Raw genomic sequence first — 144,179 nt, forward strand, 5'->3', positions numbered from 1 at the left:
TGCTGGGAGCGCAGGCAGAGGGGAGTCTGGGGAGAGGGCAGGGAAAGAGTAGTGTAGTGGGGACAGTGCTGGGAGAGCAGGCAGAGGGGGAGTCAGGGGAGGGCAGGGAATGAGTAGTGTAGTGAGGGCAGTGCTGGGAGACCAGGCAGAGGGGAGTCAGGGGAGAGGGTAGGGAAGGAGTAGTGTAGTGGGGACAGTGCTGGGAGACCAGGCAGAGGGGAGTCAGGGGGAGGGCAAGGAAGGAGTAGTATAGTGGGGACAGTGCTGGGAGACCAGGCAGAGGGGGAGTCAGGGGAGAGGTCAGGGAAGGAGTAGTATAGTGTGGACAGTGCTGGGAGAGCAGGTAGAGGGGAGTCTGGGGAGAGGGCAGGGAAGGAGTAGTGTAGTGGGGACAGTGCTGGGAGCGCAGGCAGAGGGGAGTCAGGAGAGAAGGCAGGGAAGGAGTAGTGTAGTGAGGGCAGTGCTGGGAGACCAGGCAGAGGGGGAGTCAGGGGAGGGCAGGGAATGAGTAGTGTAGTGAGGGCAGTGCTGGGAGACCAGGCAGAGGGGAGTCAGGGGAGAGGGCAGGGAAGGAGTAGTGTAGTGAGGGCAGTGCTGGGAGACCAGGCAGAGGGGAGTCAGGGGAGAGGGTAGGGAAGGAGTAGTGTAGTGGGGACAGTGCTGGGAGACCAGGCAGAGGGGAGTCAGGGGAGAGGGCAGGGAAGGAGTAGTGTAGTGGGGACAGTGCTGGGAGCGCAGGCAGAGGGGAGTCTGGGGAGAGGGCAGGGAAAGAGTAGTGTAGTGGGGACAGTGCTGGGAGAGCAGGCAGAGGGGGAGTCAGGGGAGGGCAGGGAATGAGTAGTGTAGTGAGGGCAGTGCTGGGAGACCAGGCAGAGGGGAGTCAGGGGAGAGGGTAGGGAAGGAGTAGTGTAGTGGGGACAGTGCTGGGAGACCAGGCAGAGGGGAGTCAGGGGAGAGGGCAGGGAAGGAGTAGTGTAGTAGGGACAGTGCTGGCAGACCGGGCAGAGGGGAGTCAGGGGGAGGACAAGGAATGAGTAGTGTAGTGGGGACATTGCTGGGAGACCAGGCAGAGGTGAATCAGGGGAGAGGGCAGGGAAGGAGTAGTGTAGTGGGGACAGTGCTGGGACACCAGGCAGAGGGGAGAGGGCAGGGAATGAGTAGTGTAGTGGGGACAGTGCTGGGACACCAGGCAGAGGGCAGGGAATGAGTAGTGTAGTGGGGACATTGCTGGGAGAGCAGGCAGAGGGGAGTCAGGGGGAGGGCAGGGAAGGAGTAGTGTAGTGGGGACAGTACTGGGAGACCAGGCAGAGGGGAATCAGGGGAGAGGGCAGGGAAGGAGTAGTGTAGTGAGGACAGTGCTGGGAGACCAGGCAGAGGGGAGTCTGGGGAGAGGGCAGGGAAGGAGTAGTGTAGTGGGGACAGTGCTGCGAGACCAGGCAGAGGGGAGTCAGGGGAGAGGGCAGGGAAGGAGTAGTGTAGTTGGGACAGTGCTGGGAGAGCAGGCAGAGGGGAGAGGGCAGGGAAGGAGTAGTGTAGTTGGGACAGTGCTGGGAGAGCAGGCAGAGGGGAGAGGGCAGGGAATGAGTAGTGTAGTGGGGACAGTGCTGGGAGAGCAGGCAGAGGGGAGAGGGCAGGGAAGGAGTAGTGTAGTTGGGACAGTGCTGGGACACCAGGCAGAGGGGAGAGGGCAGGGAATGAGTAGTGTAGTGGGGACAGTGCTGGAAGACCAGGCAGAGGGGAGAGGGCAGGGAATGAGTAGTGTAGTGGGGACAGTGCTGGGAGAGCAGGCAGAGGGGAGAGGGCGGGGAAGGAGTAGTGTAGTGGGGACAGTGCTGGGAGAGCAGGCAGAGGGGAGAGGTCAGGGAATGAGTAGTGTAGTGGGGGCAGTGCTGGGAGAGCAGGCAGAGGGGAGAGGGCAGGGAATGAGTAGTGTAGTGGGGGCAGTGCTGGGAGAGCAGGCAGAGGGGAGAGGGCAGGGAATGAGTAGTGTAGTGGGGGCAGTACTGGGAGAGCAGGCAGAGGGGAGAGGGCAGGGAATGAGTAGTGTAGTGGGGGCAGTGCTGGGAGAGCAGGCAGAGGGGAGAGGGCAGGGAATGAGTAGTGTAGTGGGGGCAGTACTGGGAGAGCAGACAGAGGGGAGAGGGCAGGGAAGGAGTAGTGTAGTTGGGACAGTGCTGGGAGAGCAGGCAGAGGGGAGAGGGCAGGGAATGAGTAGTGTAGTGGGGACAGTGCTGGGAGACCAGGCAGAGGGGAGTCAGGGGAGAGGGCAGGGAATGAGTAGTGTAGTGGGGACAGTGCTGCGAGACCAGGCAGAGGGGGAGTCAGGGGAGAGGGCAGGGATGGAGTAGTGTAGTGGGGACAGTGCTGGGTGAGCAGGCAGAGGGGAGAGGGCAGGGAAGGAGTAGTGTAGTGGGGACAGTGCTGGGGGAGCAGGCAGAGGGGAGAGGGCAGGGAATGAGTAGTGTAGTGGGGACAGTGCTGGGAGAGCAGGCAGAGGGGAGTCAGGGGAGAGGGCAGGGAATGAGTAGTGTAGTGGGGACAGTGCTGGGAGACCAGGCAGAGGGGAGAGGGCAGGGAAGGAGTAGTGTAGTGGGGACAGTGCTGGGGGAGCAGGCAGAGGGGAGAGGGCAGGGAATGAGTAGTGTAGTGGGGACAGTGCTGGGAGAGCAGGCAGAGGGGAGTCAGGGGAGAGGGCAGGGAATGAGTAGTGTAGTGGGGACAGTGCTGGGAGACCAGGCAGAGGGGAGTCAGGGGAGAGGGCAGGGAATGAGTAGTGTAGTGGGGACAGTGCTGGGAGAGCAGGCAGAGGGGAGTCAGGGGAGAGGGCAGGGAATGAGTAGTGTAGTGGGGACAGTGCTGGGAGAGCAGGCAGAGGGGAGAGGGCAGGGAATGAGTAGTGTAGTGGGGACAGTGCTGGGAGAGCAGGCAGAGGGGAGAGGGCGGGGAATGAGTAGTGTAGTGGGGACAGTGCTGGGAGAGCAGGCAGAGGGGAGTCAGGGGAGAGGGCAGGGAATGAGTAGTGTAGTGGGGACAGTGCTGGGGGAGCAGGCAGAGGGGAGAGGGCAGGGAATGAGTAGTGTAGTGGGGACAGTGCTGGGAGAGCAGGCAGAGGGGAGAGGGCAGGGAATGAGTAGTGTAGTGGGGACAGTGCTGGGAGAGCAGGCAGAGGGGAGTCAGGGGAGAGGGCAGGGAATGAGTAGTGTAGTGGGGACAGTGCTGGGAGACCAGGCAGAGGGGAGTCAGGGGAGAGGGCAGGGAATGAGTAGTGTAGTGGGGACAGTGCTGGGAGAGCAGGCAGAGGGGAGAGGGCGGGGAATGAGTAGTGTAGTGGGGACAGTGCTGGGAGAGCAGGCAGAGGGGAGTCAGGGGAGAGGGCAGGGAATGAGTAGTGTAGTGGGGACAGTGCTGGGGGAGCAGGCAGAGGGGAGAGGGCGGGGAATGAGTAGTGTAGTGGGGACAGTGCTGGGAGAGCAGGCAGAGGGGAGTCAGGGGAGAGGGCAGGGAATGAGTAGTGTAGTGGGGACAGTGCTGGGGGAGCAGGCAGAGGGGAGTCAGGGGAGAGGGCAGGGAATGAGTAGTGTAGTGGGGACAGTGCTGGGGGAGCAGGCAGAGGGGAGAGGGCAGGGAATGAGTAGTGTAGTGGGGACAGTGCTGGGAGAGCAGGCAGAGGGGAGAGGGCGGGGAATGATTAGGGTAGTGGGGACAGTGCTGGGAGAGCAGGCAGAGGGGAGTCAGGGAGAGGGCAGGGAATGAGTAGTGTAGTTGGGACAGTGCTGGGAGAGCAGGCAGAGGGGAGAGGGCGGGGAATGAGTAGTGTAGTGGGGACAGTGCTGGGAGAGCAGGCAGAGGGGAGAGGTCAGGGAATGAGTAGTGTAGTGGGGACAGTGTTGGGAGACCAGGCAGAGGGGAGTCAGGGGAGAGGGCGGGGAATGAGTAGTGTAGTGGGGACAGTGCTGGGAGAGCAGGCAGAGGGGAGAGGGCGGGGAATGAGTAGTGTAGTGGGGACAGTGCTGGGAGAGCAGGCAGAGGGGAGAGGGCGGGGAATGATTAGGGTAGTGGGGACAGTGCTGGGAGAGCAGGCAGAGGGGAGTCAGGGAGAGGGCAGGGAATGAGTAGTGTAGTGGGGACAGTGCTGGGAGAGCAGGCAGAGGGGAGTCAGGGGAGAGGGCAAGGAATGAGTAGTGTAGTGGAGACAGTGTTGGGAGACCAGGCAGAGGGGAGAGGGCAAGGAATGAGTAGTGTAGTGGAGACAGTGTTGGGAGACCAGGCAGAGGGGAGTCAGGGGAGAGGGCAGGGAAGGAGTAGTGTAGTGGGGACAGTGCTGCGAGACCAGGCAGAGGGGAGTCAGGGGAGAGGGCAGGGAAGGAGTAGTGTAGTGGGGACAGTGCTGCGAGACCAGGCAGAGGGGAGTCAGGGGAGAGGGCAGGGAAGGAGTAGTGTAGTTGGGACAGTGCTGGGAGAGCAGGCAGAGGGGAGAGGGCAGGGAATGAGTAGTGTAGTGGAGACAGTGCTGGGAGAGCAGGCAGAGGGGAGTCAGGGGAGAGGGCAGGGAAGGAGTAGTGTAGTTGGGACAGTGCTGGGAGAGCAGGCAGAGGGGAGAGGGCAGGGAATGAGTAGTGTAGTGGAGACAGTGTTGGGAGACCAGGCAGAGGGGAGAGGGCAGGGAATGAGTAGTGTAGTGGGGACAGTGCTGGGAGAGCAGGCAGAGGGGAGAGGGCAGGGAATGAGTAGTGTAGTGGGGACAGTGCTGGGAGAGCAGGCAGAGGGGAGAGGGCAGGGAAGGAGTAGTGTAGTGGGGACAGTGCTGGGAGAGCAGGCAGAGGGGAGAGGGCAGGGAAGGAGTAGTGTAGTGGGGACAGTGCTGGGAGAGCAGGCAGAGGGGAGAGGGCAGGGAAGGAGTAGTGTAGTGTAGTGGGGACAGTGCTGGGGGAGCGACTGTCATACAATGTTGGTGGCAGTGTGGTTATATATGAAGAGAGAGTGACAATCAGGGAGTGTTTGTAGGGGATACAGTCACTGGGTCACCAAGCATTAGGTAGACACCACTAGGTCGACATGCATTAAGGTTGACATGCATTAAGGTTGACATGACTGAAGGTCGACATGGGTTAGGTGGACAGGGTCATGAAGTCGACTTGGGTTTTTTCTCATTTTTTTGAGCCAACATGTGCCGACAGGCGGTATTTCATGCCCTGCCATCCACTAGGGGCCTTGATGGCTAACCTTGACACTCCAGATGTTGTTGAACTACACATCCCAGCATGCTCTGCTACAGATTTGCTATTTGGCCAATCCCATGCTAAAACTGATGCAGGGCATGCTGGGATGCGTAGTTCAACAACATCTGGAGTGTCAAGGTTAGCCATCAAGGCACTAGGGCGTGGTGGGAGAACAAAATAGAGTGCTGAGTGCAGCGAGGCACCGTGCCCGAAGCATGGCAAGCGCAGCGAGCCGTGTAAGGGGACGCGGTTCTACATTTCAGTGCCCATGTCGACTGTGTCGACATTCAGGTAAAAAATAGTGAAAAACCTCATGTCGACCATATGATCCTGTCGACCGTCCCCATTTCGACCTTATGACCCTGTCAACCTAACCCATGTCGACCGTCACTCATGTCGACCTTAATGCATGTTGACCTAGTGGTGTTGACCTAAGGCTTGTCTACCCAATGAACCCATTCCATTGGTAGGTGTTGGGGAGTGGACCCAGGGCCCATAACTGGAGCATATAGACGTGTGATATGGGCTGAGCCCCTCCACCTGCACATCTGATGTACATTTCCCAGAAACTGCTCTGTTTCTCCACAGTGATACCGTCTCAGATGGATAATAATTGGAAGTGAAAGTGAAAGTAGCATAGACATTTCTCCCCTCCCTCCATCTTCGTTATATGCGAGGATGATGTCGGCTAGAGGACTGCTGCTGCTCCTTCTCTGCCTGCAAACAGGTAACAACCCTGTACATGTGCTGGGGGGAGTGAGGTGAGAGGCACTGGGCAGGTTATGTCCCCCACTCCCGCTGCTCGGGCACAGGAGGAGAGAGAGTGAGAGAGAGGCACTGAGCAGTAGGTTGTGTGTGCCCCCTCCCCCCTCACTGCACTGTCCTGCCCTGCTGTATGTGTGTATGGTTACAATGTAAGCAGACATGCTCTATGTTACACATGATGTGTAGTGATACATCATTGTATATACCGATATGTATATGTAAGTAAATGTTATTTTTAATGTTGAGATTGTGTGTACACTGCGCTTTAAGTTTCAATTGCATTGGGAACAGCTGCAGGTCTGAAGAGAGATGACTGACTGAGGCGGAACAGAAGTCCTGAGGTCAGAGGGGAAGCTGACAGCTGTTAAAACGGGCACGTACTAAAAAAGTCTACACCTACATGTATGATTGACATCATCGCTGTCCATACACGCTTGGCATAGTCGCCCAGTGTGTATGGACCAGGGCCGGTGCAAAGCACTGGAGCGCCCCAGGCGAGGGGGGGTGGGGCGCCCCGGTGCCTACAGGGGGAGGGGGGGTACCTCCGGCGCTGTGTGATCTGGCGGCGGGGTCCCTGCAGTGATGCGCGCTATCCGGCAGCCAGGCAGCGGCGCGGGAAGCGCTGATGGGTTTGAAAACCCGTCGCACGCTGATTGGCTGAATCTCAGCCAATCAGCATGCGGAATGTTTTCAAACCCAGCAGCGCTTCCCGCACCGCCGCCTGGCTGCCGGATAGCGCGCATCACTGCAGGGACCCCGCCGCCAGATCACACAGCGCCGCAGGTACCCGGCACGGACACCCCTGCAGCCTCCATGCGAGAGGCGAGGGGCGAAGTGCCGCCCTCCAGTGGCTGGCGCCCTAGGCAAATGCCTAGATTTGCCTAGTGGTGGCGCCGGCCCTGGTATGGACCTATAGATATATCTTTCACCAAATTATTGCGTACACACTGAGCTATCTCTGCTAGATATATCTGTCACCAGTGTAGTGCATACACACTGAGCTATTTTCCTCAAAAAGAAAGAGATTTTCAGGAGGGGAAAGACTTTGCTGAAAATCTTTCATTATAAGGCTATTTACATAATGGGAGGGGTTTGAATTCCAAGGGTGGGAGCAGTGGCCATTTTTATTCAGTGCCTGATTCAGAACTGATTGCTGGGCTGCGTATATTCGGAGCCCAGCAATCAGGTAAACTCCACCTTGCGCCTCCCTGACTGGGCAAAATCCCACCCATGTGCATGGCAAACATATCATTTGTAGCCGTGCACCTAAGGAGAAATTCATTCACTTTTGCCAGCAATGTATACGTTACGCCATAACAAAATATACATGAGGGGGGGGGGGGGGGGTAGTGGCAGCGGTAACATATACATTGCCGGCCTGCGAAAAATTTAAGCTTTGTGGGACAGGGGACTAAGCACACCGTAACGCCCATTACACAATATGCCACATACCGTAACGCCCATTACACAATTAGTGGATGATGGTGACGGATAGTGGGTGACAGCAGCTTTAGGGTGACAGCAGTGTGAAGGTGACAAGCAGTGGGTGATAGTAACGGATAGTTGGTGACAGCAGGATAAGGGTGGTGGATGAGGGTGACAGCAGTGTTAGGGTGATGGGTAGTGGGTGATAGTGACGGATAGTGGGTGACAGCAGCTCTAGGGTGACAGCAGTGTGAAGGTGATGAGCAGTGGGCGATAGTGACAGATAGTGGGTGACAGCAGGATAAGGGTGGTGGATGAGGGTGACAGCAGCGTGAGGGTGATGGGCAGTGGGTGATAGTGACAGATAGTGGGTGACAGCAGCTTTAGGGTGACAGCAGTGTGAAGGTGACGAGCAGTGGGTGATATTAACGGATAGTGGGTGACAGCAGCTTTAGGGTGACAGCAGTGTGAAGGTGACAAGCAGTGGGTGATAGTGATGGATAGTGGGTGACAGCAGGATAAGGGTGGTGGATGAGGGTGACAGCAGTGTGAGGGTGATGTGTAGTGGGTGATAGTGACGGATTGAGGGTGACGGCAGCGTAAGGGTGGTCAGTGATGGTGACGGATAGTGGGTGACAGCAGCATGAGGGTGATGAGAAGTGAGTGAGGGTGATGGGTAGTAGGTGAAAGGAGCACGAGGGTGATGGGCAGTTGATGATACAACAGATATATACAGAAAAGAGTGCCAACTCATATGCACTGCAGTCCCATCTCCCCGTCGCCTCCCCTCCCCCACCAGCTGCGATTACCTTGTTGAATGTAAGTAACAGCAGGCTTGGATGAGGACGGCACAAGGCTCAGGTTGGGGGTGAAGGAGATGCCGCGCAGGATGGGGTAGTCAGCCAGCATTCTTTTCCACCTGCGTGTGTGGCTCCCGCACAGAGCTTGTGTTCAAGTTTGGCGGCAGGGATGGGTGACTCATTCCCTGCATTTGCACCCTTCCCTGGCTGGTGCTCCACACGGCACCCTCTGCAATTTTCGGCGTCTGGATAGTGCGTGCGCTCCACTGGAGCCACCCTCCACACACCTCTCTGCAGCCGCACACTGAAGCTGCTGGCGGCCGTCGGCATCTAGTGAGTCATTATTGCTTATTAAGACGGCCCCTAATATATACATTGCTAGCCTGTGCCAGCAATGTATATATTACTAGCTAATACAAAATCATTGGTGTCCAGTGGTACCAATAATATATACAGTACATTGCTGGTCTGTGTCAGCAATGTATATATTACTGGCTTAAAAATAAAACATTGGTGGCCAGGGGACGCTCCTGTCTGTGTTGAGCGGGTGGCGGGGCGAGCAGGCTGGGAGGGGTGGAGCCACAGCTTGTGTCTGTGGCTGGGCGGGGAAGCAGCACTGAAGATCCGGCCGAAGGATGAGTGACAGCGGCAGCAGCAACGGTGAGTATGATGCTGCAGGGGGGAGCGGGGGAGGTGGCCAGCCGGGCTGAAAGCCGCGCATCTTTCAGCCCGGCTGCTGTACACATTCAGCGATGATGGCTCAACTATGAGCCATCATCGCTACATCTGCTGGTAAAACCAAGCAGATGGACCGCCTCACCGTACTGCCCCGTATATATAACACATGGTGGGGATAGAACCCATGACCTCAGTGCTGTGAGGCAGTAATGCTAACCATTACACCATCCATACTGCCCCTTATATATAACACATGGTGGGGATAGGATGACCTCAGTGCTGTGAGGCAGTAATGCTAGCCATTACACCGTCCGTACTGCCCCGTATATATAACACATAGTGGGGATAGGATGACCTCAGTGCTGTGAGGCAGTAATGCTAACCACTACATCGTCTGTATTGCCCCGTATATATAACACATGGTGGGGATCAAACCCATGACCTCAGCGCTGTGAGGCAGTAATGCTAACCATTACACCATCCGTACTGCCCCGTATATATAACACATGGTGGGGATAGAACCCATGACCTCAGTGCTGTGAGGCAGTAATGCTAACCATTACACCGTCCGTACTGCCCCGTATATATAACACATGGTGGGGATTGAGCCCATGACCTCAGTGCTGTGAGGCAGCAATGCTAACCACTACACCGTCTGTACTGCCCCGTATATATAACACATGGTGGGGATCAAACCCATGACCTCAGTGCTGTGAGGCAGTAATGCTAACCATTACACCGTCTGTACTGCCCTGTATATATAACACATGGTGGGGATAGAACCCAGGACCTCAGCGCTGTGAGGCAGTAATGCTAACCATTACACCATCCGTACTGCCCCGTATATATAACACATGGTGGGGATAGAACCCATGACCTCAGTGCTGTGAGGCAGTAATGCTAACCATTACACCGTCTGTACTGCCCTGTATATATATAACACATGGTGGGGATAGAACCCATGACCTCAGTGAGGCAGTAATGTAACCATTACACCATCCGTACTGCCCCGTATATATAACACATGGTGGGGATAGAACCCATGACCTCAGTTGTGAGGCAGTAATGCTAACCATTACACCGTCTGTACTGCCCTGTATATATAACACATGGTGGGGATAGAACCCAGGACCTCAGCGCTGTGAGGCAGTAATGTAACCATTACACCGTCCGTACTGCCCCGTATATATAACACATGGTGGGGATAGAAACCATGACCTCAGTGCTGTGAGGCAGTAATGTAACCATTACACCATCCGTACTGCCCTGTATATATAACACATGGTGGGGATAGAACCCATGACCTCAGTGCTGTGAGGCAGCAATGTAATCATTACACCATCCGTACTGCCCCCCGTATATATAACACATGGTGGGGATAGAACCCATGACCTCAGCGCTGTGAGGCAGTAATGTAACCATTACACCATCCGTACTGCCCCATATATATAACACATGGTGGGGATAGAAACCATGACCTCAGTGCTGTGAGGCAGTAATGTAACCATTACACCATCCGTACTGCCCTGTATATATAACACATGGTGGGGATAGAACCCATGACCTCAGTGCTGTGAGGCAGCAATGTAATCATTACACCATCCGTACTGCCCTGTATATATAACACATGGTGGGGATAGAACCCATGACCTCAGTGCTGTGAGGCAGCAATGTAATCATTACACCATCCGTACTGCCCCCCGTATATATAACACATGGTGGGGATAGAACCCATGACCTCAGCGCTGTGAGGCAGTAATGTAACCATTACACCATCCGTACTGCCCCGTATATATAACACATGGTGGGGATAGAACCCATGACCTCAGTGCTGTGAGGCAGTAATGTAACCATTACACCATCCGTACTGCCCCGTATATATAACACATGGTGGGGATAGAGCCCATGACCTCAGCGCTGTGAGGCAGTTATGTAACCATTACACCATCCGTACTGCCCCATATATATAACACATGGTGGGGATAGAAACCATGACCTCAGTGCTGTGAGGCAGTAATGCTAACCATTACACCGTCCGTACTGCCCCGTATATATAACACATGGTGGGGATAGAACCCATGACCTCAGTGCTGTGAGGCAGTAATGCTAACCATTACACCATCCATACTGCCCCTTATATATAACACATGGTGGGGATAGGATGACCTCAGTGCTGTGAGGCAGTAATGCTAACCATTACACCGTCCGTACTGCCCCGTATATATAACACATAGTGGGGATAGGATGACCTCAGTGCTGTGAGGCAGTAATGCTAACCACTACATCGTCTGTACTGCCCCGTATATATAACACATGGTGGGGATCAAACCCATGACCTCAGCGCTGTGAGGCAGTAATGCTAACCATTACACCATCCGTACTGCCCCGTATATATAACACATGGTGGGGATAGAACCCATGACCTCAGTGCTGTGAGGCAGGGTACTTGTGTATTTTTGCGGCGCCCCCGATGTCCGTCGTATGACGAACAGATCGCATCGCATCGCATGCCATGCACCCGATGGCATGCGATGCGATGCGACGCGATTTTGACCCCCTATACGACCAAAAATCGTATAAGCACCCTAAAGGGTGCTTTTGAGCACCCAAATGGGTGCTTACAATGTTAAATGCACCCCCACGCCACCCCCCACTATAAACGTGAACCCGAAGCGTGGCGAGCGCAGCGAGCCCGCGAGGGGCGGCGGTACGCGTCCTACGTCCTTTTCATACCCCCACTATCCACGTCGGCGTGGAGTTGAGAATAGAATAGTGTGGCGAGCGCAGCGAGCCACCGAGCCCGAAGCGTGGCGAGCGCAGCGAGCCCCGCGAGGGGACGCGGATACCTTCACAGTTATACGCGTCCCCTCGCGGGCTTCACAGGTGTCCGTGGCGACGCGGACACCTGTGAAGCCCGCGAGGGGACGCGTTTACCTGTGAAGGTATCCGCGTCCCCTCGCGGGGCTCGCTGCGCTTGCCACGCTTCGGGCTCGGTGGCTCGCTGCGCTCGCCACACTATTCTATTCAGTGCTGTGAGGCAGTAATGTAACCATTACACCGTCCGTACTGCCCCGTATATATAACACATGGTGGGGATAGAAACCATGACCTCAGTGCTGTGAGGCAGTAATGTAACCATTACACCATCCGTACTGCCCTGTATATATAACACATGGTGGGGATAGAACCCATGACCTCAGTGCTGTGAGGCAGCAATGTAATCATTACACCATCCGTACTGCCCCCCGTATATATAACACATGGTGGGGATAGAACCCATGACCTCAGCGCTGTGAGGCAGTAATGTAACCATTACACCATCCGTACTGCCCCATATATATAACACATGGTGGGGATAGAAACCATGACCTCAGTGCTGTGAGGCAGTAATGTAACCATTACACCATCCGTACTGCCCTGTATATATAACACATGGTGGGGATAGAACCCATGACCTCAGTGCTGTGAGGCAGCAATGTAATCATTACACCATCCGTACTGCCCTGTATATATAACACATGGTGGGGATAGAACCCATGACCTCAGTGCTGTGAGGCAGCAATGTAATCATTACACCATCCGTACTGCCCCCCGTATATATAACACATGGTGGGGATAGAACCCATGACCTCAGCGCTGTGAGGCAGTAATGTAACCATTACACCATCCGTACTGCCCCGTATATATAACACATGGTGGGGATAGAACCCATGACCTCAGTGCTGTGAGGCAGTAATGTAACCATTACACCATCCGTACTGCCCCGTATATATAACACATGGTGGGGATAGAGCCCATGACCTCAGCGCTGTGAGGCAGTTATGTAACCATTACACCATCCGTACTGCCCCATATATATAACACATGGTGGGGATAGAAACCATGACCTCAGTGCTGTGAGGCAGTAATGCTAACCATTACACCGTCCGTACTGCCCCGTATATATAACACATGGTGGGGATAGAACCCATGACCTCAGTGCTGTGAGGCAGTAATGCTAACCATTACACCATCCATACTGCCCCTTATATATAACACATGGTGGGGATAGGATGACCTCAGTGCTGTGAGGCAGTAATGCTAACCATTACACCGTCCGTACTGCCCCGTATATATAACACATAGTGGGGATAGGATGACCTCAGTGCTGTGAGGCAGTAATGCTAACCACTACATCGTCTGTACTGCCCCGTATATATAACACATGGTGGGGATCAAACCCATGACCTCAGCGCTGTGAGGCAGTAATGCTAACCATTACACCATCCGTACTGCCCCGTATATATAACACATGGTGGGGATAGAACCCATGACCTCAGTGCTGTGAGGCAGGGTACTTGTGTATTTTTGCGGCGCCCCCGATGTCCGTCGTATGACGAACAGATCGCATCGCATCGCATGCCATGCACCCGATGGCATGCGATGCGATGCGACGCGATTTTGACCCCCTATACGACCAAAAATCGTATAAGCACCCTAAAGGGTGCTTTTGAGCACCCAAATGGGTGCTTACAATGTTAAATGCACCCCCACGCCACCCCCCACTATAAACGTGAACCCGAAGCGTGGCGAGCGCAGCGAGCCCGCGAGGGGCGGCGGTACGCGTCCTACGTCCTTTTCATACCCCCACTATCCACGTCGGCGTGGAGTTGAGAATAGAATAGTGTGGCGAGCGCAGCGAGCCACCGAGCCCGAAGCGTGGCGAGCGCAGCGAGCCCCGCGAGGGGACGCGGATACCTTCACAGTTATACGCGTCCCCTCGCGGGCTTCACAGGTGTCCGTGGCGACGCGGACACCTGTGAAGCCCGCGAGGGGACGCGTTTACCTGTGAAGGTATCCGCGTCCCCTCGCGGGGCTCGCTGCGCTTGCCACGCTTCGGGCTCGGTGGCTCGCTGCGCTCGCCACACTATTCTATTCTCAACTCCACGCCGACGTGGATAGTGGGGGTATGAAAAGGTCGTAGGACGCGTACCGCCGACCCTCGCGGGCTCGCTGCGCTCGCCACGCTTCGGGTTCACGTTTATAGTGGGGGGTGGCGTGGGGGTGCATTTAACATTGTAAGCACCCATTTGGGTGCTTAACATTGTATAAGCACCCATTAGGGTGCTTATACAATGTTTAATCGCATCGCATCGCATCGTATGGCATCGTATGCCATGTACAATGGCATACAATTTCAAAATTGTATGCCATCGTGCACTATCGTACGATATCGCGTCGCATCGCATACCATCGTATGTGTTATGGTATGCGATGCGATGGGCGCCGCCAAAATACACAAGTACCTGAGGCAGTAATGCTAACCATTACACCGTCCGTACTGCCCCGTATATATAACACATGGTGGGGATTGAGCCCATGACCTCAGTGCTGTGAGGCAGCAATGCTAACCACTACACCGTCTGTACTGCCCCGTATATATAACACATGGTGGGGATCAAACCCATGACCTCAGTGCTGTGAGGCAGTAATGCTAACCATTACACCGTCTGTACTGCCCTGTATATATAACACATGGTGGGGATAGAACCCAGGACCTCAGCGCTGTGAGGCAGTAATGCTAACCATTACACCATCCGTACTGCCCCGTATATATAACACATGGTGGGGATAGAACCCATGACCTCAGTGCTGTGAGGCAGTAATGCTAACCATTACACCGTCTGTACTGCCCTGTATATATATAACACATGGTGGGGATAGAACCCATGACCTCAGTGCTGTGAGGCAGTAATGTAACCATTACACCATCCGTACTGCCCAGTATATATAACACATGGTGGGGATAGAACCCATGACCTCAGTGCTGTGAGGCAGTAATGCTAACCATTACACCGTCTGTACTGCCCTGTATATATAACACATGGTGGGGATAGAACCCAGGACCTCAGCGCTGTGAGGCAGTAATGTAACCATTACACCGTCCGTACTGCCCCGTATATATAACACATGGTGGGGATAGAAACCATGACCTCAGTGCTGTGAGGCAGTAATGTAACCATTACACCATCCGTACTGCCCTGTATATATAACACATGGTGGGGATAGAACCCATGACCTCAGTGCTGTGAGGCAGCAATGTAATCATTACACCATCCATACTGCCCTGTGTATATAACACATGGTGGGGATAGAACCCATGACCTCAGCGCTGTGAGGCAGCAATGTAATCATTACACCATCCGTACTGCCCCCCGTATATATAACACATGGTGGGGATAGAACCCATGACCTCAGCGCTGTGAGGCAGTAATGTAACTATTACACCATCCGTACTGCCCCGTATATATAACACATGGTGGGGATAGAACCCATGACCTCAGTGCTGTGAGGCAGTAATGTAATTATTACACCATCCGTACTGCCCCGTATATGTAACACATGGTGGGGATAGAACCCAGGACCTCAGTGCTGTGACGCAGTAATGCTAACCATTACATCATCCGTACTGCCCTGTATATATAACACATGGTGGGGATAGAACCCATGACCTCAGCGCTGTGAGGCAGTAATGCTAACCATTACACCGTCAGTACTGCCCCGTATATATAACACATGGTGGGGATAGAACCCATGACCTCAGCGCTGTGAGGCAGTAATATAACCATTACACCGTCAGTACTGCCTGTATATATAACACATGGTGGGGATAGAACCCATTACCTCAGTGCTGTGAGGCAGTAATGTAACCATTACACCATCCGTACTGCCCCGTATATATAACACATGGTGGGGATAGAACCCAGGACCTCAGCGCTGTGAGGCAGTAATGTAACCATTACACCATCCGTACTGCCCCGTATATATATAACACATGGTGTGGATAGAACCCATGACCTCAGTGCTGTGAGGCAGTAATGTAACCATTACACCATCCTTACTGCCCCGTATATATAACACATGGTGGGGATAGAACCCATGACCTCAGCGCTGTGAGGCAGTAATGTAACCATTACACCATCCGTACTGCCCCGTATATATAACACATGGTGGGGATAGAACCCAGGACCTCAGCGCTGTGAGGCAGTAATGTAACCATTACACCATCCATACTGCCCCAAATGTTATTCGTTATACCCAGGGGTATTATTCTGCACGCTCCAGCAGGAACTGCGGCCCTTATTCTAGTTCACTCTTTCTGACAAAATATTTCTTAGATCAGGGGTCCTCAAACTTTGTAAACAGGGGGCCAGTTCACTGTCCCTCAGACTGTTGGAGGGCCGGACTATAGTAAAAACAGAAACTATGAACAAATCCCTATGCACGCTGCATATATCTTATTTTAAAGTGAAGTAACAAAATGGGATTAATACAATATTTAAAATGAAGTAAAGTTAAATCCCCCCCCCCCCCCCCGTTTAATGACGGGACCCCACAGGCTGCTCCCCCCCTGTATAATAACAGGACCCCCACAGGCTGCTCCCCCCTGTATAATAACAGGACCCCCACAGGCTGCTCCCCCCTGTATAATAACAGGACCCCCACAGGCTGCTCCCCCCTGTATAATAACAGGACCCCCACAGGCTGCTCCCCTGTATAATAACAGGACCCCCACAGGCTGCTCCCCTGTATAATAACAGGACCCCCACAGGCTGCTCCCCCTGTATAATAAGGAGCAGCCTCTGGTGTCATGGCATTACTTATATTATACAGGGGGAGCAGCCTGTGGTGTCATGGCATTATTATTATACAGGGGGAGCAGCCTGTGGTGTCATAGCATTATTTTATGGCATTATTATTAATAATGCCATGACATCACAGGCTGCTCCCCCTGTATAATAACAGGAGGACACAACAGGCTGCTCCCCCTTAACACATTTAGAGAAGGACATCTCAGGAAACAGCAGAATTCTTTATTTTATTTGTGAGTTTGATCCTCACCTGCTGCTGCTGCGGCTCCCAGCTTGCTTGATGCTTCCTGCGGCAGCGGTCCCCGACTCCCCGCCCACCCCTCCAACAGCCTGCTGCTCCTACTTGCTTCACAGACGCATGGGCGGGCGGCGCCATCGTCATGACGTCCACACCCAGCGTCTGAGGCATCAGTGGGAACCTCCTCCACATAGACCTGAAGGCCGGCGGCCATGTTCCTGTAGCCGCGGCTGTTTTAAAAGCCTACAGGAACATGGCCGCCGACAGTGGAGGAGAAGGTGAGGGGCCGCGGGCCGCAGTACTCCTTTTAGAGCTGTTTCAGGTCTGATTTTTCCATAACCCGGCGGGCCGCATAAACGTCCTCAGAGGGCCGCATCTGGCCCGCGGGCCGTAGTTTGAGGACCCCTGTCTTAGATGGACAAAACCATTTGCACTGCAGGTGAGGCAGGTGTAAAACCCCACCCAAATTAATTATCTCTGCACAAGTAACATCTGCCCCCCTGCAGTGCACATGGTTTTGTCCATCTAAGAAATATTTTGTCAGGAAGAGTGAAATAGAATAAGGGCCACAGTTCCTGCTGGAGCCTGCAGAAAAATAGCCAAAGGCGTAACTACCATAGGTGCAAGGGGTGCAGCTGCTAGGGGGCCCATCTTTACTGTCTAAATAATATGTTTTACACACATTTATCACCATCAGTTGCTAAATAGGGGGCCCTTAAAAATCTTTGCTATGGGGCCTATGCATATCTAGTTACGCCCCTGAAAATAGCCCTGGTTATACCTACCCCTTTGAGTGCCAAGGGAAATTGTCAAAATTGGTGTGGAAATCGCCAAGTAGACATTTTTCTTCATCATAATGACCTGTAATGTTGACCTTATTTATGAAATATAGGGTGAAATTGAATAGGAGGAGAGATTTAGAAAGTAAGAGATTTGGTAAGAAACCAGTGTGATTTTGCGGTGTAAGTGATTGCCGCTTTAAAAAAACCTGGGGCCAAATGTAATAGGGTAAGAGTTTCAGAAAGTGAGAGATTTTGGGAGAGTTTTACCCTTTTTTTTAAAGCAGCAATCAATTACACTGCAAAACCAGGTTGATTTTGCCATGTAATTGATTGCTGCTTTAAAAAACATGGGAAAACTCTCCCAAAATCTCTCACTTTCTGAAACTCTCACCCTATTACATTTGGCCCCTGGAGATTTCTTACCAAACCGCTCACTTTCTGAATCTCTCATCCTATTACATTTCACCCATAATCTTTTTCTTTGAATTTATATAACAAATGTGAGCGACGCCGGCATTTTTAGCGCATATTTTACGAATCTCTCACAGAGATGTTGGCACTCAATGGGTTAAAGCTTAAATACAATAAACAGAAGCACTTAAAATATTTAAAGAAAACAAGACAGTGTATCAGAATTTGATGGCTTACCCGTGCAGGCCCATGACACATATACCCCTTTTACACCAGCCTAAATAATCCAGGTAGTGCAGGCGGTGTAAACGCTCCCATTTGAAATGACCCTGGTGGTGAGATCCGGCATTTCCACCCGGCAAGTGGTCAGAGTTGAACGGGTTCAACCCGACTCCTGGTGCAGTTTGAACAGGTAGACCCAGGACCCGTTCACTGCAATGATCTCATCTCCCAGTGTCCAGCTGACGCCTGGTATTATGCCGAGTTGGGACACCGGTGTGAAAGGGGTCACAAGCCGAGCCGCACCTGGGCGAGAGTTGGATAAAAGGGGCAATACTAATAAGTAGCCTGGGTGGGGAAACTAATAACTGTTGCAGTTAGGTTCCCAGCAGTCCCAATTCCGGTGATCAGTATACCGTTGCCGGGATCCCAACTGCCGTCAGAAGTCCGGTGCTGGAACATCGAATGGATCGGGATGGCGACATTGGAACACTGGAGCTGGTTGGCTGTTGCGTTATCACCAGCGAGAGGATAAAGACTCTGACTCAGCGAGAGATAAAGTACCACCCAACCAGCTCCTGTTATTTTTCAAACACATACATCCTGTAACATGATAGGTGGCTGGGATTTTATCTCTCTTCTATCAGTGCTAACTTTGGCCCATGCACCAGTGAACAGTGTGTGGCTTTATAACTCTAGTAACAGAACAGCCGCTAAACGCAACAATAATAAAATATTTCCAACTGAGCAACTAACAGAGTCCGTTGTCCAAGGACAGATCCTGGAATGTACAGGGAGCAAATTCTGTCTGCAGTAACTTGTACTATTATATATCATTAGAGCAGGGGAACTGAAATTAGGGTTTTCATAATATGACCTTGTAATGACCCCCCCCCCCCCCCCCCCTTCAATAAACTCCCCTCTATGTCTGTCCTTAAAGCTGTATCATTATCTTACACAACTATGCAGGGGGTGGTGGGGTGTGACTGCAGAGGAGTTTGTGGGATGTAACGTGACAGTGGTGCAGGGGGGTGCTCTGGGGTATGTTAGCAGGGGGTGATATTAGGAAGGATACAAGTACTATATGAGTGGTAAATTCCAATTATTATCCAGAGAGAGATAAAGTGGAGAGGTAAAGTAAAAAGCCAACCAGCTCCTGACACAGTGGCTCTCATTCAGTTCCCGGTGGCTCTGTCCTTGTCTCAAGTACCGATATTCAGGGGCAGATTTATTAAGCTCGTTGAAGTGATAAATTGTCTTTTTTTTATCACCGGCCAATCAGCTCCTAACTGTGAAGTTACAGGCTAGGATTGAAAAATGAGAGGTAGGAGCTGATTGGCCGGTGATTAAAACCAGACAATTTAACGCTTCACCGAGCTTAATAATTCTACCCTTCAGTACTTTCTGCATGTGCCGGATCCATACTGCACATGTGCGGTACAGGTCTGTGACAGCGGACGCAGGGCTGCATCAGACTGCCAGTGATTTACAGTCTGATGCCATTTGGGGGCGATAACGTCCATTTCTTAAAACAGTGGCATGTCGCCAGCGCTGTTGGGGATAGAAGAGGCTGGGTTCTCTGTCTCGTCCTAGTGGATGGTAGGGCATGAAATACCGCCTGTCGGCTCAAAAAACAGTGAAAATCCTTGACCCATGTCCACCTTGACCCATGTCGACCTTAATCCATGTCGACCTTGCTGCCTGTCGATCTAGTGGTGTCGACCCAATGCTAGTCGACCTAGTTGGTGTAGACCTATTGACCGTATGCCTCCTGCCACACCCCGCCGGGTCCCATCGCGTACGAGGACACCGGGTACACACATTGTTACTCCTTTGGGATCCCGTGTCCTGGACTAGAACCTACAGAGACCCACCGGAGGAGGTCACCTGGTCGTGGCTGCTGGGCCCATAGTTTTGGAAAAAATGACCGGCACCTGAAATGTTATATAGCAGAGATTATTATAATGATTCCGATTAGCAGGGTTTAGTATTTGCCGCATGCACTTCTAACAGAAAAGCCTGCACCACCCCCCATTCTAATAGATGATGCTGCAGCGCTAGTGTCACTGACTAACTGCTGCAGCCACCTCCTGCTCCTGGTTCTCCTCCACGTCTTCTAGTAGTCACATAGGCTGTGTATATCATACTAGGTGATTCATCACACTCTACGGGCGCTCTTCACACCGGCGTAAGCGGCTGCGCCCCCTTAATTTGTGAACGTTTGTATATGAGAAATATGGTTAGAATTGTATGTAAGATGCCTGTATTGCAACTTGAGTTATAGGTGAAATGTGTTAAATAGAGAGCATATGATGTGGAAGGGGGGTGTATTGTTTTGTTTAATTAAAAAGCGGTTACAGAGTAAGATATATATAGTGTGGAGGGTACAGTGACATTTGTGGGTGGTGGTGGGGGGGGTGTATTGTTTTGTTTAATTAAAATTCAGTTGTTTAGGTGTGTGTGTGCAATAGTATAGTAGGGTGTTTTTGAGGTCACGACACAGGAAAACAGGAAGCTGGGTAGTGATAGGGGTGTGTGGGCATAAGGGGGACTAAAAAGGAGGGTGGGGGGCACTGTGCAGCTTCTGCCAGTGGGTGAGGGTCCAGCGTGGCAGCACAGGAGTACAGGACGGTGGCCCTGAGTCAGTGTCTTCTCCTACTGGGTGGGAGTTAGGGTGCATAAGAGCAGGAGGCTGGGTGGTAAAGCATGATAGGGGTATGTGGGCAACACAGGGTGAGCGGGTCCCCACTGGCGAAAGTTACGGAGCAGGAGAACAGGAGGCAGGGCAGTGATAGCGGTGTGTGGGCATGAGGGGTAGTAAAGGTTTTTGCCTGTTGCAGAGTAGGGATGGGCATTGGTGCAGACGCCATCGATGGTTGGCATTGATGGCAATTTTGCACCCTGCCATCGATAGTAGTAACATATTACTTGGATAACCATTGATTGTTGTAGCTATCGATGGTCATCCATTATATCTGACTGAATAGGCTTCGGTGGCGGGACTTCCGGGGGTGGGGGGGGGGGGGGGTGTGGAGCTATGCTCTGTGTCCCGGCACCTTAAAAAATATGCCACTGATGTAGGGAAACCGTCTGGTCCTCCCACATAGATGGCAAAAGTCTTCAACATCGGCCATAAACCATCGATGATTTGAAATCATTGATGGTCGATGGGCATCCCTAGAACTGGAAGAGGGTGGGGGACAGTATGCAGCTCCCGGCAGTGGGTGAGCGTCTCCTCCCACTGGGAGGGAGTGAGCGTGCATGAGAGCAGGAGGCTGTATAATAGTGGTATGTGGGCAAGACATTGATAAAAGTTGTGGCACTGGTGCAGAGGACCGTGGGGACACTTCTGGCAGTGGGGGAACCTGCAGCGCAGCAGCCAGGGCCGGTTTCCCACCTGCTTGTGGCGGTACAGGATCCCCCATTCTCACGGGGGTATGTGAAATGCGGGAGTGGGGTCGCGGGGGTCTGCTGGGGGGTGGCGGAAAGGGGTCAGGGGGGTCTGCAAATTGCGGGAGGGGGGGGTGCGGGGATCTGCGATTAGCGGGAGGGGGCGGGGGTCCGCAAATCGCTGGAGGGGGCACGGGGGGGCCTTGAATCGCGGGAAGGGGGGGTCAGCAAATTGCGGGAGTGGGGTTGTGGGGGTCAGTGAATTGCAGGAGGGGGTGTTGTGGGGGTCTGTGAATCGCGGGAGGGGCGCGGGGTGGCGTGAATGAAGGGAGGGGGCGCAGGGGTCTGCGAATCGCGGGAGGGGGCGCGGGGGGGTCGTCGGGGTCCCGCGGGAGGGGGGGCACGGGGGACCCGCGAATCACGGGAGGGGGTCGCGGGTGTCGGGGGGGGCTTGCTGGCAGAGGGGGGGGGGGGTCCCGGAGTAATGGTGGATGGTGGCTGTGGAGTAATGGTGGATGGTGGTCGTGTACTGTAGCCCTGGCTGGGCGGGGGAGGTGATGTCAAGGGGGTGGGGTGTGTAGAACGTTATACACATAGAACATTTTTCCCTGGGGGGGCGGGTTTGTGTATCCCGCTGGGCGGGAGCGTTATATACACAGGGGATGAGTGACAGATCTGGCTAAATATATAAGAGATGACAGGTTCCAGAGCCTTTCTTTTCCATCACAGCAAATGTGATGAAGGGCTTCAGTGAAGAAGAGCCACTAAGAGAAGCAGGCTCTGTTTATACTGATGAGGAGAGAGGGAGCAGGAGGGGCGCATTTATCAACCTAGAGCGATGCCGGCGCAGTGACATCGCCAGACATCGCATTGCGGTATTGTGAAATACCGCCTGGATGTATTATTTGAAGGGCGCAGGGACAGGGCAGCTTCGCATCCCCCATAGAAACCTATGGGGGATGCGGCCGGCGGCAGTGCAGGGGGGATCGCAGCAGGGATCGGAGATTCCCTTTGATACATTTAGGTGATACTTAATATTTGCGGCTAAACCCCGAAAACGGGTGTTTTTGGGGATTTAGCCGCAAATATGGTTTGATAAATGGGCCCCTTAGAGAGGCTGGGAAGCTGCTGGAGGGACACAGGGGCAGAGAGCTGATGGAATGATGGAGGAAGAGATGTTTATAAGGGGCTCTACTTTGGTCATTATGGGGTAGATTTATTCAGCTCGGTCAAGTGATAAAGTGTCTGTTTTTTATCACCGGCCAATCAGCTCCTACCTGTCATTTTTCAAACCAAGCCTGTAACTTCACAGTTAGGGGCTGATTGGCCGGTGATAAAAACCAGACAGTTTATCACTTCACCGAGCTTAATAAATCTGCCCCAGTAAGGGACACTAGTACTGTGGACAATATGTGTAAGGGGCACTAGTACTGAGGGAATTGTGTATAAGGGACACTACTGTGTGTCGAAACATGCATAATGAGTACTACTGTGTAGTGTAACATGAATAAGGTACACTTCTGAGTGACGTAACATGAATAAGAGACACTAATGTTTGTCATAATGTGAATAAGGGTGTCATGTGGTATAATAGGAATCCAGGAGCACTGCATCCTGTGTAATATGTAACAAGATTGCACTACAGTGTGGTGTATTTGAATTCGGTGTTCTGTTGTGTGGACATGCCCCTTCCATGTGAGACCACTGTCCCTTTATAAATGATGGGAGATATATACAATACACATTTATAGTTTGCAGTGGGGGTGCCGAAAACCATAGTACTGCCCTGGCTTCACTTAACAGGGGCTTGGGATGGAGGTGGCAGGGAAAATTAGTTCTACCACCTCTCCAGGAATACTTTAAGTCCTGCATATGAGGACGGTGCTGCCCATTGTAGCCGCAAGAAATACCAGGAGAGGGTTCCACAGGATCCCTCCCAGCTCTCCCCAGTGAACCTGATAATTTATTAAATGGTCTGCATTTCAGCTACTGTGCACTAATACAGATCACCTTTTACTTCTACAGGAGCAGCTCTGGAGCTGACCGTTCCACCGACCCACAAAGCCACGATGGGGGCTGACGTGCAGATCCCATGCTTATTCAAAGTAGCTAGACCACCCATCATCCGTACGAATCTTCAAATAGTCTGGAGGTTTCAAGGAAAGGAAATCTTAAGTGTTCGAGGTACAGCGGTGACACCATTGGATCCCCGGCTGTCTTACATAGACAGGGCGATGGAAGGGAACGCTGATCTGACTATTACAAACGTAAAGCTGTCTGACGGCGGGATGTACAAATGTTCCGTAGTGTATGGAAGTGAAAGTGGCGAGAAAGAAATCAGACTAGATATTCAAGGTAAGGAATATATAAATAGCTTGTATAGAGATTGAGTATATATGTGTGGTATTATTGTATTACAAGATCATTTGTGACCACTAAGATATTTCGATTTGGGAGGGGGCGTGTCCTAGCTCATATCTGAACTGCAGTGTAAGCAAAATCAGCCAGTATTTACTCTGCATGCAATCCCAATGAATATTTGCACCCTTTGCATTGTTCCAGGTACAAAGTTATTCCCTTTTTTTTTTTTTGCTTTGCGTCCGACTCAGACTCGGCCTTTCTGCCGTAACGTTGTCTGATAACGGATAAAAAGCTGAAATCGCAAAGCTTGCTCAACTCGGCAATATAAGTGGCATGAAAACTGTATAACAGGGGAAGTCAACATGCGGCTCTCCTACTGTGGAACTACACATCCTAGCATGCCCTGCCACTCTATAACTATTAGGACATGCTAAAACATGCTGGGATCTGTAGTTCCATGACAGCCATGAAAAAGGTTCTAATGATTTTTTCACCATTTTTTTATTTTTTTTGTTCGGTCCCTACAGCAACTAGGTCGACAAGCATTGGGTCGACACCACTAGGTCGACAGGCAGCAAGGTCGACATGGGTCCAGGTCGACATGGGACAAGGTCAACAGGACATTAGGTCAACACAAGCAGTAGGTGGACATGGGCAAGGTCGACAGTCAAAAGGTCAAAATGGGGGTTTTCACTGTTTTTTTACCCGAATGTCAACACTGTCGACATGGACACAGTTTGAAGTGCATCGCGTCCCCTCGCATCGCTCGCTGCGTTCGGCACACTATTTTATTCTCCCACCACGCCCTAGTGGATGGTAGGACATGAAATACCGCCTGTCGGCCCATGTCGGCTCAAAAAAAAAACAGTGAAAAACCCATGTTGACTTTTTGACTGTCGACCATAATGCTTGTGTCGACCTTGCTGCCTGTCGATCTAGTGGTGTCGACCCAATGCTTGTCGATCTAGTTGCTGTAGACCCAATGACCATATCCCTAGTGGTTAGCCTAATGACCGTTGACCTTTTTCCTGTCCCAAACCGCGGACAGACGATTTCTATTCGTCCTCCTAGCCAGCAGCCAGTCACCGACTGGTAATGTCCTGTACATTTCTCATACCGTGTGTCTCAGTCACAACCACAACTTTCTGGGTACACACAGTGCAATGCCTGCTGTATGGGCCTGATTCAGCTTTTCTTAGCAAAGCAAAAAAAGCACACAAATGGGCAAAACCATTCTGCACTGCAGGTGGGGCTGATGTAACAGGTGCAGAGAGAGCTAGATTTGGGTGAGATATACTGTTTCTGTGCAGGGTAAATATTGGCTGCTTTATTCTTACACTGCAGTTTAGATTTCAGTTTGAACCCACCCCACCCAAATCGAACTCTCTCTGCACCTGTTACATCTGCCCCGCCTGCAGTGCACATGGTTTTGCCCATTTGTGTGCTTTTTCACTTTGCTCACAAAAGCTGAATCAGGCCCTGTGTGTGTTCCTAGGGATTTTTGCAAAGATGCAGAAGCAGAACCTCTCTAAGCTCCATGAGGATCTGCATTGCTGCCTGTTGTGTTCCTGTTCTGACTCTTTGATAACAGTAGGCAGCAATGTGTGTGTTAAGGCCCCAATACACTGTACGGTTTGGCCTGTTTTCACCCGATTCTGACGGATCGGGATGAGAAATTGAGTGACATCCAAATCAACCCGATGTGCGCTCCTGTGCAATGTTCCCTCTAATTTTACGAAGGCTGTGTGCGGCAAAAGATTTTGGCTGTGCAACTTTGGAAGGAAATTTACATTTTTGTGCGTCACTTATATATAACTGGAAAATGACGTCCAGCATTTGTGTTATCTTTACTTCAAAATGATAATAAACATTTAAAACACAGCACACAATGTAGTTAATGGGTGAAACACACATTAATTGAGTCCACAACTGCATAAAGGGACCACTGCTGCTTTGTGCGCTCTGTTGTAATGTCTGTGCGCACGCTCGGCGAGTTGTGTGCGCTCGCGCACAGCTTAGAGGGAACACTGGTCCTGTGTGCACCGGTTCAGAGTCTGAGGTCAGACGTGCTGCACAGAAGATAAATCCTATGTAAAAAATGGTACATCAAGTGCCACGTTGGATGTGGGGACCCCCGGGAAGCTGCCGGTGGAGCTCATGGGGAATCGGGTCTAAGCCACCAGTCGCACAGGTGTGTGGGGGCCCTAGTCTTGCAGCAGGTAATGTTACGTGACATGTAATCTCTACTGTTCCTCTGTTCCAGCTGCTCCACGCATCAGAATCACAGATAAAGCCGTTCTTACCAATAAGCAGAGCGTCCTGCGGAGCTCCATCTCTGGGTTCTACCCCGAGGACATTGACATAAAGTGGCTGAGAGGTGGGGAGATACTGAATGCGGTCACCGTGGGCAACCACCTGAGGCAACCGGATGGGACGTTCGTGGTGAACAGCTCCGTGATGATAACACCCACTAAGGAGGACAGAGAGCGGACCTTCTCCTGCAGAATCCAGCACCAGTCCCTAAACGGACCTCTCCAGGAGGACTTCCGGCTGGTGTATGGAGGTACCACGCTCCCATAGGGGCCTTAGCTGTCTAGTTTGGATTTTCCTTCACTCTGTGGTTTTTCATAAGTCCTATATTACTTCTATAAAAGGCTCCTTTGTAAACTGAGTGGCAATTCTTATGCTGATTCCCGGGTGCTGCAAGACTTCAGATACATAGGGCACACGTCTCCCGGGGGAACCAGCCGGAACCTGCACCCCCGTGCGGAGCGTGAATCCCCGCACTTGCATACGAGGGGGTGTGTACGCTTACACATCCCCGCGCTTATACATTCACCGCACAGGTGAAAAATCATTGGATATTTGCCGACCATCAAATTATAAAAAAAATTCCCGTTCGCAACTAAGAGTCAGTCTAGACTTACTTTTATTTCCAACGGTCAAAAAGAAGGCGGGGCTAACGTCATGTGATGTCAGCACCTGCCGCGAGCAGGGGTTGGCGTTCCCCTGCACCAGCCCCCTGCCCGCCCCCTTTCCGTTGGAATCCCTCGGTGAGGGTGATGTCACACAAGGGTTCGGCACATGCGCATGTGCAGACCCGCGCAATCGGAAACGGGTTTGAATTTGGGCCCCGACCGATTAAACCTGAATCAGGCCCTTAGTTAGCAAATAAACAAATCCATGCTGCACTGCAGGTGGGGCAGATGCAACATGTGCAGAGAGAGGTAGATTTGGGTGGGATGAAATCTAAATAGCAGTGTAAAAACAAAGCAGCCAATATTTACCCTGCACAGAAACAAAATAACTCCCCTATGCACATGTTACATCTGCCCCACCTGCAGTGCACATGGTTTTGTCTAATTGCTTACATAATGCGCTGTGCGATCAGGTCTGAATTAGGCCTTTCGTTGTCCCCCCTGCGCTATATGCAGCCCAGTCACCGCTGTTTGCAGCCCACACTGAATACTGTGCAAGGGGAGATTCATTTCATTATTCGTCCACCCACATTTGCCTTTTGCGCACAGTTGTGAATAAGAACCATAGCGCGGTGATGGTGACAGCTGGGCCATACCGCCTAGTAAGAGCAGGCTGGGGATCATTCCAACTCTTGTGGCTGGGTAATGTATAGAACACCCGTTTGCTGTGTGGGAATACAAGTACCAGCAGCCCTTGAAGCCAATCAGCTACACTTGGGCATACTTGGTGCATGTAGTCCTACCAGAGCACGCTGGAGCTCAGAGGAGCAGCGTTGTTGGCAGCCAGAGTCCGCTGGAACCTGTAATTCCAGACCTAACTGTATCTACAGACACTGACACTTCATCAGACACGCTGCACACTCCCCACGTCTCTTGTTTCCATATTTAACCTAACTGTATCTACAGACACTGACACTTCATCAGACACGCTGCACACTCCCCACGTCTCTTGTTTCCATATTTAACCTAACTGTATCTACAGACACTGACACTTCATCAGAAACGCTGCACACTCCCCACGTCTCCTGTTTCCATATTTAACCTAACTGTATCTACAGACACTGACACTTCATCAGACACGCTGCACACTCCCCACGTCTCTTGTTTCCATATTTAACCTAACTCCATTGGCAACTTCTTTACTGGGCTATAAATAAATCTGTATCAGTGCAGGCAGTGGTGGGGGGAAATTAGCTAAGATGTGAGTGCCCCACACACTGGGCGATATTCAGCTATTTTCTGAGCGATTTTACTAAATCACTCAGAAAATGCTGTGTGTGTGTGTGTGTGTTTGTGTGTGTCTGTGTGTGTGTGTGTGTGTGTGTGTCAGAAGCTCCTAGCTCATCTCATGCATGTGTGTGACACTGGCAAATGAGCAGGGCCTTCTGAGCGGGCGATGCGGAACCCCCGACCCCACCCCCAGCACTTCCGTCGCCCCCTCACCCACCCAGGCCTGGGGTGCCCTGGAAAGGGGGGACCCCTTTATTTGGGGGTCCCCACCTCCCCAAAAACTCCCGGCCTGGGCTGACTAGTTAGGGTGGCTAATGCTTTGGCCACAGGACCCGCCAAGTGTGTCCCCTGGCTATGGCATTACACCCCCTGCAAGAGGAGCCTGGTGCCAGTCCCAAAAATACGGGGAACCCCTACTCATTTGGCCACCATATTTTGGGAACCAGGGCCGGCTCGAGAGCCTGGTGCTGGTCCCCAAAATACTTTGTCCCCCGTATTTTGGGAACCAGAACCACTCCAAGAGCCTGGGGCTGGTCATGCTCGTGGGGTGGACCCAACGCCATTTTATTTTAACATTAGTTATTTATTTTTCTATTCTAGGCAAAGAAGATGACATCCCCCCCACCCCCCCCCCCCCCCCCCCGGCTTTATTCCAACCCATTATTTAAATTTGAAGACTTTTTTATTCCCCTGATGTTGCCTGAACACTTTTATGAGACATTTGAACTCTCTCATGCTGAATCTCCTGTTATTATCTCTGGCACAAATCTCTCCGTGTGTAGGGCCCTTAAGAAGTACATTCTCGTTGGTTTCCCATAGCAACAACCCATGTGAATTAGAACTCTCATTTGAGTAAATTTCCCCTTAGGAGTCTATGCGGTGGGTATTCCGGTAGTTTATTTCCCCTTTTCACACCTATTCTCAATTTTTTTCACTTTATTTATATGTCGTGATATCAGTTCGTTATTCAATTCTCGCGATGTATGGTTAAATTATTATTTTCTTAAAGTAATATTTTATTTACTATTTGTTCATTCATTTGGTGGGGTTTTTTGTTTTGGGGCGTAATTTTAAGGTCTGTGTTGGGGCAAAGGAGACAGTCATGTGACCAAAGCTGTAGGTTGACTAGTGCAGCGTCTGAAACCGCGACCGGCTGGTTGTGTTGTGCAGGGGCACACTCCGGGATACCATACTGCCATCACATACCCGCTGTGCCCGGCTCTTGCTGACTGGTGCTGCCGCCGTCTCACTTTTGAGAAGAAAGGAAATTGTGAGTGTTCGCTCCGATATACACCCTGTATACAAAGGTGTAATGACTCAGTAACTGATAAGTTGTAGACGGAGTAAGAATTACCACTGATAGTAAGGTGATGTGTGCACTGAAGTTCTAGTTACCCCAAGAATTAGGTGGGCATATACTTGCCCATCCGTGCTGGTAATAGTGGGTACAATCAGGGCCGCCAAGAGAAATCCTGGGCCCCGGTACAACAACTTCCTGGGGGCCCCACGGACGGATTAACCTGTCTGCCCTGATTTACATGCTCTGCCAGGGGTTAACATGCTCTGTCAGGGGTTACATGCTCTGTGCAAAGGATTTACACATACCCTCCAACATGGTCCATTCCATTAGTTACAAAATGCTCTGTTCCTGGACTTCCCTGCCAGTGGCAGTTACAGATGTGAGCCTGCAGCACAGTCCAATATTCAAAAAGGGGGAGTCATACAGTATATACTGCCACCCCAAGCATCACTGTCCTGGACTCACTGGCAGTTGATGTGACTGCCCCTCTTTGAATTTTGGACTGTGCTGGAGTCCAACCTCTGTAACTACCACTGGCAGGGAAGTCCAGGAACAGAGTATTTTGTACCTAATGGAATGGGTCATGTTGGGGGTACTTGCCACCAAATAAAAAAAAACCTGTGTGTCCAGACCAGGGCCCCCCTGACAGGCCCGGGCCCGGGTAAATTGTACCTGCTCCCCCCCTCTCTCGGCACCCCTGGGTACAATTGGTGGAAGTGCCTTGTCCGGGAATCTGGAAGCTGAGGATGCCAGCGGTACTCAGTGTAACAGGAAGTGTGGAATCCACAATGGGGAGAGTCCGGGGTTGGTTCAGGCAATCAATAAGAGATCCAGGTGATGGCAGGTGCAATGGTTGGCAGGCCCTGGCGCGTTTCACTAGTCAAGGCAGCTGCGAGCACTGGGGAGATGAGAAAAGATTGTTCGATGGTAAGTAACAATCAAATAATTTTTCCTCTGTGCAGGTGTTTGCAAACGGATGTGTACCCATACACTGATGTGGCAACCTTTTGTGTGCCAAAGGTGACCTGTTTGGGCACCTGAATGACACTTTAAATGTTGCACCCAGCACTATGATTAGGATTAGCCGTTTTTATTAAACCAGGGCTGTCCGGGTGCGATCAGCGCTATAAAAAAACAAAAACTATTAAATTGCGCCCTGCTATCTCCTATCACTGTAGATGGGAGCTTGGCGGCCACAAAACAATTTAATCACCCCTATATATTTAAGAATGTGTATTTGTTTCTGGGGTTAAATGCGTGGGGTGTGGGGGGCTGTGTGGTGATTAGCTGTGGAGCTTTTTAAATGTAAGGGAAGGGTGGATGGAAAATCCCCTAAACGTCCATCACAGAAGGGGAACAGAGACATGCAATAGAATGCTAGAGGTCTGCGAAAGAAGGGTTTTCTGTACCCAGAACGTAAGATAAAATGGAAAAGGAGGAACGCTTTGGGCATGAAGGGATTCTTCAACTACCAGCATACAATCATGTGTATATATATATATAGATTCACCAACCAATGTGCTAGACCATATCACATTGACTTGTGCATGTATCGCTTACAGCCCCCCCGACCATCTTCATCACTTCCAAGGTGTTTGAGATGAACGTGGAGCAGACGTTAGTCTGTCATGTGTCCGGGTATTACCCAGAATCCATTGCTGTGAATTGGCTCCTGAACGGGACCCTGGTGGAGAACACCAAGACCCGGAATATAAGCAGCTCATCGGTGGAGTCGGACTACCAATTCCTTCCCACAGAGCAGACCTGGGGCATGGAGCTCTCCTGTGTGGTGGAGCATGGCACGTTGGTCAATCCTCTGACTGAGAGACTGTTAGTAGAGTGGAGAGGTGAGTACACCCCTGCTATAAATGTCCGTACGCAATTATCCTTCTTACTGTATCTCATCAAATATGCTGGTCGCACATTCTGAGGTGACTTCTAATAACCATAGTAACTAACAGTAGGGGCATCCTTAGAGTACCCACATTCCTGGTGACCTCTGACCTGGTGACTCGAACGAGGCAACAACAGGTGTGGTCAATGTAACGAGGCAACAGAAGAACATTCTATTTCTCAAAGGTTGTTTGTTCTTCTTTCAGACCTGAGGGTTAAACACAGACCGTACGCTATTGTTGCCGCTGTCGTGCTGACTGGTGCGTTGGCATCTATTGTCATTGCCATGCTCATCTTTCGATACCGGAAGAAACGTAAGTAGCTGAAAGCTTTATTACCTAATATCAGAGGAGAAACGGGTCTATGTATCAAGGCAAATATGGAGGAAAGAGCAGCCTGTTACCTTACCTTTGCATTCAGATGGTCCGCCGTGTGGCTGGACCCGGAGATGGGGGGAAGTGAGGGTGCGCACTCTAGCGACCAATCAGATCCTGTCTTTCTCCTTCATCCACCAGGGGACACTGCAGTCTTCATACATTGGGGATAGAGTGGTGATAGGAGTCAGAACTTTTACAGTGTGGCAGGCTCCTCCCCCCACTATCCCCCTCCCAGGCCTCAGTCTTAGAAAAGTGCACGGAGGAGTCGGATCCCAGGGGTTGGTCTCCTTAGAGGACTACGTTCTTAATACTTTTCTTTATATGTCTGCCTGCGATTTGCCACTCTGACCCAGCCACTGGTGCCTCCGCATCGGGGACCAGACGCAGCTGCTCGCAGCTGGCATTACTGGTCCGCAGCCCATACCACACCGCCATGTGGTATCCCGACCAGTTCAGCGCAAAGGCCAGGCCGAGGAGCCTGGAAAGTCGCTGTACACATCCCTGCAGAGCTGGTGTCCACATACGGACAAGCGACGTTTTGTATATATCCGCGCTGTATTGTATCGAGCAGCTGCCTATATTAATTGGCAATTAATAGGAATAAAAGTGTTTAGGAGAGCTCTTTTGAAATGAATTTAAAATATATGTATGAGATATGTAATATAATAAAAAATAATAAAATATGCCAAACTTTATTTCCTGCCAAAACGGAAAGAAAAGGGTTAATTATTTTTAAAATGTTTACACTCTGTTGAGTGATTTTTTGGTTTGAGTGTGGATCCTTTTCAGGTAGCATGTTGTTCACTTACCCTAACTCTCCCTACCTGGGCCCAGGAGAGTGGTCGGGGATTCCCTGTGCCTGCTGTCCGTGCGGGGGACATGCAGCATCTCTGCTACGCAGCAAGGATTTTTGTGCTGCCGCTGCTTGGTCTGTAGCGCTGATCGGAAGGTATTGCGGCGGTGTAACGTTCTCGCGGCTTCAGCTGTTAGCCACGCTGCCGCCCGGCCGATTATGTCACTTCAGTTGCTGGCAGAGTGGGGAGAAGGTTACCGCTTGTAGTCCCATATAGAAGGACTTCCTATCAGCAGCTCAAGTCCCATACCTCCCAACATTGTCCTGGCCTGAGGTGGGACCCCTAGGGGTGGCCCTGCCGGATGCACTTCTGAAAAGGGGCATGGTATCGTCAAAAGGGGCACTGTTTCGTGAGAATGACTGCTGCCATGAAGCCACGCCCCCATTTTGCCGCTGAGGGGCACTCTGTGAGCTGCTGGCCATGCCCCCTGCTTCCATGCTTTTCCCTTCTGCTCTGCTAAGCTCTGCTAAGCAGGGGATTCCCAACTGCCCCCACACCAACCGTGGTGCAGTGTGAAACCCGGGTCGAGTGACACAACCCATCGCGCAGCACATAAGTATGTGCTGCCCGTAATTTTTGAACTAGGTTGCGTCGCATCTAGTTCAAAATGCACACTGCTTTAGCACATCGCACCGTGTATGGGCACCTTAAGATGGGAGTTCTATTTCAGATGGGATGCTATGGGAAACCAATCAGATACTATCTATTATCTTCTAGAAGGTGCTAAATAAATATAAAGTAGACTGTGATTGGTTGCCCAAAGCAACATCCCATTCGAATAGAAGTCCCATCTTAAGCTGGGTACACACCTATACAATTGTCTGGCCATTCTTTACAACCTCAGCCGTTGAATTGTATAGGTACATACGCTGTCCCGGCTCATGTGGTACGATCCATAACTCTTCCTCGGTTGGTCAAATCTTATGTGCAGTATTCATCCTACCGAGCGCGGCCATATCGGATGGAGAGTGCAGTGTGTGCGCACGTTCAGCCCATATGCCGGACGTTCTTCCAATACTACTCCACAAGCAATCATTTTCTAGCGATATTTGGGACGGGAGGAGATCGAACTTCGCAACCAAAATTGGACAGGTGTGTGCGTGCTGTAGTTTAGGGACCTTCCATCGGGCATAGGGTGGATCAAACGCTCAAATTACAACTAGATTGTATAGGTGTGTACCCAGCTTTAGTAAATTTCCCCCAATGTTACACCTATACTCCCAGTCTCCTACTAGGCAGCATTGGGTATTGAACATTACTGTTTATGGCCACAAATATGTTACCCTGTTTTACCTTTGTCCGTACATTGGGAATGATGGTGGAACTTCTTGTTTGTTGTTACAGGACTTCCGAAGGTGAGGAATATCATGTGCTCCATAGACGGAATATTCAGTGTGAACGTGGATCATTTTCACCCCAAAGAGATCTCTATACGTTGGACAGTAATCCTACAGCCGCAAGGGGAAATGGATGTGGAATCCACTGCTCCTATCTGCCAACAAAACAAGGATGGGACCTTCAACGCCACCAGCAGCTGTGAAACCCTGAGAGACAAGGTCAATGCAGACAAGCCCTATACAGTGCGAGTCGAGGTGACTCACCCAAAGCTGAAACGTCCAAAACTGAAAGAATGGAAAAGTAATGAAAGTAATATAAAAGGTAAGTGCCTGTTAGTGGAGAATATTATTATATAGGTTATTATATACGCTCACCACTTCCATATACTGCTCCTAGACACCTGGCTGCAGATCTCGCCTTCTCCAGTGGTCCAACGCTGGATAACCACTATCAGTGCTATATACACAGTATACTATGGAAAATCCAAAATCGCAATGCAGAATTATTATTATTTTATTTTTAAGACGTTACCAGTGGTTGGTTGCTCCGTACAGAAGGCACACATAAAACAATACAGGGTGCACACAACTTAACATAACAGTAACTCAGGGACGCCCTGGAGGCCAAGTGGATGGAGTACCAACATAATAATGGGGGGCACAACTCAGATCCACTGTTGAAATGGCAAGCGGCAAAGGCAGTTCTCAGAGGAGAAATCATTTCATACGTAAATAAATATCGCAAGGACAGGACGGTGGATTTGTTTAGGGCTCAAGAGCTATTGACCTCTGCTTATGCTAATTATAGTGCATCCCCTACCATGACACACAAAAATGACTACATGCAGGCAAAAACTCAGTTTGATGCGTTGCTGGAATCCCAAACTCTGTCAAGTATAGATAATACTAATTTTCAATTCTACCGGCACGGCAACAAAAATGGACGTTTGCTGTCCAATTTAATAAGAGGCACAAGAACATCTGCACACATTAAAACCCTACATACATCAGGGGGTAATAGGGTACACAAAGGGCCGGATATACTTGAAGTATTAAGGGGATTCTACTCTAAACTTTACTCCCAGGGAGAATTAAATCAGGAGGAAAAGAATAAATTTTGGAACTCGGTTTCCATGCCACAGATTTCTACAGCTGCGGCGGAACGAATCATGGCTCCCATAACAGTAGAAGAAGTGACACAGGCAATAACCAAATTAAAACCCCTTAAAGCCCCTGGGCCTGATGGTTATTCAGGGGAATTTTATAAGATTCTAAAACCTAGGATAAGTGAAAATTTGACAGCAGTCTTTAATGCTATACTTGCGGGACAGCAACTACCGCTGTATTTCAACTCGGCAGTAATTAAGGTGCTCCCGAAGCCGGGAAGGGACCTGGAGGAACCGGGGTCTTATAGGCCCATATCGTTATTAAACACTGACTATAAGTTGTTAACCAAAATTATTTCTGAAAGGATTAAGTACATTTTGCCTACAGTTATCTCCGAGGATCAGACCGGGTTTATACACGGCCGCCATTCGGTGGTAAATGTACGCAAGTTACTGTCGGTGGTCCAGAGGCTAGGGGAAGAGGGGGGCTCGGGTGACCGGGTCATAATATCTATGGACGCCGAAAAGGCATTTGATCTGGTCACCTGGGACCATCTGTACGAAACGTTGGCTAGATTTGGATTCCCTCAGACCTTTATTCAACTGATAAATTCCCTATACACCTTACCCTACACACAAGTTGCATGTAATGGATATATCTCACTCCCTTTCCTTATTCAAAAGGGGACGAGGCAGGGGTGCCCGCTGTCCCCACTCCTATTCGCAATGGCTCTGGAGCCACTTGCAGTGGCACTGAGGGCCAATCAGGGTTTCAGGGGAATCATGGTAGGAAACACAGAATTAAAAGTCAGTCTCTTCGCAGATGATATGCTGCTGTTCGTATCCCGGTTATCGGAATCCCTACCGGCCATTAAGACATGTATTAATGGATTTGGATCTTTTGCGGGTTATAAGATAAATTACCACAAATCAGAAATATTGCAGGTATTAGGACCTCAGGTAGCAGAAATACCGAGACAAGTCATAGCCCCCTTCAAGTTAAATTCCAAAGCCATTAAATACTTAGGCATAAATGTCCCAGGCAATATTGGTGATTTATACAAACTAAATTATTCACCTATTATTGGAGAGTTGGAGAGAATGCTGGGGATTTGGAAATCATTACCGATATCAATGCTGGGAAGGGCGGTAGTCATACAGGTTATTGCATTTCCAAAGCTCTCATATAGTATCCAGATGCTTCCAATTAGGTTATCCAGAACTGATATACAGAAAATTAACAAAATATTTTTCTCCTTTTTATGGCAGGGGAAAAAACCACGTATCTCCAGACATAAAACATATCTTAAAAAAGCTGATGGGGGGTTAGGAATACCAAATGTTCTGGCCTTCAGCCAAGCAGTCCACATGAGGTATATATTAGACTGGCTTCAGGGGTCTGATGCATACACACACAGGACACTAGAGGGAGACATAGTCTCACCATATTCACTAGCAGGCCTGCTTCATGTCCCTAGAACTAAAATCCCACAGCAAATATTAGCAAATATATTGTTTAAAGACACATACTCCGCATGGCTATTCATTAACAAAAAATTGGGCCGCAGCCACCAGAATACAAAATATGATACATTATGGGGAAACCCAGGATTTACTCCAGGAATGTCAGAATTAGGATATGATAGATGGAAAAAGCAAGGGATACTGGCGGTCAAAGACGTATTTGACCCTGGAGGAAAGCTCCTATCATTTCAAGACATAGCAACTAAATATTCACTGCCCAACAGAGATTTCTTCATGTTTCTGCAGGTCAGGCACTTTATTCAATCTAAAAAGGGTCCTATGCTGGAGGCTGGTACTCCAGATGTGATCCAACAAGTGTTCGCTTTGAGCTCCACGGGTCCTTATAGGATAAAATATGTATATGGGGAAATACTGCCGACTTCACCTGAAAAGGTTTGGAACGCCATGGTACCAAAGTGGCGGACAGACATTCCAGGGGTTACTTCAAGTGAAATACTCCATGAACATATGGGAAAAACACTTAAAGTTTTACATTCCACTATGTTGCAGGAAGTCCACATAAAAACTTTGCATAGAGCGTACATTTCACAAGCCCAGAGAAAATACTTTATACCTGGGGAACTAGGAATGTGTCTTAAATGCAAGGGCTCTAATGCTACATTCTTCCATCATATGTGGGACTGCGGGAAAATTAGGAAATTTTGGGACAAAGTAATGATGTATATTAATACCACATGTGGAATAAAACTTACAAAAGACCCTTTGGCAATGCTTTGCGCGAACTTCTCCAACTGGAGTATACCTGGCCGAAAAACTGAACTGTTCCCTCTTTTGACCATAATTGTGACTGTTGCGAAGAAAGTAATTCTGCGCAGCTGGACTAGCTCATCTCCTCCATTTCTGCAGGAAGTGAAAGTAGCACTAACACAATTGCTATATTTTGATAGGAGAGCTACATTGCCGATGGTGGAGGAAGGCGTTAAGAAATTTTATGCAAAATGGGGAACATTTATAAGATCACTGGGTGAGGACACACAGAAACATGTCATGAAAATATTTGAGGGCACATCTTGGTACTTACTCAGATCACTGTCAAATAACTGAGATGCACGGAGTCCTAGAGGGGGGAGGGACTGGGAGGGAGGTTGGGAGTTTAGGGGGTTAAGGTTAGTTAGGATAGAGGTAAGACATTTGTTTTGTTCAAATACTTATAGCTATTGTATAAGGAAAAGGTATATTTAGGGCGGCAATTGAAAGAGTTGGGGTCAATATAGAGACCCAGGTAATCTAAAATATTATGTTCTGCGCAGTTTTGAATAGGGGATAGAAAATCCAGGTAATATGTTATAGTAAGCAAAATAATTGTGACTCAAGATCCCTTTTTATATACAATTGTTATGCTTTATTTTGTAATTTTTTGAATTGTTCTGCGAAACAAATATTACAATGTACAGAAAATGTTTTACTATTGAAATGTTTTACATTGAAAAATTTAATAAAAACGTTTTAAAAAAAAAAAAAAACATAACAGTAACTGACAAACTAAAATAGTATTATCGTCATGCGGCAGTTCCGCCGTACGCCAGGAACGGGGTGCTTGCGAACATCCAGCGGCACCATTACCAGCGCAGCAGAGCTCTGCTATACACCTGCACCAGTGTCCTGCACTGACCCCCGAAGCATGCACCGAGGTACACCCCACCACATAGCAATGGGAAGCGCGAGCGAGTGTGACGGTCGCACGCCATTTGCCAGAAACTGCGATATGGCGGGCAGGCTGAGAGCGGCTCCATTTATCAGTACACTACTTTGGGTATTTTGTATAAGGGGCACTTACTATGGACATTTTCTGTAAGGGGTACTACTGCTGTGGGCATATGTGTATAATCGTCATAACTACTGTGGGTATTAGGTGTAAAGGTCACTATTTCTGTAGCCATTGTGTAAGTGATATTACATGTATAAAGAGTACAACTATGTAGTGCAACTTGCATAAAGGGGCACTGTTGCCTGTCATAATGTGAATAAGGGGCACTGTTGTCTATCATAATGTGAATAAGGGGCACTGTTGCCTATCATAATGTGAATAAGGGGCACTGTTGCCTATCATAATGTGAATAAGGGGCACTGTTGCCTATCATAGTGTGAATAAGGGGCAATGTTGCCTATCATAATGTGAATAAGGGGCACTGTTGCCTATCATAATGTGAATAAGGGGCCCTGTTGCCTATCATAATGTGAATAAGGGGCACTGTTGTCTATCACAATGTGAATAAGAGGCACTACTACGTGGTGTAATATGAATCAGGGGCACTACATGCGGTGTGATGTGAATATGATTGTGCTACTGTCTGGTGTCATTTGAATTGTGGGTACTATTGTGTGACCACACCCCTACATTGTGAGGCCACTGTCCCCTTATAAAGTATGGAAGGTAGGGTACACATGTATAGTTTGCAGGGTGGTTAAAATATGACAAGAAAATTAATAATGCAATTAAGTCTGAAATGAACAGCCCATTGGCATGGGGGAATGGCACAATAAATCTGGCGCAGTGGTTCCTCAATTAATGGCAAATGTTGTAACCGTACGTCTCTTGTGACTGAAAAAGTGTATATCTCACCGCTGGAGGAGTGGGTATAAGGCAATTTGATGTGAGCCCTCTCGATTTTACGGAAGATGGTATTAGCCGCTGGAGTCTTCTCACAAGTAACAATCCTGGTATCGTCTCCAAAGCTTTTGCAGCAAGGTGTAGGTGGATTAGCCGCTGGAGTGATGCATTGTACCGGGATGTTAAAGTCGTCCTCACTAGAATGCGGTGTTTTCCCAAATTGTAGTTTAACGATTGGAGGAGATTTTTGCCAAGTTCATGTGGAGTTGATAAATAGGTGGCACTTGTGTGCTAGAGCCCCCTCACCGACGCGTTTCGCTGGTCAAATGCAGCTTTTTCACGGTGACTAGCAGTGGTAAATAGGCAGGTATATATACCTTAGATAATTGGCAATCAGACTTAGGTGTGTTAGTAGGCAGATTTAATTACACACATTCAAATAACTACATATTTTAAAATACAATCAGTCTAGAAGGCAAACCTATTATTACTTTTATTGATGTACTATTCAAACGAGCATTAGAATTTAGAATACAAGGATTTTTGTGTATGTATTATTTCAAATTCCAGTGTCCGTATCCAGAAGTCCGGTATTTGGGATACATTAAACATCCTAATAATAACACGCAAGTTTCTATATTATCTAAATACTAAAGCTGAATCCTAATGTAGCGCTACATACAGCTATTGTTTAGCGCATGCGCATTGGTATTTTACTGTTCTTGGCGCCATATTTAATAAGGGAGCTGATATTCACATTAAGGGCCAGATTCTCTAAGCTTCAAGAGTGATACAATGGAGAGTGATAAACAGCCAGCCAATTAGCTCCTACTTATCATGTGACAGGCTGGGTTTGAAAAATGTCAGCCAGGAGCTGATTGGCTGGCTGTTTATCACTCTGCATTTTATCACTTTTGAAGCTTAGAGAACCTGGCACCATATCCTAATGTGTTGCTGCTGGAAACCCTAACATTGGCCCTGGCTCCGCCTAATGGCCAGATGGGGGGTACATTGTGAGTTCCCACTTAATGAAGAAGTTGATACAGTTTATTTTACATCGCGTCTAATAGATTTACATGATGTGAATGTACAGTGTCCGCTGACAGTCTTTCTATTTTCATGTAATTTGCAGATTTTCTTTCCCGGCCAGTAATGGGGGAAATAGACCCACCGGTTCTGGTGCTGGGGGAACCGGCAGAGCTGCGGTGCACAATCTCAGGCTATTACCCGGACAATCTGACTGTCAGCTGGTATAAGAAACTCAGAGGAAATGCTGAATTAATGCACATACCTGACAGTGATACACGCAAGTCTCACAGATCACAGCATAGAGATAAGACATTTACCTACACAGCCTGTCTGCAGCTCTCCCCATCACTGCAGGACCGAGGAGCGCAACTTATCTGCAGAGCGGAGCACCGCAGCCTGGATCAGCCACTGGAGACAAGTACAGCGCCGCTGCAAGTACAGGGTGAGTGCGGGCAACGAGTATTGTTCTCTTTTACCTGTATGGGCTGAATGGTAAATGGGTTGTGCCTCGGTGTATCTACTCCCCACTAATATTTACCATATATATCTGTTATGTTTCTGTATTCCAGCAAAGCCCAGGCTCCAGCAGCCAATACAACTGTCCATCAGTGGCTCAGGAGAGCTGGTGGGATCTTTAAGTCTCTTGAACTTTTACCCTAAAGACATAAGAGTCACTTGGAGCTGTGGTCGGGGAAGGGAGATACAATCAGTGGAAGTGGTCAGTGAGAACCCAGATGGGACATTTACCATTACCAGCAAGTGTAACATTCCGGTAACCGGATCCTCAGCGAGAGTGACCTGGAACCATGACACCATGGAGGCACCAGATCACAGGGAGATCTCTGTGCTGGATCCAGGTGAGATCATGTCATGTTCTACACAATGCAGCAATAGCCCAATGTGCCGAGCAAGTCCAACACAGAATCACACAGTCCGACATATATAATGCTGGAGCCTTGCGCAATGTCTGACAAACGTCATCTCAGTATAGAAATGACTCACTGCGTCAGTGGGCACCTAAACCAAAACTTAACTGAAGCCCAGCAGCTAGATGACCGGCGGCAGGCTGTGTGCAACTCCATTGGGTGCGATATATGAGGGCACCAAAAGGCTGACGTGCACAATGTAAACACTGGAAAAAGGTCAACACAAGCAGAGGTCAACTCGGAAGAGGTTGACATACTAAAACGTTTTTTTGGTGTCAATATGAAGCATCTGGGCCCCCAATAAATTATTGACCCAGACATTGAGGGTAATTCAGACCTGATGGAGTGAAAATGTCCAAAACCTTTGTTAGATGCTCACCATAGGGAGTGGCTCGGCGGCTGCGATCGATTCTGGCATATCCGGCCTGGAGCTGATGTCACACACCCTCCCCTAACGCGCTTGGCCATGCCTTCTTTTTCCTGTCACTCTAAGAGTTTTCCTAGGCACTCCCACTAAACAGCTGGTTACCACCCCCAGGCACCGGCTTCCTGCCAATCACCTTGTGAACGGCTGGCGAAGGAAATAAGTAGCAGGTGCAGTGTATCTATAAGCGGCCACTGTGCGAATTGGCAAAGCAGCAATCCGGGCTGAATCGGCCCATTGTCTGCCAACCATCTGGATACCAATTCAGTTACACAGACCAGGGGTATTGTATAGGAGGGAGAAAAAAGTTCAACTCTTTTTGGGAGCACACTTCCCGAGAAATCTTTTTTATGAGTTATTTGCTAAGAACAATTTTTATTTAGTTATTCATTAAAAAACAGTAATATTCCTAATGTGTCCTTATTGCCTGTGATATGACAAAAAGCGAAATATTTGTGGATGTGTAAATAAACCACAATGGTATGTGATGTTTGAATCAGTCCGGTTATTCACCAAAAAGTACTGTTATCAGGAGAACCTTCATTCGTGTCACCAAAGTTCGTCACATAACGTAAGTGATAACGTGATGGCAATTAAAATCATTGGTCACCTGTCCGATATTTAGATGATGCTGTTTCCACTTTGGACACTTATGCAATACAGTGAGACCCCTCCTTAGGCAATGTGTTTCCGTATACATACAGACATACGGTACCTGGGTATTCTTTGGGGGTCTCCCCACCAGGTACTGGTGGGGAGAGTGTTACAGAGGTAATTGAACCCCTACACTCGGTGACAAACTCTGGTGTAATAGGCTTTTCCTATAACAGAACATCAGTTTAAACCGAGAAATACTAACCGAGCTTGATATCAGACAGCCAGTGCGGCTATCCCAACCCCTTACTACTGTATGAACAGAACAGGGGTAGGCAGCATGCAACCCTCCATCTACTGTGGAACTACAAATCCCAGCTTGCCCTACCACAGTTTTATCGTGCTCTAACAGCAAAACTATGCATGGGCATGCTGGGATGTGTAGTTCCATAGCGGCTGGAGTTGCCTATATAAAGAATAAGTAAGAAAGGTGCGCTCCATTCTCATTATACAGCCAGCGCCGGTACACCCCCTGGAGTTGGCTGTATACCTGAGATACTGTATACTAGAAGGAAAGTCAGTACATACTGTATGCCGGGGTAATGCTGGTAATTCTCCCCAACTCGCACTGAGCTCTATATAAAGGGACAGCCCCAGATTAGCCTGATACCACCAGGATGACGGCCAGGAGACTGTGACATGTTACATGTTCATCACATACAGTATTATGTAACCTGATTATTACATAAACGTTACATAATAATCTGCCGGCAAACTCCCTGATACTTGTTGCATCATGTGTATTATTTTCGGCTAATGTATTGTAGATTTTCCCTGGCGACCAAGGATTGAGGATATGACGCCTCTTATCATACAAAAGGACAAACCCTGCACCGTGTCCTGTACAATCTCCCCCTATTTCCCCAATAACCTGACCGTCACCTGGTTAGAGAAGAAGGGACAACGTGAATCGAATTGTGCATTAAATCGTCGGACGTACACAATCCGTCCTATAGAACCAGCACGACAGGCCGATAACTCCTGGACCTGCTCCCCGGCCTTATCCTTCACACCGCAATCAGACAGTGAAGACCTGGAGTATATCTGCAGAGTGGGACATCCCAGCCTGGAGAAGCCAATAGAACTGAGTACTGGACCCGCCATGGTGAACGGTGAGAAAACCTCTTATAGTGAATTATAATTATGCAATATGTATAATATAGATTCACATCCAATATATATATATGTTAACGGGAGATAGGTGCCACCTGCGATTCTTGTTTCTTAACTACTGTACCTTAGAAAAAAACACCATGGCTGAGATTTAATAGAATGAGAGACTCAGAAAGTGAGATATTTGCTAAGAAATCTCCAGTTTTTTTAAAGCGGCAATCATTTACACTGCAGAAATCACACTGGTTTTGCAGTGTAAATTATTGCTGCTTTAAAAAAACTGGAGATTTCTTAGCAAATATCTCATCCTATTAAATCTCACCCCATGTTCTCATTGACGCCCCTGCAAAATCCCAGGTTTTTCATCCCGGATATTTGCTGGGGCATAGATCATCTCACACTGCACCTTGTCTGCCCTGCCAACAAGTGTGAGGAATCTAAGAGCAGCTTTGATTGGCTGTTTAAAGAGCAGCTTTGATTGTCCATACGGGCACCACCACCCTTCCTTGAGACCATGCACCTTGGAGCACTTCTTAATGATGTAAGCTTGTTCACAACCTGTTGCTGGGTTATGGATGCTGCGGGCAGACAGTATATTTGATATGTTGTAGTACAATGTGGAATCCCTGACAGTGCCAGTCACTTGCTTCTTTATTTCCTCCTCCCCTCTCACAGCCAGCAACTCCAGCACCTCCTCATCCCTCCACAGGTCACCTGATCTCATTCCCCAATCAGCTTACTTTGTCACGTCCTGTGTGAAATACCCGGGTCCCGCCTGTTCACACTGAGGGGCATTACACCAGGGAATTTCAGTCCCACCCATTCACACTGAGACATGACATGGGAAATTACTGCTTGCCCTGGAAAAATCCCAGCTTTTTCGGCAATGAGAACGGGGTATTAATTGTACACCCGTTCGTTTGGGTCCGAATTCGGCCCCATGTCCGATGGTGGGGGGTTTGCGCATTTGCATGCGCGAACGCCTCCGGCGAGTTTCACAGCCTTTGAACCTTTAGCTCCAGGAGGGAGGGCAGTATGGGGGCGGCAGCAGGTGAATGCAGGCGTGTCGATACCTGCGTGGGGCAGGTGGCTGGTGTCACATGACATCAATAAGTATTGACTTATTTTTCAGTCCATCCAATCATTTCTCCTGTGCTCGGGCACATGTGAACGCATGTGTTAGGGAACACAGGGAACACTTGCATGCTAGCCACGGGTTTCGGGCGTGTGCGGGGGTGGACGGACAGGTCTGAATCAGGCCGAATATCAGGATAAATACTTATATGTAAAAAAGTTAAAGTGTATATTATATGTAAAAACACGTTCATATTTTGAGGGTATCCGCTATGCCCTAAGTAAAAAGTAGGGGTAAGTTATATTCAAAAAAATGGGAATAAAAGATAGGGGTTCAGTGACCTCGGGTGGGTGTAGGCATAAATGTAGAAGAGAGTACGTATAAACCAAAATTAGGAGGTCATTCTAATAAGCGAACTCACCTGGATGTTCACACGGGGGTTGGATGGTGAAGCTCTGCGCATGTACAGGGCTTCTGTGCGAGCGCCTTCGGAGGCGTGCTGGGGGGCGTTAGAAAACGCTGGGCATCCCCATGCGAATGTGGGCGGGTACCTGCCTTCCGGCAGCGGGCGGCTGACGTAACTGGACACCAGCCGCCTGCCCATTTCTCAGAGAAGGACGCTGCAGATCTGTCAGCAGAGACAGACTTAGATTTGCGAGCACTGAAAAAATAATTCAATGGTCGCTGACCATAGAATGAGTTCGGGCCCACACACTAGCCTTCGGGCCCACATCCACTCGCAGTGTGGCGGGTACATTCTCTGTACAGTGGGGGAGGGCATTCGCACGCCCAGCTGGCATCGTTACAAGGCTCGCTGAGCAGTGGACTACCGCCAGAATAACCTCCATAATACGGACAATTGGGTATATAAAAATAAACTCATAAAGAAATAATATATAAAAACATTCTATAAAACCAGATATATAAAGGAAATAAGAGAATCTTAACTTCTGGGAGGAGGAAGGAAGCAATTCTCCCAATGCGTTTTGTTTATAGACCTCTTGAAGAAACCTATAGATGAAACGCGTTGGGTGATTGCTTCCTACCACCTACCAAAAGCTAAGATAGAGCAGGGACTGATTTCCCTGGTGCTGGCCTGTTGGGGGGCTCCAAGCCAGCTGCTAAGGCCACTTCATAGTGTGCTGCAGCGCTATTCCCAGAGCGTTGCTCCAATCGGGCGCACACAGCCGCTGATATAACAGTTACAGTATGTTGGTCAGTCATTTAGGCCGACTGGTCACTGGTCTGTCTATAAGAATCTTCATCTCACTGTCTTTTGTATGTGGAGTGAATGAAGGGGCTTCTGTCATGTATACAGTGTAATAGAGGTTTATTACTAGCCCAATAAGTACTGTACTGATGTAGGCTGATCTGTTCTTAATGTTCCTCTCCCCCTTCTGTTCCTAGTGCCGCCGCAGGTGGGAGAGGGTGTGAAATTTACCCTCCGTGCACCAGATCGCCTGCAGTGTTCCTGGAGTTTAATTAAATTTTATCCACAACAAATTAACATATCATGGTCGTATAGAGGCCAGGAGTTACCTTCAACCAAAAAAAAACTCATTCAGACCAACGAGGAAAAGACGTTTGACGCTATCAGCGAGTGTACGGTGCCCTGGGATTATTTCAGTTCTGCGGTGCGGGTGACCTGGAGTCACAAGTCCCTGACGGGTCAGGAAGGGAGAGATATCAGCATAACAGGTACTACAGAATATAACATATTACTATTACCATGAAAGGATCAATATACAGGAATCATACTGTTCCCTAAGCTGATGGGGTTTCCACCAGGGGAGGCTGCAGGGTTCAAAAATAAGGAAGTCACACCCACTACCACCAACTGCCATTCCACACTGACTCTGGCAGTTGGTGTTTCTCCCCATTTGAATTTTGAACTGTGCTGCAGCTCACCCCTGGAGTCGCCTGTAATTGTGACGGAATACTTCGTATTTTTTAATTGTCTCCCTTCTGTGCATTGTATTCATGTCTTTATAGTGGGGGGGGAGAGGGGGTGGATTTATAAAAGCATTAACAAAAATAACTATGGAAAATAGAACAGCAGTAAAATAAGGGGGAAATGACCTACAGGTACCAATTACATAGGTGGTTTTACAAAGCCCCTGAATAGCACATTTCACTTGATCTATGCCAGGCCTGACTGGTGGTGGGCACGTGCCAGTCTTTTTGTCACCTTAGGTCAGGCTTTCCCAACCACGGTCCTCAAGGCACACCAACAGTGCAGGATTTAGTGATATCCAGGCTTCAGCACAGATGGTTTAATCAGAATCCCTCAGATACTAATTAAGGGCCTTATTCTGCTTGGAGCGTCCGGGCCGTACGCGTACGTCCCGGTGTTTTTTACGATCTGCGCATGTGCAGATACGCTAATGCGCCGGCGCGAACACTCTACAACGCTTACGGCCGGTGTCTCAACGTGCGAAAAAACCTGTACGGGTAATGGGGCGGCATAGGGGCGTGTTGATGGGAGCGGCCGAAATAATGAGGGAAAATGGGCGTAAATATGGGCGTACACGGGGGTGTGCACCAAAAATGAGCGGTGCTACTACCGCACGATCGACTAAGGCACCGTTCGTTTCGGACACAAAACAGGCGGCCGCCAACCGCCAGCTAAAACCACCCCTACAGATACCGCTTGCCAGCGTGCGCCTGAGTTGGCTAATTAACGCTGATTACTACTCAAACACATACACCTGAATGTAATAAGCAATGCTGCAGTCTATTAACTCCAAACCATGATTTCACTGCCTGCAAGCCACACATGCAGCACGCAAACACATTGGAAGCTTATGTTTCTATACTTCTCCACATTTAAAGGTTTGTTTAATTTAAGGTAAGAATCTTTTTATACGCTAAGGTAGGTATTTGCTAAACAGACACATTCACTACCTGCTTTCATAGACTTTACGCAGTAGCACACTCAATCTACACAAGTCGACATGTGTCAACGTGTTCACTCTAATACTAACATAGGTTTTGTATTTAGGATACAATAACATAAACCACATCTAACACCTACAAAGGATGTTTCAGCAATGTTTGAAGCCCATGACCACTATTTTCCACACAATCTTTGTATAGTACCCAAAATAATGACCTGTACCACTATCTCATCTGCTATGATTTGGATTTCACTACACTCTGGATGTAAGATGCCACCAATCACATTATTGCACTCTCATCTCTCTAACAAAGGATTCCTACATCTGATTATGACACTGTCAAATCATATATATTTTAAAAGTTATGCATGTTTGTTCACAAGCTAATTTATCATGTTTGGCCCATTCACACATCTTTTTTTAGGGAGGACACATATGCATTCCTACAGAAATTTACCTTTTCACCCTTGTTTGTCTGCCCCACCCACTCCATGAGGAAAGCATTGTTCTGGACCTGCTTTTACCTACTACTGTAGGAGCTACCTCACCTGCACACAAACTGCTTTCTCACCTATTAAGTTGCTCTGCACATGTGCTGACACAAACTAATTAGCAGGGAAAAGTTGGATAGGAACATGGGAATGGCCATGGAGAGGGTTACACATGGGAAACTTCCACCACAGTTCAACAAATGTTCAAAAATACCCTGGTCAGTAAGTACACATAAATCTAGTATTTGTTTCACACAAGAAATGACACATACCACAATTTTGTTTGGTACTCTTTACCTAGAACGGCGCCCATCGCGGTGATCGCGACATCGCGGGCAGTACATAAACGGCCGCGACGCGATGCCCGCGATCACCGCGATTTTCCCATAGGGAACAATGTTAAAAAGCCAGATTGACCGCGATTTTGCATTCAATGCCTCAATGCCCGCGATTTTCACATAGGAATCAATGTTAAATGGGCTACAGAGCCCAAATAGGCAGAATTAACCCTTAAATGTCCCCCCAATTTTTGTACGCCACCCCACGATCCACGCGAACCCGAAGCGTGGCGAGCGCAGCGAGCCCGCGAGGGGCGGCGGTACGCGTCCTCCGACCTTTTCATGCCCTACTATCCACGTCGGCGTGGAGTTGAGAATAGAATAGTGTGGCGAGCGGACGCGGATACCTTCACAGGTAAACGCGTCCCCTCGCGGGCTTCACAGGTGTCCGCTTTTCGCCACGGATACCTGTGAAGCCCACGAGGGGACGCGTATAACTGTGAAGGTATCCGCGTCCCCTCGCGGGGCTCGCTGCGCTCGCCACGCTTCGGGCTCGGTGGCTCGCTGCGCTCGCCACACTATTCTATTCTCAACTCCACGCCGACGTGGATAGTAGGGCATGAAAAGGTCGGAGGACGCGTACCGCCGCCCCTCGCGGGCTCGCTGCGCTCGCCACGCTTCGGGTTGGCGTGGATCGTGGGGTGGCGTACAAAAATTGGGGTGACATTTAAGGGTTAATTGTGACTATTTGGGCTCTGTAGCCCATTTAACATTGATTCCTATGTGAAAATCGCGGGCATTGAGGCATTTTAAAGTAAAATCGCGGTCAATCAGGCTTTTTAACATTGTTCCCTATGGGAAAATCGCGGGTACACGATTTTTATGTACCCGCGATTTACCCGCGATGACCGCGATTTTTTACCCCCGACGCCCGCGATTCTAATCGCGGGCGCCGTTCTAGGTAAAGAGTACCTTTTGTTTTAATTTGTAAAATAAATTTATTTGCTGTTCAGCATCACAGCTTGACACTTTAATGTGAGAAATCAAATAAACAAATAAAATAGACACACAAATAATAAAACAGCCAGAACAAGAGGTTGCATATCTCCAAACATGTGTTACCCTGCAAATGCAATGGTGAAAGAAATGGGGACACCAGAATACGTACTGCAACAACCAGGGTGAATACTAAGCAAGATACACACCACCAAAAAAAAATATCCTGCATTTGTAGAGGTCAAAATACGAACTTTCATGCCCATGGCACGCAAATGGATCGATGGGCAACTCAGGAAGCGGATGTCCAGTGCAATTTAAACCTTTGGCCTCCAACCACAGAGGAAGTGAACCAGGTCTCATTTGGGCCCTTTTTTGCCCCTTTTAGATGGGGCCTTGGGGACAGGGGCCTTTGGGTCAGCTGGCTTTCGGCGTCTTCCCCTAGTCGACACAGGAGGGTCAGCCGAGGTGGAAGGTTGGGGAGCAGCTTGGGGTGGGGCAGCAGGTGGGGGATTGTCCCTTAGGGACCTGGCGGTGGACAGCTGCTCCGCAATAAGTTCATTCTGGCGGCTGAGGTGTTGGCCAATGCTTAGCATGCCAGCCGCCAGAGTTTCATTAATGCGGTTCAACGCCTCAACCTGCAGCTGGTTTGTGGCCTTCCACTCCGCCAGAAAATCCGCCACCTGCTGCTGACGGATCGCAGCATCCACCCCTTGCTGCTCGATCCTGTCCAGCGTCACCAACAGGCTCTCACTCAATGTCTCCTGTGGCTGGGGCTGGGGGCGACGTCTTGCTGGAGGCTGGACCACCTGCTCCACCTGTGGCTCTGCAGAGGAAGATGCTGCCGGTACATCCTGACTTTCTGCTTCTGCTAGGATAAGAATTGAAAACAATGTCACCATCACATACGCAATAAAAAATATCTTTCTAAATACAATGCATTACTGTGACTTACCATCAAAAGCAGCAGCAAAGACCTCCACCGGGAGCTCACTGTCCATATTGGAGATCCCCCTGATCTCCCCCACATCGATGACGTCACAGGAGTCCAGCTCCAGGGGGGTATACTCCAAATGGTCAGGCATAGGACCGCTCCCGGTGGACATGCTGTGGTTGTACCGGTCAGTCATCTTCCTCTTCAGGGCACTTTTGAAGTCAGTCCACCTACAAGTTTAAAAATACAAATATCACCATGAGATATGTGCACCACTGTGCTACGTGTAGGGTTACCACCTAGTCCCTTTAATTCCGGACACATGTTACTTACACAGGTTCTGTGGCAGTTTAAAATTAGGTGAAGTGGAGTCTTGAAGTCAGCCAGCCACAGAACCTGTGTAATTAATATGTGTCCGGAATTAAAGGGACTAGGTGGTACCCCTAGCTACGTGACATTTCCTAGTGTGGGTGATCTTATGTTTTTTTGCCATGTGTGGCCAAATATTTCTTTGATGGACAAAACCATGTGCACTGCAGGTGAGGCAGGTGTAAAACCCCACCCAAATCTGATTATCTCTGCACAAGTAACACCTGCCTCACCTGCAGTGCACATGGTTTTGTCCATCTAAGAAATATTTGGCCAGAAAGAGTGAACTAGAATAAGGGCCTCAGTTCCTGCTGGAGACTGCTGAAAAATTGACCTGACAAACACACTAACCTTTTCTTCACCGCGTCCCAAGTTCTGACCACTGGTGACACCTGGTTCACTTCCTCTGTTATCTTGTCCCAAAGGTTTCTCCTTGCACTGGCACCCGGCTTCCTGGTTGCCAATTCAATCCATTCGCGTGCCCTGGGCACTAGAATTCGCATTTCGGCCTCTACAAATGCAGGGTTTCTCCTTCTGGTGGTGGTATCCTGCTCAGTCATCACCCTAGATGTTGCAGCACGTTTTCTGGTGGCCCCAGTTCTCTCACCATGCACCTGCTGGGTCACACCTGTTTGGAGAGATGCAACCTCTTGTTCTGGCTGGTTGCTTGGCCCTTGTGGAGCTGGTGGAGGTTCACCAGGGCCTGTTACTGAGGGGCCCGCTTGATCTTGCAGGCGACTCCTCTCTTGGGCCCTCCTTCTCCGCTCCTGTTCCCTCTTCTGTAATGCTTCAAGCAGGGATTCTGCTTGTGCTCTCTGCAGAGCGTCCTCTGCTGCTGAATCGTCAGAGTCAGACATGTTTGCAGCAATTGTGGGCTGCATCTGACTGAATATTTATATGTTAATCTCCCGCCACGAACAAGGGGGCGTATATATTTCCCCGCAAGGTAGATGCAAATTTACGCCGATATTTCCCGCCGATAATTGCAGCTTAAATTACGCAGGTCTCAATGCACCTGATCAATCACCCGTATATGTATATACACAGGTTGTGGAGCATTGTGGGCTACATCGTGAAATGTGTGCACCTGTCATTCCAATGATGAGTGTTGTCAGCTGGTATCTGTTGGAGTTCGTGTATGCTTTGTGAGTCACATTTCAAAACATCACGTTATCATGCTTGCCTTGCATATGTAATGTGTATGAAATTGTCATACAGCAACATGTTGCATTGTGGCCCTTTAGGCAGCGTAGTTATAAGTAGAGGGTTGCGTGTATTATTTTCCGCCTACTGTATATACAGTACTCCTCTCCATGCATATCGGTGTATCGTGCCCCCTTTAAGCAGCGTAGTTATAAGTAGAGGGTTGCGTGTATTATTTTCCGCACACTGTAAATACAGTACTTCTCTCTTCATTGAATGCATGCTGTTGGTTGTGGTGTGTGTATATCGGAACGGTCCGCGTAAGTTTCTATTCGCATCCAGTTTGTTAATGTAAGAAGGATTAATAAAGTTAATACCAAACAAACAATTTTTTACACCAATCAGCAAGCACCAAAAGTGATATATGTACCTGCAATTAATAACTGCGCCATTGCCACCATGACTTCAACCAGGGCTAGGGCGTTTTCTACCCAGGAGCTATTGGCCTTGGTTGAGGTCATGGACCGCCGCCTGGGGCCCAGGGGCCCTTATGTATCTAATCGTGAAAAGCGGCGGGCATACAATGCTGCCCGCCGGCTAATTTTCGCCAGGACCGGCGTGGATAGGAGCCTGGCTCAACTGGAGCGGCGCTGGTCGGACCTGCGCCGGCGGCAGCCAGTGTTGCTCAGCACACTTCGCCGCCATATTGCCCGATGTAAGTTTTTATTTACTAGTATGCCTGCGTTATTTTGCAAATGTTTTCTGTACTTTTTATAAATGTGTCCCTGAGTATGTGGGTGTATATGGGTGTATAGGGGGTGTATATGGGTGTATAGGGGGTGTATATGGGTGTATAGGGGGTGTATATGGGTGTATATGGGGGGTATGGGGGTGTATATGGGGTGTATATGGGTGTATAGGGGGTGTATATGGGTGTATATGGGGTGTATATGGGGTGTATATGGGTGTATAGGGGGTGTATATGGGTGTATATGGGGGGTATGTGGGTGTATATGGGGTGTATATGGGTGTATATGGGTGTATATGGGTGTATATGGGTGTATATGGGGTGTATATGGGTGTATATGGGTGTATATGGGGGGTATATGGGTGTATATGGGTGTATATGGGGTGTATATGGGTGTATAGGGGGTGTATATGGGTGTATATGGGGTGTATATGGGTGTATATGGGTGTATATGGGGTGTATATGGGTGTATATGGGTGTATATGGGGGGTATATGGGTGTATATGGGTGTATATGGGGGGTATATGGGTGTATATGGGGGTATATGGGTGTATAGGGGGTGTATAGGGGGGGGTTTAAGTAGTTGATCAGTTTTTGGGTGTAGGATATCAAATAGTTTGCATGATAAATGTCTGAAATTTCACAGCAATGATAATTTTGAAGGTTATGAGCATGACTAATGTGAATTTTTCTTTCCCCCTTTTTTATGAAACCCAATCTTCGATTTCTATGCCATCAACATGAACATTTCAGCACGGGCAAGGGCACGCATTGAAGCCCGGGAGCAGGCAGCCCGGGACCAGGCAGCCGAGGAGGAGGAGGAAGAGGAGGAGGAAGAAGAGGAAGAGGAAGAGGAGGAGGAGGAAGAGGAGGAGGAGGAGAAGAAAGAGGAGGAGGAAGAGGAGGAGGAGGAAGAAGAGGAGGAGGAAGAAGAGGAGGAGGAAGAAGAGGAGACCCAGGGTGCAGTTTGGACCCACACAATTTCCCCATCCCCTTCCCCCACCCCCTCCACAACCCCCACCCCCTCCACAACCCCCACCCCCACCCCCCCCTCCCCACCCCATTTCCAACCCCCCTACACCTCTCCACCACCCACCCCCAAACCTCTCCACTCCCCACTCACACCCACTACCTCGGGCCAAACTACAGGACCATCCACCTTGCTCCTGACCCCCACAACCACTGCACAGCCAACCAACGGCAACCAGGATGGCTCAAGTAGCCGTAAGTAAATAATGTGTCTAATGTTGACCTACACATTTCTACACATAAACAATCACAACAACCACATATGTGTATCCAACATCAACATTAGTTGCAACATATCACTGCAGGCCGACCATGAGGTGTGTCCTGTCCTTCTCCAGGAACAAGGCTCCCCTTGGTGGTTTTTTTAGTGTGGCCATGCCTCACCCCTTGAATAATTGACATAACAGTACATCCAATGAGATATCCGACATTAGTGGTGTGGTAGTTATGTGGCTCCAGGTGTTGGGTAACTCCAGTTCCCAGCATGATGTGCAACACAGGGCCAGATTATAATGGAGGCGCAAGGGGTCAGTGCCCCTGGGCCCCCCTCTAGCTAGGGGCCCCCTGTGGTTGTCATGTATTTTTTACAAATAACATGTTTAAGTTATGTTTTTTTTTTTTTAGCTAAATGTTTTGTGCATGGGTGGGGTAGTGCTGCAGCTTGACCTATCTGCCAATGTGACAATGATTTATGGTGCTGAGCATCGGGAGCCAAGGCACACTGATTGCACAAGTGTGCAGTGCATTTCTGGGAGTTGACTAAGTCCCATGACACTTTGCACCAGAGGACAGAGGCTGAGAAGTTTGTGCTGAGCTCTGATTGGTGGAGCTCATTACATGCTTCTCAGGTCCATGGAGAACAGCAGCAGCAGCTTAGTCATAGGAGGGTTTTTAATCAGAGGCAGCACTAGGACTGTGAGGTCTCCTCCAGAGTAAGGGGCAGAGGGACAAACACAGGCTTTTCATGTGGTGTGTGTATATATATATATATATATATATATATATGGGGTCTATTATTATTCCGAGTGCCGCCAACCCCCTGTCTATATATATATATATATATATATATATATATATATATATATATATATATATATATATATATATATATCCCCTGCAGGTAACCATTGACCAAGTTTATTCTGCCTTTACTCTATGTTTTGACAGTATAATATTCGCCCATGCAGTGTGCGGCCAGTAATGACAAGTGCAAGGGGGCCCCCCGCTCTAAAGTACCCCGGGCCCCCCAAAGGCTTAATCTGCCACTGGTGCAACTTAAATGTAGAGATTGTTTTGGTAATAGTGTGTGAGGCCATGCGGATGCATGCTTTACAAACATAGCTGTAGGCCTATAATTTGTACAGCAATGTCCTAAATTTAAAATAGTAAGGAGTGCTTAAGCCACAACAATGTCATAACCCTTAAATAGCACAGGCTAATTGTGAGGTTAGAGGAGAGTCCCCCAAAACCAAAGTACCAATTGGGATACAGCATACATTCATTGATGAAGGAGTAATTGAATTAATGTTATTTACTATGTACAGTATGTGTGTGTTAACATATTTTTTTTTAGTACTGTGTTTACAGCAGACCCATCTTCAATGTAGTTTCTAAATGTATGTGGCCTTCACACATAACTCTGAACTTTTTATTATGTACAAATACAACAAACATTTGTGTATATTATTTTTTTGTTTTATCCCTTCATTACAGACACTGAACAGCAGCAGGAGGAGGTGGCCGCAATAATGCGGGAAATAATGCTCACCCTGGTGTACCTGCAGCTACTTTTTGGGCTTCTGGAGGCCCGCCTTTAATTTTTTATTTATCCCCCCCCCCTTTTTATTTTTGTATCCAATAAAAGTTTGATTACAGTTCGAAATTGCCTGTGTTTTTAATAATAAATATGTTAGAGGGCGTGTAAGGGTAGGTACATACAGATGTGTACTGTAAGTTATACTTGTAATTTGAGGTGAGGGGTAATGATTGATGTGTGAATGTGTGTGTTTTTGAGTAAAATAACACATAGTGAAAATGCATGAATGTTTAATGTTGTTCGATTAAAACATCACACATAACATCAGGGTAGGTATACATGTTACACATTTTGGACAAAGTAATTACGTACATAATTTAGTACATATACAGAAACACCAACATAACTTGATTTAAAAGTAACAGCAATATGGGGACACATAGATAGTGATTAAAATGCCACATTAGAACATAACAAATATACATGTAATGTGGGTTAAAATGTAGTTTTATTAGGTCTTTATTAAGGTAGACAATTGAGTTAATAGAAAACAATAATTGAATAACAAATAGATTAATTAATCAATTGTCAGATTAGTAGTTGAGAGGCAAGATTTGCAGGTCCATATATGTGAAGGGTATGCCAGCGTGCACGGACGTACGCTCACTCTCACGAGCGGTGACATAAGCTGAGTTTTCCATTGAAAACAATAGGGACCCGTCCGTGCAAACTGGCGTACGCTCAGATCTCCGCAAGAAGGCGGTGGGGAGACGGAGGAAAGACGGCCGTAGACGGCGCCGTACGCTCAGTTGTACGCCTGTTGTCGGAGTGCAAGGGCTGGCCCGTCCGCGTACGTTGCCGTACGCTCATTTGTACGGCACTCCCCTTCTACGGTATTTCTGGCCGTACGTAAGCGGCTGATTTGTGGGTGGACTTAACCCTAACGGCCGCGTACGGCTAGCGTGCGGTAATGGCGAACGTACGCACGTTTGGCCGCTCCGATCAGAATAATACCCAAAGTCACCTGTGCTCAAGCCTGGATATCACTAAAACCTGCACTGTTGGTGTGCCTTGAGGACCGAGGTTGGGAATGCCTGCCTTAGGCAATAATCTCTGCTCAGTTTTCTACTAAGCTCAGTACACTGTCCGTGCTGGGTCGTAGGGCCACACGTCCTGTGCACTCTGCTGTATTACTATGCATTTATATATACCCCTGCCAGTCCGCATGCAGTAAATGTGATCTCATTGGCAGATTTCCCCTGGAAGCCGGTGATAGAAGAGGTGGAGAAGCCGGCATTGCTTGTGAATACAGACGTCGCTCTGCAGTATAGAATCTCTGGGTATTTCCCGAAGGATGTGACTGTGACCTGGTATAAGAAGGAGAACAGAGGCCGTAATCTGGTACCTGTTACTGTACATGATGCCTCAGTCACCAATACACAGCAGCAGCCAGATAACACCTACAGCTGTACAGCCCGCCTGCTCTTCACCCCGCTACTGATAGGGGATCACGGATCAGAATTCATCTGCAGAGTGGAACATCCCAGCCTGGCGCAGCCGCTAGAGAGACACACAGGCGTGTTACACGTGCAGGGTGAGTGCGGTGTATGGATATAATGTAATGTAAGTTCGGTTGTGTATAAGCCCCACATTTATACACTATGGGCCTGATTCAGACCTGTCGTCCGTCCCCCCCCCCCCCCCCCCCCCGCACTAGAGAGACACACAGGAGTGTTACACGTGCAGGGTGAGTGCGGTGTATGAATATAATGTAATGTAAGTTCTGTTGTGCATTAGCTCCACATTTATACACTATGGGTCTGATTCAGGGACTGTGGTTAAGTGACTGTACATGGCTTGTACGGACTGTGGTTAAGTGACTGTACATGGCTTGCACGGACTGTGCTTAAGTGTCTGTACCTGGATTGCAGGGACTGTGGTTAAGTGACTGTACCTGGCTTGCACGAACTGTGGTTAAGTAACTGTACATGGCTTGCAGGGACTGCGGTTAAGTGACTGTAATTTGATTGCTTGGACTGTGGTTAAGTGATTGTACGTGGCTTGCATGGACTGCGGTTAAGTGACTGATTTAGCTTTCATGGACTGTGGCTAAGTGACTGTACCTCGCTTTAATGGACTCTGGTGGAGTGACTGGCAGTGGCTTGTATGGACTGTGATGGAGTGACTGTACCTGGCTTGCACGGACTGTGGTGGAGTGACTGTACCTGGCTTGCACGGACTGTGGTTGAGTGACTGTACTTGACTTGCACGGATGGAGGTCGAGTGATTGTACCTGGCTTGCACGGACGTGGTGGAGTGACTGTACCTGGCTTGCACGGGATGTGGTGGAGTGACTGTACCTGGCTTGCACGGACTGTGGTTGAGTGACTGTACATGGCTTGCACGGACTGTGGTGGAGTGACTGTACATGGCTTGCACGGACTGTGGTGGAGTGACTGTACCTGGCTTGCACGGACGGTGGTTGAGTGACTGTACCTGGCTTGCACCAGATGTGGTTGAGTGACTGTACATGGCTTGCACGGACGGTGGTTGAGTGACTGTACCTGGCTTGCATGGACAGTGGTTGAGTGACTGTACCTGGCTTGCACGGGACGTGGTGGAGTGACTGTACCTGGCTTGCATGGACTGTGGTGAAGTGACTGTACCTGGCTTGCACGGACTGTGGTGAAGTGACTGTACCTGGCTTGCACGGACTGTGGTGAAGTGACTGTACCTGGCTTGCACGGACTGTGGTGAAGTGACTGTACCTGGCTTGCACGGACTGTGGTGAAGTGACTGTACCTGGCTTGCACGGACTGTGGTGAAGTGACTGTACATGGTTTGTATGAGATGTGGTGAAGTGACTGTACCTGGCTTGCACGGACTGTGGTGAAGTGACTGTACCTGGCTTGCATGGGATGGGGTTACGTGAAGAGAGACCATTACTGTGTGAGTGAACTGATCTACTTGGATCCCAAAGTCACCCTGTGTGGAGACCTGTGAGTGTTGCACTTCCATCAAATGTACCAGACATGATCAGGGAAAAGGCAGCATGCGACAAGCTGTAATACTGTGTGTGCCGTTCCCTGAGAGCTGAACTCAGTAACTATGATAACAATATTATAATGTACTTATTGTTTGATAATGATAACATTGTATGCTACTTATTATGTTCTCCTCTCCATATATAGTGGCCCCGGAGGTGATAGAGCCTGTGAGATTCTCTCTCTGTGGCCCCGGCCAGGTGCTGGGCTCTCTGACACTGAGGAGGTTCTACCCCGGCAGCATTACAGTTACATGGACCAGTGGAGACAAAGTAATACCAGTCAGCAAACCAACGGTATCCAGCGATGGGGAAACATTTGATGCTACAAGTGAGTGCAGACTTCCCCGGGGGTTCCAGCCTCCTGTGTGTGTGACGTGGAAGCACGAATCTCTGCCGCAGCCTCAACGCATGACGCTGACCTCTACAGGTAACAATGTGTAACTGCACTCTATACGACTTTACTATGATTCCAATCTAGGGGGATTCACTTACATAGGAGCAGAGGATCCTTTCATTGGTCCCTACATCAGTCTCCTCGCCAGTGCCGCTGTACACATGGGATGAATAGCATTGGACACCGGCTATGGTCAAGTGGAGGACTGTAGCTATGGCCTAACATTGTCACTCACATTGAGGGAGTGATGTAGTGAGTACAGCCAGTAGTGCCAAAAGAGGGGATACTAATTACCCGCACCCAGGTCTGAATGAGGGGCCCAGCGGGGCCCTTGTTACCTGGCAGTAGCAGCTGCAACAGCAACTCTTTTCAACCTAGCGCATGCAGCTGTGTGCTGGGCTGCATTGTGGCCAGGGAGGGGCTTAAAGTGCTATTTCTTCTGTAGTTTCTTCTAACAATGCATGACCACGCCTCCTGTGGTTAGGTCACTCCCCCTGAAAAGTTTCACAATATCCTGTTAAAAGGTTGTCCCCTCATAAGTGACAACCCCTTCTCTGCCTATCCCAACCCCTATACATTTACTTTTATAATATCGACATCACAGTTTTGTCCGTTATGATGTCAACATTGTTGAAATGCTGACATTCTGCACGGACCAGCAGGGGAGGGCTAGGGTTAGACTGCCGGAGGGGAGGTCTTGAGTTAGGCATCGGGGAGGTGGTTTGGGCTTAGGGTTAGCAATGCTCACCCCTGGCTCCGCCACAGTCTTTATCTGACCACCGGATCAGGTAAATTATCTCTAGATGACCAGGGATGTCTTGTCAACATTCCTATCATACCGACATTTCATCAGAGTTGACATGACAAATGTTGATATGGTATTACAAGCATGTTGACATTCTCATGTAGACACTATGGGCGGGAAGTATTGGGAGACATTTTTAGTAGCCAGGAAAAAGTTGCACAAAGTTGGAGATGATAATGTCCAACTATTTCTCAGATCTCGTCCAGTGTAATGTGCTGCATCATTAACGCTCTGTATGCAAATCCGATCCGACGTCTCACAGAATTTATAGACCAGAATGTGACGTATAGTATAACAGTAGCAGGCCGGGATGTGACGTATAGTATAACAGTGGCAGGCCGGGATGTGACATATAGTATAACAGTAGCAGGCCGGGATGTGACGTATAGTATAACAGTAGCATGCCGGGATGTGATGTATAGTATAACAGTAGCAGGATGGGATGTGACGTATAGTATAACAGTATTAGGCCGGGATGTGGCGTATAGTATAACAGTAGCAGGCCGGGATGTGACGTATAGTATAACAGTAGCATGCCGGGATGTGATGTATAGTATAACAGTAGCAGGATGGGATGTGACGTATAGTATAACAGTAGCAGGATGGGATGTGACGTATAGTATAACAGTAGCAGGCCGGGATGTGGCGTATAGTATAACAGTAGCAGGCCGGGATGTGACGTATAGTATAACAGTAGCAGGCCGGGATGTGACGTATAGTATAACAGTGGCAGGCCGGGATGTGACATATAGTATAACAGTAGCAGGCCGGGATGTGACGTATAGTATAACAGTAGCAGGCAGGGATGTGACGTATAGTATAACAGTAGCAGGCGGGGATGTGGCGTATAGTATAACAGTAGCAGGCCGGGATGTGACGTATAGTATAACAGTGGCAGGCCGGGATGTGACGTATAGTATAACAGTAGCAGGCCGGGATGTGACGTATAGTATAACAGTAGCAGGCCGGGATGTGACGTATAGTATAACAGTATTAGGCCGGGATGTGGCGTATAGTATAACAGTAGCAGGCGGGGATGTGGCGTATAGTATAACAGTAGCAGGCCGGGATGTGACGTATAGTATAACAGTGGCAGGCGGGGATGTGACGTATAGTATAACAGTAGCAGGCCGGGATGTGACGTATAGTATAGCAGTAGCAGGCTGGGATGTGGCATATAGTATAACAGTAGCAGGCGGGGATGTGACGTATAGTATAACAGTAACAGGCGTGGATGTGACGTATAGTATAACAGTAGCAGGCCGGGATGTGGCGTATAGTATAACAGTAGCAGGCCGGGATGTGACGTATAGTGTAACAGTAGCAGGCCGGGATGTGATGTATAGTATAACAGTAGCAGGCCGGGATGTGACGTATAGTATAACAGTATTAGACCAGAATGTGACGTATAGTATAACAGTAGCAGGCGGGGATGTGACATATAGTATAACAGTAGCAGGCGGGGATGTGGCGTATAGTATAACAGTAGCAGGCCGGGATGTGACATATAGTATAACAGTAGCAGGCGGGGATGTGGCGTATAGTATAACAGTAGCAGGCCGGGATGTGACGTATAGTATAACAGTAGCAGGCCGGGATGTGACGTATAGTGTAACAGTATTAGGCCGGGATGTGGCGTATAGTATAACAGTAGCAGGCCGGGATGTGAAGTATAGTATAACAGTAGCAGGCCGGGATGTGCCGTATAGTATAACAGTATTAGGCCGGGATGTGGCGTATAGTATAACAGTAGCAGGCCGGGATGTGACGTATAGTATAACAGTATTAGGCCGGGATGTGACGTATAGTATAACAGTAGCAGGCCGGGATGTGACGTATAGTGTAACAGTAGCAGCCCGGGATGTGACGTATAGTATAACAGTAGCAGGCCGGGATGTGACGTATAGTATAACAGTAGCAGGCCGGGATGTGACGTATAGTGTAACAGTAGCAGGCGGGGATGTGACGTATAGTATAACAGTAGCAGGCCGGGATGTGACGTATAGTATAACAGTAGCAGGCCGGGATGTGACGTATAGTATAACAGTAGCAGGCGGGGATGTGGCGTATAGTATAATAGTAGCAGGCCGGGATGTGACGTATAGTATAACAGTAGCAGGCCGGGATGTGACGTATAGTATAACAGTAGCAGGCCGGGATGTGACGTATAGTATAACAGTAGCTGGCCGGGATGTGACGTATAGTATAACAGTAGCAGGCCGGGATGTGACGTATAGTATAACAGTAGCAGGCCGGGATGTGACGTATAGTATAACAGTTGCTGGCCGGGATGTGGCGTATAGTATAACAGTAGCAGGCCGGGATGTGACGTATAGTATAACAGTTGCTGGCCGGGATGTGACGTATAGTATAACAGTAGCAGGCCGGGATGTGGCGTATAGTATAACAGTAGCAGGCCGGGATGTGACGTATAGTATAATAGTAGCAGGCCGGGATGTGACGTATAGTATAACAGTAGCAGGCCGGGATGTGGCGTATAGTATAACAGTAGCAGGCGGGGATGTGGTGTATAGTATAACAGTAGCAGGCGGGGATGTGGCGTATAGTATAATAGAAGCAGGCCGGGATGTGACGTATAGTATAACAGTAGCAGGCCGGGATGTGACGTATAGTATAACAGTAGCAGGCCGGGATGTGACGTATAGTATAACAGTAGCTGGCCGGGATGTGACGTATAGTATAACAGTTGCTGGCCGGGATGTGGCGTATAGTATAACAGTAGCAGGCCGGGATGTGACGTATAGTATAACAGTAGCAGGCCGGGATGTGGCGTATAGTATAACAGTAGCAGGCCGGGATGTGACGTATAGTATAACAGTATTAGGCCGGGATGTGACGTATAGTATAACAGTAGCAGGCCGGGATGTGGCGTATAGTATAACAGTAGCAGGCGGGGATGTGGTGTATAGTATAACAGTAGCAGGCCGGGATGTGGCGTATAGTATAATAGAAGCAGGCCGGGATGTGACGTATAGTATAACAGTAGCAGGCCGGGATGTGACGTATAGTGTAACAGTAGCAGGCCGGGATGTGACGTATAGTGTAACAGTAGCAGGCCGGGATGTGACGTATAGTGTAACAGTAGCAGGCGGGGATGTGACGTATAGTATAACAGTAGCAGGCCGGGATGTGACGTATAGTATAACAGTAGTAGGCCGGGATGTGACTTATAGTAAAACAGTAGCAGACCGGGATGTGATGTATAGTGTAACAGTAGCAGGCGGGGATGTGACGTATAGTATAACAGTAGCAGGCCGGGATGTGATGTATAGTGTAACAGTAGCAGGCCGGGATGTGATGTATAGTGTAACAGTAGCAGGCCGGGATGTACCAGAGATCAGGTAAAGGCCGCCCCGCATAAGCGTATTCCCTCTATGTGCAAATCTGCGAATTCGTCCGCAGCCCTACATACAGATGTAGCAGGCTACATCTTTGCAGAGGCTGGCGATTCTATCCCCAGCCACCGCCAGTGGCCGGCTCACGTGCCCAGTGGCAACGGAGCCTGCCGCCAGTGCCTATCGCCAGCGTTCGCCAGTGAAGGGGATCTAGCGAGCGCAGGGAACAGATGGAGCCGGCTCCATCTGAATGAGTAGAAAACCGTTCAGTCACTCACCATCAAACGTTTTTTCTTCTGTTTACAGCAGCGAGTAAGCCAGGACTCGTCGCTGCAATGGCCGTGGAAAAAGGAGGCCACTGCTGACATCAGCGGCCCTCCCTCCTAGCGCCCAGGGAACGCCTGTGTTTTCTGGAGCACTCCCAGAAACCGCTGGGTTACTTCCTCCAAACAGCCACAGGGTGCCAATCACTAAGCCAGCATGGAATCAGGGTGTAGTTTTACCCAACACTTCCATGGGAGACTGCCAACCCCCAGTATCAGAGGGAGATTTACTGAAAGCCCAAGTGTAACCTGCACAGAGACTGGATTATAACCAGACACATGGGAGACACATACCCAACATTTACTGTGACAGTCCATTGATGCAACAGCAACATTATAAAAATATTCCTGTTACTGCAGTAAGAATGGTCGGTATTAGTTACTGTAGCTCTGTCCTATGTAATATCTGAGCCTGTCAGGATAATCGATACATCATTATTTTACAGACTTCCCCTGGCGCCCGCACCTCAGTGATATTGATGCATCTGCCCTAATCCTGGGCACTTTATCTGAGCTACGGTGTAACATCTCCGGATATTTCCCAGATGCCCTGACTGTGACCTGGCATAAGAAGGAGAAATGGGCTGGGACATATAATCCTTTATCTGCTGGTGGTCAGTGTAAGATGTCAGTCACCCCATCCCAGATACAGCCGGATTACACCTACTCCTGTACAGCCAGCCTGGTGCTCACCCCAACAGAGGGAGACCGAGGGTCAGAATTCCTCTGCAGAGTGGAACATCCCTGGCTGGAGCGGCCAATAGGGAAAAGCTCAGGAGCGCTGCAGGTGAAGGAACTGCCAACACCCGCAGGTAAGTAGGGCTGTGTCAGTGCTGGGAGATGGGCCTGCACATGATATAATAATGGTGCTGTGACCACAACTTACAGTCAGGGGTAATGTAGTAATGGGGGATTCTGTCCAGCAGCTTCTAATCTATAATATAAAGTTGGGAGTTTCCCCTACTAGATATTACTGACAGCTCCTGGGCACTAGACCTGGCAGTGTACTATGCATTATCCACCATAGATCTGGGGTCTGCTGTATTCTACACACCAGGTGCTGGAGGTTTTACATATTCTAGGTCACTGAGACTGTAGGTCTGCTGTATACTATTTAATGACAGAATGCAGGTTGTATACTAGCCACCAATAACAGGATGCAAGATGTGCACCAGCCACCAATAACAGGATGCAAGATGTGCACTAGCCACCAATGACAGGATGAAGTGTGCACTAGCCACTAATGACATGATATAGGTTGTGCACTAGCCACCAATGACAGGATGCAAGATGTGCACTAGCCACTAATGACAGGATATAGGTTGTGCACTAACGACCAATGACGGGATGCAAGATGTGCAGTAGCCACCAATGACAGGATATAGGTTGTGCAGTAGCCACCAATGACAGGATATAACATGTGCACTAGCCACCAATGACAGGATATAGGTTGTGCACTAGACACCAATGACAGGGTATAAGATGTGCACTAGCCACCAATGACAGGGTATAAGATGTGCACTAGCCACCAATGGCAGGGTATAAGATGTGCACTAGCCACCAATGGCAGGATATAGTTTGTGCACTAGCCACCAATGACAGGATATAAGATGTGCACTGCCACCAATGACAGGGTATAAGATGTGCACTAGCCACCAATAACCGGATGCAAGATGTGCACTAGCCACCAATAACAGGATGCAAGATGTGCACTAGCCACCAATGACAGGATGCTAGGTGTGCACTAGCCACTAATGACATGATATAGGTTGTGCACTAGCCACCAATGACAGGATGCAAGATGTGCACTAGCCACTAATGACAGGATATAGGTTGTGCACTAACGACCAATGACAGGATGCAAGATGTGCACTAGCCACCAATGACAGGATATAGGTTGTGCACTAGCCACCAATGACAGGATACACCAATGACAGGGTATAAGCTGTGCACTAGCCACCAATGACAGGGTATAAGATGTGCACTAGCCACCAATGACAGGGTATAAGATGTGCACTAGCCACCAATGACAGGGTATAAGATGTGCACTAGCCACCAATGACAGGGTATAAGATGTGCACTAGCCACCAATGACAGGGTATAAGATGTGCACTAGCCACCAATGACAGGGTATAAGATGTGCACTAGCCACCAATGACAGGGTATAAGATGTGCACTAGCCACCAATGACAGGGTATAAGATGTGCACTAGCCACCAATGACAGGGTATAAGATGTGCACTAGCCACCAATGACAGGGTATAAGATGTGCACTAGCCACCAATGACAGGGTATAAGATGTGCACTAGCCACCAATGGCAGGATATAGTTTGTGCACTAGCCACCAATGACAGGATATAAGATGTGCACTAGCCACCAATGACAGGATAAAGGTTGTGCACTAGCCACCAATGACAGGATGCTAGATGTGCACTAGCCACCAATGACAGGATATAGGTTGTGCACTAGCCACCAATGACAGGATATAAGATGTGCACTAGCCACCAATGACAGGATAAAGGTTGTGCACTAGCCACCAATGACAGGATGCTAGATGTGCACTAGCCACCAATGACAGGATATAGGTTGTGCACTAGCCACCAATGACAGGATGCTAGATGTGCACTAGCCACCAATGACAGGATATAGGTTGTGCACTAGCCATCCTATTCAAAGGCCAACAAAATGTGGTGTAATGGAGAAATCCTCCCATTTGGACAAAGATATGCAGGAAAGCATATACATATTATACACATATAATTGTGTGTGCGGTAGGGGGTCAGAGACCACCCATGGGGAGTCACAGGGAGATACATTATGTACACACAGAAAACTGCAACACCCTCTGCTCTGCTTCCACATGGGGCCTGGCTGGCAGCATCTTAATGTACAAAGGGGGATATTCTGGTTGATTCATCCACGAAACCCCGCCTTGTGAATGCCCGGCCGCCCGTTCCCCCTCACAGCGTGGGTAAGCCCACACAGGCTGCGAATGGATGTTTAACATAAACCCCCATTCGCTTGCTGCAGGGAACACCCACATCTATTCATGGTTGCCGACTGCCCGCGGCTGGGTATCTGTCGGGCGCCGGATGGCGGTCCAACAGTGGGGATCCCGACCGTCAGTATCATCCTGACGTTGGGATCCTGACTGCCGGTGCTCCGACAGGGGCTATTCTCCCTTGTGGGGGTCCATGACCCCCATAGAGGGAGAATAGAAGCTGCGCTTGCCGCACTATATAAAATCAACTCCACGCCAACGTGGATAGTGGGGGTATGAAAAGGTCGGAGGACGCGTACCGCCGCCCCTCGCGGGCTCGCTGTACTCGCCACGCTTCGGGTTGGCGTTGATAGTGGGGTGGCGTTAACTATGGGGGGGGGGGGGGGCATTTGACATAGTAATTACCCATCAGGGTGGGTATACAATCTAAAATCGGGTCTGGGGGGCCATTTACCATTGGGTACTCTGTAAAATCGGGTCCATCGCATCGGTCACATCCCATGCCATTATAATGGCATGCGATGCGACCGATTTTAAAAGGTATGGGGGGGGGCATTTTACATTGAATACAAAAAAAAATCGGGTCGGTCGCATCGCATGCCATTATAATGGCATGCGATCGATTTTAAAATTGTAAGGAAGGGTCTTTAAAGCCCAAAATCGGTTCGGTCTGGTCCCATCGCATTAGGGTATGCAATAGAACCCGACGGCCGCCGTGCTAGGAAACAAGTACCCTTGTTCCTGTTAGCTCAAGCTATTGGTTTCCCTTATAGAACAAGACCAACCAGACAGCGGCTCCTTTACTCCCTCTATGGCAGAGATTTCATTATGTACACAGTGGGACCGAACCTGGCAAGATAGTGAAAGGGAAGATGGCCGTATAAGGATGACAGAAGCTGGTGGTATAGGGATGGCAGAAGATGGCAGTAGAGTGATGGCAGAAGCTGGCAGTATAGGGATGGCGGAAGCTGGTAGTATAGGGATGGCGGAAGCTGGTAGTATAGGGATGGCGGAAGCTGGTAGTATAGGGATGGCGGAAGCTGGTAGTATAGGGATGGCGGAAGCTGGTAGTATAGGGATGGCGGAAGTTTGTAGTATAGGGATGGCGGAAGCTGGTGGTATAGGGATGGCGGAAGTTGGTGGTATAGGGATGGCGGAAGCTGGTGGTATAGGGATGGTGGAAGCTGGTGGTATAGGGATGGCGGAAGCTGGTGGTATAGGGATGGCGGAAGCTGGTGGTATAGGGATGGCGGAAGCTGGTGGTATAGGGATGGCGGAAGCTGGTGGTATAGGGATGGCGTAAGCTGGTGGTATAGGGATGGCGTAAGCTGGTGGTAGAGCGATGGTGGAATAGTGGAAGTAATGAAATGCTTCTATGGATCATAATATTCTTCCACCCGGGCTGTCCCAAACGAGTCAACGATAGACAAAGCCATCAATCCCCTAACCCCTCTATCCCTTCTTCTTGTTACTGGGACACCATGGGTGACATTTAATAGGATGCAATTTTATCGCATTTTCTGAAATTGCACCAAATCGCACTTTTTAAAATCAATTTTTTTTGCAGTGAATTTGCATATTTTATGAGATGCTAATTCGAGGTAAAATGTGCGATATGGTGTGATTTTTAGTCATGAAAATGACATTTTGAGGACACGTGCGATTTTGTGTTTTAAAATGTTGTGGGGTCCCCCTCCTGAGCATAACCAGCCCCGGGCTCATTGAGCCGGACCTGGTTCCAAAAATATGGGGACAAAAAGCGTAGGGGTCCCCTGTACTTCTGAAAGCAGCACTGGACTCTTGGACCGGTCCTGGTTCCAAAAATATGGGGGACAAAAATCTGGTGGTCCCCTGTATTTTGGAACCCGCACCGGGCTCCAAAAGGCCGTGGTGTCATGCCACAGCTGGGGCACACGTATCATGCTCACCATGGCTGGTCAGCCCTGGACGGGGTACCTCGGGGAGTGGGAACCCCCCCCAATAAAGGGGTCACCCCCAGGCTTCACCCTTCCAGGGCTGAAGCCCGGGGCTGTCCCTGGACTTAGCCCTGATTGGCTGAAAGCATCTCCATGGAGATGCATAGCACAGCCCTAATTAGGTGAAAGCGTCTCCATGGAGACGCATAGAGCCAACCACGCTAACTGCTTGTATTGCGTTGTGACAGCGGCGGCGCATACAAGCTGTCAGTAGCGACGGAGGCAGCCGGCTCACCGCACAGTCAGTGCAGGTTGAGCTGCTGCATGGGGACACAGACAACACTGGAGCCTGGAGTTGTAATATACTGTAAGTTTCACTGTGTCTGTGTTTTTTTTCAACATTCTTTTTAAAGGTGGACTAAAAGTCCAAGGGGGCCCATTAATGCCCCACATGCTGGGACTTGTGGTTCACCCAGTCCCAGCATGTGGGAGAGGCCTGCTGGGACTTGTAGTTTGCCTGTAAAAAGCAATGTATTTTTTTTTTTTTACTTTTACACCACGTATCAGCCCGGCGTCCACCACCCACGGATGCCGGAGACAACCTTTCAGGGCTGACCAGCCACGGTGAGCATGATACGGCTGGGAGACCTTATGTAAAAATTGTCCCCCGGCTGTGGCATGACACCACAGGCTGTTGGAGCACGGTGCTGGTTCCAAAATATGGGGGACCCCCATTTTTTTATTCCCTGTATTTTTGGAACCAGGACCGGTCCAAAAGTCCAGGGCTGGTTTCAGAAACAAGGGGGACCTCTACGCTTATTTTCCCCCTCCATATTTTTGGATCAATGAGCCTGGGGCTGGTTCTGCTCAGGAGGGGACCCCACAACATTTTTTTTTTACATTTTAAATTTGATTTACATAATTAAATTTTTTAAGATAAAACCATGCACATATCTCACTGGTCTGTGCGTGGTTCTGTCAAATTATCAGTCAGAACCTGGTGTATTTTTTTTTGCAATTTTTAGTAACATTTTCCCAAAATCGCATCTCATTAAATTTGCGAGTTGTATACTTTATAATGGGAAAACATCTGGATGCTAATTAAAGTGTTACTAAAGATCGCCAGATCAGAATATGGGAATTTGCGGCAAAAAGTGTGATTTTATTTTTCCCGCAAATCGCATCCTACAAAAAAAACGTACAAAAACGTCTGTTTTTGCAAAGAAATTGCAATAAAAAAATCGATTCCTAATAAATGTCACCCCATAGATCTACCTCAAATCCCATAATCTCTACAACAAAATGTGATAGCCCCAATTCTAGATACAGAGGTTGCTTGAGCTGTTGGTAAATTGAAACTTGCTAAGGCCCCGGGCCCTGATGGCTACTCTAATGAATTTTACAAGGTTATGGGCAATCAGATTTATCAGACATTGGCAGCCTGTTTTAATTTTATTATAGAAACAGGTATATTACCTCTACACTTTTCGGATGCTATTATAATAGTTTTACCTAAACCAGGCCGAGATCTTAATCTCCCAGGATCTTTCAGGCCAATTTCTCTGCTTATTATCGATTATAACATTTTTACAAAAATTTTGGCAGAGAGATTGGAACCGATTTTACCTGTAATCATCCATAAGAACCAGACTGGTTTTGTCACTGGGAGACATTCTTTTATCAATGTTCGCAGGGTATTGGCCCCTATACAGCATTCTAGCCATTTCTCTGGGCCCAACAGTGCACCAAATATGGTGCTTGCGTTGGACGCAGAGAAAGCTCTTGATTCAGTCTTATGGTCACACTTGTTTCAAACATTACAAAAATTTGGTTTCCCCCCGGGTTTTATAAAAATAATTTGCATGTTTTATACATCCCCCTAAATCGGACCTAGCCTGCTATGGGTTATATTCATCGTCAAGGTTGTCCACTGTCCCCCCCTTTTATTTGAAGTAGCCATTGAACCTTCAGCTGTGGCGATTCGCACCTCTCCCTTAATACATGGGGTTAAAATCGGTACAGAAGAGTTAAAAATTGCTCGATTTGCTGATGACACATTCATTTTTATTTAGAACCCATCACATACTTTTCCAGCCCTATTAAAATTCGTTGACTCGTTCGGGAAGGTATTTGGCTACAAAATAATCAGAATTATTAATACTTGGGAAATATCCTAATACTTTGAGCTTAACAGATGTCCCTGTCGCCCTTTCTACTTCTCATGTCAAATATCTAGATACAGTATACAGATAAGTGCAGACCTATCCAGTTATACACTCTGAACTGCTCTTCCCTGTTTGAGTAAACGTATGTTTTTGATGTGTATTTGCTCAAATTATTGTATACAAAATAACTGAAAGGCCTTTGTTAATGTTGATATATACTAATGATATGATTATGTTGTATCTGCATTTCATAGTCAAATGCCTTTGTGCTCAATTTTATAAAAATCATAAAAAAAATGTTTTGTTTTTTTTAAACCAGCACCAGACTTATCGGCCGATCCTGTTTCCCAAAATACAGGGGTCAAAAGGAATAGGGGTCCCTGTATTTTGGGAACCAGGGCTGTCCCTTGAGGCTGGTACCGGTTTTAAAAATGACAGGGAAACCCTACTCGGATTGGGTATGGCTCATTGGGTCACCAGCAAGTAGGTTGACACCACTAGGTCGACATGCAGGAAGGTCTACATGGGTTAGGACAACAGGGTGATTAGGTCAACAGGGCCAATAGGTCGACATGGGTAAGGATGACAGTGAAAAGGTCGACACAGTCAACATAAACACTAAAATGTAGCACCGATGCGCTCGCCATGTTTCGGGCACTATTTTATTATCCCACCACGACCTAGTGGATGGTAGGGCATCTAATACCGCCTGTTGGCACGTCAGCTCAAAAAAACAGTAAAAGATCCCATGTCAACATAAACCCATGTCGACCTTCCTGCATGTCGACCTAGTGGTGTCGACCTAAGGCTTGTCGACCTACTTGCTGGTTACCCAAAGACTGTATGCCCTCGGATTGTTTCATGAATTTTTAAAACCAGGACCGGCTCTTTGAGTCCGGGGCTGGTTACGGCCATGGGAACCGCACACCGTGTTTTTTTATTAATTATTTATTTATGACTGACTGATCTGTGCAAGCTGCCGATTCGTATTTGTATTTAGCAGCCGTATATATGGCCACCAAATACGAATAGGAAGGCTACGCCATTGGGCAAATACAAATCCGTAAATAGGGCAGATTAATAAATCTGCCCTTATTACGGATTGTATTTAAATGTAAATATGGCTGAAGCCGGTAATACGAATTTGTACCCCAGTGCACAGTATGATAACAGTATTGTAATATACTTATTGTATGATAATGATGACATTATTATGTTCCCCTATTCATATATAGTGGCCCCGGAGGTGATAGAGCCTGTGAGATTCTCTCTCTGTGGCCCCGGCCAGGTGCTGGGCTCTCTGACACTGAGGAGGTTCTACCCCGGCAGCATTACAGTTACATGGACCAGTGGAGACAAAGAAATAACAGTCAGCAAACCAACAGTATCTAGCAATGGGGAAACATTTGATGCTACAAGTGTGTGCAGACTTCCCCGGGGTTTCCAGCCTCCTGTGTGTGTGACGTGGGAGCAGGAATCTCTGCCGCAGCCTCAAAGCATGATGCTGACCTCTACAGGTAACAATGTGTAACTGCACTGCGAATTCCATTTACTAAGCTGGAAGCAGAGCATATACCCTGTAAGACACAGCCCTCCATAGAGAGTGCCCCATGTGAAGCAGCTAGGTGGGGGATCCTTGTTTGGGACCACCTAGGTCACCAGTGTTCTGTACAGATATGAGGTGATGATTGTATTGGGGGTGGGATGTAGTGAGTACGGCGCCTGATAAGATACAATGGCCCCTACTAGGATCAGCATTCTCCGCAGCCCCTCCCCTGGTGCAGGACACGCAGATGTGATTGTTAGTGTGCTACCGATGTTAGGTTCTCTGCCGTTCCTGCAACATCACATCAGTGACTGTCAGTCCGCTGATGTTTGGGGGCGGGGAGGGGGCGGAGATGGGCTTTGTTTGGAAAGACAGAGGTGTGATGCCACCATTTACAGGGAGGGAACACGGCAGGGATCAGAGATTTCATTGCCTCTGTGTTGGGTAGCCAGCCCTAAATGTAAAGCAAGAAAGAATAAGCTATCAGAGCCTGCTATAGAGGCAGCAGAGGGTGAGCCACCCTGGGTACATGCTGAGGGCATTGCCCCTACCCTTCCTTGGAGGACATAGGGCCTAAATCAGACCTGAACGCAGGACACATTTGTTCTCAAAATGAGCAAAACCATGTGCACAAGATTCATGTTATTGTACATGTAATGCTCTGTGTTATATATCACTAATTAATTGATTCTTCTGCAGACTTCCCCTGGCGCCCGCACGTCGGTGATATTGATGCATCTGGTCTAATCCGGGACACTGTATCTGAGCTACGGTGTAACATCTCCGAGTATTTCCCAAGTGCTCTGACTGTGACCTGGCATAAGAAGGAGAAAGGAGCTGGGATATATATTCCTTTATCTGCTGGTGGTCAGTATAAGATGTCAGTCACCCCGTCCCGGATACAGGCGGATAACACCTACTCCTGTACATCCAGCCTGGTGCTCACTCCAACACTGGGAGACCGAGGGTCAGAATTCCTCTGCAAAGTGGAACATCCCAGCCTGGAGCGGCCAATAGAGAGAAGCTCAGGAGCGCTAGAGGTGAAGGAACAGCCAGCACCCGCAGGTGAGTATTAGGAGAACACAGAGAACTGTAATTCTATGGGACAGATTAAGTCTATGTAATTCTATGGAATATCCATTAGTGTAACATTTACTGGAAACCTTTCTCCCCTCAGACAATCTTTATATAAATACACTACAGACCTGTGACGTACATGTAATATGTGATATCACTAATCAGCGTGTGCGATCTTCAGTCACCAGTGGGGCGGCTGCTCCGGTACAAGCTGTTTCTGTATCCCACAACTGTGGGTCACCTCATCCTGTCCCCACTCTGCCCCATCCCTCCCTGCTATGCTTACCCATACAGGAGCAGCTGAATGATACTGGCTGGCTCGCAGCATTAAGAAGAGTCATAACATCTTATAATCAATAGGTGGCACTGTTACACTGGAGTAGATCCCCTGAAATGTATGCTGGCACCTTCCGATTACAGCGGGACTGGAGAATATGCCTCCCAGGGGTCACAGTGTCCCGCAGGTGGGGGATGTAGTTGGGGGGAGCCACTGCTCTGCTCTACAGGGAAGCGGCTTCAGGGGCTTGTGTATGAACCTGGGTGAAGTAGTTCCAGGTGCTGTGTATGAGCCTGGGGGAAGCGGCTTCAGGGGCTGGTGTATGAACCTGGGGGAAGTGGTTACAGGGTGTGCTATAGGAGCCTAGGGAAAATGTTTTGAGGTGCCATGGGGTAGAGTTTACAGGTGCCAGTGTAATAACCTGAGGGAATGGTTCCAGGTGCCAGTGTAGGAGCCTGGGGGAAGTGCTTACAGTTACCAGGAGGAATGGTTCCATTGATGGTGTAGGAGCCTGGAAGAAGTGGTTACAGTTACCGGGAGGAATGGTTCGATTGATGGTGTAGGAGCCTAAATGAAGTTGTTATACCGGGGGAATGGTTCCATTGATTGTGTAGGAGCCTGGGGGAAGTGGTTATACTGGGAGAATGGTTCCATTGACGGTATAGGAGAAAGGGAGAAATATTTCCAGGTGCAGGTATAGGAGCCTGGGGGAAGTGGTTACAGATACTTTAGGGGAATGGTTCCACAGGTGTAGGAGAATGGGAGAAGTATTTCTAGGTGCAGGTATAGGAGCCTGGGGTGAAGTGGTTCCAGGTGGTGGTGTATGAGCCTGGGGGAAATGGTCCCATCGATGGTGTAGGAGCCTGAGGGAAGTGGTTACAGGTGCTGGTGTATGAGCCTGGAGGAAGTAGTCCCAGTTACTGGTGTAGGAGCCTGGGGGAAGTGGTTACAGGTGCTGGTGTATGAGCCTGGAGCAAGTAGTCCCAGGTACTGGTGTAGGAGCCTGGGGGAAGTGGTTACAGGTGCTGGTGTATAAGCCTGGAGGAAGTAGTCCCAGGTACTGGTGTAGGAGCCTGGGGGAAGTGGTTACAGGTGCTGGTGTATGAACCTGGAGGAAGTAGTCCCAGGTACTGGTGTAGGAGCCTGTGGGAAGTAGTCCCATGTGCAGGTATAGGAGCATGGGTGACGTTGTTGTGGTGTATGAGCCTGGGGGAAGTGGTACCAGGTGGTGGTGTATGAGCCTGGGGGAAGTGGTACCAGGTGGTGGTGTAGGAGCCTGGGGGAAGTGGTTCCAGGTGGTGGTGTATGAGCCTGGAGGAAGTAGTCCCAGTTACTGGTGTAGGAGCCTGGGGGAAGTGGTTACAGGTGCTGGTGTATGAGCCTGGAGCAAGTAGTCCCAGGTACTGGTGTAGGAGCCTGGGGGAAGTGGTTACAGGTGCTGGTGTATGAGCCTGGAGGAAGTAGTCCCAGGTCCTGGTGTAGGAGCCTGGGGGAAGTGGTTCCAGGTGGTGGTGTATGAGCCTGGAGGAAGTAGTCCCAGGTACTGGTGTATGAGCCTGGGGGAAGTGGCTCCAGGTGGTGGTGTATGAGCCTGGGGGAAGTGGCTCCAGGTGGTGGTGTATGAGCCTGGGGGAAGTGGTACCAGGTGGTGGTGTATGAGCCTGGGGGAAGTGGCTCCAGGTGGTGGTATAGGAGCCTGGGGGAAGTGGCTCCAGGTGGTGGTGTAGGAGCCTGGGGGAAGTGGCTCCAGGTGGTGGTGTAGGAGCCTGGGGGAAGTGGTACCAGGTGGTGGTGTAGGAGCCTTGGTGAAGTTGTTACAGGTAGTGGTGTAGGAGCCTGAGGAAGTGGTTCCAGGTGGTGGTGTAGGAGACTGGGGGAAGTGGTTCCAGGTGGTGGTGTATGAGCCTGGGGGAAGTGGTTCCAGGTGGTGGTGTATGAGCCTGGGGGAAGTGGTTCCAGGTGGTGGTGTATGAGCCTGGGGGAAGTGGTTCCAGGTGTTGGTGTAGGAGCCTGGGGGAAGTGGTTCCAGGTGGTGGTGTAGGAGCCTGGGGGAAGTGGTTCCAGGTGTTGGTGTATGAGCCTGGAGGAAGTTGTTACAGGTAGTGGTGTAGGAGCCTGGGGGAAGTGGTACCAGGTGGTGGTGTAGGAGCCTGGGGGAAGTGGTACCAGGTGTTGGTGTAGGAGCCTGGGGGAAGTGGTTCCAGGTGGTGGTGTATGAGCCTGGGGGAAGTGGTTCCAGGTGGTGGTGTATGAGCCTGGGGGAAGTGGTACCAGGTGTTGGTGTAGGAGCCTGGGGGAAGTGGTTCCAGGTGGTGGTGTATGAGCCTGGGGGAAGTGGTTCCAGGTGGTGGTGTAGGAGCCTGAGGAAGTGGTTCCAGGTGGTGGTGTAGGAGCCTGGGGGAAGTGGCTCCAGGTGGTGGTGTAGGAGCCTGGGGGAAGTGGTTCCAGGTGGTGGTGTATGAGCCTGGGGGAAGTGGTACCAGGTGGTGGTGTAGGAGCCTGGGGGAAGTGGTTCCAGGTGGTGGTGTATGAGCCTGGGGAAAGTGGTTCCAGGTGGTGGTATAGGAGCCTGAGGAAGTGGCTCCAGGTGGTGGTGTAGGAGCCTTGGTGAAGTTGTTACAGGTAGTGGTGTAGGAGCCTGAGGAAGTGGTTCCAGGTGGTGGTATAGGAGCCTGAGGAAGTGGTTCCAGGTGGTGGTGTAGGAGCCTGGGGAAAGTGGTTTCAGGTGGTGGTGTAGGAGCCTGGGGGAAGTGGTTCCAGGTGGTGGTATAGGAGCCTGAGGAAGTGGTTCCAGGTGGTGGTATAGGAGCCTGAGGAAGTGGTTCCAGGTGGTGGTATAGGAGCCTGAGGAAAGTGGTTCCAGGTGGTGGTGTAGGAGCCTGGGGAAAGTGGTTCCAGGTGGTGGTATAGGAGCCTGGGGGAAGTTGTTATATTTGCCAGTGATTGGCTGGTACTTTATCTTCATCCACTTTATCTCTCTCCTAGGCGTAGTACATAGATCCCTTAGTGTTGTTACCTGTTCAGCTGTTACTGATGCTACTTTTCTTAATGTTTCAGTTCAAGAGTCCCAGAAAGATGTAGGGGGCTCTCAGCAGAAAGCCGACGGGTCTAGTGTGAATGATCCTGTATCGCACAGCGAGGATGAGCAACAATCCACAAATGGTAAGTTATTATAGTGCATTGATGAGTCTGGCTGGGCCCAGGTACTTTTCATGGGTGTGACCATACATAGGAAGCGTGGACATGCACTATTATAACAAAATACAGGAAAATAGCACTTTAAGCCCCTCCCAGACTCCCTGCAGCCCGCACACAGCAGCATGTTGAGAAGAGCTACTGCAGCTGTTGTTGCCAGGTAACAGAGAGCCCCACTGGTCCCCTCCATCAGATCTGGGCCTGGTTAATTATTAACCCCCCCCCCCCTTGGTTAAACAGTCCGTATGACCTGCTATTGAGCTCAGTGCCTCCAAGATCATGCCCTGTACCTGTTACCAGGCACAGTTATGGTCCATAATAAGTGGTCCATGTAAAATTAGCCAAAATCAGCCAGGAGGTGTTGCAGCAGCTTGGCCACTAATACTATGAAGAAGAGCTTCCCGAGGTCGGTGTAGGACCCTGGGGGAAGTGGTTCCAGGCACAGGAGTAGGACCCTGGGGGAAGTGGTTCCAGGCACAGGAGTAGGACCCTGGGGGAAGTGGTTCCAGGCACAGGAGTAGGACCCTGGGGGAAGTGGTTCCAGGCACAGGAGTAGGACCCTGGGGGAAGTGGTTCCAGGCACAGGAGTAGGACCCTGGGGGAAGTGGTTCCAGGCACAGGAGTAGGACCCTGGGGGAAGTGGTTCCAGGCACAGGAGTAGGAGCCTGGGGGAAGTGGTTCCAGGCACAGGTGTAGGACCCTGGGGGAAGTGGTTCCAGGCACAGGAGTAGGACCCTGGGGGAAGTGGTTCCAGGCACAGGAGTAGGACCCTGGGGGAAGTGGTTCCAGGCACAGGAGTAGGAGCCTGGGGGAAGTGGTTCCAGGCACAGGAGTAGGAGCCTGGGGGAAGTGATTCCAGGCACAGGTGTAGGACCCTGGGGGAAGTGGTTCCAGGCACAGGAGTAGGACCTTGGGGGAAGTGGTTCCAGGCACAGGAGTAGGACCCTGGGGGAAGTGGTTCCAGGCACAGGAGTAGGACCCTGGGGGAAGTGGTTCCAGGCACAGGAGTAGGAGCCTGGGGGAAGTGGTTCCAGGCACAGGAGTAGGAGCCTGGGGGAAGTGGTTCCAGGCACAGGAGTAGGAGTCTGGGGGAAATGGTTCCAGGCACAGGAGTAGGACCCTGGGGAAGTGGTTCCAGACACAGGAGTAGGAGCCTGGGGGAAGTGGTTCCAGGCACAGGAGTAGGAGCCTGGGAGAAGTGGTTCCAGGTACAAGAGTAGGAGCCTGGGGGAAGTGGTTCCAGGCACAGGAGTAGGAGCCTGGGGGAAGTGGTTCCAGGTACAAGAGTAGGAGCCTGGGGGAAGTGGTTCCAGGCACAGGAGTAGGAGCCTGGGGGAAGTGGTTCCAGGCACAGGAGTAGGACCCTGGGGGAAGTGGTTCCAGGCACAGGTGTAGGAGCCTGGGGGAAGTGGTTCCAGGCACAGGAGTAGGAGCCTGGGGGAAGTGGTTCCAGGCACAGGAGTAGGAGCCTGGGGGAAGTGGTTCCAGGCACAGGAGTAGGACCCTGGGGGAAGTGGTTCCAGGCACAAGAGTAGGACCCTGGGGGAAGTGGTTCCAGGCACAGGAGTAGGAGCCTGGGGGAAGTGGTTCCAGGCACAGGAGTAGGACCCTGGGGGAAGTGGTTCCAGGCACAGGAGTAGGACCCTGGGGGAAGTGGTTCCAGGCACAGGAGTAGGACCCTGGGGGAAGTGGTTCCAGGCACAGGAGTAGGAGCCTGGGGGAAGTGGTTCCAGGCACAGGAGTAGGACCCTGGGGGAAGTGGTTCCAGACACAGGAGTAGGAGCCTGGGGGAAGTGGTTCCAGGCACAGGAGTAGGAGACTGGGGAAAGTGGTTCCAGGCACAGGTGTAGGAGCCTGGGGGAAGTGGTTCCAGGCACAGGAGTAGGAGCCTGGGGGAAGTGGTTCCAGGCACAGGAGTAGGAGCCTGGGGGAAGTGGTTCCAGACACAGGAGTAGGACCCTGGGGGAAGTGGTTCCAGACACAGGAGTAGGACCCTGGGGGAAGTGGTTCCAGGCACAGGAGTAGGACCCTGGGGGAAGTGGTTCCAGGCACAGGAGTAGGAGCCTGGGGGAAGTGGTTCCAGGCACAGGAGTAGGAGCCTGGGGGAAGTGGTTCCAGGCACAGGAGTAGGAGCCTGGGGGAAGTGGTTCCAGGCACAGGAGTAGGAGCCTGGGGGAAGTGGTTCCAGGTACAAGAGTAGGAGCCTCGGGGAAATGGTTACAGTTTTTGGTATGGGAGCCTAGTAGAAGTGGTTACAGGTTCCAATGTAGGAGCCTAGGGGTAGAGGTTCCAGGTATAAGAGCCTGGGGGAAGTGGTTCCAGGTGCCAGTGTAGGAGCCTGAGGGGAAGTGGTTACATTGGCTGGTGTAGGAGCCTATGGGAAGTGGTTACAGAGTTTGGTGTAGGAGCCTAGGGAAAGTGTTTTGAGGTGCCATGGTTGGAGCCTAGGGGTAGAGGTTACAAATGTCAGTTAATAGCCTGGGAGAAAAGGTTCCAGGTGTAGGGTCTGGGGGAAAGTGTTCCAGGTGCCAGTGTAACAAACTTCTGGGGTAAGTGTTTCCAGGTTATGGTGTAGAAGCCCATTAATGGTGTAGGAGAGTTGAAGAAGTAGTTCCACGTTCTGGTGTATGAGCCTAGGGGAAGTGGTTCCTGGTGGTGGTGTAGGAGCCTGAGGTAAGCGGTTCCAGGTAATGGTGTAGAATCCTGGGGGAATGGTTCCATTAATGGTGTAGGAGAGTGGAAAAAGTAGTTCCAGGTGCTGGTGTATGAGCCTGAGGGAAGCGGTTCCAGGTAATGGTGTAGAATCTTGGGGAAATGGGGAAAGTAGTTCCAGGTGCTGGTGTATGAGCCTGGGGTAAGCGGTAGTTCCAGCGGAAGGTGTAGGAGCCTGCGCATGCGTACCATACTTATCACACATGTGCAAGGAAAAACAGCAACAGAAATTGGGAATGGATCATCAAGGCAAAGTGGTCGGAGGTTGATTGACAGGAAGCCGGCATTTGTGGGTGGTAATCGTCCGTTTTCTGGGAGTGTCAGAAAAACCGCAGGCGTGCCCAGGCATTTATAGGGAGGGTCTGAGACATCAGCGATGGCCACTCCCACCCTGTTTCAGTCGCAGATTAGTGACAGTCTCAGACCTACTCACATTTGCACAGACGGCAAAAACTGGTCGATGATTTGGGAATTGCGAATGGATTGTGAGTAGGGAATTTATTCTCAAAATAGACAAAACCATACTGTGCTGCAGGTGGGGCAGATGTAACATGTGCAGAAAGAGTAAGATTTGGGGGGAGTTATATTGTTTTTGTGCAGAATAAATACTGGCTGCTTTATTCTTACACTGCAATTCAGATTTCAGTTTGAAGTACAAACCCCACCGAAATCTAACTCTCTGCACGTTACATCTGCCCCACCTGCAGTGCACAGGAATTTGCCCATTTTGCAAACAAATTTGCCCAGCGATCAGGTCAGAATAAGGCCTAAAGAACACTACACAACGCAGAGTTCTGGTGAAATAAAACTGTTTATTGTTTTAACTGTAAAATGTATTGTGAAAGTATCTATTAGTCTCAGCAGTGGATAAATTCTTAACACAATCCCCCGCGTCAACTCATCCTCAAGGTGCCCACACACGGTGCGATTATCCCGTGTGATGTGAACTAAATGCAACTTAATTTAAAATCGCAATGCGATGCGCACTCCTGCATAATCCATATCGCAAGGCAAAAGAGTATGTGCAGGCAGGGGGGTATTTTTTAACTAGATCCCATGTACCCTGTAAATTACTATTATCGTATAGTCAACAATCGGGTGCAGTTCAAATCTGGTACAGTACAAATTGTATGGCTCAAATAGCACCTCGCACACATCTCACCATGGGGGTGATTCTGGTTGGTTTGCGCTGCAGGTGGGTCAGATGTGACATGTGCAGAGAGAGTTACATTTGGGTGGGGTGTGTTCAAACTGATATCTATATTGCAGTGTAAAGGTGCGTACACACCTACAGATTTTCTGTCTGATCTATCTGGTGGGAACAAAAACCTGGAAATGTATGGGAGCATATGACAATCATAAATTTCTACCCAAACGCAGGAAAACAGAAAAAAAAAATTTGCTTTGATAAATTAGTTATATCAGAACGATTTAAACAAAATGTCTGACTGATCTCTGTCTGTTTTCAAGTGTTTGGGAACAATTTTTTGATTGTCAGTTTATCCCATACATTTCCAGGTTTTTGTTCCCACCAGATAGATCAGACAGAAAATCTGTACGTGTGTACGCACCTTAAGAATAAAGTAGCCAGTATTTACCCTGCACAGAAACAATATATCACCCAAATGTAACTCTCTGCACATGTTACATCTGCCCCACCTGGAATGCAGCATGGTTCAAACCAATCAGAATCACCCCCCATGTGTGGAGATTCCGTGGCCGGTTTGTTATCCAGATAATACCAACACCAGGTAAAAGAAGTTCTCACCTGGGTATTACATATTACTCATAGGCCCAGTATTCAATGCCTCTGATTCTCCATATTTTCTGGGGAATCAGTCAATTCGCCGGGTTTACAGGGAATTTTCTCACTGGAAAAACAATTTGCCCTATTCAATGGACACAATTCTCTGCAAATGAAGAGCGAATGTCTGGCGATTCTCTGTTTGTGATTCTCCGCGATTCGCCAGTGGTTTTCAATGGGGTTTTTAGTGGAATTCGCCGAGTGTGTATTCAATGCTGAAGTGGAGAACTGCTTTATCCAGTGATTTTCCCCGGATTCTCCATTTTACATTCGTCATCTTTTTCTGGAGAACTGGAATGTGATCTTTGAAAATAAAGCGTTTTTTTATTTCGGTGGCAAAAAATCAGATTTTTGTTTTCTGTGAATGGCATGCTATTTTTATTCATGTGCTTGCAGCAAATGAATATATTTTAATTTTTTTTATTTTTTTAACACAATATTATTATAATTTTTTTTACACATTCACCAGCAGGGGGCCGAGCCGGGAGCCGCTCATTAATATTCATATATTCACTGCACACTCGTCCCGATCATTACACATGCACAATCGGGACCAGTGTGTAGCGGCTCCCTAACACAGCCCCCTGCCAGCTGTGGGGGGCTCTCCCTGTGTCCCCCACAGCCCACCAACACCCCCACAGTGTCCGGCGCAGGCAGGGAGGCTTCCATCTCCCTGCCTGCAGCCATCCCCCAGCTCCCCGGCGGCATTCGCCAGGGGGGGGGTTAAAATTCGCCGCCAGGGGCAGAGAGCCCCTGAGGCGTTGAATAGGGAGAACGGGCGGCTGCCCGGCGAATCTCCCTAAAGTGCAGCGAATCCTACACAGGATTCGCTGCAGCTCCCCATAGAAAGCATTGAATACCTGCCAAACAAACTATGCACGCCTCATTGTGAGTATAAGCAGGGATGGACATCTGGGTACAGGGGAAACCACCTAGGGCCCCACTGCCTGGGTGGGGCCCCCTCCACTAGGGATCAGGTTACAGACTGATACATTGTACATGTGTTATATTATACTGCACAGGACTATGGTGTATTATGTACAGGGCATTGCTGTTATTTGCCTGATACAGTATCATGTATGCACTAGCAGTATATGATATGTATATTCCTTAGAGGTACAGACAGTGTCCGGCTCTGCTACAGCTACTTACACCGCTCTCCCTCTTCTCCCCACAGCGGATCAGGCAGTGAATAACTCTACAACCTGCTCTGCAGCGTCTCACAGCAGCTATAACTCACAGGAGAACCGGCGATATCAGATATAACAAAGGAGACGCTTACTGACACAATGTGTGAAGACTCCCAGTACCCAGACTCCTCTGTGATTGTGCGCCGCGCAGGGACAGATAACTGCTGATGTGTTATTCTAATTACATCCAGAGAAAATGAGTCCTGATACTTATATCCGTCTCCTGAGCACTATGTCATAGATACACTCACCTGCACAGCATTGCACCAGGACCGTATAGCTTGTGGTGTTACTTACCCATATATGGCAGTCTCTGTGCTCTCTGCTTTATACGGTTATGCCGTAGTGGTGATTATATTATACGGTAATGTCGGAGTGATAATGATATTATACGGTAATGTCGGAGTGATAATGATATTATACGGTAATGTCGGAGTGATAATGATAATGTTTGTAACCAAGTTAATAAGAACATAATCAAATACGTTTTAAATACTAAGATTTGGACAAATTTGGCGGCACAGGAAAATCCTCTTAAACGCTCTCTGCACCTGCCGCCCACCCACCATGATAGGAATGACAGGGGGAGGAGCATTCAGTGCCGCACACAGTGTTATATGGTCAGGGGTCTGCCTACAGCTAAAGTGGGGGAGGGGCTGCTTATGCTTTTGGAGTTGGTTAGGATTAATAAATGAAAACATAAGTAACTCCATTAAAAACATAAGTAACTCCATTAAAACCAAATTGTTACCAAGCATCTGTCCCCTTCCCCATTTATCTGAATTATTTTATACCTGGGACTCCGCATTTAAGGTCAATGCATCTATATATAAGCTACAATGTTCCACGACTCAGTATTGATAACCGGGAGCAGGTGAGCGGTGCTGGACACTGGCATCATTGTGGCATGGTGTATCAAGGAACCGTTCTGGTGCGGGCAGCCATAGCTGTTAGGGGTCACAGTGACGACCTTGATGTCACCTGTTACTGCATCTAATTCCCATTTCTGTGCATATACGATATTACTGAACGCCGCATGTGATAAATATCAACCTATCACAGGCTCACTTACCTCAGGATGACGGCAGTAGAAATGTTAAACTTGAGATAAACTCTGGGGTTAAAATTGCGTATTGACTTTTAATTTGTGTCAACATGTTCCACGTCGACGCTAGGCATTATGAACATGCCAATGTGCACTGTGTCGGCATGGAGCATCTGTTGACATGATGCAGTCAAGATCATAATTGACATATCATACAAGCGGTCCCCAAACTTTATTGTACAATTCTTCAATAAAAATATATTACAAACCTGTCCTGTTCCAGGTCTCGTCCTGCACTCCCCATACAGACCTACTCCCTGCCACAGACTCACTCACATGGTGTACCAGTGCCTACTCCCTCCCACAGACTCACTCACACGGTGCACCGGTGCCTACTCCCTGCCACAGACTCACTCACACGGTGTACAAGTGCATACTCCCTGCCACAGACTCACTCACATGGTGTACCAGTGCCTACTCCCTGCCACAGACTCACTCACATGGTGTACAAGTGCCTACACCCTGCCACAGACTCACTCACATGGTGAACCAGCGCCTACACCCTGCCACAGACTCACTCACATGGTGTACCAGTGCCTACTCCCTGCCACAGACTCACTCACATGGTGTACAAGTGCCTACTCCCTGCCACAGACTCACTCACATGGTGAACCAGCACCTACACCCTGCCACAGACTCACTCACATGGTGTACCAGTGCCTACTCCCTGCCACAGACTCACTCACATGGTGAACCAGCACCTACACCCTGCCACAGACTCACTCACATGGTGTACCAGTGCCTACTCTCTCCCACAGGCTCACTCACATGGTGTACCAGTGCCTGCTCCCTGCCACAGACTCACTCACATGGTGTACCAGCGCCTACACCCTGCCACAGACTCACTCACATGGTGTACAAGTGCCTACTCCCTGCCACAGACTCACTCACATGGTGTACAAGTGCCTACTCCCTGCCACAGACTCACTCACATGGTGTACCAGTGCCTACTCCCTGCCACAGACTCACTCACATGGTGTACCAGTGGCTACTCCCTCCCACAGACTCACTCACATGGTGTACCAGTGCCTACACCCTGCCACAGACTCACTCACATGGTGTACCAGTGCCGAATCCATGCCACAGACTCACTCACATGGTGTACCAGTGCCTACACCCTGCCACAGACTCACTCACATGGTTTACCAGTGCCTACACCCTGCCACAGACTCACTCACATGGTGTACAAGTGCCTACACCCTACCACAGACTCACATGGTGTACCAGTGCCTACTCCCTCCCACAGGCTCACTCACATGGTGTACCAGCGCCTACACCCTGCCACAGACTCACTCACATGGTGTACCAGCGCCTACACCCTGCCACAGACTCACTCACATGGTGTACCAGTGCCTACTCCCTGCCACAGACTCACTCACATGGTGTACAAGTGCCTACTCCCTGCCACAGACTCACTCACATGGTGAACCAGCGCCTACACCCTGCCACAGACTCACTCACATGGTGTACCAGCGCCTACACCCTGCCACAGACTCACTCACATGGTGTACCAGTGCCTACTCCCTCCCACAGACTCACTCACATGGTGAACCAGCGCCTACTCCCTCCCACAGACTCACTCACATGGTGTACCAGCGCCTACACCCTGCCACAGACTCATTCACATGGTGTACCAGTGCCTACACCCTGCCACAGACTCACTCACATGGTGTGCCAGTGCCTACTCCCTGCCACAGACTCACTCACATGGTGTACCAGCGCCTACACCCTGCCACAGACTCACTCACATGGTGAACCAGCGCCTACACCCTGCCACAGACTCACTCACATGGTGTACCAGTGCCTACTCCCTGCCACAGACTCACTCACATGGTGTACAAGTGCCTACTCCCTGCCACAGACTCACTCACATGGTGAACCAGTGCCTACACCCTGCCACAGACTCACTCACATGGTGTACCAGTGGCTACTCCCTCCCACAGACTCACTCACATGGTGTACCAGTGGCTACTCCCTCCCACAGACTCACTCACATGGTGTGCCAGTGCCTACTCCCTCCCACAGACTCACTCACATGGTGTACCAGCGCCTACACCCTGCCACCGACTCACTCACATGGTGTACCAATGGCTACTCCCTCCCACAGACTCACTCACATGGTGTACCAGTGGCTACTCCCTCCCACAGACTCCCTCACATGGTGTGCCAGTGCCTACTCCCTCCCACAGACTCACTCACATGGTGTACCAGCGCCTACACCCTGCCACAGACTCACTCACATGGTGAACCAGCGCCTACACCCTGCCACAGACTCACTCTCATGGTGTACCAGCGCCTACACCCTGCCACAGACTCACTCACATGGTGTACCAGTGCCTACTCTCTCCCACAGACTCAATCACATGGTTAACCAGCGCCTACTCCCTCCCACAGACTCACTCACATGGTGTACCAGCGCCTACACCCTGCCACAGACTCACTCACATGGTGTGCCAGTGCCTACTCCCTCCCACAGACTCACTCACATGGTGTACCAGCGCCTACACCCTGCCACAGACTCACTCACATGGTGAACCAGCGCCTACACCCTGCCACAGACTCACTCACATGGTGTACCAGTGCCTACTCCCTGCCACAGACTCACTCACATGGTGTACAAGTGCCTACTCCCTGCCACAGACTCACTCACATGGTGAACCAGTGCCTACACCCTGCCACAGACTCACTCACATGGTGTACCAGTGGCTACACCCTGCCACAGACTCACTCACATGGTGTACTGGCGCCTACACCCTGCCACAGACTCACTCACATGGTGTACCAGCGCCTACACCCTGCCACAGACTCACTCACACGGTGCACCGGTGCCTACACCCTGCTACAGACTCACTCACATGGTGTATGCCAGTATCCCAAATGTAGGTATGCAGGAATCATTCATGTTAGATCATGGGGGAAGGGTTAGCCACTAAGGGGGACTTAGGTTTCAGCTGCGCTGGTGGGGGTAGGCTGCAAGGAGGGATAGGGTTAGGCACTTAGAAGGGGGTGTTAGGTTTATGCAGCGGGGTACTGGGGTTAGGCACTAGTGTGGGAAAGTTAGGGATAGGCTGTGGGGAGTATATAGGGTATAATGTCCGCTGTCTTCCACACCGCAGGTCATCCATATGTATTCTTATATAACTACTACCTCTTATGTTACCGTTACCTCGTGTCCTGGCTCTTTCCTTTCTATATAAACAATAAGCTACATCCTGGTCATGATTTTGAGAGCTCCATAATAACCACAGTACTTATCACCCTATATAGACCCATAGGGGGGTATTCAATCCCAGCCGGCACTCACCTGCTACAGACTCGCCTCCCTTCAGCTGGAGGATTCTGTGTTGTCGGAAATGTCCGTGGATTGTTGAATTGTTTGTTGAATCCGTGGCCATTTCTAACGATCTGCTGCCATTTTTGGCCGAACCACAGACTTTCTGACACTCGGCTGTCGGTACATTGAATACCGACTATTTTGGTAGGAAGCCGGCAAAAATGGCCATGATTCCGACAGTGAGAACATTCCGACAAAGCCAGGATTGATTCTCCCCCCCCCCCTCCCTTAATTGTATTTCCTCAGCTACTGTTTTGAAGTTGGTCAACAGTCATTAGGTCGACATGGGGAAAGGTCGACATGGGTCAAGTCGTCATGGTTTAGGTCGACGCAAACATTAGGTCGACAGTCAAAATGTCGACATGGGGTTTTTCACTGTTTTTTGAGCTGACGTGTGCCGACAGGCGGTATTTCATGCCCTTCCAATCAATAGGGCACGGTGGGAGAATAAAATAGTGCCCGAAGCATTGTGAGCAACGCGAGGGGATGCGGTGCACTGTCAACTGTGTCCATGTCGACTGTGTTGACATTCGGGTAAAAAAACTGTGAAAAACTCCATGTTGACCTTTTGACTGTCGACTTAGACCCTGTCGACCTAATGCTTGTGTCGTCTGATTGACCTGTCGACCTAAACCCATGTCAACCTTGTCCCATGCCAACCTAGAACCATGTTGACCTTTTCCCATGTCGACCTAATGACTGTCGACCAACTTCTTGTAGACCAAACGATCCCAACCCTACCGACAGCCAATCAGAACGGTTTTGTAGACCGCACAGCCAATCAGCTCTCTGTGATCTATTGCAATAAATATTTATCACAGTAAAAGCAGCAACAACAAAAAAAGACCACAGACAACTAATAACATGAGATCCATTTGTCATGTGATTACAGCAACTCTCCCTTATCACACAGGGGGCGGTATCAAGCCTTGGTTATAGACACTCTCTGGGGTCTGTATCAAACCCTGGAGATAAAGGGCCCATACCAACCAATCAGATTCTACTTATTTATTTAGCACCTTCTAGAAGATAATAGATAGCATCTGATTGGTTGCGCATAGCAACATCCCATCTTTAACAGAACTCCCATTTTAATAAATTTACCTTAGACTGTAAACTACAATGAGGCAAGGACTGATGTGTTCTCTGTAGTGCGCTGCATAAAATGGTGGCGGTATATACATAAGCAATAATAATATCTACTGCAGAGGTTCTCAAACTCGGTCCTCAGGACCCCACACAGTTCACATTTTCCAGGTCAACCAACAGGCGCATTTATTACTGACTGACACATTTTAAAAGATCCACAGGTGGAGATAATTATTTCACTTGTGATTCTGTGAGGAGATCTGGAAAACATGCGCTGTGTGGGGTTCTGAGGACCGAGTTTGAGAACCTGTGGTTTACTGTGTAACATATGTGACTTATGGGCCCCACACACAGCACAATTTTCAGGCATTTTCTGAGCGATTTTACTAAATCACTCAGAAAATGCCTGAAAATGCATGTAAATCGCTGTGTGTATAGCCCACACAGCGATTTGCATGCGCGCCCCCGCCGTTCTGAATCTGCACAAGATTCAGAACGGACCTGCCCGTCAATCAAGAGCAGTCGCTCAGAAGCTCCTGCTCATATGTGGCCTCGGATGTGAGCAGGGCCTTCTGAGCGACGCCCTGATGTCCCACAACGCCGCCCCCCTTGCCACGCCGGACGCCGCCCCCCCTGCTCGCCGCACGAAAGCACAGTAAAGACCCGCCGCCCCACCGCCTCCCACTGCTCCCTCCCCCCTCCCCCTGCTCGCCGCACGGAGACGGAGCAGGGGGAAAAAGACACTCACCCGCTCCACAAATCTGCTGCCTACCCGCAGCAACTCCCGGTCCCCCTGTCACCTGTCCTCCTCGGGCGGCGATGTACAGTACTTCAAGCCGCCTGCCCGCTCAGACGTCCCCCTGCTGCTGCAGCTCCACTGCCACCAATGATAAGGCACCCCTATTTATTTATATATAATAAAACCACTGCCGCCAATGAGAAGCCTTCCCTATATATTATATATATATATATATATATATATATATATATATATATATATATATATATATAAAAAACCACTGCCACCAATAACAAGCCTTCCCTATATATATATATATCTATATATATATCTATATATATATATATATATCTATATATATATATCTCTATATATATATATCTCTATATATATATATATATATATATATATATATATATATATATCCACTGCCACCAATATAGATAGATATATAATGGAGATGATCCGGCTCTCCCTGTGTGGTGCCCGCTCCAAGTGAATGTGCGCTGGGCCACCAGCGCACATTGATTTGCGCCTATACTGCATTTTATAGGGGAAGCGGTCATCTATTAGAATGAACTTAGGTCTACAGTCATTAGGTCGACCCCACTAGGTCGACTGGCAGGAAGGTCGACCTAACTTAAGGTCGACATGGGCCAAGGTCGACCTGACTTAAGGTCGACATGGGCCAAGGTCGACCTGACTTAAGGTCGACATGGGCCAAGGTCGACATGACTTAAGGTCGAATTTGCATAAAGGTCGACATGAGGAAGGTCGACTGGTCATAAGGTCGACATGGGTTTTTCACTGTTTTTTGAGCCGACATGTGCCGACGCGATGCGAGGGTCCGATTCTCATTGTCAACTGTGTCCATGTTGACTGTGTCGACATTCGGATAAAAAAAACAGTGAAAAACCCATGTCGACCTTATGACCAGTCAACCTTCCTCATGTCGACCTTTATGCAAATTCGACCTTAAGTCCTGTCGACCTTGGCCCATGTCGACATTAAATCAGGTCGACCTTCCTGCCAGTCGACCTAATGGGGTCGACCTAATGACTGTAGACCTAAGTTCATTCTGACAGATGTACCGATTCCGTGTGTGTGTGTATATATATATATATATATATATATATATATATATATATATATATATATATATATATATATATATATAATGACAAAGAAGGTGACACTCCCCCAGGCTTTAGTTCAACCCCTTTATTTAAATTTTGAATACTTTTTTTATTTCCCTGAAGTTTCTGTGAGAGATTTGAAATCTCTCATGCTGAATCTGCCATTATGAATCTCTGGCACAAATCTGTGTGTGTGTGGCTCATTATCTGAAAATTCCGTTTTTAGGGAAATCTCTCGTGCTGAATCTCCCGTTATGAATCTCTGGCACAAATCTCTGCGTATGTAGGCCCCATAATATAGAATGAACAGCTGCATTACCAGTGGGCACCAGCTGGTGGCACCCTGTCCCTACATGTCATTTCTTATAGTTAGATAAACCAGCATATTTAAGATTTGAATGTCGACATGGCTAAGGTCGATACAAGCATGTCGACATTGGGAAGGTCAATAGTCAAAGGGTCCACATGTGTTTTACGCATTTTTTGTCCCGAATGTCGACATAGTCGACATGGACACCGTCTAAGTGTACCGCTATGCTCGCCATGCTTCGAGAACACTTATATTCTCCCACCACGCCGTAGTGGATGGTAGGGTATGAAATACCGCCTGTCGGCACATGTCGGCAGGAACCTGAACTGACCAGTGAGATCCGTTTGATGCTTCTATGTGCAACATTTTTAATTTAAAACTAATAATAAAAACGTTGTGGGGTCCCCCCTACCGAGTATAACCAGCCCCGGGCACTTTGAGCTCGTCCTGGAAATACAGGGGGGGAATTGGACTGGGTCTCCCTGGTATTTCCAAAACCAGCACCAAGCTCCTGGGCTGGACCTGGTTCCAAAAATACCAGGATAAAAGGATTAGGGCTCCCCCATATTTTTTAAACCAGCACCGGGATCCAACAGACACTTTTTATGTAAGGCATCCGGTAAAATGTTAGACAGCATCTGATTGGTTAGTAAGAGTACCATCATATCTTTTCATTTTTAGAAGCTTTAGTAAATGTACCCCTGACAGATCACATTTCCGATTACAATGATGGGAAATGTGATCTAAATATTAAAGGCTGGGAGGATAAATCTGTCCATCCAATTTCTCCTTGATAAATACGCCGGTAAATCTCCGAATAAGTGCACAATATATAACAGACCGGTCGCGGATGCTGCGCGTTTCCGGGCTATAATTTATGGCAGGCGGCGACAGCAGCTGATCCTGTGAGTACACCGCAAGGTGCGCCGCGGCTAATAGCTGCCATTTACCAGCCTGTAGATGTGTCATCCCCAGCCGCCTGCGATAGTGCCACGGTAATGTGTGATCACACGCCACCTGGGGATTCCGGGGACCTTGGGCAATAAATAACAGCGCGCTCAGCCTGTGCGAGTACACAGCCCTGGATAATGCAGATATCTCTAGGAGTAACCACAGACCCTCCATCCACATCCCATGGCCCCCTCCCACTGTGGCTGCAGTACCCCCGTCTATGAGGTAGGGGCTTGCAATGCTGCATCAGTGATGGGTGGTCTGCCAGCCCCGGTAGGAGGAGACACGGCTCTGTGACAGTAGGTTTGGGAGGCCCTGGTCACCTCTGATCCTGTGTTACCATGTCCTCTCTGTTCCTCGTCCTGCTGCAGATGGTGACAGTCGCCTGTGAGTATGTCTGCATGGAGGAGAGGGGGGGGATGCAGCCAGCTGCAGCGTTATCCTTGTGGTATGGATGTGACTGAGCATCTCTCCCATCTGTCCTCTGTCTGTGTGCCGGTCACTGTGCATCATATGGGAGGAGGGTGTCTGTCAGTGTGCGGGACCTGTAGCTGTGCAGCTGCCAGCACTGGGCTATTGTACTGGCACCGCTGCCTGGCATTGTGTTCTCTGTCGCTGGCTGCTGACTGCCTTGTATTTGTCCGGGGTAATCCCTGACCTGCGTCCCATTGTTCCCCTCTGCTACAATGTGCCTGGGAAACTACTTCTGGGGGGATGCCCTCCTGGCACTGAGCGTGCCCTGCACAGCTGGGATAGGGGGGCACCAGGCCTGGTCCATATACACCACACAGGGGCCAGCCTATGGTGTCACGGTGCAGCGCAGGCAGGTATACGGGAGGACGGAGCAGTACAGAAGCTACGCTCAGTGTGGGAGTGTCGGCATTGCTGAAGCGTAAATGTGCGCCAGTCTGCAGATGGAGCTATGGGCCAGGTATAGAGGGGATGGAAGTACGCACTGGTAATGATGGCGGTTATGAGACCGGGGGTGGGGTGCGGTAACATCCGCAGCCCCTCTCCGCCACACATCGCCGGCTACCGCATAATTATCACATATGCACTAACATATGGCGGATCGCCGGGGGTTCCGCGGGGCGGCGAGGGACGCGAAAGGAAGCCCATAGGCTGTGGGGATTTGCTGCATATTAGAACCCTGAAAACTGTTTAGTACATCCCACCCCGAGCATGCGGAGGTGATAGCACCGTACCTGTCGTACAGGACTAATTACACCCGACCTATGGAACATAGAGATAGATACGGGGTCTATGTACTAATCCCCGGACTGTCATGTTACAGCATGTGTTTGCAAAATGAAAAGGACAGGAGCTGGTTTCTACTTTATCTCTCTCCATGCTTAGTACGTGGGACACATATCTCTCTCACACCTTGCAATATAGTAAGGAGCTGATTGGTTGGTACTGTATCTCTCCACTTTATCTCTCTACTTTATCTCTTCAAACTTTTAATTACTAGATATGATACAAAGCTCATTTCTTGTATGGTGTGTTACCATGGCAGCTATAGATTCCATCCCAGTGTCACTGATGACATCACAGCTTACCATATATATGTTATATTGTACAGGACTGACCTGAACATGCACCAGGATACATTTACACACTGTACATAGGTCCTGGCGGAGATAAGGCAGTCACCAGCAGCACAGAGTATATCAGGAGATGAGTGATGTGTCAGTGAGGACAGGGCTGCATGTGACAGGGGCAGTGACATGATGTGAGGAGAGGAATGGAGGCAGCAGGAAGCCACAGACTGAGAGTTATATAGTGGGAGGAGCAGAGTCCCCAGCAGCACAGAGTATATCAGGAGATGAGTGATGTGTCAGTGAGGATAGGGCTGCATGTGACAGGGGCAGTGACATGATGTGAGGAGAGGAATGGAGGCAGCAGGAAGCCACAGACTGAGAGTTATATAGTGGGAGGAGCAGAGTCCCCAGCAGCACAGAGTATATCAGGAGATGAGTGATGTGTCAGTGAGGATAGGGCTGCATGTGACAGGGGCAGTGACATGATGTGAGGAGGGGAATGGAGGCAGCAGGAAGCCACAGACTGAGAGTTATATAATGGGAGGAGCAGGGTCCCCAGCAGCACAGAGTATATCAGGAGATGAGTGATGTGTTAGTAAGGACAGGGCTGCATGTGACAGGGGCAGTAACATGATGTGAGGAGGGGAATGGGGGCAGCAGGAAGCCACAGACTGAGAGTTATATAGTGGGAGGAGCAGTGTACTCAGCAGCACAGAGTATATCAGGAGATGAGTGATGTGTCAGTGAGGACAGGGCTGCATGTGACAGGGGCAGTGACATGATGTGAGGAGGGGAATGGAGGCAGCAGGAAGCCACAGACTGAGAGTTATATAGTGGGAGGAGCAGGGTCCCCAGCAGCACAGAGTATATCAGGAGAGGAGGGATGTGTCAGTGAGGACAGGGCTGCATATGACAGAGGCAGTGACATGATGTGAGGAGGGGAATGGAGGCAGCAGGAAGCCACAGACTGAGAGTTATATAGTGGGAGGAGCAGGGTCCCCAGCAGCACAGAGTATATCAGGAGATGAGGGATGTGTCAGTGAGGGCAGGGCTGCATGTGACAGGGGCAGTGACATGATGTGAGGAGAGGAATAGTGGCAGCAGGAAGCCACAGACTGAGAGTTATATAGTGGGAGGAGCAGGGTCCCCAGCAGCACAGAGTATATCAGGAGATAAGTGATGTGTCAGTGAGGACAGGGCTGCATGTGACAGGGGCAGTGACATGATGTCAGGAGGGGAATGGAGACAGCAAGAAGTCACAGATTGAGAGCTATATTGTGGGAGGTGCAGGGTCCCCCAGCAGCACAGAGTATATCAGGAGATGAGGTATGTGTCAGTGAGGACAGGGCTGCATGTGACAGGGGCAGTGCCATGATGTGAGGAGGGGAATGGAGGCAGCAGGAAGCCACAGACTGAGAGTTATATAGTGGGAGCAGCAGTGTCACCAGCAGCACAGAGTATATCAGGAGATGGGGATGTGTCAGTGAGGACAGGGCTGCATGTGACAAGGGCAGTGACATGATGTGAGGAGGGGAATGGGGGCAGCAGGAAGCCACAGACTGAGAGTTATATAGTGGGAGGAGCAGGGTCCCCAGCAGCACAGAGTATATCAGGAGATGAGGGATGTGTCAGTGAGGACAGGGCTGCATGTGATGGGGACAGTAACATGATGTGAGGAGGGGAATGGAGGCAGCAGGAAGTCACAGACTGAGAGTTATATAGTGGGAGGAGCAGGGTCCCCAGCAGCACAGAGTATATCAGGAGATGAGTGATGTGTCAGTGAGGACAGGGCTGCATGTGACAGGGGCAGTAACATGATGTGAGGAGGGGAATGGAGGCAGCAGGAAGCCACAGACTCAGAGTTATATAGTGGGAGGAGCAGGGTCCCCCAGCAGCACAGAGTATATCAGGAGATGAGTGATGTGTCAGTGAGGACAGGGCTGCATGTGACAGGGACAGTGACATGATGTGAGGAGGGGAATGGGGGCAGCAGGAAGCCACAGACTGAGAGTTATATAGTGGGAGGAGCAGGGTCCCCAGCAGCACAGAGTATATCAGGAGATGAGTGATGTGTCAGTGAGGACAGGGCTGCATGTGACAGGGACAGTGACATGATGTGAGGAGAGGAATGGGGGCAGCAGGAAGCCACAGACTGAGAGTTATATAGTGGGAGGAGCAGGGTCCCCAGCAGCACAGAGTATATCAGGAGATGAGGGATGTGTCAGTGAGGGCAGGGCTGCATGTGACAGGGGCAGTGACATGATGTGAGGAGAGGAATAGTGGCAGCAGGAAGCCACAGACTGAGAGTTATATAGTGGGAGGAGCAGGGTCCCCAGCAGCACAGAGTATATCAGGAGATGAGTGATGTGTCAGTGAGGACAGGGCTGCATGTGACAGGGGCAGTGACATGATGTCAGGAGGGGAATGGAGACAGCAAGAAGTCACAGATTGAGAGCTATATAGTGGGAGGTGCAGGGTCCCCCAGCAGCACAGAGTATATCAGGAGATGAGGTATGTGTCAGTGAGGACAGGGCTGCATGTGACAGGGGCAGTGCCATGATGTGAGGAGGGGAATGGAGGCAGCAGGAAGCCACAGACTGATAGTTATATAGTGGGAGGAGCAGGGTCCCCAGCAGCACCGAGTATATCAGGAGATGAGTGATGTGTCAGTGAGGACAGGGGTGTATGTGACAGGGGCAGTGACATGATGTGAGGAGGGGAATGGAGGCAGCAGGAAGCCACAGGCTGAGAGTTATATAGTGGGAGGAGCAGGGTCCCCAGCAGCACAGAGTATATCAGGAGATGAGGGATGTGTCAGTGAGGACAGGGCTGCATGCGACAGGGGCAGTGCCATGATGTGAGGAGGGGAATGGAGGCAGCAGGAAGCCACAGACTGATAGTTATATAGTGGGAGGAGCAGGGTCCCCAGCAGCACCGAGTATATCAGGAGATGAGTGATGTGTCAGTGAGGACAGGACTGCATGTGACAGGGGCAGTGACATGATGTGAGGGGAATGGAGGCAGCAGGAAGCCACAGACTGAGAGTTATATAGTGAGAGGAGCAGGGTCCCCCAGCAGCACAGAGTATATCAGGATATGAGGTATGTGTCAGTGTGGACAGGGGCGTATGTGACATGATGTGATGAGAAGAATGGAGTGAGCAGGAAGCCACAGACTGAGAGTTATATAGTGGGAGGAGCAGGGTCCCCAGCAGCACAGAGTATATCAGGAGATGAGTGATGTGTCAGTAAGGACAGGGGTGTATGTGACAGGGGCAGTGACATGATGTCAGGAGGGAAATGGAGGCAGCAGGAAGCCACAGACTGAGAGTTATATAGTGGGAGGAGCAGGGTCCCCAGCAGCACAGAGTATATCAGGAGATGAGTGATGTGTCAGTGAGGACAGAGCTGTATGTGACAGGGGCAGTGACATGATGTGATGAGAAGAATGGAGGCAGCAGGAAGCCACAGACTGAGAGTTATATAGTGGGAGGAGCAGGGTCCCCAGCAGCACAGAGTATATCAGGAGATGAGTGATGTGTCATTGAGGACAGGGGTGTATGTGACAGGGGCAGTGACATGATGTGAGGAGGGGAATGGAGGCAGCAGGAAGCCACAGACTGAGAGTTATATAGTGGGAGGAGCAGGGTCCCCAGCAGCACAGAGTATATCAGGAGATGAGTGATGTGTCAGTGAGGACAGGGCTGCATGTGACAGGGGCAGTGACATGATGTGAGAAGAATGGAGGCAGCAGGAAGCCACAGACTGAGAGTTATATAGTGGGAGGAGCAGGGTCCCCAGCAGCACAGAGTATATCAGGAGATGAGTGATGTGTCAGTAAGGACAGGGGTGTATGTGACAGGGGCAGTGACATGATGTCAGGAGGGGAATGGAGGCAGCAGGAAGCCACAGACTGAGAGTTATATAGTGGGAGGAGCAGGGTCCCCAGCAGCACAGAGTATATCAGGAGATGAGTGATGTGTCAGTGAGGACAGGGCTGCATGTGACAGGGGCAGTGACATGATGTGAGAAGAATGGAGGCAGCAGGAAGCCACAGACTGAGAGTTATATAGTGGGAGGAGCAGGGTCCCCAGCAGCACAGAGTATATCAGGAGATGAGTGATGTGTTAGTGAGGACAGGGGTGTATGTGACAGGGGCAGTGACATGATGTCAGGAGGGGAATGGAGGCAGCAGGAGATAGATACCGATTAAGTTCAGTTCGCAATTATCTGTAGCCTGCCTTTGTTGCGGTGTTGTTATACGTGTTATGTATGTTTTTCATATATAAATCGTTTTATTGGGCTGCAGCTCATATATCTCCTCTTGCAGATCACACAGTGCTATAGTGTAATATGAGATATATATCCTTTTGTAGCGTTATTGGTGATTGGTTACAATTGTGTTATCCATTCGTAGAGCAGAGAAGGTCGGGGAGCACAGATTGGCTGTTGGAGGTGACCGCAGGAGCAGTAGCCAATGGCACAGCCTGTGTCCTGTACACAGATGTAGCCAGTGATAAAATTGATGCTAAAACTAAATGGTCTCCAGGGTCCTAGTTGCGAAACCCCTTATTCCATCCGAAAAACTTTTGAACACTACGGGGTAAATTGACGAAGATGTTTCTATTGCAGATGCCCCAGCATCCAATCAGATTCTATTATCTTCTAGAAGGTGCTAAATAAATAAGTAGAATCTGATGGTTGCTATGGGCAACATCCCATCACCAATAGCGCTCACATCGTAGTAAATGTACCCCTATGATTAAGGTACCAGCCCTGATTCAGAAGAGCATAAGGCATGCGTGATCAGAGATACCTGGTCCATCGCTGTGTACTGAGCAGTCTGTGCTGAGCGCTGTGTGCGATCTGTGCTTAATGGAATCGCTTAGCACAGATGCTCAGTCCATGCACTCTCTGTCTGGACATGTTACATCTGCCCCACCTGCAGTGCAGCATTTGTCCACCTGTAAAAATTGCAGCCTTGCTAACAGGTCTGTCAGCTTTGTGAGTGTGGAAGAATTATTGCAGGAGAGGGATTTTCTGATCCCTCCCAGGCAGCCTTCCTCCTACCATACAGTGCACTATCCTACCTGCAGAATACCTCCCAACAGTCCCGATTACAGCAGGACAGTCCCGATTATCAGGGCCTGTCCCGCTGTCCCACCCGCGGGCGGCAGTGTCCCGCGTGAGGGGGGGCTGTTGGGAGTCCCCCCTGTCGGCTGCTAAGCAGCGGGGAATAAACGCTGTGCGCATGCACACAGCGTCTATTCCCACAGCCAGGGGGCTGGGGGCATGGCTAGAGGCTCACAGAGCCTCTGGGTCATGCCCGGCCCATAGCGGCTAAATTGGGGCGTGGCCTCGCGGGAGAGCCGCGAGTATATGTCACGCCCCCGAAATTAGGCCACGCCCCCGAAATTAGGCCACGCCCCCAGAAATTTCCGGCGCGCAGCAACAACAGTGTCCCGGCTCAAGCACTTCAAAAGTTGGGAGGTATGCCTGCAGTGACATAGTACTGGTAGCAGGACAGCCCCCTAACATAGACAATGGGCGGGATGTACCAGCAAGAGCTACGTGATACCGATCATTTGTTATTGTGGTGCTATGCAGTGATTTCTGCCACATGATAAATGACCTCCAAATCAGGGTTTCCATATTGCATGTAGTACCGGTACTTACCACATGGGGGACCCTTACCACACATGTGACATTCATTCTAAAAACAATTCATTGTAAGCAATAGCTTTAAGAGGAGGAGGCGGACTGTCCCCTTCCCCCTCCCCGGTCTAATAACCAGTGCTATAATACCCTGAGCTGGTCCTGCTGCGATAGCACTGTTGTGGTTATTCCTTATGTGGTACACCGGAAGGGTCAGCCAGTAATTCTCTGTATTACCTTGGTGTCGGAACTGGATAGACGTCTTCTTTTCTTCTCGATGCGGCTGAGGCAGTAACCAGGCTGAGGGCAGGGTTGCCGACCCTCCCGGAATTTGCGGGAGTCTCCCGAAAATCGGGTCCTTCCTCCCGGCTCCCGGAAGGGTGGGCAACCCTCCCGGAATCAGGGGGACCCCCACTAAGCCCCCCGATCGCGGCATTTATATGCCACAATCCGCGGGTCTCAGGGGAGGGGGCGGAGCTAAAACGGCACAATCGTGACGTTTTAGCACCGCCCCCTCCATGGATAACTGTCATTTCGGCTATTTCTTGTAATGGGGGCGGGGCTTAATTACGTCACAGGTAAGCCCCGCCCCCAAAACGAGTAATGCTAGATTCCTCTCCGGGCTTCTCCCGGAGAGGATTTCTTCAAAGTCGGCAACCCTGGCTGAGGGTACACTTCAAGGGTGTTTATTAACAACATGTGCCAACACTCCGAGGTAGACAATCAACAGCTTTATCACATATAGCGACACGGTTAGATAACTATACTTCTCTTAAACACCGCTTAACTTTACCATAGTAAGTTTACTTTAGAATACAACACGGCAGTTCTATGTCCTGGAGAGTGGGTGCACAGATCCCGCCACTGTCAATTAAGTGCGGGGGGACGTGGTGCTCTCCCTCTACAGCACTAGCAAGCCTATGTGGACCCGGGCCCTTAGAACATACCCGTAAAACATACACGAAACACAATTACGGCAAGGTACAAACAGGCATAGACACTTTCTAGGGCTTTAAAACAATGCGCAACAACACAGTCCAAAATACACCCTTGTTGAGGATAGGTTCCTGAATGATATTCCGAGGTAGAGGATTAATACTGTCACTCTGAACAAAAGAGAAATTAACTCCGGTAATATAACTTGGGCCACTAGATGGCAGTGTCCTCCTTAAATAAGGTGCTGATTCAGTGATGTCCTTAATATGTACAAGCAGTTTCACTGATACGGGGAAAGGGGAACAATTCCTCCCTGCCTAGGGGGACTGAGCTGGGGCCCCCGTGTACTGTGGGGGAATGGAGCACTGTAGGAGAGTCCTACACATTAACAGGCAAGGTGGGGCATCAGGTAGGACACTCTACGGTAGTGACTGGTAGTGCATGGGGTTCTGTCCTAATGGCGGTCACAGGTGATACCTGGCAGCTGGAACAAGATGCAGGCTCCTGCCCGTAACGATGGGATTTCCCCGATGTCTGCCCTGCTGGCTGCTGGATCCCTCCTCTGTGGGGGAAGGGGCACGCTAGTGTGGGCGCTGCAGCTGCAGCGTTGCCACACTCCGTCGTGCCACACTCACCCTGCTGCGCCTCGCCGCCGGCTGCTCCCGCTGTCGTCCTGTTGGCCCGGCGTCTTCCACTCCCGCACCGCTCACTGGTGTCTCTCTGTTGGGCACTGGATTGCTGGCTGCTGTGGTGGTCAGGGCCGTTACTGCTGGGCTCACTAGGCGGCAGCTGTCAATCACCACTCTCCACGCTGCTGGATCCGGGCGCTGCTGAGCTCTGCTGGGCACTTGGTGGAACTGGCGGGGGGGACTGCGGCGCTGCTGCGGCCGCGTCACCCTCTCCGGCAGCCTGGTCACTTCAGCCAGGTCTCTTCGCTGGCGGCAATCAGGCAGTACAGCTGCTGCTGCGGGCGGCTCTGTGGCAGTGCGCGGCTTGCGTCACTCGCCTCCGGTCATCTCTCTGCGGTGCGCCGGGTGCTGCCCAGCGTCTCCTGTGCTCAGCGCCGGGTCCTGTGAGGTCACGCTGGGGTGCGCCGGCTCTCTCTCTTCCCCCGGCGGCTGTGTGCGGGGTGAAGCGCCAGCAGCTCCTGTCTCCTCATACGCTGACGGAGTTCAGCGTCGGACACCCTCCGGGCGACGTCACGGAGCCGCCGGGACTCTTCTCCTTCCTCTCGCCGGGTGTTCGCCTCCGGTCAGTCTCTCCGCCCTACTTCTCCTCTTCACGGGCGCGATCTCTCCTGTCCTGGCGCCGCGCGTTGCAGGAAGCTTTCCAGCTGACACGCTGGCTCCAACCCGGTCTCTCCTTCACCTCCGCGCACTGCTGACGTCACACGCCCGTGCTTACTCCTCACTCTTCAGCCCCACCGGCCCTCGTTTCGCGCCCTCACTGGACTCCTCCTACTCCTCTTCGCGCCCTGGGGGTAAGCTACCGAATTAACCCTTTAGGGGCCCGCTGTGTGCTGTCTGTGCAAAGCTGGGTTGCCTAGCAACCCTTCCAACAATGCCCCCCCCTGCATGGTACTGCGCAGTTAGAATCCTGGGGAAAGTGGGGGCATCCCCAGGTGGGGCAGGTAGAAGGGACACCCGCGTTTCCAGGGTGTCACATGTCCCCTTGCTCAAATGATGCCAGTCCCCGGGCATCAAGTTAAGGTGTGGCAACAGTCCTGGAATAAGTCCCGAGCATAAATACAAGGCTCGTAATGTCCTTTCTCAATTGGGCCACGTAGAGCATCACATATCACATCAATCTTAATACGGTACACAAATTTACATACATACAATCTACAAAGGATTTGCGGTAAAATATTTACATTCTAAATCGGCTGGTAACACCCTTTTCGTGTACCGCTCAGACCTCCTAACTTTCGAAGCGGTTCTTCAACTGCACCTTAGATCACAGCATGCGGTCTGCAATGAGCACGTGGTGCCCCTTTTCCACTCTTTCTGGACCTGTTGATGGCCTGTTGTATCATGCACACGAATTCTTCTCCTGTAATTGTCGTGTACTCCTGGTCTGTACCAGTTTTCTCTTCCATGGGTCGGGTTTCGGCCTTTTCAGCTGTGTTGGTGATTTCCGTTGTGACCTTTGCTTTGGGCGGTGGCACAGTTGCTTTTGGGCTTTCTGGTTCCAATGGCTCCATTTTCTTTGCCATGGTCATGTGGGCCACAACTTCGAGGCATCTCTTCTGTTCGGCAGTACTGGTACCTGTCTGCTGTAGAGTTGCTGTCTGGTCACCCGTATCTACCATTCTTGAGGTGTACTTGTGTTCAGTTCCTGACCTCACTTCTTTCGGCTGGGCTTTGGCCTTCTCCGCTTCTTTTGGGGTTTCCACAGGGAAATTAGGTTGAGGCGGTGGCCTACTGGGTTCTGGGGATCGTGGCATCTGGTCAGGCCGGGGATGATTACTGATGGGCCGGTCAATCTCGCCACAAACATCCTGCGACCTTCTCCTCTTCACGTGGTACTGACCATATGGCTGGTGCATGAAGCGTCGATGTTGACTGTGGATAGTTGCATATCTGTTGCCTCTTACTGCAGCACCACCGGGGCCTGTTACGTTGGTTGCCTTGACACCTCTCTTTCCATTGGTCACTTCGAATTCGACCCATTCTCCTTTTTCCAGGCTTCGGAAGTATTTGTTCCTAGGGGTCTTCTGGATACCGGTGTAGTGCACGTATACGGTCTTCCTGTTATCTGCCCTTATGAAGCCATAGCCACGTGCTACACTGAACCACGATACCTGGCCGGTCACTCTTCTTGCTTTGACTCGTCGATCCTCAGTGTTACGTGGTCTTTTCGCCGTGGTCTGACTTTGCATGAGCTCTGGCGGACTGATTGATGGATCTTGTATGAAGCGGGGCCACCAGTTTTGTTTCCGCGGACCTAGTAATGGGTCTCTTCCCGAGGGTCGGTCCTCCTCCTCGGGGCCTCCTCGTTTAAAGTATTCTGATGACAATTTCCTTCAAAATGTCCGCTCTGTTGGCATCTTTGGCATATCGGCATACCCTCTTCATCAAACTGATCGATTGAGCCTCCTCCCGATTCTCTGACCGTGCTCCAACGTGGTCGGCTTCCTCTCTCCCTTCGCGGGCGCCACTCATTACGTCTGGCTTCGCTCTGCTCCAGCCTTTGTCCCATTCTGGCGATGTTTAGGGCCAGTTCTGTGAGCTTGCCGTTAATTACGGACAGTGGGTCTGGGCCTGCTGGCGATTGCGCCTCTTGAAGTACTGTTCTCTTCTTTACACTACCAGGTCCCTGGCATCTGGCTTCCCAGTGATCCTCAGTCTCTTCTTCCGCCGTAGCGCCTTCTTCCGGCTCCTCATTCTGGACTTTTTCCAGCACTTGCAGTGCCGATTCCTTGAGTTCCTCAAATGTGCAGCCTTGTTCTTGCCGCTTTATCATTCGGAGTTGGGCGCGGGTGGTCTCTTCTCTTGCCCCTTCTACGAAGAGGTCTATCAGCATTTCATCCGCTAGTCGTACTTCTCTCGGATCTGCGGCTTGTACTGCCTTCATGGCCTCGTGTAATGCCAGTGCGAAATCACGCAGTGATTCTCCCTGTTTCTGCTTCCTGGCATATAACCTGCTCTTCAGCACTGACACAGTTTTGGCATCGAAGATCTTTGCCAGTTTTTTCAATATCTTGTCCGCTGTCTCCTTGTCGCCTTCTGACCATGATTTGACTTCTCTCAGGGCGGACCCTCTCAGTTGCGCCAGCAATATTTCTTTGCTTTGCTCTTCGTTCAGTTGGTATAGGGTGAACGTCGAATTCATGCGGTCCTTGAATGCCTTAAAAGTGCTTGTGCCTTTCGTCCGCGTATCTCCTGAGAATGTGAGGAGCCACGTGGCCCCGAAGTAGTAGGGCATCGTGATCTGTGCCGCCGCTGCCTTTGGCGGTTCTTTGTCTTCCGGTGGTGGTGGGAGACGTCTGCGGGGTGATGGTGTTGGAGTACCGGCTTCCGACATTTTCCGGTCCTGTTCGTGGACGCCAAAGTTAGATGTGGTACACCGGAAGGGTCAGCCAGTAATTCTCTGTATTACCTTGGTGTCGGAACTGGATAGACGTCTTCTTTTCTTCTCGATGCGGCTGAGGCAGTAACCAGGCTGAGGGTACACTTCAAGGGTGTTTATTAACAACATGTGCCAACACTCCGAGGTAGACAATCAACAGCTTTATCACATATAGCGACACGGTTAGATAACTATACTTCTCTTAAACACCGCTTAACTTTACCATAGTAAGTTTACTTTAGAATACAACACGGCAGTTCTATGTCCTGGAGAGTGGGTGCACAGATCCCGCCACTGTCAATTAAGTGCGGGGGGACGTGGTGCTCTCCCTCTACAGCACTAGCAAGCCTATGTGGACCCGGGCCCTTAGAACATACCCGTAAAACATACACGAAACACAATTACGGCAAGGTACAAACAGGCATAGACACTTTCTAGGGCTTTAAAACAATGCGCAACAACACAGTCCAAAATACACCCTTGTTGAGGATAGGTTCCTGAATGATATTCCGAGGTAGAGGATTAATACTGTCACTCTGAACAAAAGAGAAATTAACTCCGGTAATATAACTTGGGCCACTAGATGGCAGTGTCCTCCTTAAATAAGGTGCTGATTCAGTGATGTCCTTAATATGTACAAGCAGTTTCACTGATACGGGGAAAGGGGAACAATTCCTCCCTGCCTAGGGGGACTGAGCTGGGGCCCCCGTGTACTGTGGGGGAATGGAGCACTGTAGGAGAGTCCTACACATTAACAGGCAAGGTGGGGCATCAGGTAGGACACTCTACGGTAGTGACTGGTAGTGCATGGGGTTCTGTCCTAATGGCGGTCACAGGTGATACCTGGCAGCTGGAACAAGATGCAGGCTCCTGCCCGTAACGATGGGATTTCCCCGATGTCTGCCCTGCTGGCTGCTGGATCCCTCCTCTGTGGGGGAAGGGGCACGCTAGTGTGGGCGCTGCAGCTGCAGCGTTGCCACACTCCGTCGTGCCACACTCACCCTGCTGCGCCTCGCCGCCGGCTGCTCCCGCTGTCGTCCTGTTGGCCCGGCGTCTTCCACTCCCGCACCGCTCACTGGTGTCTCTCTGTTGGGCACTGGATTGCTGGCTGCTGTGGTGGTCAGGGCCGTTACTGCTGGGCTCACTAGGCGGCAGCTGTCAATCACCACTCTCCACGCTGCTGGATCCGGGCGCTGCTGAGCTCTGCTGGGCACTTGGTGGAACTGGCGGGGGGGACTGCGGCGCTGCTGCGGCCGCGTCACCCTCTCCGGCAGCCTGGTCACTTCAGCCAGGTCTCTTCGCTGGCGGCAATCAGGCAGTACAGCTGCTGCTGCGGGCGGCTCTGTGGCAGTGCGCGGCTTGCGTCACTCGCCTCCGGTCATCTCTCTGCGGTGCGCCGGGTGCTGCCCAGCGTCTCCTGTGCTCAGCGCCGGGTCCTGTGAGGTCACGCTGGGGTGCGCCGGCTCTCTCTCTTCCCCCGGCGGCTGTGTGCGGGGTGAAGCGCCAGCAGCTCCTGTCTCCTCATACGCTGACGGAGTTCAGCGTCGGACACCCTCCGGGCGACGTCACGGAGCCGCCGGGACTCTTCTCCTTCCTCTCGCCGGGTGTTCGCCTCCGGTCAGTCTCTCCGCCCTACTTCTCCTCTTCACGGGCGCGATCTCTCCTGTCCTGGCGCCGCGCGTTGCAGGAAGCTTTCCAGCTGACACGCTGGCTCCAACCCGGTCTCTCCTTCACCTCCGCGCACTGCTGACGTCACACGCCCGTGCTTACTCCTCACTCTTCAGCCCCACCGGCCCTCGTTTCGCGCCCTCACTGGACTCCTCCTACTCCTCTTCGCGCCCTGGGGGTAAGCTACCGAATTAACCCTTTAGGGGCCCGCTGTGTGCTGTCTGTGCAAAGCTGGGTTGCCTAGCAACCCTTCCAACAATGCCCCCCCCTGCATGGTACTGCGCAGTTAGAATCCTGGGGAAAGTGGGGGCATCCCCAGGTGGGGCAGGTAGAAGGGACACCCGCGTTTCCAGGGTGTCACACTTACACACTGCATGTGTTATAGATTTACTGCAGAACCAATGGGAGAAGCATCAGCTCTGTATCTGTTACATAACAGTGTGTAAGGGGAGGACATTGGGGCCACCTCTGTCATACACCTCTGCAACGTGATGCATACTTTCCTACCTGACCCTCTCCAGGAGGACACAATGCTCTGTTCCTGGGCTTCCCTGGTAATGTAGGATTGCCATCACCTGTGGTGGCACCTTTCTTATCAATTACCCAGCTCCCCACAGGTGCTGGCAGTCATACATTATCCATACCTCCCAGCATGCCCCTCTCCAGGAGGACACAATGCTCTGTTCCTGGCCTTCCCTGGTAATGTATGATTGCCATCACCTGTGGTGACACCTTTCTTATCAATTACCCAGCTCCCCACAGGTGCTGGCAATCATACATTATCCATACCTCCCAGCATGCCCCTCTACAGGAGGAAACAATGCTCTGTTCCTGGACTTCCATGGTAATGTAGGATTGCCATCACCTATGGTGGCACCTTTCTTATCAGTTACCTAGCTCCCCACAGGTGATGGCAATCATACATTATCCATACCTCCCAGCATGCCCCTCTCCAGGAGGACACAATGCTCTGTTCCTGGCCTTCCCTGGTAATGTATGATTGCCAGCACCTGTGGTGACACCTTTCTTATCAGTTACCTAGCTCCCCACAGGTGCTGGCAATCATACATTATCCATACCTCCCAGCATGCCCCTCTCCAGGAGGGACACAATGCTCTGTTCCTGGGCTTCCCTGGTAATGTAGGATTGCCAGCACCTGTGGTGACACCTTTCTTATCAGTTACCTAGCTCCCCACAGGTGCTGGCAATCATACATTATCCATACCTCCCAGCATGCCCCTCTCCAGGAGGACACAATGCTCTGTTCCTGGCCTTCCCTGGTAATGTATGATTGCCAGCACCTGTGGTGACACCTTTCCTATCAGTTACCCAGCTCCCCACAGGTGCTGGCAATCATACATTATCCATACCTCCCAGCATGCCCCTCTCCAGGAGGACACAATGCTCTGTTCCTGGGCTTCCCTGGTAATGTAGGATTGCCATCACCTGTGGTGGCACCTTTCTTATCAATTACCCAGCTCCCCACAGGTGCTGGCAATCATACATTATCCATACCTCCCAGCATGCCCCTCTCCAGGAGGACACAATGCTCTGTTCCTGGACTTCCATGGTAATGTAGGATTGCCAGCACCTGTGGTGACACCTTTCTTATCAGTTACCTAGCTCCCCACAGGTGCTGGCAATCATACATGATCCATACCTCCCAGCATGCCCCTCTCCAGGAGGACACAATGCTCTGTTCCTGGCCTTCCCTGGTAATGTATGATTGCCAGCACCTGTGGTGACACCTTTCTTATCAGTTACCTAGCTCCCCACAGGTGCTGGCAATCCTACATTATCCATACCTCCCAGCATGCCCCTCTCCAGGAGGGACACAATGCTCTGTTCCTGGGTATCCCTGGTAATGTAGGATTGCCAGCACCTGTGGTGACACCTTTCTTATCAGTTACCTAGCTCCCCACAGGTGCTGGCAATCATACATTATCCATACCTCCCAGCATGCCCCTCTCCAGGAGGACACAATGCTCTGCTCCTGGGCTTCCCTGGTAATGTAGGATTGCCATCACCTGTGGTGACACCTTTCTTATCAGTTACCTAGCTCCCCACAGGTGCTGGCAATCCTACATTACCAGGGAAGCCCAGGAACAAAGCATTGTGTCCCTCATGGAGAGGGTCAGGTAGGCACGTATGTATCACGTTGCAGGGAACTGGCACAAGGTGTCTAAAGCAAAAAGGTAGACAACCATTAGGTCGACAAACAAAAAAGTTGACATGTAAAAAGATCGACATGCAAAAAGGTTGACACAAGCATTAGGTAGACAATGTCTAGGTCGACAGTCAAAAGGTCGACATGGTGTTTTCACAGTTATTTTACCCGAATGTCGACATGGACAGTAATGGCCTGACAGATAGGGCTTATCATGTCTCGGTGTGTAAGTATCAGGACGTGTGGAACATCTGACTACAGTCCGGGAATCAGACACCGGAATGTTCCATAGGGGACCATTGTTATAGATAAATGAGAAGCCGTGATGCTAGAGCGCAGTGACGCCTCATTGGTTACGCTTACGCAATACTACTGCACACATGGACTGTGGGCCTAATTCAGTATTATGCGTAGAGCCCTGAACCTGCGCTCACATTGGGAATGACGGGGGTGGAGACGGGGTTTCACTGAGCGTTGCCGGGGCATCCATTCACCGTTGTCAAGACGTAGACTGGACAACGCAGGTGTGTTCGCGCGGTTGGCTGTGCGGGTCGTGGCTGCGTGACGTCACACACAGCCCCTGTGACCAGAAGTATGGCCGCCCGGCGACTTTGCAGCTAGACTGTGCAATCAGTGGGCTACCCTCACCATGCAAGCACTTTGCTATATAGCGAACCACTTACATGCTAGCGATCACAGGACAGGACCCGGCATGTGGGGCGGCTTTGCCGTGTGCTGAGTCCCCCCCTGCCCCCCGTCCCCCCCCCCACACACACACGCTGGCTATAGGAGTTGTCACAAAGGCTGACTGGAATGGGATCATTTGGTCTACAGAAAGTTGGTCGACATCATTAGGTCGACATGGGGGAAGGGTCAACATGGCTTTAGGTCGACAGGTCATTAGGTCGACACAAGCATTATGTCGACATGGTCTAGGTCGACAGTCAAAAGGTCGGCATGGGGTTTTTCACTGTTTTTAGACCCGACTGTCAACACAGTCAGCATGGACACTGGTTAAAGTGCACCATGTCTACTCGCATCGCTCGCTGCGCTCAGCACACTATTTGATTCTCCTACCACGCCCTAGTGGATGGTAGAGCATGAAATACCGCCTGTCGGCACATGTCGGCTCGAAAAATAGTGAAAAACCCCATGACGACCTTTTGACTGTCGACCTAGACCATGTCTACCTAATGCTTGTGTCGACCTAATGACCTGCTCACCTAAAACCATGTCAACCTATCCCCATGTCGACCTAACGGTGTGGACCTAAAAATTGTCGACCAACTTGCTGTAGACCAAATGACCGTATCCCGGCTGACTTAGGCCCTATAACCGTTATCTGTAACTATGGTAACATGGCCTGGAGGGGAGTGGGCCTGGTGAAGCCCGTTCATCTGTCGTGCCATTACAGCCTATGCTCACCAGCTCATGTCATTGTGTGCTTCATGTACAGAGAAAGTCGGCAGCGGTTCTTGGTAATGCCAGTCTGCAGCCCGTTCCGTAAAGTGAAATCACAAATCACTGTGCAGTTACTGGGTCACCTGATGAAATTCAGCTGCTGTAAATACTGCGCTGGCAGCGTCTCGTTCTATCCGCGTGCACGCTGTTACGGTCATTTCTAACAAGTATACACCTGGAAATACCATCGGAGGCGCGTCAGCAGAATGGTGAGTAGCGCGTACACACTTCCAGGTCTGGCCAGACATTGCGTAAGTGTGAACATAAAGTCAGATCAGTGGGTGAAACATAAAGCAGGGCATAATGGGCCACATGCACTAAGCTTCAAAAGTGATAAAATGGAGAGTGATAAACCACCAGCCAATCGGCTCCTACCTGACATTGTCAAACAGGAGCTGATTGGTTGGATGTTTATCACTCTCCATTTTATCACTTTTGAAGCTTAGTGCATCTGGCCCACTGTCACACTACCTCGCCAAGTGGTCGCGAATCTCATGATCTGCCAGACGGTTGTATAGGTGCATACCCAAATGTACTGCATGGAAACTTACAGTGTCACCTCTGTCCCCCTCAGGTGCCCAGCTGCAAGTCACCACCTCCCCTGTCCCTATTGTCACCGAGGCGGAAGCCACAGTCATCTTGCAGTGCAAGTTTACCTCAGGCGTCAGCCCCGTGGACCCTGCCCAGGTGCACGTGGTTTGGAAGAATGATGGAAAGAAGGTTTTGTCCTATGTGGAGAAGATCACGGCTTTCAGACCCGGGGCTGAGATCACGGAAGAGCTCTTGGCACAGGGAGATGCCTCACTGTCCCTGCCTAATGTCACCCAGGACGATGCCGGCCTGTACTCCTGCAGTATACGTCTGGCCTCCGAGCAGGGGATGCAGAGTGTCAGCCTGATTGTGAAAGGTGAGAGTCATTCGGTGACATGTCCCCTGCACAGAAGTCCCTGCCATGTATTGTACTCCCTGTACAACAAGCTGCCATCTTACTGAAGGAACACGCTGTTCAGTGCAACCCTGACATTCCACTACAGCCCAGTAACAATGGGAAGCTTTACCTGCCCACTGCACTATGATAACTAGTGCACCTCTGACATCCTTAGCACACTGTGCTGATGAAATGTTACGCTGTGTGACTCAGCCAATCCTTGCTGTGATCTGTAACGCAAGTAGGCAAGTGAGTCACTCACACTGCGCCTGCTCAGTGATGTAGTTACTGCTGGTTAAACCCATGTCAAGTACTGTAGGGCAGGGGTGGCTAAATCCAGTCCTCTATAGCTGCCCAGGTCACCCGTCAGGTACACAGGTGCACTCATTACTCACTGACACATTTTCCTGGTCACCTGCCGGGTGCACAGGTGCACTCATTACTTACTGGCACATTTAAAAAGATCCACAGGTGGAGCTAATTATATCACTTGTGATTCTGTGAGGAGACCTGGAAAGCATGCACTGTTGGAAGCTCTGGAGGACTGGAGTTGGTATGGAATAATAGGAATTCCTCCTCTGTGTCTGCAGAAAGGCATGTACAAGGTCCGTATACTCAGGACGTCACTAACCTCCTAGCAGTTATATACCCCCTGGCAGTACTCCTCAGACAGCTATAGAGGTCTATACGTGGACATGTTATGTCATTTGCTACACGCTGTGCTCCCAACCGCTGACCCGTGTCTCATCTTCAGACCACCGATATATCAACGTTGACGGGACCACCGTCATCTTGAACCAGTCCAACGAGTTACGCTGCTCAGCAAGTAACCTGTCGTCATCTGAGGTGACGTTCCAGTGGGTGAGAGACGGCGTGGTCCTCAGCACCTCCGCCCCGCATTTGGTGGAAGGTTCCGGCAGTGAGGGGTTTACGGTGCAAAGTTCCTTCTGCTTCACTCCCGTCCTCGGGGATGACAAGGCCCATTACACCTGCCAAGTCGTGCAAAAGAAACACCCCCACATGCTCAAGAAATCATTCCAGCTGACGTTTGGAGGTAAGTCCCCATGTTCTCCATCCATCAGGGGCACCAACAAGCCTCAGTCACAACTATGCCAAAGGACGGGGTATTGTACTATTGCTGTAATGTGGTAGAATAAGCTGTATGAGGTGTGGACAGAAAACTGCATCATGAATATCTTCAGGGGGTAGCGACTAGAACTGAGCTATGGACCATACCATTTGACCCGCTATGGAAGGGGAAGAGCAAAGGTTAGCTTTACTATGTTTGTTACAATCTATTCCCTGTAATAACCTGGTGGCGAGCATACACATGAGACACATGTTCTAAACCTTGCTCCTCCTCCTGCCATCATGGTTCATATGGTATGTCCCATGGATCACGTGGTCTGAAGCCCTCTGAGGATACATTTACTGAAGGGGATATAGACCCAACCATATCTCCGGGTAAAGGTGGATATTTATCGCAGTCATTATTCTGATGGCTGATAGACAAGGTCTAGGTCAACAACATTATATGGTCGACATAAATAAGGTTGACATGGATAAAAGGTGGACACAAGCATCCAAGTGGACTCGGTAAAGTGTGCCAAGCGCAGCGAGGCGCCTGGCCTGAAGAGGGGACACGGCACAATAACTGGAGCTCCACGTGCTCAGGTGCTGACATTCACACCAGAAAACCCGCTTTGACCTTTTATGTGTCAAATATTTGCTTGGTTCAACCTTTTCCCAGTGTCGACATTGTGCGTGTTGGCTTTTTATGTTCCGTACACTGTATCTTGATGGGCTTGGAAATAAATGAGTGTAGAAACCAGAGATCTTCTCTATTGTCTTCCAGTTCGGCCAGAGGTCTCCTTCTACCTGTCCAACAAAGGCCAAAAGAACTCGTCCTTAATCTGCCTGGTGTCAGGGTTCTACCCCGATGACCTGAGCCTGGCGATAAAGAGAGAAGGGCAGCTAATGGGCTACAAAACCAACAAGTGGAGGAACGCCAACGGCACCTACACGCTAGAAGCCACTTACCGCACCAACGTGACGTATACGGACAGCGACGTGGACTACTCCTGCACTGTCTACCACCCCACGGTTCCCGGGGGTTCCACCGAGAGGCTGAGGTTCCTGGGTGAGTCCATTCTGATTGGCTACTGGCGCATTGACCCCTGCTGCTAATAGTACCTGCAGTTACTGGCGCTGCGGCGATATTGTGCCCAGTTGCAGCTGTCTTATCAGATTTATCATTTGCATTCGTCTGTTGAAGGGAATAAGATTCCTACTCTGTGACTCGGTAGAACTGAGCGTTGGTGCATGCAACTTATTCCATTACAGTGAATCTTATTTGTAAAACGGTGCAAATAGGACGCACAAGCAGCTCAAGCTGAGTGAAATGATATACAGCCTGCCTATATTTTGTGTATTCGGCTGCATCTGCATATGTATTGCTACGTTATATTGTTACGTAACAGTTTCATTATTATAATATACATTGCATAATTTAGGCATTTTTGTAGATACAAAGGGTGCGTTACACTCCTGCTTTACATGTGCTAGGCCAATATAATGGCAGAGTCCAGAAATGGATGGTTTATTTTACAGTGGATTATGGTGTTTGCATGTGAAATATCTAACTCACTTCTGTATGTCCTTGCAGTTGACACGTATGTACCAAAAGCCCTATGGATTTCAGCGGCATGCGGCTTCTTACTGGTATTCGGAATTCAGATTTTCTGTAAACACGGTAAGGCGGAGATTAAATGGTGGTACTGTAATAGGTTCATGTAATTTACCATAGAGGAACTACATTATCATGTGCTTGTAAGTGCCCCAAATTGGTGAGCGTAGGCCACTTCTGTCCACCACTTTCCTTTTTGTGAGGTGGGCGGGGATATCGATGACTCACCTCAGACTCACCTCCAAGGACCCAGTTGGCTTCTTCGCACAGCAGTGGGCTAGGCCTGTTGATGCATCAAGTGTGTGTTATAATCAGCTGGATCAAAGTCGGCTCACTAAGGGGAGAGTTATCAAGGCTACAGCAACCAATCAGATTCTATACAGCATTTCTCCAGTACATTCTGTATGATAGATGGAATATGATTGGTTGCAATAGGCACATGACTAGTTTGGCTGCCTCCATTGTTTGCAGATGACAAGTAAGCATTCATGAATGTATTGGGGGTTGGGGCACGTTCCTAGGAAGAGATCAGAGACAGCCCCACAGAATGGTGTGATAAATTGGGGGAGGCTTGTAAAGGGAAGACAGTGAAAAGTCATTCTGGGACCACAAATTTCTAAGGATTTGGGGGCCAAGAATTTTTAAAAATCTGAGACGTCTCCTCCTTCTCTCTGTCCTTGTAGTGACTGACGTCTCCACCTGCAAGGACTGGACAGAGGGTAGCATCGCCGTCCTGAAGTGCAGCATTGCCGGCCGGTACCCTAAGACCATCACCGCAGTGTGGCTGATCCGGCAAGGCGATCGGGAGATTGAGGTGAAGGTGCGGGGCGCCCTCCAGTCGGCCGGGGACTACCGAGAGCTGCAGGAGCAAGATTCCTACACCTGCTGGAACATCCTGAAGAGCACGTTTGTGGGTGGGATTCGCCACACGCTCTCCTCCATCCTCTGCTTCCAGGTGCGCAAGGACCAGCATGAAGGAGCTGAGTTCATCTGCCGCTTTATGAGAGCTGGAAAGGTTCTGCAGGAGAAGAAATTTTTTGGAACCGTGCTTGGTAAGAACACAGCAGGGACTCAGGTCTCATGGACCATAAATGGTCCTTGATGGCCTCTTACTTCTAGGCGGCTTGAAGTTTGCTGCACATGTAGTTACCCCAACAAAATTGTGTCATCCCCAGTGGGGTAAAACGTTGCAACTTCTTATAGAACAAACTGGGCATGATGTGGCCAGGTACGGTTGTACACGCATTTATGTACCCTAGTGATGACCATCTCTAATGTACCCACATGCTCTCTATACAAGGTTATTTAAATGAGATGGGAAAGATTTAGCTGGTGGTCCCTGTATAGTAAGGGACTGTAGAGGGATGTCCACACCACAAATGGACTTAATTGTCCCATGACAACCAAGATGGTGGAGATTGGTTTCCCTCTTATACCTTCATTATATGAATTGAAAGAGGTGGACCTACAGTAGGTGGTAGAAGGTTGGTCTTCGAACTGATGTTCTTAGACTTTTCTTGGCCAGCATTAATGAGGAATATGGAGTACGACCTTCAGCTATGACCTTCATATACAAGAGGTCTTCAACCTTTGTCAGGGGACAGGTGGACTTTAAACTTGATAGTTAGTTCCATAACCTCTGAGTGTCAGTGTGGAGCCACATACATCCTGATGACACATCAATTAAGACCCAACTTCTCAACGTTGCCCATTTTTCTCCCCACAGATAATTACGGGTTCTACTCGGTATCTGAAATTTGTGTCCCCGACATGTGTAATGAGGGGGAGCAGTTGACCCTTAGCTGTGCTATGAGGGGGAACGTCCCCCATGAGATCAGGGTCATGTGGGAGAAGTACCTGAACGATGAGCGGACGATGATCATGAAGGAACAAGATGCAAACTACCAGGTCACTGAGAATAAGTCTCCAGGCCAGATTTGCTCCTTTATCACCTTCTGCCCAACGTGTGAAGAATCCGGAGCCGTGTATACGTGTTCCTTCACCGAGAATGAGGGTCGGATCCTCGCGGAGCGCAGCTCAAAACCTCTGAAAGTGGCCGGTAAGTACTCTCGATGTCTCACCAGCACTTATGTCAGGGGCTTAGATGTATATGCAGCGCTGCAGTGGCAAACGCAGGATTTGTACACATGTTTCAAAATGGCACCCACAATCTCCAACTCTGCAGAAAATTGGAGCAAATGCGGGAGTCTGGGGAAAGAACCTAGTAATAAATGTAAATGCATGAGATGTAAAGGGTCTGCCTGAACAATATGTAGTCAGCCACTATTAATATGTTGACAGCAGAGCAAAGTATTTAAGCTCATTCACATTGTTTTGTGTCAGTGGGGTTGAGATGAGAGATAAAGTGGACAAAGATAAAGGACCAGCCAATCAGCCCCTAACTGTCATGTTACAGCCTGTGTTTCACTAGTTGCTTTGCCAAATTGTTTATCAGTATTTTTCTCCAATTTCCTCACAGCTGTTTAACTCTTTGAGGACCAGATGTACTTAGTTTGAAAAATGATAAAATGGAGAGTGATAAACCACCAGCCAATCGGCTTCTACCTGTCATTTTTCAAACACAGCCTGTGACATGGCAGGTACGAGCTGATTGGCTGGTGGTTTATCACTCTCCATTTTATCACTTTTCAAGCTTAGTACACAAGTGCCAAGTAAATTTGTCAAAATAGGTGGTAAAATAGTCAAGAAAACATGTTTATTCATCATAATGACCTGTAATAATGACCTTTTATAGGAAATATCTCTTATATATTTTGCTACATCTGTCACTCAAAGTGTGTCTGAAGCTGTAACGCTGGGTGGAGCCTCTGACTCACATGACAGAGAACCAGCCCAGTGAGCCCACAGTCATAGGAGGGACACATTGCTCTGCTCCTGCACTTTCCTTTTAATGTATAATTGCCATCACCTGTGTTGAAGCACCTTTCCTATCAATTAACCTGTTCAACACAGATGGAGGTAATCATAAATTAGGAAGAAAGTCTAACGGCAGAGCATTGTGTCCCTCCTGGCATAAGTCATGTTGGGAGGTATGCACGGTGCCAGACACCCTCTGCCTCTCCATGTTACCCAGCAAAGACACAGCTACACACCAGACACACCAGGTGAGCGCCCCACATACCTCCCAACATGACCCTCTCCAGGAGGAACAGAATGCTCTGTTTGTGGACTTCCATCTTAATTTAGGATTGTCATCACCTGTTTTAAACAGGGTAATTGATAAGAAAGGTGTTTAAGCACAGGTGATGGTAATCCATAAATTAAGAAGAAAGTCCAGAAACAGAGCAATGTGTCCCTCCTGGAGAGGGTCATGTTGGGTATGCACCTCCCCCCCCCCCCCCCATTCACGGCATCCCCACGATTAAATGGCACATGCAAAACACTGACATGGCTATGGTCGACAATGAAAAAGGTTGACAAGATTTATTTTTCACTTTTTCAATGTTTTCATATTCATTCTCATGTGTCGACATGGACACCAATGAAGTGCCACACTTATGTCAACATTTACATGTGTTGAACTTTCTGTGTTGATTTTTTCGTGTAGCAATTTTTTTCCAGTGACAACTATGAACTATGTGCACGTCAACCTACACATCATCAACCAATTCTTTGTATAATATATAACACCTGTTCTGTTTTACTGTAGGTGTTTTAAGTCAGATCTTTTACTGCTACTATTACTGTTTATGTAAATGCATTCTGAATGACAGCAACATCCTACCATCCTTCTACAAGAATATATAACCAACTAGGTGATTCAACGCTCCCCGTGCCCCCCCCCCCTCCCGCAATTCACGGACCCCCCTCCCGCGATTCGCAACCCCCCCTCGCGCAATTCACACCCCCTCCCACGCTTTGCGGACCCCAGCCCTCTCCCACGATTCGCCGACACCTGCGCCCCCTCCCTCCCTTGATTCACGGCACCCCCCGCGCCCCTCCCGCAATTCACGGCACCCCTAAACCCCTCTTTAGTCCCCCGTATACTCACACACCCCTATCCACTACCCAGCTTCCTGCTCTCCTGAACCGTAACTTCCACCACTGGGGAGTCGCTGACGCTGTTTTGCCCACATGCCCCTATCATGCCTCATAGCCCAGCCTCCTGCTCTCATGCACCCGAACTCCCACCCAGTAGGAGGAGACACTGACTAAGGGCCACCATCCTGTACTCCTGTACTGCCACGCTGGACCCTCACCCACTGGCAGAAGCTGCACAGTATCTCCCACACTCCTCTTTAGTCCCCCTTATGCCCACACACCCCTATCACTACCCAGCCTCCTGTTTTCCTGTTTCGTGACCTCCGTCAGTGGGGAGCCGCTGACTCAGAAACACCCTACTATACTATTGCACACACACACCGAAACAACATGCACACACAGCCCCCCCCCCCACACCCACAAATGTCACTGTACCATCCACACTATCAATGTACATCTTACTCTGTAACCGATTTTTAATTAAACAAAACAAAACACACCCCCTTCCACATCATATGCTCTCTATTTAACACATTTCACCTATAACTCAAGTTGCAATACAGGCATCTTTCATACAATTCTAACCATATTTCTCATATACAAATGTTCACAAATTAAGGGGGCGCATATAACAAATGTGAGCGGCGCTGGTATTTTTAGCGGATATTTTGTACATCTCTCACAGAGCTGTTGGCACCCAAAGGGTTAAACAGGGGATGCCCAGCCCCTAATTAGAGTATACAAGAATAAAAAAAATAGGTTTTATAAACTACGTAAGGAAACAGAATTGGTACTTATGTAGTATCTGGGCTGCCGATTTCTAAATCGGGTACATCGCATCGCATGCGACCATCGGATGCGATGCGATGCGATGACCTGATTTTTCCATAGGAATCAATGTTAAAATGGACTGAGTCCATTTTAACATGGAATTCAATGGGAAAAAGGGGTCCTTTTCATACCCCTACTATCCAAGTGGGCATGGAGTTGGATATAAACCTGTGGCGAGCGTAGCGAGCCACCGAGCCCGAAGCGTGGCGAGCGTAGCGAGCCCCTCGAGGGGACACAGAATACCGTCCCCTCGCGGGGCTCGCTTCGCTCGCCACGCTTCGGGCTCGGTGGCTCGCTACGCTCGCCACAGGTTTATATCCAACTCCATGCCCACTTGGATAGTAGGGGTATGAAAAGGACCCCTTTTTCCCATTGAATTCCATGTTAAAATGGACTCAGTCCATTTTAACATTGATTCCTATGGAAAAATCGGGTCATCGCATCCGATAGTCGCATGCGATGCGATGCGATGCGATATCGCATCGCATCTGATTGTATGCCTTAACTTAAGGCATACAATCAAAAAATCGCCAGCCCAGATACTACATAAGTACCACAGAATTTATACTTAAATAAAAAAATATATATATATATTGGGCGCAAATGACAAGAATAATAATAGGTATATTCAGTATGACGATTACAGTTTAGTTAGTCAGCGCACTTGTAGTATCAATGCGGCTCCCATATGAATAATCTGGATATTTGTACACAGAACAAATAACTAGTAATTAATTCAATTCATCAACTAGCGAAGACAGCGCAATAGTATACATAGATTTATAGTTCACACATTTAGAAAAAAAAAATATATACATATATATTTAATGTGTGAATATTTAATCTATGTATTCTATTGCGCTCTCTTCGCTAGTTGATGTATTGAATTAATGCGCGGTCCCGTGCGCATTGAATCACAGTGGGAGGTCGGACCTGTCTGCACTCCTGACTTCCGACATGCAATGTAACAATGATGGCCTTTATAAACGGTTCCAGAGGCGGGATATAACAAGATATACACTATGTGAAGACATATAGAAGAATCCCATCACCAATCGTGCATCTCCTCACCATGGCGATCTGCGGTGATTGACAATGATGCGCACACCTCATCCATGTAACATATTGGAATAGTCCAACTGCCTGTATTCATATCACAACATATAAAATGCCAGTACTCCGTGGCTGTGTCATTTCATTTTACAGTATAGCGAGCATTTGTTAGTTAACCACTTCCCCATGCCATATAGATAGAGAGTGCGCTACACCAAGCAGAAATCATATCATATAATGTGTAGCTTTGTGTAATGAGGAGGACAAGGGCTAAGGATTCCCTGGGTAGGCGTGTGAGGGGGATTACAAAATACATTAATATAACTAGTGGTGAACAAAAAAGGGTCGATGGTAACCCACTATCTACTTTCTCAAGTCTCTCGGTGGGTATCAAGACCAGATTGGAGTTTGTTGTCATTGGTGTGCATGAGTCCTAACAAACCTTCCTTGGTATTGGTTCATTAGAACAATACAAACGAAGGTACTCCAGTTATTAAACAAAATCAGGCAGCAGCTGCTGGGGTTGAGAAACGCGTAGGGTTTTAAAATAGTTTTTGGATCAGCCCAGCAATAACTAAAATCTAGCTAATGTTCACTAGGAGGTAGGGCATAGGGATGGCCATCGGTGCCATTGCCATCAATGGCAATTCTGCAACTGGCCATCGATAGTGCTAAACTATGCAATGGATGACCTGTGGGTCAATCAAAACACGGGGGCGGGGCTTCGTGGGTGTTGGGGGCAGAGCTATGCTCCGTGTCCCGGCACTTTGAAAAAAAAAAAAGCATAAAACATAATTTTGCTGTTCCATCGATGGAGGTAAACCATCGATGGCAAAAGTATTCGACATCGGCCACGAACCATCGATGATTTTGAATCATCGATGGTCGATGGCCATCCCTAGTAGGGCATAGGAACTCCGACAGATAGAGACTAACATTTCAGATAGAGACTAACATTTTGCTGTTTGTCATCTCTCGTTTCGCAGAGCTTAAGAAGAACAGCTGGTGCCGGACATACCAGGACTGGGGCTTCCGGGCGTTCGACGAGACCGTGATCACGGAGATGTGATCCAGCCCTTTGGTCTGTACCGATCCCGCCTCATCCACCCTCCCATCTGTTTCCTGTCCTGCTTTCTGATCTCGGCCCACAGCCTCAGGCATGCAACACAATGCACATTATCTGTTCGGCAGCTGGGCCGAACGTGAAACCATGAAAGTCCCATACGCTTATGGTGGATGGTGTACTGTATAGTCTGTTACAATGATACATATCGTCTTTAGGTGTTACAAATCTGGATGTTTGCGTTGGAAACCGGTTATTTCGCAGTGACAGAGTCTTCTGTTTCGACCAGGATATATCAACACTTCATCTTGTACCGACGGGTACAGAGGAATTGGACGCACGTTGTAAGAAATGCAATCACCGGGCACAAGATACTGTATGTGCACCACCAATCCATGTGACGAATACCGTACCTTGTCTTGTAGCAATACTGTATGTGACATCACTCATGCTGTCACTTCTATTTAATGTATTTATTGAACTTTGTTGAAACAACGCGTGGCATTAAAAATATATATATATATCTCTATACATATATAAAATAAATTATAAAAAAAGGAGGCAGGTGGTGCACAAATTGTATAAAATAAAAAAAGATCATATTTTTCAAGTTTCTAAAACATGATAAATAAATATATTTAAATTGTCCATGGAAACCAGTAATGATCACGTGAAGATTCTTATTAGAGAAATGTTATTCTTTTTCTTGTATTGTAATTGGCTATGTTATCATAGTTGTTTAAAAGTTGAATAAAAAAAAATAGTTAAACTATTTACGAATTAGAAATGTATTGATCCAGCAGAAGGCAAAAATATCCAACCAAACAGGTCTTCCAAGCTGGTTGAGACCCCTCCCCAACTTGCCTAGATTCAAGATCCCAAAATAAGGGACCCCAATAAAGAGGGGGAGTGGTCACGAACAGAGGTGGCTCCTACCTTATAGTAGGAGGAGACGGCTGCTGGCCGCAATGCCCTTTGCAATACTAATTGCATATGTTAGCACATATGCGATCCGTGCTGGCGCGATGGGTGGCGGGATGTACCGAAAGTTGTGTCCACAGTGTTTTAAATTAAAAAAAGCCATCAGATGTAACTTGTGCAGAGAGAATTAGATTTGGGTGGGGTTTTACTTCAAAGTGAGATCTATATTGCAGTGTAAAAATAAAGCAGCCAGTATTTACCCTGCACAGAAACAAAATAACTCACCCAAATCTAATTCTCTCTGCACATTTTACATCTGCCCCACCTGCAGTGCACATGGTTTTGTCCATCTAAGAAGGATTTTGTCAGAAAGAGTGAACTAGAATAAGGCCCAATGTGTCTAGATTTTTTTTTCTACAAACTACTTCTGATAGATAGATAGATAGATAGATAGATAGATAGATAGATAGATACAGGGGCGGATTGGCCCACCGGGAAACCGGGGCATTTCCCGGTGGGCTGGCCGAAAACTCAGTAAAAACGGGCCGGCCATTCTCCTCCCGGACTGTGTGGGCACTTTGCCCACATCCAAAATGGCTACGGGAGGGCTGCTGCGCATGCGCGATAGCGTACAGCACCTCCCGTGGACACTCCTGTGCGGCGGCAGCGGGCTCCCAGCTCCCGTTCCCCTGGAGGCAGCAGAACGGAGCAGGTGAGTCCCCCCTGCCCCGCATTACAAGCACCGCTGCCAGCATCCCCCCCCCCCGGGCTGCCAACACTGCCAGCATCCTTTAACTAACCGCCCCCTCCCCGACTGGCAACGCTGCCAGCACCCCCCCCCCCCCCCGGGCTGCCAACACCGCCAGCACCGGATGGCGGCCCACGGCATGTGTGGTGGTAGTACTGGGCATTCAGGTAGTAGTGATGGCAGTTCTTGGCTTGTGTGGTAGGAGTACTGTGGACCCAGGTTGTAATATTGGCAACCCCTGGCATGTGTGATGGTAGTACTGTGCACCCAGGTTTTAATGATAGCAGCCCATGGCATGTGTGGTTGTAGTGATGGCAGTCCCTGGTATATACAGTGGTGATAGTACTGTGCACCCATGTTGTAGGGGGTTGGCAGTTGCTGGCATGTGGATAGGGGTACTGTATACACAGGTTGTAGTAATGACAGTCCTTTGCATGTGTTGTAGGAGCTCTGTGCACACATGTTGTGATGATGGCAGTACTTGGCTTGTGTTGTAGGAGTGCTGTGTACCTAGTTTGTGCTGTTGGCAGCCCCTGGTCATGTGTGGTAGGCGTGCTGTGTACTAAGGCTATGATGACAGCCCATGGTACTAGTGCTGTGGTGTTATATAGGCCCCCTTTATGTTTAGCAGTATATTGAAGATATGTTATTGGCACCACTTCCTTCACATGACTGACAAATGTGCTGGGGACCCTCAGATTGATGCCTCATTTGCACCCTGCACATTGGTTGTGAAGGAAGTAAGTTGCTTGTTGTGCCATGGTATTTGGCAGAGAGATGCTCTCCTGGGTGCATCACTGGTAGCATCACTGGTAGCATCACTGGTAGCATCACTGTTGATATCTTTGCTTGCACTAGCTGATGGTACTTAAATGTGTAGTTTTAACATTGTATAAATTATGGGTAGACACCCAGTATACAGGTCCATTACCACCTTCAGTGGTTGAAACGTGAAAAAGGTCGACATAGCTCAGGTCGACGGGGTTGGATGGTCAACATAAGCATTAGATAGACAATGGCAAGATCGACAGCCAAAAGCTCGACACAAGTGTTTCACCGTAAAAACGCCGCCATCACCATCACCCCCCCCCCCCCCCCCCCCCGGGCTGCTGCAGTTTTTTTCCCGGGCTGGATTGCAGTCCCAATCCGCCCCTGGATAGATAGATAGACATACCTCCCAACATGAGAGCATTTTGGGAGAGATAGATAGATAGATACTGTAGATATATAAATAGATAGAGATAGATAGATAAATAGAAACTCTCTCCCCTCCCCCAAGGCACTTACCTGGTTAATTAAAAAGGTGGAGTAGGCATGAAGCAGGTTCTCTGGAGCATTCTTCTCCTCTGACCTCTCTGTCTTTTTCCTTCCTGGGTGCATCAAAGATAGAGATGGGCCGTTCGCGAACGAACCGGATCTTTTGAACAAATCCCATCCAAGAACGAATGAGCCGATGATCCCAAAAAGGTTATCCGTTTCAGTTTACAATGCATTTTCCTGATCTCAGTGCTGCCACCTGTGGCAGCTGAGATGTACTACCTCTGTTGACTGAGTACAGTGCTGTGACTACAAGTGATAGAAAGATTAGCTGCTGCTGCCAGGGATGGCCATCGGTGCAGACGCCATCGATGGTTTCCATCGATGGTGATGCTGCACCCAGCCATTGATCAGTGTTTTTACTTGGTCATGTATATTCCCCCCCCTTTTTTTTTTTTTTTTAAAGCGAGTCGTGGATTCGTCTGAATGATTCGTATCTTCCCGCTCTGAGAATCTGCGGATCCCCACTCAACGGTCCGTTTTGCCCGTCTCTAATCAAAGACCTTTTTCCTGCAAATCTTCCCCTCACTCCTCCGTTAAGCCCCGCCCATTTTTTCTGTACTCTCTATTTTTCCTGGAGAAGGAAACCCTGGCTTCTCATTGATGGGCGGCGACCATCTTTGTGTAGTCTGTATGGGGGCAGACATCTTCTTTTAGCTCCTGCTGTATGCTCAGCAGCATACAGGAGCAGAGCCATCCTCTACCCAGCTTCCGCACCTAGACGTCAAGTACTTATACCAGGTGATGGGTGACCGGGGCGGGGGAGGGGGGGGGTTCGCTCTGCATGTTTGTTGTCTGCTCCGAGCCAGCGGAGGAACAGACAGCATAATAAAAAATGAATTGTTTAACACGGTAATCCTTTCCATTTACAGAAAATGAAGTCAACTTTTTATCTTTACTTTTAACTGTGCGGCACATTAGGATTGAGGCTTAGGGGTCAATGAGAACCAATAACTGAAATGTATTTATAAAAAAAATACAAAATATTGACCTGCCCTGCAGTGCGACGGTCGATGCGGGCATTGTACTGATGAAATGCATTGGAATCTCATGATTTATGTCATCCAAAAAATAGGGTCGTATTTAAGCAGAAAAATAGTAAGAATTAATAAATAAAAAAAATAGGTGCAGTCCTAACGGGGTAGAATTGGTGTTGGATCTCTGACACTATTGCAGAGTCCGTGTTTATACTGTAGTCCTGGTAGGCGTCTCCTGAGAGCGCAGAGCAGCGGTCAGGGCCAGGCCGGTACTGTAGCCAGGACAGGACTATCTTGCAAGCTCTGCACCGACACCATTTAAAATGCAGTTTGCCATAAATATGTTCTTAAAGACCTAGGTGTCAGTGTCCACACACAGCAGTATTATTATCCCGGGATCTGGAGATCTCTCTCGCTCGCAGTAATACACTTGTGTCACTAGAGGGCAGCACAATGCAGTGCCCAACTTCCCAGCAGTGGTTCTAAGGAGGCCCAGAGGAACCATGTATGATGCAATGTGAGGTTCCATTATGGTGCAGATGCTGGCGGAAGAAGTCTACAAACAATTGTCAGCTCATCACTGGGGCGGGACCTTCGTAAATCCCTTCCACGTGACGCTGGTCTCTTGTCCTTATTGCAGTAGCAAGCGATAGAGGAAGGGCTAGCTGTCATTCTTTATTGTATTCTAGAAAATGATAGGCAGAGTCTTATTGGTTGCTATGGGCAACACCACCGCTGGTCTGGTTTAGAAGCATAAGTAACATAGGATTCCTAATGCCACAAGTATATATCCATCCTGAGGACAGCTCTCATAATACCTCACAATGGGGGAGATGTATCAAGCCTTGGGGGGAGATAAAGGCCCTTATTCTGGTTGAAGCGGTAACGGCCGTTTGCGGCCGTTCCGCCGATGTTTTCGGTCTGCGCATGTGCAGAGGCTACTCTGCGCATGTGCAGCCGAAATCGCCGTACACGTATTTTGTCCGCCGCAAAGGGGGTGGATAGGGGCGTGAGGGGCTACGAAGCCTCATTTGCATATGCATACGCCCCGCGTTTCATGGGCGTTCCCATGCAAACGCGGGGCGTACGCATGCTAATGAGGCTATGACGCGTGGGTACAGGGCGGGCATCTGACATCGCCGGATGTCAGCTGCCCGCCCCCATACAAGATTTCACACGGACAAGTGTCCGTGTGGTCTTGTGTTGCGGGACCTGGTGGAGCGTGCGGCCCTGCATTCGATGTTCGGCGACCATCGAATGCAGGGGCTGCTCCCACCATGGAGGAGGCGTATCCCCGTCCACAATCATGCGGATCGCCACATGGCCGCGTACGGACGGCCGTGGCGATCCGTATGGAAGGCGGGGATTCGTCTGGTGCGGTCGGAGCCGCATATGCGGCTCCAGCCGCACCGATCAGAATAAGGGCCAAAGTGAGGAAGTTGCCGGAATCAGCCAATCAGCTTCTACATCACCTGTCATTTATCTAGAGCCTGTGATACGGCAGCTAGAAGCCTCAGGTGACTTCCCCTAGGGTGTACTATCACCCTACAGCGCCATTACCGGAGTGCCACCGCCTGGGCCTTGCACCCTGCAGTGAGGGTACCATGTGCCCAGCCCTAGTTACACCCAGGTAACTAATACCATTGTATAATGTGTAATGTTACATAATACAGCTGAGTGGTATATGCCAGTGACAGAGATCTCTGTCGGGGGGATAGAATGGTGATGGTACAGTTACACTTATGCCCATGAGCTGGCGTTTGTATTGGCACTGGGCATGTGCTGGAAATGGGCACACACAAGTACTGTGTACAGGGCCGCCAATAGGGGGGTGTTGTGGGTACAGCTGTCCTGGGCTCCGGCCTCTGGAAGGGCCCGGGCAGCTCATTTTGGCCGCTGCAAACCCCCCCCCCGCCTGCCTCCACTGCGCTGAACAAAGCAGGTCCTGGAGCGCAGACTTATTCAGCCCAGGACGCCAGCAGCCAATTAAAATGCTGCATCGGCTTTTGAGCCAATCCGAGCTCGTGTACCGGCAGGCAATGAGAGCGGCTGCCGGTACACAAGCTCTGATTGGCTCACCAGCTGGTGCTGCATTTTAATTGGCCGCCGGCATCCTGAGTTAAAGAACCCTGTGCTCCGGGACCTCCGGGCTGCAGCTCAGCGGAAGAGGAGATGGGGGGACAGGAACCAGGTTACGGTAAGTCAAGTGAGGAGGGGGAACCCGGACTGGAAATGAGTCCCGGGCTCCAAAATTCCTGATGGCGGGCCTGCCCTGCTATCCCCTTGGCTACCCTATGGCTAGCTATCCGGCATACGTCAACATTCCATCTTGTTTGTGGGACAGTCCTGCTTTGTGGGCACTGCCGTCTGTCTAACGCACAGCGTCCCATTGGGGGTTGGGGGGTGGTGTCGCTGTCTCTCCCTTCTGCTGCTCTGGACAACATAACCTGCAATCAGTAGAGATAATGGCTGGGGGCAGCAGTTCAGGATGCTGTGATGAGAAACATGTGCAGGGCGGGACCATCAGTCCCCGTGTGAACACGCGGGGGACAGATCGGAATGAGGGCCACAGTCCCAAGGAGCACTGCTTCCGTGCGCGCTTCTTCTGCGCACTGTGGTGGTCATGTTGGATCCCAGTCACAGTGCGGAATGTACAGATCCCATAGTGATCACACTTTTCGCTCCAAGGCTTGATGCTTCTCACCCACTAAGAGGCTGCATCACTCATCTGCTCACCAGACTGGCAGACATGCCCAGGCACAAAGCCATCAGTTCTGAATCATGCCAATCGCTTGGTACCTGCGGAGAAAGATCACTCCGATGCACTCGCTGCATGTGTGACCGGTATTAGGCCACGTGTCCCCATAGGAAATTGGGAAAGGTAAGACATACTTTTGATTCGCCGTCACAGTCACCCGCATCGTCTCCGTCCGTATATGTGTGGCCATGTTAGTGTATCTGCCAGAAACTGTGATGATCTATCACAATCCTGTCTGCTGCAGCTCATGGTTATACTCACCGACCGGGAAGCCCCCTTCTCCGGGAGGGACAGGATTATCCAATCGACTGATTAGGCTGCAGCCTGGGGCTCTAGGTCCTGGGGGGGGGGGGGGGCAGCGCGGGCCCAATGGATTGCTCTGCGGTGGAAGCGCTTCCTGGGAGAGCCGCAGTTGGGGCCGACATTGCCAGCTGGGATTGGCGGCATCACCGAGGCAGGGACGCTGAGAAGAGGAGATTCTGCCGAGCCTGTGATTGATGCCGCTGCCGCCGTTGCCAGCACCGCTAGGGCACCAAGTGGCACTTTAAATGAAACCTGTTACAGATTTTTAGCTGAATATGAGTGAAACAATTGTTGGTGGGGAAGGAGGGGGCTCTTCTGTATTAACCTAGGGCCACTGGAACCCTTAATCAGGCCCTGGTGAGGGAACAGTCTGATTGGTGCACCAGGGGTGTGGCCTGCACAGGTGGGTGTGGCATTGTGATCGCATCATTGTGGCTCCGCCCCTCTATCTCCACTGCCGAGAAAACAGGCGCTGTATAGAGTTTGGTGTTCCTACGCCCACTTCTGCTCCATTGTGGGTGGCCGAGGATGGGGGTACAGCGGGCAGGAGGGGAATGTGAGAGACTTGCTCACCTTTCCAGGTGGCCAGGAGCACCTCCCTCTATTCAGGAGCCTCCCGGCTGTTCTAGAAGGGTAATCAGGTATGGGAACAGTATGATCCCCAGCTATATAGACATACCTCCCAACTTCTGTCCCCATGAAATAGGGACACTCGAGCGGCCGAAAAGGGGGCGGGGCGTATGCAAATGAGGGTGCGGCTTATGCTAATTAGCCGCGACCTCATTTTCATACGAGAATAGACGCTGTGCGCATGCGCACAGCGTCTATTCTACTAGATTGGGGGGTCTCCCAACTGCCACCCCCCGCAGCGGGACAATGCCTGCCGCGGGTGGGACGTCGGGACAGGACCCGAAAATCGGGACTGTCCCGACGGAATCGTGACAGTTGGGAGGTATGTATAGAGAACGAATCCAACTAGAGCATTCGGAGCAGTCACATCGCGCTCTGGTGAGGAAAGGATACATTGGGGGAAATTTATGAATAGAATACACATCTTAGTAAATGTCCCCCATTGTGTTATCAATGGGGCCTTCAGCATGATGGCTGCTGGCTGGCATAGCTATAATGGGTGCAGGGTGAGTCGAGACCCACACCACACTCCTTGCACCCATATAAATATATGTACCCCTCCAAAGTCTTACGGCGGCCGGTGCTGCATACAGAAATCACCGGGAAAATGGTGCAGCAGACATTTTCCCGGTTATTTGTGCTTATGCAGTAGAGATGTCCCCCAGGAACAAGGTGCCGGCGCCATATTCCTGGAGACCTTCACATCTGCAGTAGGCACAAAGCCCAGTGTGCCATTTCTTCCCTTTAACCCTGACACCGGACCCCCCCTATATTTAGGGCATATCTCGGAGATTGCCACATAACTGTGCGGGGCGGGCTGGGCCGGGGGGCAGGGTGCCATGTGCCCCCCAGGCCGCTGAATCGTTTTGTGTGCGGGCCGCCATTGTTCTGAGGCTGCTGCTGCAGCCAGGCTGACCAGTTTCCGACTGGTCTCCATAAACATGGCCGCCGGCCTCCTGCACTGAGGACATGTCTAGTGCAGGAGGCCACTACAGAGACTCTTTGTGTTCCCCCTACTTCCTGCCTGTGCGTTCACCTACTTCCCTATGCTGCAGCCTGCCTCTGAGTGTCTGGCATCAAGGTAAGAGGGACTGTACAGGCTGAGCAGCCTGTAAGGTTCAGTAACAGTTATTATACAGGGGGAGCAGCCTGTGGGGGTCCAGTTATTATTCTAAGGGGGAGCAGCCTGTGGGGGTCCAGTTAATATAATAAGGGGGAGCAGCCTGTGGGGGTCCTGTTATTATTATACAGGGGGAGCAGCTGGTGGGGGTCCCATTATTATTATTATTAATATTATACAGGGGGAGCAGCCTGTGGGGTCTTGTTATACAGGGGGAGCAGCCTGTTGTGTCCTGTTATTATAAAGGGGGAGCAGCCTGTGATATGTTTTTATTATAGAGGGGGAGCAGCCTGTGGGGGTCCTGTTATTATTACACAGGAGGAGCAGCCTGTGGGGGTCCTGTTATTATTATACAGGGGGAGCAGCCTGTGGGGGGCCCGTTATTTTTATACAGTTGGAGCAGCCTTTGGGGGACCCGTTATATACAGGGGGAGCAGCCTGTGAGGGTCCCGTTATTGTTATTATAATTATTATAATACAGGGGGGTCATGTTATACAGGGGGATCAGCCTGTTGTGTCCTGTTATTATAAAGGGGGAGCAGCCTGTGATGTATTTTTATTATACATGGGAGCAGCCTGTATGGGTGGGTGCCGGACGGGTTCCCGACAGTCGGGATCCTGACAATCATTTACCCAACGTCGGGATCCCGACTGTCAAAACGCCGACAGCCGGGTGCCCGATGGCCACCCGCTATTTTCCCTCGTGGGGGTCCACGACCCCCATAGAGGGAGAATAGAATAGGTGGCTCGTGTAGCGAGCCACCGTGCCCGCAGCGTGGCGAGCGCAGCGAGCCCGCAAGGGGCTTTTTTGCACTCGCCATGCTGTCTGACTCTGGCCAGTCGGGATCCCGCCGTCGGGATAATGACTGTCGGGATCCCGACTGTCAGAGTCCCATACCACACCCGTATGGGTCCCGTTATTATTATACAGGGGGAGCAGCCTGTGGGGGTCCCGTTATTATTATACAGGGGGAGCAGCCTGTTGTGTCCTGTTATTATAAAGGGGGAACAGCCTGTGATGTATTTTTATTATACAGGGGGAGCAGCCTGTGGGGTCCTGTTATTATACAGGGGGAGTAGCCTGTGGGGTCATGTTATTATTATAAGACAGGGGGAGCAGCCTGTTGTGTCCTATTATACAGGGGGAGCAGCCTGTGGTGTACATTTATTATACAGGAATAGCAGCCTGCGGGGGTCCCATTATTATACAAGAGGAACATTCTGTGGGGGTACTATTATTATACAGGGGAGCAGCCTGTGTTGTCCTGTTATTATTATAAGACAGGGAGTAGTCTGTGGTGTCCTGATATTACACAGGGGGAGCAGCCTGTGGTGTACTTATATTATACAGGAGGAACAGCCTATGGGGGTACTATTATTATACAGGGGAGCAGCCTGTGTTGTCCTGTTATTATTATATGACAGGGAGTAGTCTGTGGTGTCCTGATATTACACAGGGGGAGCAGCCTGTGGTGTACTTATAGTATACAGGAGGAATAGCCTATGGGGGTACTATTATTATACAGGGGAGCAGCCTGTGTTGTCCTGTTATTATTATAAGACAGGGAGTAGCCTGCGGTGTCCTGATATTATATAGGGGAGCAGCCTGTGGTGCCCTGTTATTGTTTTTTTATCAATACATATTTTTAAACCGCAAAACCTAAATTTAACGATGCGCTGTTACTTATGGGCCAGTGCTCTGGACTTGCCCCCCAGGCTAAAAGTTGCCAGCCAGCCCCTGACTGTGCCCATTTCCCCAGTAAGGATGGACTCATTGGAGCTGTCTCCAGTTACCGGGCTCTGCTGGCGCATTGGTGGCATAACTGCTCAGTAGGATGATTTCATGTAGTATGATCCTGTATACAGGGAATCCCAGCATGTACCCCTGACCTCGCCTTCACCTTGTGTATATTACCGGAGCTATATGTGTCAGCCAGGGGATATAAATATACACAGCACTGGGGGCTGGCTGGGAGAATAGAACGACGGTGTCACTAAGCAGCTCCGTCCAACCAAAGCCTCTCGCTGTTACCTGACGTCCCGCCCATTATTCTAACAATTCCGTCATTTTTGCACTAACTGCAGGACAAGCAGGAGAGTAGGGATAAGGTTCCAGAGTCCCACCAGGGTTTAACCCTCTCATGGCCCCAACACTCAGCTACTGATAGGAAAGATGATAGCGATTTGGGCCTCGTGCAAACCAGGATGTTTAGAGTGGCGCCGTGCTGCGTGGCAGGTGTGGCAGATGCAAAATGTGCAGACTTAGGATGGGCGTGTCCTATAATGCAGCGTAATAATAATGATCCTGCCCAGGCTCTGTGTGCGATACATGCTAATGATCATTATCCGGCATGCAAATAACCAAAAAATTTAAATAAATGTATTTGCACTAGAGATGTGCAGGGTCTGATTTACTCTGATTTAAAAGCAGGATCTTATTGGCTATCCAAATCACATGACAGTTGTTGACAGTTGATAGCCAATAAGATCCTGCTTTGAAATCAGATTAAATCAGAGCCTGCACATCTCTAATTTGCACCACTTGTAGCAATTTGTGGCGGTGGCGACTTCGGTCTGTATTGCACTGCACTGAAAAAAGCAGCTGTCCCCGCAGTGGCACTGACCGCCGCTGGTCTAGGGATGGCCAAAAACCATCGATGATTAAAAATCATCGATGGTTTATGGCCAATGTCAAGTACTTTTGTCATCGATGAGGGAGAACCAGATGGTTTGCCTCCATCGATGGCACAGCAAATGCAATGTTTTGCTTTTGTTTTTCAAAATGCTGGGACACGGAACATAGCCCCGCCCCCTACACCCATGAAGCCCCACCCCCACATTATGTTTGGCCCACGGGCCCGTCAAAGTAAATGGATGACCATCAATAGGTAACACTATTGATGGTAGCCATCAAATAGTTTACTACTATCGATGCCCTGTTGTGGTATCGCCATCGATGGCAACCATCGCTGGTCCTGTCCATTGTGACCGCGTGACCTGAAATCACGCCACTGACTTCCACTGATCCTGTCCATGGTGATTGAGTGACTTGAAATCCCACTGCCTACCTCCACTGATCCTGCCCGTTGTTACCATGTGACCTGAAATCCCATTGCCTACCTCCACTGATCTTGCCCATTGTTACCATGTGACCTGAAATCTCACTGCCTACCTCCACTGACCCTGCCCATTGTTACCATGTGACCTTAAATCACACTGCCTACCTCCAATGATCCTGCCCATTTTTACCATGTGACCTGAAATCCCACTGCCTACCTCCACTGATCCTGCCCATTCTTACCATGTGACCTGAAATCCCACTGCCTACCTCCACTGATCCTGCCCATTGTTACCATGTGACCTGAAATCCCACTGCCTACCTCCACTGATCCTGCCCATTGTTACCATGTGACCTGAAATCACACCATCTACTGACCCTGCCCATTGTTACCATGTGACCTGAAATCACACTGCCTACCTCCACTGATCCTGCCCATTGTTACCATGTGACCTGAAATCACTCTGCCTACCTCCACTGATCCTGCCTCTATTGCTACCATGTGACCTAAAATCACACTGCCTACCTCCACTGATCCTGCCCATTGTTACCATGTGACCTGAAATCCCACTGCCTACCTCCACTGATTCTGCCCATTGTTACCATGTGACCTGAAATCACCCTGCCTACCTCCACTGATCCTGCCCATTGTTACCATGTGACCTGAAATCACACCATCCACTGATCCTGCCCATTGTTACCATGTGACCTGAAATCCCACTGCCTACCTCCACTGATCCTGTTAATTTTTACCATGTGACCTGAAATCACTCTGCCTACCTCCACTGATCCTGCCCATTGTTACCATGTGACCTGAAATCACTGCCTACCTCCACTGATCCTGCCCATTGTTACCATGTGACCTGAAATCACGCCATCCACTGACCCTGCCCATTGTAACCATGTGACCTGAAATCACGCCATCCACTGATCCTGCCCATTGTTACCATGTGACCTGAAATCCCACTGCCTACCTCCACTGATCCTGCCCATTGTTACCATGTGACCTGAAATCACTGCCTACCTCCACTGATCCTGCCCATTGTTACCATGTGACCTGAAATCCCACTGCCTACCTCTACTGACCCTGCCCATTGTTACCATGTGACCTAAAATCACTCCATCCACTGATTCTGCCCCTTGTTACCATGTGACCTGAAATCCAACTGCCTACCTCCACTGATCCTGCCCATTGTTACCATGTGACCTGAAATCACTCTGCCTACCTCCACTGATCCTGCCCATTGTTACCATGTGACCTGAAATCAAACCATCCACTGATCCTGCCCATTGTTGCCATGTGACCTGAAATCCCACTGCCTACCTCCACTGATCCTGCCCATTTGTTACCATGTGACCTGAAATCACACTGCCTACCTCTACTGATCCTGCCCATTATTACCATGTGACCTGAAATCACACCATCCACTGATCCTGCCCATTGTTACCATGTGACCTGAAATCACTCTGCCTACCTCCACTGATCCTGCCCATTGTTACCATGTGACCTGAAATCACACCATCCACTGATCCTGCCCATTGTTGCCATGTGACCTGAAATCACACTGCCTACCTCCACTGATCCTGCCCATTGTTACCATGTGGCCTGAAATCACTCTGCCTACCTCCACTGATCCTGCCCATTGTTACCATGTGACCTGAAATCCAACTGCCTACCTCTACTGATCCTGCCCATTGTTACCATGTGACCTGAAATACCACTGCCTACCTCCACTGATCCTGCCCATTGTTACCATGTGACCTGGAATCACACTGCCTACCTCTACTGATCCTGCCCATTGTTGCCATGTGACCTGAAATCACACCATCCACTGATCCTGCCCATTGTTACCATGTGACCTGAAATCACTCTGCCTACCTCCACTGATCCTGCCCATTGTTACCATGTGACCTGAAATCACTCTGCCTACCTCCACTGATCCTGCCCATTCTTACCATGTGACCTGAAATCCCACTGCCTACCTCCACTGATCCTGCCCATTGTTACCATGTGACCTGAAATCCCACTGCCTACCTCCACTGATCCTGCCCATTGTTACCATGTGACCTGAAATCACACCATCTACTGACCCTGCCCATTGTTACCATGTGACCTGAAAACCCACTGCCTACCTTCACTGATCCTGCCCATTGTTACCATGTGACCTGAAATCACACCATCTACTGACCCTGCCCATTGTTACCATGTGACCTGAAACCACACTGCCTACCTCCACTGATCCTGCCCATTGTTACCATGTGACCTGAAATCACTCTGCCTACCTCCACTGATCCTGCCTCTATTGCTACCATGTGACCTAAAATCACACTGCCTACCTCCACTGATCCTGCCCATTGTTACCATGTGACCTCAAATCCCACTGCCTACCTCCACTGATTCTGCCCATTGTTACCATGTGACCTGAAATCACCCTGCCTGCCTCCACTGATCCTGCCCATTGTTACCATGTGACCTGAAATCACACCATCCACTGATCCTGCCCATTGTTACCATGTGACCTGAAATCCCACTGCCTACCTCCACTGATCCTGCTCATTTTTACCATGTGACCTGAAATCACTCTGCCTACCTCCACTGATCCTGCCCATTGTTACCATGTGACCTGAAATCCCACTGCCTACCTCCACTGATCCTGCCCATTGTTACCATGTGACCTGAAATCACACCATCCACTGATCCTGCCCATTGTTACCATGTGACCTGAAATCCCACTGCCTACCTCCACTGATCCTGCCCATTGTTACCATGTGACCTGAAATCACTCTGCCTACCTCCACTGATCCTGCCCATTGTTACCATGTGACCTGAAATCCCACTGCCTGCCTCCACTGATCCTGCCCACTGTTACCATGTGACCAGAAATCACTGACTACCTCCACTGATCCTGCCCATTGTTACCATGTGACCTGAAATCCCACTGCCTACCTCCACTGATCCTGCCCATTGTTACCATGTGACCTGAAATCCCACTGCCTACCTCCACTGATCCTGCCCATTGTTACCATGTGACCTGAAATCACTCTGCTTACCTCCACTGATCCTGCCCATTGTTACCATGTGACCTGAAATCACTCTGCCTACCTCCACTGATCCTGCCCATTGTTACCAAGTGACCTGAAATCAAACCATCCACTGATCCTGCCCATTGTTGCCATGTGACCTGAAATCCCACTGCCTACCTCCACTGATCCTGCCCATTTGTTACCATGTGACCTGAAATCACACTGCCTACCTCTACTGATCCTGCCCATTATTACCATGTGACCTGAAATCACACCATCCACTGATCCTGCCCATTGTTACCATGTGACCTGAAATCACTCTGCCTACCTCCACTGATCCTGCCCATTGTTACCATGTGACCTGAAATCACACCATCCACTGATCCTGCCCATTGTTACCATGTGACCTGAAATCACTCTGCCTACCTCCACTGATCCTGCCCATTGTTACCATGTGACCTGAAATCCAACTGCCTACCTCTACTGATCCTGCCCATTGTTACCATGTGACCTGAAATACCACTGCCTACCTCCACTGATCCTGCCCATTGTTACCATGTGACCTGAAATCACACTGCCTACCTCTACTGATCCTGCCCATTGTTACCATGTGACCTGAAATCACACCATCCACTGATCCTGCCCATTGTTACCATGTGACCTGAAATCACTCTGCCTACCTCCACTGATCCTGCCCATTGTTACCATGTGACCTGAAATCACACCATCCACTGATTCTGCCCATTGTTACCATGTGACCTGAAATCCTACTGCCTACCTCCACTGATCCTGCCCATTGTTACCATGTGACCTGAAATCACTCTGCCTACCTCCACTGATCCTGCCCATTGTTACCATGTGACCTGAAATCACACCATCCACTGATCCTGCCCATTGTTGCCATGTGACCTGAAATCACACTGCCTACCTCCACTGATCCTGCCCATTGTTACCATGTGACCTGAAATCATCCTGCCTACCTCCACTGATCCTGCCCATTGTTACCATGTGACCTGAAATCCCACTGCCTACCTCTACTGATCCTGCCCATTGTTACCATGTGACCTGAAATCCCACTGCCTACCTCTACTGATCCTGCCCATTGTTACCATGTGACCTGAAATCACCCTGCCTACCTCCACTGATCCTGCCCATTGTTACCATGTGACCTGAAATCCCACTGCCTACCTCTACTGATCCTGCCTATTGTTACCATGTGACCTGAAATCACTCTGCCTACCTCCACTGATCCTGCCTATTGTTACCATGTGACCTGAAATCACACTGCCAACCTCTACTGATCCTGCCCATTGTTACCATGTGACCTGAAATCCCACTGCCTACCTCCACTGATCCTTCCCATTGTTACCATGTGACCTGAAACCCCACGGCCTACCTCCACTGATCCTGCCCATTGTTACCATGTGACCTGAAATCACTCTGCCTACCTCCACTGATCCTGCCCATTGTTACCATGTGACCTGAAATCACTCTGCCTACCTCCACTGACCCTGCCCATTGTTACCATGTGACCTGAAATCACTCTGCCTACCTCCACTGATCCTGCCCATTGTTACCATGTGACCTGAAATCCCACTGCCTACCTCCACTCATCCTGCCCATTGTTACCATGTGACCTGAAATCACGCCATCCATTGATCCTGCCCATTGTTACCATGTGACCTGAAATCCCACTGCCTACCTCCACTGATCCTGCCCATTGTTACCATGTGACCTGAAATCCCACTGCCTACCTCCACTGATCCTGCCCATTGTTACCATGTGACCTGAAATCCCACTGCCTACCTCCACTCATCCTGCCCATTGTTACCATGTGACCTGAAATCACGCCATCCACTGATCCTGCCCATTGTTACCATGTGACCTGAAATCCCACTGCCTACCTCCACTGATCCTGCCCATTGTTACCATGTGACCTGAAATCCCACTGCCTACCTCTACTGATCCTGCCCATTGTTACCATGTGACCTGAAATCCCACTGCCTACCTCCACTGATCCTGCCCATTCTTACCATGTGACCTGAAATCACACCATCCATTGATCCTGCCCATTGTTACCATGTGACCTGAAATCCCACTGCCTACCTCCACTGATCCTATCCATTGTTACCATGTGACCTGAAATCAATCTGCCTACCTCCACTGATCCTGCCCATTGTTACCATGTGACCTGAAATCCCACTGCCTACCTCTACTGATCCTGCCCATTGTTACCATGTGACCTGAAATCCCACTGCCTACCTCCACTGATCCTATCCATTGTTACCATGTGACCTGAAATCAATCTGCCTACCTCCACTGATCCTGCCCATTGTTACCATGTGACCTGAAATCCCACTGCCTACCTCTACTGATCCTGCCCATTGTTACCATGTGACCTGAAATCCCACTGCCTACCTCTACTGATCCTGCCCATTGTTACCATGTGACCTGAAATCCCACTGCCTACCTCTACTGATCCTGCCCATTGTTACCATGTGACCTGAAATCCCACTGCCTACCTCTACTGATCCTGCCCATTGTTACCATGTGACCTGAAATCCCATTGCCTACCTCCACTGATCCTGCCCATTGTTACCATGTGACCTGAAATCCCACTGCCTACCTCTACTGATCCTGCCCATTGTTACCATGTGACCTGAAATCCCACTGCCTACCTCTACTGATCCTGCCCATTGTTACCATGTGACCTGAAATCCCACTGCCTACCTCCACTGATCCTGCCCATTGTTACCATGTGACCTGAAATCACTCTGCCTACCTCCACTGATCCTGCCCATTGTTACCATGTGACCTGAAATCCCACTGCCTACCTCCACTCATCCTGCCCATTGTTACCATGTGACCTGAAATCACACCATCCACTGATCCTGCCCATTGTTTCCATGTGACCTGAAATCCCACTGCCTACCTCCACTGATCCTGCCCATTGTTACCATGTGACCTGAAATCCCACTGCCTACCTCCACTGATCCTATCCATTGTTACCATGTGACCTGAAATCAATCTGCCTACCTCCACTGATCCTGCCCATTGTTACCATGTGACCTGAAATCCCACTGCCTACCTCCACTGATCCTGCCCATTGTTACCATGTGACCTGAAATCCCACTGCCTACCTCTACTGATCCTGCCCATTGTTACCATGTGACCTGAAATCCCACTGCCTACCTCCACTGATCCTGCCCATTGTTACCATGTGACCTGAAATCCCACTGCCTACCTCCACTGATCCTGCCCATTGTTACCATGTGACCTGAAATCCCACTGCCTACCTCTACTGATCCTGCCCATTGTTACCATGTGACCTGAAATCCCACTGCCTACCTCTACTGATCCTGCCCATTGTTACCATGTGACCTGAAATCCCACTGCCTACCTCTACTGATCCTGCCCATTGTTACCATGTGACCTGAAATCCCACTGCCTACCTCCACTGATCCTGCCCATTGTTACCATGTGACCTGAAATCCCACTGCCTACCTCTACTGATCCTGCCCATTGTTACCATGTGACCTGAAATCCCACTGCCTACCTCCACTGATCCTGCCCATTGTTACCATGTGACCTGAAATCCCACTGCCTACCTCCACTGATCCTGCCCATTGTTACCATGTGACCTGAAATCCCACTGCCTACCTCTACTGATCCTGCCCATTGTTACCATGTGACCTGAAATCCCACTGCCTACCTCTACTGATCCTGCCCATTGTTACCATGTGACCTGAAATCCCACTGCCTACCTCCACTGATCCTGCCCATTGTTACCATGTGACCTGAAATCACTCTGCCTACCTCCACTGATCCTGCCCATTGTTACCATGTGACCTGAAATCCCACTGCCTACCTCCACTCATCCTGCCCATTGTTACCATGTGACCTGAAATCACACCATCCACTGATCCTGCCCATTGTTTCCATGTGACCTGAAATCCCACTGCCTACCTCCACTGATCCTTCCCATTGTTACCATGTGACCTGAAATCACGCCATCCACTGATCCTGCCCATTGTTACCATGTGACCTGAAATCCCACTGCCTACCTCCACTGACCCTGCCCATTGTTACCATGTGACCTGAAATCACACCATCCACTGATCCTGCCCATTGTTACCATGTGACCTGAAATCCCACTGCCTACCTCCACTGACCCTGCCCATTGTTACCATGTGACCTGAAATCACTCTGCCTACCTCCTCTGATCCTGCCCATTGTTACCATGTGACCTGAAATCACTCTGCCTACCTCCACTGATCCTGCCCATTGTTACCATGTGACCTGAAATCACGCCATCCACTGACCCTGCCCATTGTTACCATGTGACCTGAAATCACGCCATCCACTGATCCTGCCCATTGTTACCATGTGACCTAAAATCACGTCGGTGACCTCCACTGATCCTGCCCATTGTAAGTAACCTGAAATTACACCATCCGCTGATCCTGCCCATTGTTACTACTGAATGTGGACCGAAAAACACCAAGTGAGCGACATTTCCTCCAGCGGCAACATACACAGCCGCAGACATCGTGAGGACCCCCGGTTTTGTTATTCAGAAAGGATCCTAATCCACCAATTGGTAACGTGCACTTACCTGTCCCCCAAAAAGTGATCACTTATAATATATTCCAGACGTATCCATTGAGGCGTGGCTGTCATATTCATTTTTATTCAGTCCAACTTACTTTTATTTCCCCACCCTACCTGTTATATTACTGTTTTTATGCATTATTGTAATTTCATGTGAATTTTTTACAGTAAAATTTGTTATACTTTTCCAAATATTTGGTGTTGTCAATCATTACAAGCGCTGCTCGACTCGCCTAGTGCGTGTCCCTTCTCTTCTTTACTACTGAATGTGACCTGAAATCAAGTCACCGCTGATCCTGCCCATTCCGAATGTACCGCCCCAGTCAGTGGCGTAGCTACGTTTTGGGCGCCCCCCCGCCGTTAAGGGGGGGGGCGCCCATACCCACCCCCCGCCGCCGCCCCGTCAAGCACCCCCCCGCCGCCCATGCTAACCCCCTCCCCCTCCCAATCCCCCGCAGTCTTACCTATCGCGCTGGTCCCGGCGGCTCCGTTCTTCTGCTGAGGACCACCACAAAATGGCCGCCCCCCATACAGCAGACAGTTTCAGAGAACTGTGTGCTATATGGGGGCGGCCATTTTGTGGTGGTCCTCATCAGAAGAACGGAGCCGCCGGGACCAGCGAGATACGTAAGTCTGCGGGGGATTGGGGGGGGGTGTGTAACTATAGCACCGCAGCCCCCGGCGCCCCCACATGCACAGCGCCCCCCCGCGGTGGCGGGGGCTGCTGTGCTATAGTTACGCCGCTGGCCCCAGTAATAAATGGGACTGTTACTAAACACATGCAGAAACCAGTGATAATCAATAGGCCCCTTAGCAAAGCCCTAAATGCGGGACTGTGCAGACAGCACTGGCGGCTTCGTATTTCCCGGCATCGTGTGGACAAGACGATTTATCACCTTGTCCTGTAACATTATAGCAAAATTATATAATGTGCCCAAAAGGTCAGAGGTGTGGAACATGTACTGTGCAGTTTGGGGCTGAGCAGAATACTGAGCATCAGCACTGCAGCAGGCGTCAGCTAGTAAGCTGGTAGCAGGACAGGCAGCTGCTGTGGAAGTGTAATCTGTTGTCAGGAGACAATGCTGACACTTATATTCTGGATGACGGCTGTGTGTAGGGACAGACGCTTCTGTCTCTCTAAGAGGTCTGTTTATCAACAAATATTTGCAGGATGTTCCCCCGCAAATAATAAGGATCATCCAAATTTACTAGAGATTACAGCAGATATATCCGATATCGGACGCAGTTGCTTCCGTAAACGCAGCCCCCATAGGTTTCTGTTCAGCGGGATTTGCCAAACTCGGGATTGTGTAGCATTCTAGAGCTTGCCCCCAATAAATAAAGCCATCTAAGGCGCCTACTGAATTATGTTGCTGTTAAACTGTACCATTACTTAAATCCTATGCCTAGAAATAAATCACACAAACACCTTATCTAAAAATAACGACACGGACACCAACTGCGTAAGGTTAAAAAGGTCATAGTTGTTTATTTAAGTGGTATGACCTCTATCTGTATAAGGGATGGCTAAGAAAGCGCTTGAGACCAGCACCAGTCCCGGGTGTTGCCCTGGCAGCGACCTTAGCGCCCCCAATGGCCACACCCCTTCTTGTGGGTACAGCCTGCGCTGTGACGGACATACCGCCCCCTTCTATTGCATGACGTGGACCTTCCATGAAGGATCCAACGCCCCCAGCCGGAGCTGGGGACTCGCCCGCCTTCTTGGCAAAGGAAAGGGCAATACCGCACAGAGACCACCTGACACCCCACCTGCTTGCTGGTCGAGAGTGCCTTCTCGCCGATTGTTAACTAAAAGCTATGGAAATAGAGAACCAGATTTGGTGAGATGGCATCATGCCAGGTAGCACAGAGGAAAAGGGTAGGGAGGGTGGGGATCCAGACTCACTTCCTGTCCCTGATCACTGATATACCCTCTCTAGCTAACGCCCCCCTGCTACCTGATTGGCAGAACTAACTGCCACTCAACAAGTTTGATTAATTTTCTAATCACAGCCACTGATTGAAGGAGTCTGATAAATCTGTTAAATTGTCTGTTCCTTCAGACTCCTCCCATCAGTTTGTGCCTCCGCAATGCTGCCATGTAGGCGCTGTCTGCTGACTGCACATGTGATGTGATGACCTGCAGTAACTTGAAGGGATCCTGGAGTTATTTTTATTGTCCCAGAGCAAAATAGTTTGAGGATCTCTGCTATAGTAGACTCTTTCCCATGCAACATAGTTCTCACTGTAGATTGCCAATCATGCCCCCTCAGTAGCGCACGCAGGGGGGGGTTTCTGGGTACCCAGAAACCCCGCAGGAGTCTAAGGACCCTATGCTGAAAGCTGAGGGTCCCCTCTTTCCATGGGTACAAGAATTTTAAAAATCGGCCCTTGGGAACCGGAGATTCCTGACTTCAAACTAGTGGTCCCCATCCAAGCCTGTTAATTGCTATTCCCAGTCAGATATTTCAGGTTCTGTCTGATGTAGAGTTTTTCTGAGGGTATATTCCAAAAGCTGGGACTCTCTCACTTTGATGGACACTAGAATCTTGTCTCTAATGTTCCCAGAACCAGATATATCAGCCTTCCAGCAGCTGGTTACTGCTCCAGCCAGGGCCGGCGCCACCACTAGGCAAATCTAGGCATTTGCCTAGGGCGCCGGCCACTGGAGGGCGGCATTTTGCCCCCCCCCCCCCCCATGCCGCCCGGTGTACCTGTCCTGCGGCGCTGTGTATTTAAAGCTGGCGGCGGAGGCAGTGGGGGTCCCTGCAGTCCATTAGAAATAACAAGCGCTATCCGCCGGGCTATGCGGAAGCGCTTCTGTTGTGAAAACACTGGCAGCACGGCACACGCTGATCTCAGCCAATCAGCGTGCTGCCAGTGTTTTCACAACAGAAGCGCTTCCGCATAGCCCGGCGGATAGCGCTTGTTATTTCTAATGGACTGCAGGGACCCCCGCTGCCTCCGCCGCCAGCTTTAAATACACAGCGCCGCAGGACAGGTACCCCCCTTCCCCGGCACCGGACAGCGCCGCAGGACAAGTACCTATCTCCCCCGGCACCGGACAGCGCCACAGGACAAGGACCCCCCTCCCCCGGCACCGGACAGCGCCGCAGGACAGGTACCCTCCCCCGGCACCGGAGCGCCCCCACCCCGACTCGCCTGGGGCGCTCCGGTGCCTTGCACCGGCCCTGGCTCCAGCTCCACACCTGGTATGTAGTTTTATATACTCTGATCCCCTAGTCCCGAATATCATTTGGTAGGTGGAATTCTCTAGTTTTTTTAATTCCATTAAAATCTAAGAAATCTATATCCGGAAACTGGAGATATCTGCAGTGAAGCAAGCTGTCCTGCCACCAGAAAATTATGAATAATAAGCCCACTCCACTATACACCCCTCCTCTGCATATTAAACATCCTCTACCACCCTGGAAGTTATGTATCAGGGCCCCTTCATTCAGCCCAATGCCCCTTTCTCCCACCCCATCTCCCACCATCTGTGCGGTAAAGGAGTAATTGGTGGAAATTACTGATCCAGGCCCTACATGCTGAGCGGTTGATATAATACCCCCTACCACCCGCGGGACATCAAAGCTTCCCCCATCCCTACCGCTGGAGGATCGGTAGGGGCCCCAATACATTGCTATGCCCAGGGGTCTACACTGCTGTTATATATATATATATGTGTATATATATGTGTGTGTGTCTATATACATTATATATATATATATATACACATATATATATATTATTATTATTTATATACATTTGATCTATCTATAATACTTTAACTGGCCCGGCATATACTGGGTCACCTAAGTGTCCATCTCCGTGCTTTGCTCCACCCCTCTGGAAACCCCCTTCTGAAAATCCTGCGTTTGCCCCTGCCCCTCTCAGTCAGAGCATGACTGTGCCAATCATGCCCCCTCTCAGTCTAAGCATGACTGGCATGCTGCAGTATTTGGTGGCAGCATGGCCACCGTTCTTTAAAACCAGGAGGGAGGGAGGGGACATCATTACACTACCGGGATCCAAGTGTCCGGATCCTACGGCCAGTCCGAGTAAACTGCAGCTTACCTAGGCTGACTAGTACTTGAAGCATTCAAATCGTGGTCATCGGTCATCGATGGTGATCTGAGGCTACATCCTCATCTGCAGCCCTCAGATCCTCACTAATGCTTGTAGGGGTCAACTATTTCCTTAATATGCTTCCTTTAGAATTTAATGTTAATGACACAGAATTGCACAGCTGCCTCCTTGTTGCTGTGAAGCTCCTTACAAATATGAATCAGGCCCATAGTGCTTAGAGTCAGTCTACTGTTCTGACGCTGATGTCTAGAGAGGAGGACAGGAATGAGATCGCCCAGGGGCACACGGGTCCACTTATAATACCCCTGGCAGCAGATGACTCAAACGAAGTACAGTCCAGTTACTTAACCAGTGAGGTTGGTTTGTTGAAGTATAACAGATACAGCCGTACTCACTGTTGCATACAAACTAGATCTCATGCAGTGGCGTAACTAATAATTCTGCGCCCCCCCCCCCCCCCCCCCCCCCCGCCGAAAATGCAGGGGGGCGCCCCCCTTTTGGGTAAACAAATCCCCCGCCACCCCCGTGCGGCCGTTACCTCAGCCGTTACCTGTGCTGCCAGTCAGTGTGTAGGGGAGCCGGGGAGCGCAGAGGGGAGCCGTGGTGTGGGGGGTGTTGTGCGGCGGCAGGGGGGTTTACCTCCTGCCGCATCCGACCGTGTGCGCCTGGTCCCAGTTCTCCCGGCTGCTGCTGCTAGTGCTGAGAAGTGACACTTGGAAAATGGCTGCCCCCATACAGCAGACGAAAAACTGTCTGCATTATGGGGGCAGCCATTTTCTGAGTGTCTCTTTTTGTATTAGCAGCGCTCGGCTGCAGCAGTAGCCGGGAGAGCTGAGACCCGGCACAGGCGCTGGCAGCAGAACTTGGCAGTGAGTAACGCATGGGGGAGTGGACAGATCTAGTGCCCAGCATGTGTTCTAACATACCCCTTTGCTACAAGCTTCTCCATGTTACAAACCAAAAAACATGTTATCCAAATTTCAAATGACTCTGGTCTGTTCTTCTTTGTAAACATGTCAGTAAGAGTCCCCTTACTGACAGCATGGTCCTTGGCAACAGTCTTTCAACTCAAGAACTTGGGACTTCTGTCACTGTCTTGATTCTTGCCATTTTTTACACATCTTTTGACTTTTATATCCTGCGAAGTCTTCTCCCTATTTTGGACTTCCATTCACAATAATTGGACCCTGAGTTTGGCTTTTGGGTGTCCCGAAGCTTGCTGAAGATGAGTTTTGTGAATTCTTCATCATACCTTTTAGGTGACTTGACTCCATTTGAACTTCCAAGATGGTGGTCTCAGATACATCTCCACCTGCTGATGTTTCCAGTAACACTTACATGCTCTCCATATCAGCTTCCAGCCTTTCTTCAACTTGTGTCGTTCCTTTAAGATAACATCCCGTGACTTAACAAGCTTTCTGGTATTCGGATTCCACAATCTGTAACCTTATTTGAGTGCATCGCTGTCCGGAGCTCAACACGATTAGGTTTTGGAGTTGTTCCCTTTTGCCGCCCACCCAGGAGACGGAAAGATATTTCTACAAGAAATTGCAGACACTGTTATTGGTCTAGTTCTGGAGCATCAAAGATCTTTGGGAATTTCAAAGCATGGGTTGATGGTGACTCATTGGCCAAGACCTCCCATGGACAATGAAAGCTCTGGGCTTCACACAAGCCATTCCTTCTTCTACACATAAAAGTGGTCTCTCCATCTTGTCTTTCAGATTGGATTAGAAGTGTCTGACCTAAATATAAACCCTGGGGTGTGGTCAGACCACCACTCACTTTGGTTCTCAGTTGTAGCCCATCTAGTTCGATCTTTTCTGATGGAGTTGACCAGGTATTGTCCAAGGAGGGGCATGACTTCCCAAGTTCTTGCAGCAAATCTGGATCTCTATGATATATTAGGTGCCTGTAGACATCCTAGTTCCATAGTCCATTACTATAATAGGAATGTGATGGCTGCAACTGCTATTATTGCAGCAGTGCGTATTCCACCCATCACACCACACCAGCTCCTTGACAATAGTGTTAATGACTCAACAAAAGTGGTGTAGACTTTACATAGCTGTAGCCCACTACCTGTGCTTTGGACTCAAACAAGCTTCTAATAGGGTGTATGGACATAATTGGCCCTGTATTT

General features: G+C 49.7%; 2 protein-coding genes across 2 annotated transcripts; both read left to right on the forward strand.

Annotated features, from left to right (window-relative positions):
• Nucleotides 1–5,835: 5,835 nt before the first annotated feature.
• LOC146019893 (uncharacterized) lies at nucleotides 5,836–83,073 on the forward strand. Its single transcript, XM_083152528.1, has 17 exons — nucleotides 5,836–5,946; nucleotides 23,584–23,913; nucleotides 26,183–26,482; nucleotides 30,990–31,274; nucleotides 31,527–31,634; nucleotides 33,896–34,210; nucleotides 40,223–40,561; nucleotides 40,689–40,976; nucleotides 42,891–43,235; nucleotides 45,719–46,009; nucleotides 56,205–56,546; nucleotides 58,144–58,425; nucleotides 63,323–63,688; nucleotides 71,193–71,474; nucleotides 72,203–72,568; nucleotides 75,915–76,019; nucleotides 81,746–83,073. The coding sequence occupies exons 1-17, from the start codon at nucleotides 5,898–5,900 to the stop codon at nucleotides 81,832–81,834; spliced, it is 4,482 nt and encodes a 1,493-aa protein (XP_083008654.1). The 5' UTR covers nucleotides 5,836–5,897; the 3' UTR covers nucleotides 81,835–83,073.
• Nucleotides 83,074–90,524: 7,451 nt separating this feature from the next.
• LOC146019892 (uncharacterized) lies at nucleotides 90,525–118,805 on the forward strand. The gene is made up of 8 exons (XM_083152527.1): nucleotides 90,525–90,809; nucleotides 108,492–108,824; nucleotides 109,600–109,899; nucleotides 110,701–110,985; nucleotides 111,511–111,597; nucleotides 112,215–112,583; nucleotides 113,258–113,590; nucleotides 118,404–118,805. Exons 1-8 carry the CDS (start codon nucleotides 90,764–90,766, stop codon nucleotides 118,484–118,486), a joined length of 1,836 nt encoding a protein of 611 aa, XP_083008653.1. The 5' UTR covers nucleotides 90,525–90,763; the 3' UTR covers nucleotides 118,487–118,805.
• Nucleotides 118,806–144,179: the final 25,374 nt, after the last annotated feature.

This window comes from Crinia signifera, chromosome 7 (genome assembly GCF_055691185.1).
Source record: "Crinia signifera chromosome 7, ASM5569118v1, whole genome shotgun sequence".
NCBI lineage: Eukaryota > Metazoa > Chordata > Amphibia > Anura > Myobatrachidae > Crinia > Crinia signifera.

What these genes read in the sequence shown, in the direction of transcription:
- LOC146019893 (XM_083152528.1), top strand. Translation starts at nt 5,898, where the DNA reads ATGATGTCGGCTAGAGGACTGCTGCTGCTCCTTCTCTGCCTGCAAACA. An exon ending in CCTTCTCTGCCTGCAAACAG is followed by an intron (nt 5,947 to 23,583) that starts GTAACAACCCTG and finishes TTACTTCTACAG; the next exon opens with GAGCAGCTCTGGAGCTGACC. An exon ending in GGAACAGCCAGCACCCGCAG is followed by an intron (nt 72,569 to 75,914) that starts GTGAGTATTAGG and finishes TTAATGTTTCAG; the next exon opens with TTCAAGAGTCCCAGAAAGAT.
- LOC146019892 (XM_083152527.1), top strand. Translation starts at nt 90,764, where the DNA reads ATGTCCTCTCTGTTCCTCGTCCTGCTGCAGATGGTGACAGTCGCCT. An exon ending in GCAGATGGTGACAGTCGCCT is followed by an intron (nt 90,810 to 108,491) that starts GTGAGTATGTCT and finishes TGTCCCCCTCAG; the next exon opens with GTGCCCAGCTGCAAGTCACC. An exon ending in AAAACCTCTGAAAGTGGCCG is followed by an intron (nt 113,591 to 118,403) that starts GTAAGTACTCTC and finishes CTCGTTTCGCAG; the next exon opens with AGCTTAAGAAGAACAGCTGG.